The 140480-nt window shown below is 36.0% G+C and overlaps 15 protein-coding genes and 6 long non-coding RNA genes across 34 annotated transcripts; 10 read left to right on the forward strand and 11 right to left on the reverse strand.

Annotated features, from left to right (window-relative positions):
- Nucleotides 1-22232: 22232 nt before the first annotated feature.
- LOC110228005 lies at nt 22233-23932 on the reverse strand. Its single transcript, XM_021024010.1, has 4 exons — nt 23704-23932; nt 23481-23580; nt 23309-23399; nt 22233-23220 (listed from the first exon to the last, which is right to left on the reverse strand). The coding sequence occupies exons 1-4, from the start codon at nt 23899-23901 to the stop codon at nt 22386-22388; spliced, it is 1224 nt and encodes a 407-aa protein (XP_020879669.1). The 5' UTR covers nt 23902-23932; the 3' UTR covers nt 22233-22385.
- A 570-nt stretch (nt 23933-24502) lies between these two features.
- On the reverse strand, nt 24503-27235 carry LOC9311677. 2 transcript variants are annotated; one of them, XR_002331656.1, is made up of 5 exons: nt 27052-27235; nt 26916-26957; nt 26350-26460; nt 26011-26118; nt 24503-24837 (listed from the first exon to the last, which is right to left on the reverse strand). It is a non-coding gene; the product is annotated as an uncharacterized LOC9311677 (long non-coding RNA). The 2 variants fall into 2 exon arrangements; XR_002331655.1 differs by having other exon boundaries at nt 26350-26957.
- Nucleotides 27236-28037: 802 nt separating this feature from the next.
- LOC9313350 (protein FATTY ACID EXPORT 2, chloroplastic) lies at nt 28038-29981 on the forward strand. The gene is made up of 3 exons (XM_021025312.1): nt 28038-28572; nt 29375-29509; nt 29657-29981. The coding sequence occupies exons 1-3, from the start codon at nt 28122-28124 to the stop codon at nt 29794-29796; spliced, it is 726 nt and encodes a 241-aa protein (XP_020880971.1). The 5' UTR covers nt 28038-28121; the 3' UTR covers nt 29797-29981.
- An 88-nt stretch (nt 29982-30069) lies between these two features.
- On the forward strand, nt 30070-35001 carry LOC9311678. Its single transcript, XM_021025311.1, has 9 exons — nt 30070-30402; nt 31076-31279; nt 31365-31422; nt 31587-31649; nt 32025-32100; nt 32367-32482; nt 32607-32696; nt 34399-34530; nt 34631-35001. Exons 1-9 carry the CDS (start codon nt 30146-30148, stop codon nt 34763-34765), a joined length of 1131 nt encoding a protein of 376 aa, XP_020880970.1. The 5' UTR covers nt 30070-30145; the 3' UTR covers nt 34766-35001.
- Nucleotides 35002-42297: 7296 nt separating this feature from the next.
- Nucleotides 42298-43454, reverse strand: LOC9311679 (protein NETWORKED 4A). The gene has a single exon (XM_021026148.1). The coding sequence runs from the start codon at nt 43423-43425 to the stop codon at nt 42298-42300; it is 1128 nt and encodes a 375-aa protein (XP_020881807.1). The 5' UTR covers nt 43426-43454.
- A 3453-nt stretch (nt 43455-46907) lies between these two features.
- LOC9313351 (zinc finger CCHC domain-containing protein 7) lies at nt 46908-49899 on the forward strand. Its single transcript, XM_002875565.2, has 7 exons — nt 46908-47440; nt 47600-47740; nt 47831-47992; nt 48073-48231; nt 48483-48599; nt 48740-48973; nt 49074-49899. The coding sequence occupies exons 1-7, from the start codon at nt 47126-47128 to the stop codon at nt 49614-49616; spliced, it is 1671 nt and encodes a 556-aa protein (XP_002875611.1). The 5' UTR covers nt 46908-47125; the 3' UTR covers nt 49617-49899.
- A 21-nt stretch (nt 49900-49920) lies between these two features.
- LOC9311680 (indole-3-acetaldehyde oxidase) lies at nt 49921-55208 on the reverse strand. Its single transcript, XM_021026017.1, has 9 exons — nt 54871-55208; nt 52954-54785; nt 52671-52880; nt 52374-52592; nt 51335-52291; nt 51149-51244; nt 50969-51067; nt 50704-50893; nt 49921-50311 (listed from the first exon to the last, which is right to left on the reverse strand). Exons 1-9 carry the CDS (start codon nt 55001-55003, stop codon nt 50082-50084), a joined length of 3966 nt encoding a protein of 1321 aa, XP_020881676.1. The 5' UTR covers nt 55004-55208; the 3' UTR covers nt 49921-50081.
- Nucleotides 55209-55255: 47 nt separating this feature from the next.
- On the reverse strand, nt 55256-62155 carry LOC9313352. Its single transcript, XM_021026016.1, has 14 exons — nt 61810-62155; nt 60677-61378; nt 60098-60295; nt 59705-60013; nt 58973-59088; nt 57780-58895; nt 57492-57633; nt 57243-57399; nt 56998-57161; nt 56732-56814; nt 56325-56424; nt 55995-56056; nt 55679-55838; nt 55256-55589 (listed from the first exon to the last, which is right to left on the reverse strand). The coding sequence occupies exons 1-14, from the start codon at nt 61960-61962 to the stop codon at nt 55416-55418; spliced, it is 3636 nt and encodes a 1211-aa protein (XP_020881675.1). The 5' UTR covers nt 61963-62155; the 3' UTR covers nt 55256-55415.
- Nucleotides 62156-62349: 194 nt separating this feature from the next.
- On the forward strand, nt 62350-63268 carry LOC110228633. The gene is made up of 2 exons (XR_002332111.1): nt 62350-62620; nt 63037-63268. It is a non-coding gene; the product is annotated as an uncharacterized LOC110228633 (long non-coding RNA).
- A 673-nt stretch (nt 63269-63941) lies between these two features.
- LOC110228662 lies at nt 63942-64785 on the reverse strand. The gene is made up of 2 exons (XR_002332132.1): nt 64642-64785; nt 63942-64487 (listed from the first exon to the last, which is right to left on the reverse strand). It is a non-coding gene; the product is annotated as an uncharacterized LOC110228662 (long non-coding RNA).
- A 3269-nt stretch (nt 64786-68054) lies between these two features.
- On the reverse strand, nt 68055-72884 carry LOC110228398. 3 transcript variants are annotated; one of them, XM_021025775.1, is made up of 8 exons: nt 72563-72884; nt 70663-72256; nt 69963-70588; nt 69640-69885; nt 69413-69518; nt 68641-69297; nt 68501-68535; nt 68055-68312 (listed from the first exon to the last, which is right to left on the reverse strand). In XM_021025775.1, exons 2-5 carry the CDS (start codon nt 70810-70812, stop codon nt 69497-69499), a joined length of 1044 nt encoding a protein of 347 aa, XP_020881434.1. In that variant the 5' UTR covers nt 70813-72256; nt 72563-72884; the 3' UTR covers nt 68055-68312; nt 68501-68535; nt 68641-69297; nt 69413-69496. The 3 variants fall into 3 exon arrangements, with proteins under 3 accessions (XP_020881434.1, XP_020881433.1, XP_020881435.1); XM_021025774.1 differs by having other exon boundaries at nt 69598-69885; XM_021025776.1 differs by having other exon boundaries at nt 69598-69885; nt 69963-70595; nt 70668-72256; nt 72563-72864.
- An 88-nt stretch (nt 72885-72972) lies between these two features.
- On the reverse strand, nt 72973-78898 carry LOC110228397. Of its 8 annotated transcripts, none has more exons than XM_021025771.1 (7): nt 78881-78898; nt 74870-75699; nt 74558-74791; nt 74132-74470; nt 73901-74035; nt 73495-73662; nt 72973-73419 (listed from the first exon to the last, which is right to left on the reverse strand). In XM_021025771.1, the coding sequence occupies exons 2-7, from the start codon at nt 75146-75148 to the stop codon at nt 73129-73131; spliced, it is 1446 nt and encodes a 481-aa protein (XP_020881430.1). In that variant the 5' UTR covers nt 75149-75699; nt 78881-78898; the 3' UTR covers nt 72973-73128. The 8 variants fall into 8 exon arrangements, with proteins under 8 accessions (XP_020881430.1, XP_020881432.1, XP_020881429.1 ...); XM_021025773.1 differs by lacking the exon at nt 78881-78898 and having other exon boundaries at nt 74870-75063; nt 75133-76514; XM_021025770.1 differs by lacking the exon at nt 78881-78898 and adding an exon at nt 76275-76513 and having other exon boundaries at nt 74870-75694.
- Nucleotides 78899-80999: 2101 nt separating this feature from the next.
- Nucleotides 81000-82242, forward strand: LOC9313354 (vacuolar iron transporter homolog 3). Its single transcript, XM_002875566.2, has one exon. It carries the CDS (start codon nt 81334-81336, stop codon nt 81934-81936), a length of 603 nt encoding a protein of 200 aa, XP_002875612.2. The 5' UTR covers nt 81000-81333; the 3' UTR covers nt 81937-82242.
- Nucleotides 82243-84733: 2491 nt separating this feature from the next.
- LOC9311681 (vacuolar iron transporter homolog 4) lies at nt 84734-85805 on the forward strand. Its single transcript, XM_021026117.1, has one exon. It carries the CDS (start codon nt 85085-85087, stop codon nt 85676-85678), a length of 594 nt encoding a protein of 197 aa, XP_020881776.1. The 5' UTR covers nt 84734-85084; the 3' UTR covers nt 85679-85805.
- A 3233-nt stretch (nt 85806-89038) lies between these two features.
- LOC9311682 (primary amine oxidase) lies at nt 89039-91893 on the forward strand. Of its 2 annotated transcripts, none has more exons than XM_021024548.1 (7): nt 89039-89551; nt 89673-90144; nt 90249-90547; nt 90641-90754; nt 90831-91283; nt 91363-91460; nt 91561-91893. In XM_021024548.1, exons 1-7 carry the CDS (start codon nt 89120-89122, stop codon nt 91754-91756), a joined length of 2064 nt encoding a protein of 687 aa, XP_020880207.1. In that variant the 5' UTR covers nt 89039-89119; the 3' UTR covers nt 91757-91893. The 2 variants fall into 2 exon arrangements, with proteins under 2 accessions (XP_020880207.1, XP_020880208.1); XM_021024549.1 differs by having other exon boundaries at nt 89461-89551; nt 89668-90144.
- On the reverse strand, nt 91682-93445 carry LOC110228153. Of its 2 annotated transcripts, none has more exons than XR_002331765.1 (4): nt 93285-93445; nt 92697-92767; nt 91944-92027; nt 91682-91780 (listed from the first exon to the last, which is right to left on the reverse strand). It is a non-coding gene; the product is annotated as an uncharacterized LOC110228153 (long non-coding RNA). The 2 variants fall into 2 exon arrangements; XR_002331764.1 differs by having other exon boundaries at nt 92697-92764; nt 93285-93444.
- Nucleotides 93446-93771: 326 nt separating this feature from the next.
- Nucleotides 93772-95391, reverse strand: LOC9311683. The gene has a single exon (XM_002877240.2). The coding sequence runs from the start codon at nt 94762-94764 to the stop codon at nt 93772-93774; it is 993 nt and encodes a 330-aa protein (XP_002877286.2). The 5' UTR covers nt 94765-95391.
- Nucleotides 95392-95851: 460 nt separating this feature from the next.
- Nucleotides 95852-96409, reverse strand: LOC110228152. The gene is made up of 2 exons (XR_002331763.1): nt 96208-96409; nt 95852-96130 (listed from the first exon to the last, which is right to left on the reverse strand). It is a non-coding gene; the product is annotated as an uncharacterized LOC110228152 (long non-coding RNA).
- Nucleotides 96410-97483: 1074 nt separating this feature from the next.
- LOC9311684 (BTB/POZ and MATH domain-containing protein 6) lies at nt 97484-100204 on the forward strand. Its single transcript, XM_002875570.2, is given in 5 exon segments — nt 97484-98029; nt 98823-99168; nt 99260-99548; nt 99636-99744; nt 99746-100204. Coding segments are annotated over 5 exon segments (1425 nt in total). The 5' UTR covers nt 97484-97607; the 3' UTR covers nt 100005-100204.
- A 1224-nt stretch (nt 100205-101428) lies between these two features.
- Nucleotides 101429-102380, forward strand: LOC110228598. The gene is made up of 2 exons (XR_002332069.1): nt 101429-101966; nt 102116-102380. It is a non-coding gene; the product is annotated as an uncharacterized LOC110228598 (long non-coding RNA).
- A 19576-nt stretch (nt 102381-121956) lies between these two features.
- LOC110228088 (uncharacterized protein At3g43530-like) lies at nt 121957-125352 on the forward strand. Of its 2 annotated transcripts, XM_021024234.1 has the most exons (5): nt 121957-122279; nt 122460-122605; nt 123006-123731; nt 123833-123994; nt 124087-125352. In XM_021024234.1, the coding sequence occupies exons 2-5, from the start codon at nt 122477-122479 to the stop codon at nt 125206-125208; spliced, it is 2139 nt and encodes a 712-aa protein (XP_020879893.1). In that variant the 5' UTR covers nt 121957-122279; nt 122460-122476; the 3' UTR covers nt 125209-125352. The 2 variants fall into 2 exon arrangements, with proteins under 2 accessions (XP_020879893.1, XP_020879892.1); XM_021024233.1 differs by lacking the exon at nt 121957-122279 and having other exon boundaries at nt 122353-122605.
- Nucleotides 125353-140480: the final 15128 nt, after the last annotated feature.

The following is a 140480-nucleotide window of genomic DNA, read 5'->3' on the forward strand; positions in this document are numbered from 1 at the left end:
TTTATGAAGAGTTACAATAAAAAGACGCAACCGTAGAAGACATTCGGAATGTAATTTTTAAAAAAAAAACATAACCATAAAATATATATTTTAATTTATAAAAAAAATTAATGAAAGGTTGCGATAAAAAGACGCAACCGGTCAGAGATGCAAAAGGCATTTATTGGGATTGCTATTATATATAGATTTTATTTTTTGATTAAATTTAAAACAATTAATTAAATTACATCAATCAAATTAAAACACTTGGCAAGATGGCTTTTTAAGAGTTTCTCAGGATTTCTCGCAGGAGAAACGTATCTCCGTCTCTCTCCTATTTTTTTCTTTTTTTTTTCATTATTTTAATTGTAAAAAACTGGATAAGAAATCTCCATTGAAGATGGTCTAATTATACATATCTACTAGATTTTAATCTGCGCTACACCGCGGGACTATTTATTTACTAAAAATAGTAATTTTTAAAATTTTAATGATTATGCATTATATATAAAAATTTGAAAATAGTATAATTTTATTAAAATAAATTATTTTTATAGTTTACAACTATTATTAGGTGGCGGTATACAACGAGATAATTTTGTTCTATACAATCTTTTTTAAATCAGGCTGATTCGATACGTCTAGTAATCATGGTGTTAAAAAGTAATAAAATAAAGGTTTAACCCGTATTGAAGCCACGAGTTAATGATATTTTAAATTTTTATTAATGTTAATTCAAACTCGTCTCGCTATATAACCCGTCCCACAATATAATCCATCTCGTGCTATTTTTTGTAATATGTTCAAATGTTCATAATATTATATACTTTTTTATTTTAATCCGTCCTGTATTGAAGCGGCGAATTAATGATATTTTAAATTTTGATTAATGTTGATTCATAACCCGTCCAGGCCACCATAAAACTCCGTCCCGTAATATAGTCCATCCCGTGTTACATTTTATTTTTATATGTTTCAATGTTCATAATATTATAAACTTTTTATTGCTTTCAAATATATCAATTATAATATTTCCGGTAAAATAAAACAGTTAACAAAAAACCGAATTAACCCGTATACAAATTTTTAGATTTGGATGCTTGTTAAGATAAGGTTTCTACTCATTCGGATTTGGATTCATTTTGATCTTATTTATAACATGACTCTGGATCTTTGTTTAAATATTTTAGCCGATGTGAGACGTTGAACATACATTTTTTCATTAATTGGGTAATATATGTCCGTTTTTAAAATTTCGAATCACAATATATGCATAAAACAAAATTGAGATTTTTTTAACTTTATGTATTATATGATGATTCAAAACAGTAAAAAATAATTAAAAAAAGGTGAAAGGAGAATCATAAATTTAAATTAGAATCAAATGTTATAAATATCTTTATTATTTAATATAGTAACATAATTAGTGGACACGATCCAATTTTAGTAATATTTGTATCCGAGTTTTAAGCAAATATGTGGTGGAAGAGTTAAGTTACATATAACCAATTCAAACAAATTTTTATGAAGTAAATTTTGTATCGGGTCGGGTACCAAAAATTTTGGATAAATTTTTAACCTACCCGATACAAAATGTACTTCAAAATACTAGTTTATTTATAAAAGAATTACTATATTGATGGAAGTATATTGTTATTATTATTTTTTTGAAATACTATTCAAGTTTTTATTATTTAGTTTTATTAAAAAATAAAATATTGAGAAACAGAATTTTAAAGATTATATTCCAGAAAGAGATATGTACTTTTATTTTGAAACAAAATACAAAGATGCTGTTATTAATTCTATTAGGGACCCTAATTTAGGGTGTTTGATTACATGGATAATGGAGAACAGTTTGTGAGATTTGTTTGGATATTGATATGGATCAAATTGAACCTAGAACTACTCTCTCAAATAAGAGATCAATTGCATCACTTAAAGGTCGAATTCCACAAAGTTCTTTTGTTTACACAATAAGCTAACAGTTCGAAATTATGCTAAAATAGTAGGAATTAAAATAAAGCAAGTAGGCAATTATATCAGGTGCAAAATCAATAGATTAAGGCGTCAGGTTTAGGGAAATTCTAAGGAAATAAACTAATAGTAAATCTAGCAAATTAATTAGGATTATTATCGAACCGTTCTAGAATTCAAAACACTAATGTATAACCAACAACCCTCTCGAATGAATTGACTAACTAATCTAATATCAGGTAATTCCACCCTCTCGAATGCGAACTCCTAGATCTAGACTAGCATTAAAAACAGGTTTGATATGTTTACAAATATTCCTAGACCTCCTCTCGATTGTATCTAGAAATCTTTGCCCACCTAAGATAGTTCCAGTAACAGGCGCCCTCTCAGATCAAAACCTATTATCCTATGATCAAGTTCTACTTAGCTATTCTAGAACTAGCATTAAGAACAGCTTAAGGTAAAGAACTCTAAAGATTAATCCTAATAAGTAATCAATTTACTAATTCATCTAAATCCCTAATGAGAATCCCTAAACCTAACAGGGTGATTACTCACACATGATCAATGAAAAGAAAACATGTTTGAATAGATTGCAAAATAATAAATCAGAAGAGGACAAGAGTTTATAATAAATCTTGTCTCTACAGGTTTTGAAATCTCTGAAAAGTTGCTCTCTCCAATTCTCTTCCAAAGGGTTCAAGCTCAGAGGATTACAAACCAAAACAAGATGCAGGGAAAAACAGATAATGAAATAGAAAAACACTAAAAACTATTTATAAAATCTTCAAAAACGTGCAGGGACTAAAATTACAAATAGAGAAGTCTTCTAGGTTGATTCTTCGGGCTTTAAAACTCTAAATCGTCGAGACTTTTGCTGGGCCTTGTGTGGTGTCGAGCGACACCAAAAGGTGTCGGTCGACACTCATGCCTTGGTCTGATGCCGAAATCGTTTCCTCAGCTCTAAATCTCCGGTTTAGCTCCAGAATGGTTTCTTATCTCCAGATTTGTCCCGAACGTGTAAAAACCTGAAAAGACTCAAAAAGGTACTAGAAACAACAAAAAGACTCTAAAACTGATATTACAGCTAAAATCGGTAAAATCCGTGATATATCAACTCTCCCAGACTTAGTTTTTGCTTGCCCTCAAGCAAAACACAAAAACCGAACATGTGGAAGAAGTTTGAAAACACAGAAACTCCCAATTTCTCTAGCCTATTGCCTTGATTATTCAAACCAAATCCAAATGCCTAGCAGCTCGCATCAAATCCTAACCACCATTTAATTCTCCGCAAGCATTCTCAACATTCCAAATTCCAAACCAAATTCCACAACTATATCCTATAGCCCTCATCGCATAAATCTCATCAATAAAATCAGTACTCAAGAACCTTCTAGACTCATTCCCGTACTATACCATGATAAATCAACCATTTCAATATTTCCTTGGTATTCTTTCTCTCCCCCGAACTTATTCTTGTTGTTTTTTTTTATATAACAAAGGTATAGGCGAATAATGGTATCATCGGAAATGTTCCTAACCTCGCTTCCAACCTTCGTGTGATCATTCCTTTTGAAGTAAAATAATGAGATCACGGAAATTTTTCCTATCTCTTTACTCCAAAAGAAAATCATCTCAATCTTTTTTTTATATATATAAGGGAGAGAAATACCATTCTTTTTCCACATTGGTCTCATTTATCAGGTATGAACGAGGAGTAAAGTTCTAAGAATACTAACCGTATAGACGAGGTGAAGATCATAAACTTTGCTCAGGCTTTAGCGGATTGTGTTGGAAACAAGGATGTCCTCTGGTCTATTGATTAACTCTCTGGATTTTCCATTAGTCAGATTGATTTGAATTTGCAGCATTAAACTAACCAGGCAATAATCTAAAGAATAAGATCATAATTTCCAACAAATTTTTTGACTCAATACAACGACTCAAAAGAAAAGAAAAAATAAGAGTAAGACTCAAAAGAAAAACATAATTAGTAACTGCCTCCCCCAAACTTAAACGACACTGTCCCCAGTGGAATTCAAAGCCGGAGTTAGCGAAAATAAATAAAAAGAAAAACATAAATAAAAGAAAAGAAAAACGAAAAACATACCAGTGGGTTGCTTCCCACTAAGCGCTTATTTTCAGTCATTAGCTTGACTATGTCGGGGTTCAAGAGCGAGGTGGAGCGTGAGAAGTGGTGGAAGACTTCTCAGAAGACCGACGCCTAGCCATCCATGGTGGAGTGTAAGCGTTGGAGGCATGTTCATGTCCAAGGAAGGTAGTACAAGCTGCAACGTCCTTTGTTCCTTTTCCTGCATCAACAACAGAAGAAACAAGCACTCGAGAATCTCGTGGTTCGTTTACCTGTGAAGCCTTCTTCGAAGATATGGAAGTATTAAGTGAAGAAAGTAAAGGATGAGGAGGTCTAATGCCGAAATTATTTTCTCAGCTCTAAATCTCCGGTTTAGCTCCAGAATGGTTCCTTATCTCCAGATTTGTCCCGAACGTGTAAAAACCTGAAAAGACTTAAAAAGACATTAGAAAAAACAAAAAGACTCTAAAACTGACACATATATCACGGTTAAAATCGATAAAATCCGTGATACATCAAATATAAAGATAAATTTTTTTAAAAAAAAAGGGTTTTGTGCAAAAAAACCCTCGAAGTAACCAATTTTTGCAAGAAAACCCTACATCTCAAATAAATGCAAGTCAATACCACCATCTCAAAAGTCACCCGCAATATAGCACTCGCGTGTATCGATGACGTGGCAGCCGTTAACTCCGTTCCAAAACGGCACGACAAGTGAACTTTTGTGCAAAAAAACCCTCAAAGTAGTCAAGTTTTGCAAGAAAACCCTCAAAGTAGCCAAATTTTGTGCAAAAAAAACCCTCAAAGTAGCCAAGGTTTGTTTTGAAAAAGCGACTGTTGGAGAATTCGATTGTACAGGGAAGCAAAGGAAACAATATGGTAATAATCGATTTTGATATCTTCTTAAATTTATGATCATTGGCATGATCAAAGTAAGACATGGTGGAGCCATTTATACGAGAAGGAAAAATCTAGGGTTTAACAGAAGAATTCTGTAAAACCCGAACCCGTACCCGAATTTTAAAATACCCGAAAGGTTTTTTTTTGCAAAAATTGGTTTAATGAAGGGTTTTTTTGCAATTTGGCTACTTCGAGGGTTTTTTTGCACAAACCCACTGACGGAGTTAACGGCTGCCACGTCATCGATACACGCGAGGGCTATATTGCGGGTGACTTTTGAGATGGCGGTATTGACTTGCATTTATTTGAGATGGAGGGTTTTCTTGCAAAAATTGGTTACTTCGAGGGTTTTTTTGCACAAAACCCTAAAAAAAAACTTAGATATTTATACCCTTAATGATTTTTTTTCTTCTTTATGACAATGGCATATAATGCAATATTCTACAATTTTTTAAGATGTACTTCCTTTTTCATATTAGTAGGATAATTAATTTTATTAAATAGATTATTAACTAATATGTTAATCTCCAAACTATTAATTTTTTTTTTCTGAAGGTAGTAACAGATGCAAAATCATAGTTGTAGTAGAATTTGGTTCTAGAAGATACCGGACAAATAAATTGCACCTTAATATGTCTTGATAAAAACACTTGTCATGATGAGAACAATGTTATCGCTTCCCAACTCATGGTTTATAAAGGAATTCTCCAATAATATTTAAATTTGAACTTATAATTGTTTAATTCTCAAACATTATCTATATTTACATTTTCGAAGTACATTTATAAAATAAATACTGGAGTTTGAAGTTATTTACGAGTCCATGCCATTGACATTTATTATTTAGATTTGTAAAATTAAATCAATGATATCACGCCACGTTTTTTCCACATTTGATGGGTTCTTTAGAAAATAATCATTTAAAATAAGATCCTTTAAATGATTCCAAATGTTTAAATTTTGATTTTTTGGAAAACAGATCAAATCGTTCAGTAGAAAATAAATGGAAAAATATTTAAAAATATATTACTCTGATAAATCGTTGCCAAAATATCTCCCAATATTGTAAAGCATACTAGGATATGACCCGCGGTACACCGCGGGTTAATTATTTGATTTTTTTATTTTTTTTTTATAAAATGATGAATTTGTTGTATATAATATTTTTTGTTTTACACCGCGGGTCACATGCGTTGTATCTAAAAAATAAAAAATTTAAGTTGTATTTGTTTTGTTTAGAGTTTAAGATTGTATAATTGTATTTTGATTTGTTAATGATAGGATTTTACCCGTTGTATATTTTCTCATATTAATATCGACCTAAACCCGACCCACCATATAATCCCGTCATGTGAAATTAAACATCATTTTGTTATTTTTTTAATAACACTTTTATTTAAATGTCATATAATTCGAGTTAATTTGAAAGTTTGCTTTGAAATAGTTTCCATAATATGTATATTTTTATATTAGTGTGTGTTTTTGGACCAACCCGTAAAAACAATTTATAATTGTATCTTAAAATACTAAATATTGTATTTTGATTTGTTAATTTTAGGATTTCACCTGTGGTGTACTGTCCCATTTTAGATAATTGTAGAAATTAAAGAAAGATCCGAATGACTCAATTTCGGGTCAGAATAAAATAACGACATGATTAAATGCACAATTTGTTCTTTAAATATTACACACATATTTTTTTATTCATCGATTGGGTAATATATGTCCCTTTTTAAAAATTTGAATTATAACATATGTAGAAAAAAACTAAAATTTACTAACTATATATATTTCATAATAATTTAAAATAATATAAATATAAGATCAAATAAAAGTGAAATGAGAATCATATATTTATGTTTAAATTAGGTAGAGAGGTTTTAGGAAATTAGCCCAAATGTTTTATAGTAGCATTAAATCATCATATTTGATTTCCTTATGTATAAAAATCGCAGAGAATATACCATAAATAAAGAATTTAGATATAGTGATTAGTTGAGAATATATATATATATATATATATATATATATTTTAGATTTTATTAATTATTTTCGTTTTTTAATTTTGCCAAAATTTAAGGAAAGATCCGATTGAAGATTTCCGGGTCAAAATTGAAACAAAATCCGACCCGATTAGCTTTCCTTAAAAGTGTTGCAAAAATGTATAGTAGATTTAATTTATTCCTTCAACCATTCCCGAAATTGTCATGTTGAAGTTAATTTCCCAAGATTTTCAAAACTTCCTCACCAAGATTTTAGCTACTCATTATTAGAAAACCCTACCATCTTACCTAAACACTGTAAATACTCTTCAATCGCATCACCTAAAAGCACCATTTGATTTTGCATCCTCGGTTCGTATCCATCTCCAATTAATTCGCATTAGGATCGTATAGAGATTGATAAACAATAATTGCTTTCTTTCTTTTTTTTTTTTAATTTGTTTTAATGTTGATAGATAAAACACTAATTTTTATTATAGAAGAAACATAAACCCTACTTTGTTGTTTTCATAGATTAGGAATCCAAGTTTATGGATATTGCTGCATCGAGAACCTAATTATTATTTTCGATTGATTGGGCTAAAGTTTATGTTGTTTGGATTTTGGCAGAAGAGCAGAACATATATGATCCTTACCTCTTACCTGGCTAACCGGAAGATTCAGAAATATGGCTTATGTTTACTAAAAGCAATAGACACGGTGAAAAAGGTATCATCCATCCGACTGTTTTCATATATGTCTTAGATTTGACAAAATTTATTTTTGGATTCTTAAAGTGATTTATTGAGAACTAATATTAATCATCTTGAGTTTACATTTATTGGCTGTTAAATTGAATCAACTTACAGAAAATGAGGGAATATGTGTGGATGTAGGATTCACACTCGATTATCTTTAAGTATTTCAGTGGAGAAAACCTCTTGTAAAATCAGGAAATGAATATGAGAATTCGAAAAGGAAATCAACCAAGAAAAGAAGTAAAGAAATTTGACAAGAACGAAGTACAAAATGCCTTGTGAAAGTAGTAAAGAGAGAAAATATATTGTATTGCTTAGAAGTAATGAATAATGAGATTCGTCTCCTCAAACACATGCGTTTGAGGTTGTTTTTATAGAGAAAACATGATCAATGCTGTCATTTACTGCTCATAATCGCATTGATCCGCATTAATCATGTAAGTTACAATTTGACCGAAACGGCTTGAATTTGAACTATCTTGGGCTTCGCGTGGATCTTCCGAACTCTTTTTTGCTGACTCCGAACTCCCGCATCTTGGCGCTACCGCGAGCCTCGAACAATATTCTCCTTGCTTCGGCCTTTCTCTATGCGAACTGTTTGTTGAATAAGAGCGAACTCCATACTGGCAAGGATCGAGCTCTTTTACTGGACCGAACCGAACTCTCGACTGGTTAAGCTCTATTCTCATAATAAAATATCTTTAATACCAAGAGGATTATTATTTAATAATGACGTGGATAGATCCAAGTGGATCCTACCGAAGATGTGTGGGATCCGACCCCAACATTTAGCCCCCCAAGTCTTGCGAGCTAAGTGCTCGGCTTGGAAGACTTAAGTAAACATTAATTAATGAATAGAGATCCTTAACACTCTGGAATTATTCCATGTTTTACGCTATTACGCCGATCTCGGATAATCAAATGATTTGATATCCCTGACAACCGTCATCATTAATTTCTTAATTTTATATTAATACTGCGGGGAAAACCGTCCCACTTCCCAATATTCTCGAGGCGTTCTTCCACTAAATAGGGTTAAATGGAACGACGGCTTTTACAGCGTACATTCACCCCCGAAAGCTTTTACCAAACCAGAGAAAGAAAAATCTCTTAGTAAAAAATGTCTTCCCCAACCGTCTACGTTTCAGACAATGAAGATGACATCCAAGGAATCCATGTTCCCAGAGGGGACGAAGTCTTCACCCAAAGGGGAGATAAATTCGGTCCGCATTTCAGGTCTCAATCGACCCATGCTTCCCTTAGCGCTCTTCGCCTTCTTTGTAACATTCCTCAGGAAATAGAATTCTCTCTTCCTAGACCCAACGAGTCTCCGGAAATAGTGCGAGAGGGTTAATGTTGTGCGTACGAAGTCTATTTCAAAGGTTGAGGTTTATTTTTTCCCATACCGGAAGTTCTCCTGTTGTACCTCCTCCATCTAGGGATTGCTTTTCCCCAAATGACTCCCAACTTCCTCCGGTATGTCCTGAGCACCCTGACCGTCTCGGCGGAGGCAGGGTTTTCTCTCACCACCAGCGAACTCTTAGGGCTATTTCGAGCCCGTGATTCTGCGGCAGCAGGCATTTATTCCATGAATCCTATTTTCGACCGAAACCTCATTGACGGAATGCCCCTAAATGATGGGCCTTGGAGGAAATACTGGTTCTTTTTCCGAATTAATCCTCATTCCGTCCAAGGGCTTTCCGGTCTTCTCCTCCCAAATTGGTCGCCCAAACTTGGTTAGAATCATCCTTTATTATCTTTCACTGTTCTTTGAAAGACATAGAATTCTTATCTCAACATTTTATTTCAGGGAACCAGACCATTCCCCGTCCAACTATTGATTTCTTATCTTTCTTTCGAATCGTTTCGGAGGGTGAAACAAATTGGAATTCCTTCACCCTTCAACGCATTCATAAAGCGGGGCTCGCTATCAAAGATGGTCAAACTCATCTCCTTGATCCTCCTACTGAAGAAAAAGACGCCTCGAACCTGAATGCTCGGGATAAGCGAAAAATGCTCGCTGAGACTAAGGCTTTTAAGGATCAGTTATCCGAAATTGGGAAAAAGAAGCGGATAGCTGCAATCTCCAGGGTTGTTAATTTTCACAGGAAGACCCTCTTGGTTGATGATGGTTCTTTAGAAGCGGCTTTGTCAGTTGCGGTGGATTCTCGTGGAGCCGATATTCCTAACGATCCTCCTTATACAAAGAGGAAGGCTCCAGAATCAGATACTTTATCAAACGAGAGACTCAAAACCGTTAGATTAAGTTCTCCGCCACTAGCCCCTATCCCTTTGCATTCTGTTTTCCCCTCTTCAGAACCTTTAGACTCTTAGCTCCCTCTTCCGGGAGAAAGAGTAATTCCAGAAGAAATCGATGAGCCGAGACCGGAGGCTTCCTTGTCTCAAGGACTGAGTGTTAGGACTCAAAATCCTTTACCCGCTTCGATTTCTGGTAAGTTTTTTTTTAGAATGCGAGCATTAGCAAGACTTGTTACAGATTGCAGCTTATTTTATCAATCTACTATTCTCCTCTGTTTCGTAGGCAGAGAAGAGATTGGAGGCATCTTCCGAAGTTTTCAAACCAGGGAAGGGGCATCCCTTCCCCCTTTTTCGGTTTGGAGGCCGAAAATTCGTCAGATGTACGTCAATCGAGCCTGCTACCTATCCCAGGTCCGGATTTTTTTTTTTTTTTTAGATTTTGATTATGACAAAAACTTTTTGTCTTAATGACACATTTTTTTTTTACTCCGAAGGCGTTTATGGAAACTAATGGAATGATCTTCCATTATGAGAACCTTCTTCACAAAGCGATGAGAGAGACCGCAAAAGCTAAGAAGGAGGTCGATGAACTTAGGTCAGCCAATCAGTCTGAGCGACTTGAGCAGGCAAAAGCCCTCGAGTCATCCTTTGAGAATATGAAGAAAACTCTAGTAGCTAATGAGCAACGCATCAGAATTGCGAACGCTGAAAGGGATTCTGCGAGGTCTAATGCTCTTCGCTTGGAGGCTGAGCTAGAAGAGGCTACGGCTTTGTTCGAAGAAACGAATCAAAAGACCGAGCTTTTAGTTAGGAACAGAGCTCGCGATATCGCTGAAGCCGAACATAATGCTCGAGAAAAGATGAGGGGATTCAGCAGGCAACTTATTCAATCTATTACGAAGTTTACCAAAGACGAAGAGGTCTGGACTAAACTTCTAACCGATCGAGCCGAGCTGAAGAGCAATCTAGATCTGATTGAGGAACTAGAGAGTGGAAGAGTTTCGTTCAAGAGTGAGAGGAAAGAAGTTTCTGCTGAGCTCGCTGCAGTTGAATCCGAGCTATCCTCGGCTTCCCGTCATACTCTTGATCTGAAACAATTTTCTTTGGTGTTTGGAGATTCCCCCTCTCAATTCGAGGTAGGTGAGAGTTCTCGACTACGTGAGGGTTCTCGACTACGTGAGGGTTCTCCAGAGGTATAAGAACGCTCTTATAGAGTTGTCTTATTGAGTTCATGAGAACTACCCGTTTGACGGGAATATTTTGTTTAATTAGTGTGACTGAACACCATCATGTACATGCACCTGCATATGAATTTTTTTTTTTATTTAAGTAAAACGTTTGGATGTGATTCTAGGTTTTCAAGTCCTAGCCCACCAAAGAGGTTTTATGAATTGTGAGAGATGAGCTGATCAGGCTCACTTGCCTTTTTTAAAGAAAAAATCTTAACAAGTATTTTTCCCCGGTCTCTCGGATGCGAGGATGGAGCTCGGCTTAGGCTTTTTATCGAGGGATAAGGTTTCTATAATTCATGAGAATTTTGCCACAAAAATGAACATGCAATGGTTTCGATCATGGCCTAAAAACGGCTTTGAAAGTGTTGGGCCATATTTTAATTGGACCCGAAGTCTGCTCTAGCAGGCCCGCAATATGTTATTATTACTTTTAAAGAAAACTGAACGCCTTTCTCTTTTAAAAGGATTCTGAGAGACTTATCACAGTTTATTATAAGAAAAAACTGAAATATGCCGCTATCTTCTTTCAGATCAAGCTCAAGAATAACGACTTCAAATGGGGATCCATTGTTTGAATCCGAAGATGGATTCTCTCCAAAGGGAGTAATTCACCCAACGTTTTTTCATTTCCGGACGGGGAAAGAAAGGGTCAAATGTTATGACTTCCTGGAAAAGGTTCTTTTCCTAATTTTAGTCTTTTCGGAAGATTGTAAATTATTTTTTGGACAGTTGACAAAATGTTTGTTAAAACAGATAGTCGGGAGACATAAAGCTTTATGTGATAAGAGAAAAAGAATCGGAAGGAGGCGCCGTGCTCTTGATGAGCGCATAAAGAGGATGGAAAGAGAGATCCTTCGGTTGGAATCTGAACCGCATGAATGGGAGAGGAACGGTTTAGACATCGTGGCCACCATTCCTACTTGCCTCAGAAGATTCCTTCGCATGCTGGATACATTTTTTCATCTATCCTTGGCAACCGGCGACGGATCCTCTTTTGTTTCATGTTCTTTAGAATTCCGGAGATTTCCGATGTTAAGAACTGCAGAAATGAAGGACCGGAGGAGAAATCTATTGATCCTTCTTCCGGTCTCCTCGATTTATCTTCCGACGAGGGACTTTCTTCAAAAAGTTGTTCGGGATCGTCCACCTCGCTGGAATCGTTATCAGGCGAAGACTTCTGATCGAACAAGTCTCTTGATTTTTATTTTTTGTTTGTAACAGACTATTGGGCTAGAAGCCCAGCAATATTAATTATATTTCCCTTTTCGCCTTAAATTTACCGATTTACTCAAATCTTATTTAACGCGTTATATCTAGGGAATATAATTAGTAATTAACTCGATTACATTTCCCACGAAGATGGTAATTTCAGATTTTTGGAAATCGTCAATTGATCCTCTTAAATGTGATTGAGTATATTTCGAATATAAAGTAGGTGTAGCTCATTATTGAATTTAATCAACAATAATCCTACAAAAATGTTCAAGGAAGGTAATTCCTAAGAGAATCCCTCTGACTCGTTTAAAAAGATAAGCGACGATCTTCCAGAAACGTCAGACATCGAGCTTGTAAAAACGGAAGCAAATGGCGAACCAGAAGAGTCACGCCCATTAGGGTGGGGAACCAGCATTCAGGTCCCAAATGTGTTAATCGAGAGATTCTCGGCTCAAGATCATGTCAAGGCTAAAGAGTTTATTAACAAGGTATTGCTAAACCTAGTAACTTGACTCCTTTCGTTGTTTGCTAAATGAAGCGTTTTTGTTTTCTCAGCTTATTACTTGGCATAAAGAGCTCGAAGATGAGAAAGAAGAGATTAGAAGAAAAAGAATGGAACTAGAGAAGCGTCGCCTCGATATTGCTCGTGAGCTTCATCGCCTCGAAGCCCATCCTTCCGATTGGATCGAGCTAGGACTTCAGGAGTACGGAAACATGCCAGGTTGTATTATGAGCATCATTGACCTCGCAGGTCAAGGAGCAGAGCTATTCCGTAACTCAAGACCCTTCTAGATCTGGTTCTAGCTTATCTAGAAATATTTATTTATACATTGTTCGCAACGTATTTTTATATTCATGCTCGACTATTGAATTTATTAAAACAAGACTCCATGACTGGAATAATATTTTTATTTTTATATTATAGCTGGACTCGTGTTTAGCGAGCTGTCTACGTACCCAAAATAGGATCAAGCCAAATCGTACTTCGATTGTGTTTGCTTTAGCAATAGAACTTTTTCAAGTTGATGATGTTCCAAGGCCTTTGAACAGGGTTTCCGTCAAGGTCGTGTAAACGGTAAACACCATTTCGGATGTTTTCTGTGATTTGATAAGGGCCTTCCCAGTTAATACCGAGTTTTCCAGCTCCTTCTTCTTTTGTGTTATCGAACACTCGCCTTAAAACGAAGTCGCCTACATTTAAAGGTCTGTTTTTCAACTTTGAGTTATAGTACCGAGCGGTCAATTGCTGATAGTTTTGAAGTCGAATAAGGGATTGATCTCGCCTTTCATCGATTGTATCAAGAACGTCTTCTAATAATTTAGAATTTAGTTCTTCGTTAAGTGGAGCTTCGCTCCGGCGTAAACCAGGAACATTCAGCTCGGCTGGGACTACAGCTTCCATCCCATATACTAATGAGAATGAAGTTTCTCCCGTTGCTCGTCTCGGGGTTGTTCGATATGCCCACAACACAGGTTGCAACTCGTCAAACCAACCACCTTTCCGAGCATTCAAACGTTTTTTAAGATTCCTGAGAATGGTTTTATTGGAAGCTTCAGCTTGCCCATTTCCTTGAGGATACCTCGGCGTTGAATAGCTAAGTTTTATTCCCCAAGAGGAACAAAAATCTTCAAATTCATTTGAAATGAACTGTGGACCATTGTCCGTTACTATTTCGTAAGGAACTCCATAGCGACAAATAATGTGTTTCCACAAGAATGTCTTTACCACAGAATCTTGTATACTTACGTAAGCTTCAATTTCGATCCATTTGGAAAAATAATCCGTTATAACTAATAAGTATTGGACGCCTCGCGTTGAGCGATGCATCGGACCAACTATATCCATTGACCACCTCATGAAAGGGTATGGAGCGGATATAGATGATAAAATTTCAGATGGCTGGTGAATAAGGGGAGCGTGCATCTGACACTTTTTACACCGTTTGGCGTAATCGATGCAGTCAGAAATCATAGTTGGCCAGAAATATCCTAACCGTTTGATTTTGAAAGCCATTGCTCGTCCCGAAGAATGACTACCACAAAGCCCTTCGTGGACCTCGCTTGTCACTAAGGATCACTGACGCCTCGCTTGTACAATGACTCTTTAATTATACAATACTTAGCGCTGATGATTTTTAATTTGCGAGCTTGCCATTTATTCGATGGTAGTTATCCATTAATAATGAAATTTTTGATGGGTACCCTCCAGTCAGCCCCCCAATCATTAGCAGAAGTATTATCCTTGAATATAAACTTCCTTGGTTCGGGTTCGGAAGGAATATCAGGATCTTCGATTGTTCTCCGAACTTCTTCATCACCAGGAGGTGTCTGTTCAGTTCGAGACGGTTCTTTAGCGGGAACCTCTTGATCCTTTAATTTTCTTCTTGGCTTTCTTTTAGGAAGTTCCAGTGGTGAAGTAAGTTCATCATCTTGAGATTTTACTCGTGATTTGGTGACGACAAATAAACTATTTTCATTTCTGGAACTTAATTTTGGAGTTTCGATATGCTCGGCCTCCAAAATGTTATCGTTTTCTATTTCTTCAACCGAAATACTTCGCGAAGAAATACATTCAACTGGGATAACTCGTTTGAGCTCGGGATCTGAGGTAGAAGCTAGGGCAGCTAAAGCGTCTGCCGAAGTGTTTTCTCCCCGAGGGATTCGAACTAATTCGAATTCTTTGAATTTTTCGGCTAATTTTTTTTACAGCCGAAAGATAGGCTTCCATTCGAGGAGCCTTAGCTTCGTAATCTCCAGCAAACTGGTTTACAACTAGCTTAGAATCACAATAAGCTATTATTTTTTCTGCTCTAATTGCAAGATCAAGCCGAAGTTCTGCTAAGAGAGCTTCATATTCCGCTTTGTTGTTCAAAGCTGGGAACATTAGTCGAAATGATTGCTCGATTATTTCCTTTGTCGGAGTTTCGAGCCTAATACCGATTCTGGATCCTTGTTTAGAAGAAGAGCCATCTACATGTAATTTCCATGTAGAGTCTGTTTCAATAAGGATTCCATCATCTAGTGGCAGTTCGGTCAGAAAATCAGCCAGAACTTGTGCCTTTGCGCTAGTTCGACTTTTACATTCTATATCGTACTCACTGAGTTCGATAGCCCATTTCGCCAATCTACCGGACTGACTTGGTCCGTGAAGAATTGAGCGAAGCGGATGAGAAGTTAAAACTTCTATTGGATGAGATTGGAAATAAGGTCTGAGTTTCCTAGCGGATACGACCACTGCTAAAGCTAATTTTTCCATCATTGTATATCTCGTTTCCGGACTGGTAAGAGATTTACTTATGTAAAAAATCGGCTTTTGATCACCTCGATCTTCTCGAACTAGAACCCCACTTACAGAATGATTAGAAACCGAGATGTAAAGATAAAGTTTCTCATCTGACTCAGGTTTTGAGAGAACCGGTGGTGTTGTCAAATAAGTTTTGAGTTGATCGAAAGCTGCTTCGCATTGATCATCCCACCGAAATTTTTTGTTTCCTTTTAAAATCTGATAAAAAGGAAGACATTTATCGGTAGATTTCGAGATGAAACGATTCAACGCAGCAATTTTGCCCGTCAATCGCTGGACCTCTTTAATGTTTTTTGGTGAAGGCATTGTGAGGAAAGCGTTAATCTGATTAGGATTAGCTTCTATTCCTCTTTTCGTGACTATGTAGCCTAGGAATTCTCCGGAAGGCACACCAAAAGAACATTTAGCAGGATTTAATCTCATTCCGAATTCATTCAGAATTTTGAAACATTGCTCAAGATGTGTGATGTGCTCGGATTTCTTAAGAGATTTTACGAGCATATCATCGATATAAACTTCCATCGTTTTGCCCAAATGTTTTCCAAACATTTTGTTAACTAAACGTTGGTATGTTGCCCCGACATTTTTTATACCAAATGGCATAACTTTATAACAGTAGATTCCTTTATCCGTTATGAAAGATGTTTTCTCTTCATCTTCGGGATTCATCATAATCTGATTATATCCAGAAAATGCATCCATGAATGTCAAGAGTTCGTTTCCGGCTGTTGATTCTACGAGCCGATCGATATGAGGGAGAGGAAAACTGTCTTTTGGACATGCTCTGTTAATGTCAGTGAAATCGACACATACTCTCCACTTTCCATTTTTCTTTTTGACTACCACGGGGTTTGCTAACCAGTCCGGGTATTTTACTTTTCTAATCGAACCAATTTTTAAAAGCTTATCAACTTCGTCATTGACCGCTTGTGCTCGGTCATGACCCAGTTTTCTTCATTTTTGCTTTATTGGTTTAAAACTGGGATCGACGTTTAAATCATGGGTAATGATACTTTTGTAGATTCCAGGCATATCTTTCGCCGACCACGCAAAAGTAAGTTTATTTTCTTTTAGAAATGTTACCAATTGATCTTTGATTTCTGAATCTAAAGTAGCACCGATTTTTACTTTTCGATCTGGAAATTCGGAATCAATTTTAATTTATGTGGTAACTTCATTCGAACTGAGACCACTTGGGTAACGCGAGGTGCTTTCTTGCTTAGCATTTATCATTAATTGCTATTTAAGCTTTAAACGATGTCCCATGAGGTAGCAAGATCGCGACGTTTCCTGATCTCCTCGAATGGTTCTGATTCCACCAGGAGTCGGAAATTTCACACATTGGTGATAAGTTGAAGGTATAGCCTTCATTTGATATATCCACGGAGTTCCGAGAATTATGTTGTAAGCGGCCGGACGGTCGAAAACAATGAATTCTACAATCTTTGTAACCCCTGCGGCGAGCACTGGTAGTTTTATGTTTCCTAAGGACATAGATGTGTCACTCGTGAAAGCTACTAATGGTGCTGGTGGACCGATAATGTCAGCTTTACTGATTCCCATTCTTTGCAAAGTGCTTAGGAATATGAGATCTACTGAGCTTCCAGTATCACTTAGACACCTTGTCACTTCGAAGTTCGCAACATCTAAAGTTATCACAAGAGCATCGTCATGAGGTCCTGTTAATCCTTGAGTGTTCATTTGATTAAAAACCCACAGCGGTTTGAATTGCTGCTGATTTCTTGTGCCTTTTGATTGATCTGATCGAATCTCGACATAATTTGGATCCTCCCATTATAACATCGATCCTTTTCTTAGGAGTGTTCTGGGCCCATTGTGCTTATGTTTATTTTCAAGAGGATTAGAAGCTTCGGAATCTTCTTTTTCTTTGTGGTAAAATTCCACAAATTCCTCGATATTGAAATTAGCGAGCTCTCCAGTTGCCCACAGTTCGGTGAGGTGCTTTTTGAGTACGCTGCTATCTTTAGTGGAGTGCCCGTTTACTTTATGAATATCGTAATAGGCACTTTCATCTCTAACCCAAGTATTAGGAGGATTGTATCTTCCTCTGCTTGGGGAGGGTTTTCCTACAGCATTGGTAGCAGGATTAATTCCGAACCATTTTTGATCTTTTGGTTAGAACTTTTTAGTTGGATTCGCAACGACCAATTTTGCTGGCCGATGCTTTTTAGCGAGGCTAAGCTTTTCTTCTTCTGCCTCCATCCAATTAGTAGCTCTGAATAAAGCGTCTTGGATGGTACTCGGACGATTGACGATGATTTCCTCCCAAAATCGGGATTCATGCCAGAGTCCGTTCCTTAAAGCAGAAAGGGCAGCACCGTGCGATACCCCATGAATTTTGGCTATCACTTCTTTGAATTTAGCGATATATTTGCGAAGTGGTTCATTCTGACCTTGGGTTAAATTACAAAGATCCGCATCAGAAGTTGCCTTTTCCATGAACATGGAATATTGTTTTAGGAATGCAGAGGACAATTCCTTAAAACTATCAATAGTTTCTGGTTCTAACTGAGTGAACCATAACAGAGCCGGTCCGGAAAGATTCTCGGTAAATAGTTTGCAAAATCCGGCATCTTCCTCGCCTGGTTCTAGATCAATTCTGCCTACGGCGATTTGAAATGCAGCGAGGTGATTTTTATGATCTCCTTTACCATCATAAGTTGGTAACTTAACCTTTCGAGAATCTTTGATCCAAAGGTTCGAGATTCTCGAGGTAAAGGGTGTTCGACGAGTTTCTTCGATTACTCGATCGATCTCAGGCGCCGAACTTGTCGCCTGATGAAATTTCGACTTCATTTCATTAAGCTCTTGACGAACTTTGATGAAATCGTCTGATAGGGTGACATCAAGATCTTCCATTAGGAATCCGTCGTCAATAGGCAGATTTCCCTGACCCTGGGGAATTTGTTCCCCGGTTGGGTTAGTCGCTTCCCCTACAGCTGCTTGATTGTTAGTATTAGCAGGTTGACCTGCAGGAGGGGTTTGAGTATTCCCAGGCCTGTTTTGTGCGGGAGTCGCGAATAACCTGCGCTGAAGCGTTGTTGTTCGCGTTGAGGACAAATTATCTAAACGGCTCGAAACAGCGTTCTGTGCGTTTGACAAATTTGTCTGGGTGGTTTGAACACTCGTTACTGCCAACACCACTTTTGGTGAAAGGTTGAACTCAATCGAGCAAACATTAACGAGTGTACCCATCTGATTTGTCAGATCGGTGGTTGTCTGAGTAAGCAAGGCAATCGCATCGCTCAATGCTTGCTGATCAGCCATAGTTTCTTGGTTGGGAAAGAAGGATTTTTAGATTAAAGAGTTTTGTGATAACTCCCCACAGACGGCGCCAAAATATGGATGTAGGATTCACACTTGATTATCTTTAAGTATTTCAGTGGAGAAAAACTCTTGTAAAATCAGAAAATGAATATGAGAATTCAAAAAGGAAATCAACCAAGAAAAAAAGTAAAGAAATTTGACAAGAACGAAGTACAAAATGCATTGCGAAAGTAGTAAAGAGAGAAAGTATATTGTATTGCTTAGAAGTAATGAATAATGAGATTCGTCTCCTCAAACACATGCGTTTGAGGTTGTTTTTATAGAGAAAACATGATCAATGCGGTCATTTACTGCTCATAATCGCATTGATCCGCATTAATCATGTAAGTTACAATTTGACCGAAACGGCTTGAATTTGAACTATCTTGGGCTTCGCGTGGATCTTCTGAACTCTTTCTTGCTGACTCCGAACTCCCGCGTCTTGACGCTACCGCGAGCCTCGAACAATATTCTCCTCGCTTCGGCCTTTCTCTATGCGAACTGTTTGTTGAATAAGAGCGAACTTCATACTAGCAAGGATCGAGCTCTTTTACTGGACCGAACCGAACTCTCGACTGGTTAAGCTCGATTCTCATAATAAAATATCTTTAATTCCAAGAGGATTATTATTTAATAATGACGTGGACAGATCCAAGTGGATCCTACCGAAGATGTGTGGGATCCGACCCCAACAATATGGATATTGGATGAACCTAAGGAAGACATGAACTCTATCTCTTGGCCACGACGAAGAAGATTGTCAAGAATTGAGTAGATTTCAATTGATGGTTTTGTGTCGTCTCTCCTTCGATTCAATGCAAATTAGATACATTGATCAACTTTAATCAATCGATTAATCCACATGCAAATAGCTTGAAAAACTCCAAAATCGGAAACGTATAAGAGAGGTTGAAGAAGGGGAGAAGATTGTCAAAAAGGGAATTTTTTTTCTTTTTCAGATTTCAAAGACGATTTTTTTTGTTTTGATGCAATATTTTCTGTTTACTTCGTCAAACATTAAAAAAAAAAACCTAAAGGGTAAAGTACAGAAAAATATCTACTAAGGTCCAATACATAAAGACACGTCCTTAAAATGCATTCGATAAATTTGGAATGATGCAACATAAATCAGTTTTTTTTTCTTCTTATTTTTTTTTGTCAATTTTTGGCTTATATTACTCGTGAGTTATTCGTTGTCTCTTTTTTATTTTCTCTCGCCGGCGAGAAGACTCAAATCTCTATTTTTCTCTCATTAGATTTCTCTTATTTTTGCTCTATCTCCTCTTTCTTTTTCTTTCTCTCCCTCTCGTTGGATTTCTTCACCACTCCATATCACTATTTCTCTCATTCGTCAGACATCACCACCGAGTCTCACTACTCCGACCCACCAGACCACCACCATAACTGAATCTCACAACTATCACAATTATCATCACCATCAATACTAAATCTCGCTAATTCTGACCCACCACCGTCATCAATATTTACCGCCACCACCACCAAGCTTGAACCACCGTCATCAACACCAACACCACCTTTACCGCATATTCCCCTCTTTCCCCAACTGCTTTTATTTCTCCACCTTCTTTATCTCCTCTGACATCGGGTCGAGCTTCTTCGACAACAACTCTATTTTATGTCCATCGCCGTTCATAATTCTTAATTTTCCTCCATCGCCATGTATTCTTAATTTGTTTTTCTATCTTGTTGTTTATCTATAGATGTGAGTATTTAGAATCCTTTTTCTTTTAGGATTAATAATTGATTATAAATTTCTTTAATTATCTATAATACAATAAAATTGTATAATTTCATAAATCTTTTTTAATGTTAAGGAAAAAGTAATCCTTTTATTTTAGAATTAGTAGCTTTAAATTAGAATTAGTAATAAATTTTTAATTTCTATTTTTATTTAATCAGATACATATAGTTTTCTTATAATTATCTTCTTTACTTTTTTTTTTTTTTTTAAGATATATATGTATAGTTGCCTTATAATATTTTTTCTTAAATTTCTATTTTTATTTCATAAGATACATCTATTTTCCTTATATTTATCTTCTTTAGATTTTTAGAATTGTTTAATATAAGATATATAAGTATAATTTCCTTATAATTTTCTTTTCTAAACAAATGTTATTTTCTTTGTTTTACACGTTGATAAATTTGACATGTGCGTATAATTTCCTTATATATCTATTTTTAAATAAATAAAAAGGAATTTTTGTTTAACACGTGTCAGAATCTGACATCGATAAATTTGACACGTGGCACGATCCTATGAGTTATTAACTTTGAAAACTATACTTTATATAATAGGATGTGAACCATTTAAAACAAACTTTTAAATTAACTCGAATTATATGTTTTTAAATAAAATTATTATTAAAAAGAAAATAACAAAATAATGTTTAATTTCACGGACGGGGTTATATGGTGAGACGGGTTTGGGTCGATATTAAAACGGGACGGTATACCACACGGATGAAATCCTAGAATTAATAACTAAAATACAATTATACAATCTTAAACAGTGAACAAAATAAACAATCTTAACAAAATATATATCGCTTAAAATTTAAAAATTTTAAGTTATAAAAAATTGACCCGCGATATACCGCATCTATAATTGCACACGAATTAATATATGCTTATATATATATATATATATATGTTATTTTACAAATACAAAACAGTAGGTTATATCTTTAGATAATCTACCTAACCATTTAAATGCTGATTTTTAAAAAAACTTATAGTCCCGCAGTGTACCGTGGGTGTAAATCTAGTTAGTTCATTACAGGAAGACAATGATGTATCTATGAATACATTGGAGTTCAACACATTAATAGTTCAGTTAATGTATATTTTGATGTCTCATGCTTGTTAACAGTTTTTACCTCATTGGAGTTCTACTACACCCTCTGCAGATTCTACCTTAGTAATTAAACTGCGGTTTTGTGAAGATTGGAGAGCCCGGGAATAGTGTTTGTGCTAGCGTTGCATTCAAAGAAAGAACACAAGAAACATAAAACACTTATGCATGAGGTAAGGGGTGTAACGGTCGGATAGCTAGAGTTTTTAAGGATATTCGAATCCAACTTTCAACTCTACGGACTTCAGATATCCGCCCAAACATCAAAATATCCTCATTACTTTTAAGTTAATTTCAAAATGTGTAACAATGATTTTTATAAGTTCAGTTGATGACCAAAAGTTTTTGGTTGTGTTGTAAGAGATTTGTTAAAGCATGTGATCTTAATTGGTGTCTGTTTATTGAGTAATCAAGAGCTGCATTTGAAACGAAAAACAGATTTTGAACAGTTCTTTATACTATTTGTTTAAGCAAATTATCAGCTACTACTCCTCATTGTTGGTTCTTACTTGAGTCTCTGAATCCACAAATGCGGTGACTGAAGAAGTCATCTGATTTGGTTTCTTGGGAGCTTTCTCATCAGATATGATGACTCTCTCGGGTTCTTTCCTCTTCACACCTATACTCTGAGATCCTGTAAGCGTTGTTCCTAGACTCGGTCTCATTTCCATCTGAGAAGACCCTGTGGCTGGACAAACTGTAACCCTTTTTTTTCCACTTCTGAGAAACTCTTCCTCAGCTTTTACTCGTTCTATCAACATCGAGACTGGTAGAAACTCCTCTTCCATCAATCTAGTGACGAAGCCTCTCCACGACGAAGGAAACTTGGAAATGATGGTACTGACATGAAACGTCTCATCAAGAAGCATACCAGCACCCACTATGGAATCTGCAATCTTGATAAAGTCTTGAACTTGCTCGAGAACAGGTCTCTCTTCAACCATTTTGAATTCAATGTACTTTCTGACTAGTGTCCTCTTAGAACTGTATTCCTCACGGTGGTAAACCCATTTTAACTCGTCCCATAGTTCCTTAGCATGCTTGAATTTCTTCAAGTATTGACGGTATAGATCATCAGACAAGGATTTCATCAAGTGATTGTGGCAAAGATAATCATCTCTCAACCAATCTTGAGAGCTACCACTACCAGTACCAGGATAAGGTTCAGAGAGTACATAAGCCAGCTTCATTTGCTTCAAAAAAAGTTCCATCTGTGATGCCCATGAAAGATAACTCCTCCCATCAAATCGCGAAGTCTCGATAAGAGAAAAACCTTGACTGCTCTTATCCAAAGCCTCACAAGTATTTGCATTTGGTGTTCTGCATAACGTTGTATAACAAGATAAGCGGTCCACAACAGCAAAAGGATTGGCTAGGGAGAACATGATAAATAAGGTAACATTCTTACGCATTTTTTAACTGGAAGTGCTTAATAGCTTCCTCTATCGCTGAGAAGTTGTTCTTGAGCACAGACCATTGGTGGGTTGGGAAATTTATTCCTAACAGAGAACAAAACATGAAAGCTTTTTAAGCCTTGAGAATAAAGACGAGAAGACAACAAGTGTGTTCAAATATTGTACCTCTAAATTTTGCATTTTCCTTATGAACATGCTTCTTCCCAATCAATAGAAAAGCTTTGCCTTGGTATTTATTAACCATCACATTTTTCGTCTCCGAAAACTATTAAACAGAAAAACAGTTTCCAGAATTCATATAACAAAGCATCTCACAGAACAAATCGAAAATCAAAACCATTCACTAGAATAGAACATAGTAGACAGTAGGGAAAGCAAAAGTCGTAACCTTATAAAGAAAGCGTTCTTCTTCAACAACATAAACTTTTCTTTTATACGCCGGAGCTACTGTCTCTGATACGGGTGCTTCCTTATGAGCAATCTCCTGAGATATAACTTCTCTGAGAATGTCCTTCATTGGTTCCTTGATCTTCTCTGTGGTAATCATCTCCATTGTTTCACCAGAATCAATCAACGGATTCTCCATTTAAAGCAACGCTTTCGACGGTGGTTCTCCGGCAAGGGTTTTGGTTTTCTGCGTTTATTTTTTGGGAAACCCGAAACGACGTCGTTTGACTTGTGAGGCCCGTATAAAACTATAGGCCCAAATGTAAGACCTAGGCAGAGATGTAGCGGACCCAACTTAACGAACCGGATCGAATCGGAATTTTTCAAATTTTTCATTTAAAAAATCGGAATTCTCCATTTAAACCGATCGGTTACCAAAATATTTTTCAAATTTTCTAAATTTTCCATTTTTTGAAATAAACTGATCAAAACTCTACCGAATCGAAATTTGTTTGAAAATGTACCGAAATATTCAAAAATATACTGAAATTATCGAAAAGACCAGAATTTAAACTATACAAACCGAATTAAATGTTGTTTTGGTTTCAATTCATAACCCATAATTTTTACATGATCTATACCGAAATTTATCACTTCCGAGCTGAACAAAACCGTAGTTCAAATTTAGTTATTTTGGTTAGATTTTTCTTAATCGAATAAACCGAATTTCCGAACTGACCCGGACCGAAGTAATAAAAACCGGTTTGCAGATATGACCAATTATCCGGTTAAGGTTCATCTATACTATTAATTGGGAAGCATTCCCTGAAAAATAACCTTAAAAAGTGTAAAAAATTACAAGGGAATGCCATTAGGATTTTTTCATTCTACGAATAAATAAAAGATTGCGTCCAAGGTTAAACTCGACAATTTAAATATATAAAAAAACGCGGATCCTGGGCATTTTGTTCGGATAAACACGCGGACCGTATGCTATTGGGGCGGGCTACCACGCGGATCTTGGGCTTCAAATACAGTCCGAGACGCGGATCCTGGAGTCGATCCGTTGGAGTGTTGATTAATGTTGGGATACCAATTATTGCCAATTATTGCACTCCGAGATTTACTACTGTATCTGTTACATAAATAAATTGCCAAAAATTTTAGATATGATTTAAAGAGATTACTATAATCTGTATAACTAACGAATCTAATTACTTGCGATTACTAATCATTGAAGACGTATACAAATAAATAAATAACCAAATATTCGCACGAATGTTTTTAAGAAAGATGCCAAAGAAATCAGAAAATAAAAGGAACACATCCTATTTTGTAGTAACTGTTTTCAATAAGAACTAATCTCAGTTATTATATTTCCCAAATTTAATAATAACAAAAATATTCGAATCCTATCAAATCGAGCATATACGAATAAAGTTTGTTTTAAATTCTGATACGCAAATATATTTTCATGCATTCAAAGGTGAACCCTAAAAACTATAGCCGTATCTGTTAGTAGTATATATACAACTACTATTTTCTTCCACTCACTAATCTTAAACTTTTCGTAATCTTTTGCTCTTTTGTTTTTCTAACTTAGACAGGTTTGTGCTCAAGTCAATTGAAAAATAATCGACAAGAATTTGGTTTATGATATACAAGTGTTTTCTAAATTTACAGATTGAAGATCCAGAGGCATTGGCAGATGCTATCAAGACAAAAACTTAGTTGGAAGGATTTTTCAATCAGTTATTCATATTGAAAAGGATAACACATCTACAGTGGGCATGCTACCTAAGGTTTCTAATTAGGTATGCTTAAGAAAGCGTTGAATATTTGTGTGTTTATCATTAACCATTGTCTTTATCATTTGATTCTATTGTATTTTGTCTAATTGAAGGTAAACTAATTATGTTAAGCTGTTTTATGAAAATTTTCCATATAGATTGACGGTGCTATTCATAGATAAAGAAGAAAACCCTCGAAAATAGGACAATGAAAGCTGGAAATGTTTCAGATCCTGTATGAGTTATCTTTAGGCGAAGTTATGGTTTGAGCCATCAATAATCTTAATCTAACCAGATAATTATAAAGAACCTGAACTTTTCAATGCCATGGGAAGTCTCTTTTTCATTTCATAGTATTGAAGACTAAATATAAGAGAATGTTAAGGAAGACCTACTCCCATAATTTTTTGTTTCTTTCTATGATTTTAAATTAGTTTTGACTATTCACCGTCTTTCATATTCTCATTCATCAACACCAACAACAACAAAATAAAAAATCATAACGAGAGAACACTTACATGATTGATATTGGCGAAGTGAATGAATAGTTTACTTAATAATTCCTTTACTCTTTCACAACTCTTCTAATTGAACCTAAAAACCAAGGCCATAACTCGGATCAGGACCTGACATAGAAAACAACTAATAGTTATCTCATAGATTAATTAGTCTAAAATCAAAGAAAATTTTCATAAGAAAAAAAATCAATGACGAATAACATGTAGAGCCTCTAAATAATTGGGAAAAGGTGATTCTAAGAAACAAAGGACATCGAATTCAATACAAGCAAGAATAAGATTTTTGTGAGATCATTGGACTTATATAATGTTGATAAACATATATAGATACACACTTACCTTGGCCATATGATGGAAAGTGAAGAAGCGAGAAAATGCCTTGGAAAAAGAATCATAATTCACTTAATTCCCGAGATCGCCACAACAGTGGAACATAAATTTGTAAAAATTCTACATTAACAAAACAGTAAAAACATCAAAAGCCCCAACAAGGAAAGCTTTCAGATATCATATTTTAGTGAAATCCAAACACCAAATGTCCAAATCCAAAGAGCAAAGCTTTAAGTGTAAAACATATGATCCCTAATTTGTAGAATTTATAATCACAGTATCAATCATACCGGGAAACTTCTACCTTAAGAACAACATAAATCCCTAAAATCAAAGCTGATGAATGTCTAAAACCCTAATTTAAACCGGAATCTCAAATTCGCAAAACGCTGTGAATTCAATAATATTCTAGATTCTCAACCCAAATAACTGAGGATACCAGACCAAAAGGCTGAGGATAGACCATGGGTCCGGGAATGGGTGCTACAAGCACCGTCGAAGAGGATGAAGAAAAAAAAAACTACAACTGCGAGACTGTGAAAACAAAATTTAGATATAAAATTGACAATAATTACCCGTAGAAGATCCAGATTCTTGACAATCCTAGGCGAAGATCTCTATTCAAACAGAAAATTTCAAAAGATTGGAAATTGAATCGACATATAAAAAAAAATAGTTAAAAGTATAAATTTGATTCAATAATAAACTTACACAGAGTATAACCGGAGACAAAATCGCTGAATTATATGAGAATTTCGCCATTGATGATTTGATCGACCGATGTTCTTAATTTTTTTTGGTGGGCGACCGAAGTTCTTAATTGTATTCGGTGGGTTTTCTTCTTTTGAGATAAGACAACGATTGTTCTAAAAACAATTATATGTCCAAATGAAGAAAGAACAAAATTCCTTAATATTAAATACAAAACACAAAGGAAAATAGAAAATGTATTTCGGCCCATCATCAACATGTATTTCAGCCCAAAAAACAATTATTCGGTTTAAGTTATGGGCCATTTAATTAAACTTTTGGTAAACATTTGGTAGAGAGGTTTTCTGAAATACCAAATATTAATTTATAAACAATAATGTTGCATTACCAAAAATTAATTTTAAACATTTTAGAATTACATATTCTTTCAAAATTTTACATTTCTATTATAACTATTACACACCTGACTTCGGTATCTGTTAAAATTATTTAGTATGCACCAAAACCAAACTATTTATTTAAATAAAACACTTAAAAATGATAAAAACAAAAAAAAAATTAATAACTAAAATTTCTATTCAAAATTTATAACTAATCAAACAGAAAATAAGCGTGTTTAACAAAGTTTTTTTAAACATAAAACAAAAATATTGTATGTAAAATATCCTATTATATAATTCACTAACAAAAAAAAAATGTTGATTAAAACTTTCTGCAAACACTATTATTTGTACATTGCACCCCACACGTATGTAACTATTCAAACAGAAAAAACAATTGTGTAACAAAATTTATTTAAAATACAGAATATAATTTTGCAATTAATTTATAATATTTTGATATCTATACTATAATCTAATTCACTACAAAAACAGAAAACAATTTCTTAAGTACTACTTTTAATAAAAATTGATTCTAAATTTTATACAACATATATCTTAAAATATGAAATCCCGCACGAACGTGCCAGTCTGGATCTAGTTATTTGATTAACGTTGTTCGTTGATTTTAGAGAAAATCAATCAATCACTAAAATTAGTCGTTAAACAAAGCTTGCGAAGAAGAAGAAAATGGCGGATTTGATTTTGAGTTCCTCTGCACAATCCTCTCTCCTTCACGTCAGACCCAATCTCTTCCTACTCAATACCTCCACTGCTTCACCGATCCGAAGTGTCAGATTCCAAAATCCCAACGGTTTTCATCCTCTCGCGTTCGCATCTGGTCACCGACGACTTCCTCTCGGTGCAGTAGTTCCCTCTGATTCGACTAAGACGATCACCGGTACTATTACCGCTAATTGCGTTGATTCAGGTGTAAAAGCTGTTGAAGTCGAGCCTACGATCGATTACGGAGGTGGTGGTGGTGGTGGAATTGGAGGTGATAAATTTGGCGGCGGTGGTGGAGGCGGCGATGGAAATGACGACGGAGAAGATGGTGATAAGGAAGAGAGTGACGGGAAAAAAGGCACGCCTCTGTCTATGTCGCAGAAATTGACTCTTGGTTACGCTTTTCTCGTTGGAGGTGAGATTCAATTTTACCATTTATTGAACTCTAGGGTTTATACTTGATTCTTCATTGTGGAATTCCTTTTTGTCTGAGGATTTAGAACTTAGATATGAAGCTTAGACTATCGATTTTCTTGTCGTAGGTGAGATTCAATTTTGTCAATTTGATGAACTTTTAGGGTTTAGGGGTTTACCTGCTTCTCCATTTAGACTTGATTTTTGAGATTGTGAATTTGAAGATCCAACGTGATGTGTTAGGGCTAGCAAAATCATCACAGTTCTTTATCTTGAGAATAAGAATATGGTTTTAGGAGAATCCAATTTTTTAAGAAATTGATTTTATCTTGCGGATTTGTAGATACTTAGAAATATATCCACACTCATTAGAAAATGGGAGAAGAAAAAGGTTCATAGAACCGCACCACATGTTTTGAGGATTAATTACTATTGCATATTTGCTAGAGATGGATTTTGATGGGACTTGAACTTGAATTCAGCAAAACTTGATGGTATAAGAAAGGTTTCTGGAACTGACAGTCATAGCTTTAGGTTCGAAATTGAAAGGTTCATTGTCCTTTGTTAATTCCTTTAAGATTCTTTTTATGAGGTGATGTTACTAATGTGATTCAGATCGCTATGAGTTTCACAATCCAGATTAGGTCAGTCTGTATCTGTGTATGCTTATTAGGTGAAGTTATTTCTCATTTTATTATGGACTCACAGAGATACTAAAACGTATTTTAAGAACACTGATCTTATGCTTGCCTAGAAAGTGATACTCAAATGCTCATGAACTGTGTTACATGGTTTTGATGCAGTTGGTGGGCTGATGGGTTATCTGAAGAGCGGTAGCCAGAAATCGCTGCTTGCAGGTGGACTGTCAGCTGCTGTTCTGCTGTATGTCTTCAGCCAGCTCCCAACAAAACCTGTTCTTGCATCAACCGTTGGCGTAGGTAAGGAAAAGAGATTGTCAATAGCAGAGTAGTTTGAAAAAGAGTGAAAAGTTGGACCCTTGAACGGTGATGATACTTGATTTTTTAATGCCTGATGATATAGCTGCCTTAACTTAACACCTGCATTGTTTGTGTATGTTAAAAAAGTGATGGCGGGTGCATTAACGTACGTGATGGGAACCAGATACATGGGATCGAAGAAGATATTTCCTGCTGGAGTCGTGTCGATCATGTCTTTCATTATGACCGGAGGATACATACACGGTATCATGCGTAGCCTTCACTAAGCAGCAGCAAACACTCTCGAGTCTGTTACAAAAGTGTCTGTCTCTGACCTTTTTCTTTCTTTGTGTGTTTCACGGTGTAAAGCAGCTTCGCTACTTTGTGTTTTGTATGAACCATAAGGAAACTACCAAAACGTTCCAGAGAAGTACTTTTGAAATATCTTATGGATTTAGCTCTGTGGTCAGAATCTAAAAACTCAAATTATTCCCGAAAATCTTCAAAATCGTGGAACCAAACTACAAAATCTATCACCAAATTTAAAGAGTAATACAAAAAAAAAAAACATTAAATTTTCTGACTTAACGTTTGCTTCTTCTTCTTCACACAAAACTGTACGGAAGAAAAAGAATAATGGAGTTTGGATTAGCCACTTCGAGTTTTCTGGGTACGCAAATAATTCCGGCGACTCTGTTTTGCAGACGAGCTCGAGCTGTCTCTCTCACCGTGACTGCGAGTGGAAGTTACAATCGCAGTAGAAACGATAAGGTTTACACGAGGCTTGATTCTTGTCTAGTGATTCCTCCTCCTCCTAGATTCAAGAAACCGCGTGCTATTGTTAAGTTCTTGGGAGGTGCCTTCGTCGGAGCTGTACCTGAACTCACTTACAGGTACTTTGATTCTTCGAGTACATCAAATTTCACATAGCCTTGATGATGATTCTGGGTTTTATCTGTTAATGGAACTTGGACGAGTTTAATAATTATTACCCTGCTTAGGATCAATTTAGTTTTTGTAACTGTAGATATTACTCTCTATAATTCCATGGATTTGCTGAGTTTTGGATAGATGAAGTTATATGAGAAATGGTCTTGACTTTGACAGTATAAGTGGCTTCACTTGATTTGATTTTGATCACTTCACTGTGGTTTTGTATCCAATGCATCTAGCACTATACCATTGAAGCCAATATGATTGCAGATCAAATTGCTATGGTTATATTTAAGTTCATGCAATTTGGTCATAAATCAAAGAAAGAATCTATCATTGTAGAACGTTTTGTTATCTATAGACTTTATTAAAGACCACATCTGCTAGTCTAGGAATTAGGAGATTGGGTATTTCTTCATGGTCTCATCTTTCTAGTCACTGAAAATGCTCCCTTGGCTCAATTTTTTGCTATATGAATCGCTTTTTCCCGTCTAAGTAGGGGGATGTCCACTGGAATTGTAAGTTTTTTTCCTTTCAAGTAATTGGATAATTGCATGCCATAGTTTCATACCTCCATAGAATGATTGATTCTGAAACTCAAAAGATGTTGCTTTGTGTCTGTGTGCTTTTTAGTTACCTCAAGGAGCTACTGGCAAAGGAAGGGTATTTAATAGTATCAGTGCCGTACAATGTTACGTTTGATCATGAACAAGCTGCTAAGCAGGTTTATGAGAGGTTTAATTCTTGCTTGGACAAGATTGTCTCATCTGGAATTCCAAATACAAATTTGAAGCCTGAAGATCTAGCTGACCTTCCTCTTTTCTCAGTTGGTCACAGGTCGGAAACTTTTCACTTCTCCCCTCAACCTTATGAATTCTCTATGTCGTGAATGCTGACTATCAACTTTTCTACTTTTATACAGTAATGGTGCGCTGCTCCAAGTTTTGACCGGAAGTTATTTTGCTGAGAAGATACCAAAGGTTAGGTTACTTGTGAGATAAAATGTAAATATCTGTAAAAATCAGCAAGATTAGATTACCAATATGTGTATTATTTCTGGACAAGAATTCTAGAGTGATACATAACCTTTTCTTTGTCTTAATTCTAAGCAAGTGTGACAAAGATATAATCTCTTTTGTGAAAGGTTAATGCCATCATTTCATTCAACAATAAATCAGCGACAGAGGCAGTTCCATATTTTGAGCAGGTAATATCATCATTGGTTATGATTAGCCTCCTAAGCTTTGCTTGGTTTAGAATGTATTAGTGATATTCTCTTGTCATCGTTCTCTTATGTTGTCCTATCTTAACCTTCATTATATGACTCCAATAGAGATCACAGGGTATACTTGATGTTAGCAACCTATAGCTTATCCACCTTATATATCAGAATCTAGGCTACAAAATAGTAGCTCAACAAGATTGATTGATGTTCGGAATTTTGTTGCTATCTAATGCTTCTTGAGTTGAATTGATTTTCTAATAATATGATAGCCAATCTGATCCTGTAGTTTTCAAATGGATGAACAGAACAAATGAGACTGTGATTTTTGTATCTAAGATTGTCTATATTCCTCTGCAGCTTGGTCCTCTCATCCAGCAGATGCTGCCAATCGTGGAAGCTTCTCCAGTATATGAAATGGCTCGAAATGCTTCAGGTGATACTACTTAAGCAACAAATTCTAATGCAGATATTCTCTCAATTAATCTATTTATTAGTGCGTACTAGGAGAAACAATGTTTTCAGTCTTTTTTCCATTGAATCTTAGCTAATAAAAAGAGAACTTCTATAGTTAGTGTTCTTATTGTCCCGTTTCATCGATTTCTAACCCTTTTCAACTTGCATAGTACGTCCTAGTTGAGACATTTATAATTCTTGAGAATCAAAAGTAGCTAATATCTTTGCACTTGTTCTCACTTACAGGTGATGTTTTGAAACTCTTACTTGACACAGCTGGGACAACGATTCTAAATAACGATCAAGAAGCTCTTAAGTCATTTACTAAATTGGTGGATCAATTGCCCTCAGTGTTTGGTGAGGTATTTCTTCAGTAAGGGACTTCTTGACTTCGTATCGAAGATTGAGCTTTTGTAGTTCCCTTGTAATTGGCCAAGCCTTAAAAACAATTGAACTTCTCGTTCTTTGTTTCGTTGTTCTATGCAGGTAGGACAAGGAGTGTCGGAATTCAGACCGTCACCACTTGAGAATCGCAATTGCTTCAAGTGCTCCTACAGCGTTCCACACACTTTACTGGTAATGCACACACAAGTTCATTTACATTTATACTAGATTTGAACCCGCGGTACACCGCGGGGCTATAATTTTTTAAAAAAAAAATCTAAATATAATTAGTTTTGTTTATTAATAGAGAGTATAGTATAATATTTCGACCTATTTTATAAATGTACCATCAATATATCTATATTAATAGTTTTGAGTATATTAATTGTGTTTTAGGTTTAATGCTATATCTATATATACACTTAAACGACATTTGGCTTTCTTCTTCTTCTTGCCTCAGTTTAGGAGAAAGATTTTTTTTGCGGTACACCGCGGGGCTTTATTTTTTAAAAAAGATTTTTCTTCCTTAAACTTCCAAATCTAGATTTTACTCTGCGGTACACCGCGGGTCGATTTTTTTATAACTAAAAAATTAGTTTGCAAAATTTTAAGTTGTATTTGTTTTGTTAATATTGTTTATTTTGTTTAGTGTTTCTGATTTTATAATTAAATTTTTATTTTTAATTCTAGGATTTCATCCATAGTATATTGTTTAATACTAATATTGATCTAAACCCGTTGCACCATATAACCCCGTCCCGAGTGATGTAAACATCATTTGTTATTTTTTTTGAATAATATTTTTATCCACTACGGGTCGCAGGTTCATGCGGATAAGCCCGTAGAGAGTTGCGGGTTTGCGGGTCGACCCGCCAAAAGAAGTAGAAGTAGAAGTAGAAGAAATTGTAGTATATGAAGTAGAAAATATCTCTAAAAAATAATTTTCATTATATGAAAAAAAAAAGTAGAAGAAATTGTAGTATCAACATTCCCGATTTTTACATCACTCGTTACAATTAATTTTTTTTTTGCAGATAAAAATCAGATGTTAACTAAGTCGAGATTTTTAAAAAGATTGTGTAGATAAAAAATAATTTTCATTATATGAAAAAAGAAGTAGAAGAAATTGTAGTATCAACATTCCCGATTTTTACATCACTCGTTACAATTAATTTTTTTTTTGCAGATAAAAATCAGATGTTAACTAAGTCGAGATTTTTAAAAAGATTGTGTAGATAAAAAATAATTTTCATTATATGAAAAAAGAAGTAGAAGAAATTGTAGTATCAACATTTCCGATTTTTACATCACTCGTTACAATTAATTTTTTTTTTGCAGATAAAAATCACATGTTAACTAAGTCGAGATTTTTAAAAAGATTGTGTAGAGATTTTTGATAAATTGTTGAGAACATATTTGATTTCAAAATCTTTACTTAAAAAGATAAGGAAATATTTTGTAGAGACTTTTGCTAAATATATGAGAAATGAATTTCATTTAAAAAATTTTACTTAAATAAAACAAATCTAAATAATTAATCTAAATAATTAATGCTAATGGTATGCCATTGTAAATACTTCTCAACTTCAGGATTTATTTGCTAATTGTGATCCAAAAATGTATATATAGATGAGCTTGACGGTTCAAAGAGTGAACCAACTGCTAAGCATACTGTCATATCTATCCGCATTGATCTCGAGTATAGATTATTAGACTCGACAATATGTGTACGGTTATACATTTCTGAGATGATTTCTTGGACATAGAGACTGTTTGTTTACTCATTACTAATCCATATTGGTTGAGATAAGAAGCATAGAAGTGAACAGTCTCTGTCTGATTAGAACCAGCAATACACATATTTGATCTTTGTCTGCTGCAACATTTGTGGTAGGTACAATTCAACTCTGATGCAATCGACGAGACCGATTTGCTCGAAGAAACCCTTAGGCCTCGGATAGAATCTATTGGTGGTACACTTGAAAAGGTTCGGCTGAATGGAAACCATCTCACACCTTGCATACAGGTAATTAACCAAGCAACCCTAGAGCTAATAGTTCTGCAGTTAACAACTTTGCTCAGTCATTTATGCATCCTGTTAATTGAACTTGATTATGTGTCTCCAGGACCCAAAGTGGCAAATTGGGTCTGTGTACACGCCAGCAGACGCTGTGGCCCAGGCGCTAAAGACCATTCCTCTTAGCGAAACTCGAGTTCTTTCCAGGACGATCGTTGACTGGTTTAGACGGTTTGAGGATTAGCCTATCTCATGTATTGTTGAAGCAATGTAAGGATGAGATATAAATTGACGAACAAGACCAGCCTTAATCATCCTCCGGTCATACATCCTTGTCTGAACCAAAAAAATAAATGGTAACATGTGTGTATACATGTATATACATGGGTGACGCGTTACAAATATGATTTATTGAATTTGGGTTTTATTGAAATAGTTTGCACATCTAAAGCTATGTCACTCTATCTGTGTCACTCTCTATCTCTTCCAAAAGAACCATATGGCATAGATACTTGTGGATACAATCTTATTTTGGATGCAAACCTGATTTTACAATGAGCTACTCCTTGATTCCTCTATCTTTTTTTTTGGTAGATTTTGCGAGTACCTGACATACTCTGCTAGAATTTGGCAGACTTTACAGATATTTCATACTTGACAAACTCTGCAGAATAATAGGCAGAATTCTGCAGATATTTGGCAGACTCTGCAAGCATTTGGCGGATTCTATGATAATTTGGGCAATTTTGCGAACATTTGGCAGATTATGCGAGCATTTGGCAGACTTTACGGGTATTTAGCTGATTTTGCGAGCATCTGAAAGACACTGTGAGCATTTAACAGACACTTCGAATATCTGATAGACTCTATATATATTCATAAAATTGTTTATAGATTTTTGTTCTGTATGATATTTAAATCTTTTAGGTAAAAAAATTTTTTTAAAAAAATCAATACAATAAAAACAATAGAAGTCTCTCCAGCGATGACACATCAGTTTTTTGGGCTGTTCTGGGAGCGACACATCCTTAAAATTTTAATCCAATCAAAACATTTCAATTAATACACATCATCTCTCCAGCTTGCCACATCAGCATTTTATTTATAAAAAAAAACTAATTCTTTAAAAAAGACAACCAATCAAATTAAAATAAATAATACACGCAATTATTTTAAAATTTAGGATAATGCCACATAGATTTCTCATTTGTTTTGTAATTCAATATTAAAAAAAAAAAGAATATATTTTTAAAAAGTTGTGTGACATCAAATAGGTTTTAGAGAACAACATGCATGAAGTGAATTTAACAAGTGGTTTACGCCGCATGTAGTTTTTGTAAATTAATTTTGTTTTAATATAAATATTTATTGTAAAAAAGTAAAAGTTTTTTCAGATTTTGTATTTTACATTTGCTCGTATTTTAATTTTTTTTTTTAATATTTCATATATGCATATATTAATAAATAATTTTATATCTTATTTTTAAAGAAATATACGATATAGTTCATCTTTGTAGTTGTTTGTTTTTGTTTTATGTTGTTAGTATGTTTAAATTTTTACAATTGTTAGATTGTTTTAATATTGTGATATATGTAAATACTTTTCAGCGATTATTATACTTCAAATACCTTAGATTCTTTCTGTTAAAATTATTTGTGGTACACAAGCATAATTTGAATCATACTTTAATATTTAATATGTTTTTTTAATTATTTTTAAATGATTTTTTATTATTATATCACAATAATTAGTTATGCTGATTTTGTTTTATGTATTTTTGTTCGTCAAAATCCGAACACTATGAACAATTTTTAACTTTAAAATAATTTAACTTTTGAATTAGATCGGATCAATATTATTAGGGATAGATATTTTAACCGAACTGAACCAAACCAACCAAAGTCAAACCAAACCATAACTTACATACAAACAATAACCAATAACCCAATGTGTTTATTTATTTAACTAATTAAAATTATTAAATAATATTGTAAATAGTAATACTAACTAGATTTTAACCCGCGGTACACCGCGGGATGATTTAATTTTAAAGTTAGTATAAAAATATTTTGTAAATTGTATCTCCTTATAACATATTTATTTATATTATAGTTTACAATTGTTATTAAGTAACGGTATACCTCGAGTCCACGAGATAATTATTAATAAACTGAGGATTTAACCCGTATTAAAGCGGTATATAAATATTGATTCAAATTCGTCCGCCATATAAATCATTTCCGAAATATAACCCGTTCCGTAATTTCTTAACCCGACCTGTGATTTGTATTAAAAAAAATAAGGATTAAATCCGTATTGAAGCGGCGGATTAATGATATTTTAATATTTTTATTATTGTTGATTCAAAAACCCGTCCCGCCAAAAAACTCATTTATTTTATTAACGTTCTAATTTATGATATGATTCTGAATCATTGTCTAAATATTTTAATCGATGTAGAACGTTGAACACACATTTACGTCAATTAGATAATATATGTCCGTTTTTAAAATTTCGAATCATAGTATATGCAGAAAAAAAAATTGATTTTTTTTTTTACTTTATGTATTATATGATGATTCAAAACAGTTAAAAACAAATCAAACAAAGATGATAGGAGAATCATAATTATAAATCTTAATCAAATCTTCTAAAAATCTAAATTATTAAATATGGATATCCGGTGTATGAGTTGGTTTAAATATAACCCGACCCAACAAATTTTTTGTGAAGGAATTTTTAAAATGGGTCGGATATCCGATATACCCGAAAGCATTTTTACCCACCCGTCACAAAAAGTGCTGCGATTATACTAGTATAGATATTGGATTGTCTAAAGAAGAAGGTAAGAAGATCGTTTAGAAGTTGAAAGCTCTTGATGCAAAAGCTGTTTAGGAGTGAAATCATCAAGTTGTTTTAAAGTATGTGTTACTTTAAAGCTTCAAATTTTCTTCTCCCATCTAAAAGCACAAGATACAAGCTGATTAAAGGGTTTCGTAAAGTCATACGTTACACTTACTCTCTCTCATTGCTAAATAGAGTTTTAGAGATGAATCTTTGCTACTTCAAGATGGATGTCATCGGTTAGGTTTGTAATATTTCTCTTTTTTACTTCAATGCCTTATGATTCTTTACTCCTAAGAGTATACGATTGCTAAATTGGTTTATATAGTAGAAATTCACAGCAGTAAAGAATTGGTTTACTTTAATCTTTTTGATTTTAATATTAGAAATTCACAGCAGTAAAGAACCTTACACTTTTTAGGATTATAACCTCACATTTGCTATGTTCTATGATCTTGTCTTGTTACTTAAGATGTATGGTCAAACCCAAATCTCTATGTTTCTCTTATACCCGTATCTAGCTTCACTTGATCATCTGCCCGTATTCACAGTTAGTTCATGTTCAAAAATAAAATCCACAAAAGAGAAATGGTCAAATTAGTCTATGTTGTAACCATAGAGGTGTGTAGCAAGTGAAATTTGCAATTGCAATTTGACTTATCTTAGATCCATGTTCTTTTTGTTGTCTGTAAATTTTGATGGAAATGTCACAAATGTTATTGATTAATTAGTTATTCTTGGTGATCTCTTTTGTAAGAGTATATAATTCAGCATAACAATAAGTTGAGAATTAACTATGTATTTGTGGTTTATGTTTTGAATGAAGGTGATCTCACGCCGGCTCAAACGCTTGATCTACTATGTTCTTGGAACACTTAATGGTAAAATATAAGTTTAGTAAAAAGACAAAGAGAAAGATGAGATTCCAAGGCTCCTTTCAAATGCTAAGAACCATGTGATCATAATTCTGTAACTGTTTATCTTTGAATATTCTAATTTTAAGTCACAAGCCAAGTTATATTAACCAATGTTTATGAACTGTTTAGCCTATTCATTTAAAAAAAAAAACCATAACAAAGCATGGTCCATCTTTTTCGATTTCTATATTTTCATGTAATTTTTGTAACTTGTGTTCAATTAACTTTATCTAATAAGTTTCATCGAAGTTATGTATTCGCATATAAAAAACATGTATGAATTTAAATCCTAACTGTTATGATGTTTCTAGATTGATATATATCTCTCGTGGTCGACAGACTGACTGATTCTAATAATAAAGTCAATGTAACTTTATTATTCTTGCGTGTTCTTTATGTTATCTTATGCCCTGAAATTATGTGGATAACGCGTTGTTTATATTTCTCATGCCAGAACAAAGATGAAAGACATGTTGTCAAGCTCTTAGACAAGTAAACAGATTTATAATCATACTGTAAACATATCCTCTTTTTTTTTTTTTTGTTGCAATTATATTGCTTTGGTTTGGATAAAACAATAAAAAAAATTCAAAAAAGTATCCCGCAGCGTAGCACGGGTTTCGACCTAGTCTAACTAAAAATAGTTAATCAAATAAAATACTATATTTGATAATAGTCTTTTGGTAAAACACTTATTACTTAAAAAAACATAATTTTAGTATTATAGAAAAACTTAAATCTAGAATATGTAATTTGAGCAATAAAATTTTGATGAGGTTTATAATAACAATTTCTTAAAACAAATGGATGATCTTAAGTAAAAAAATTTAAAAAATCCACTTGATGTGACACGCTTAGGGTGTAAGAAAAACGTCGTCAAGAACTTCCATAATTAATGCAAGATATTTCGGTCTTTTTAGACAATTGCATGAAATTTGATTTGCAGAGATTAGAGAAGCACACCTTAGACTATAGATCTCGCATTAAACAAAACTTGGGTATAATAAAGAGATTAGAGAAGTCCCTAACGGGGATCACATAAATCTTGTCATAGTGTTATTTTGTTCTTAACCATATAATTAAGAAATTGTATTTAAACAATATGTAATCTTCAAGGATGTTCTAGGAGTGCTAGGAGTGCTAGGGGTGCTAGGGGGTTAAGACAAGGATGTTCTCTATCTCCCTACATATTTGTACTTTGTATGAATGTGTTGTCAAAAATGCTTGATAAGGCGGCAGCGGACAGAAATATAGGATACCATCCTCGATGCAAGAACATGAACCTCACACATTTATGTTTTGCAGATGACATTTTGGTTTTTACTGACGGGAACTCACGGTCAGTTGCGGGTATACTGCGGGTTTTTGATCAATTTGCCGCTCTCTCTGGACTAAAAATAAGCCTCGAAAAATCAACAATGTTTATGGCCGGTTTAACTCCGGAGCAGCGTGACAATATTCTTCAACAGTTCCCCTTTGAAGAAGGCTCACTTCCGGTCAGATATCTTGGTCTTCCATTGCTCACGAGAAGCATGACGCGGGCTGATTACCTTCCTCTGCTGGAAAAAATCAGAACACGCATTACTTCATGGACTGCTCGATTTTTATCATTTGCGGGTCGTCTCCAATTGATTAAATCTGTCCTTTCGGGTCTTACAAACTTCTGGTTATCGATTTTTCGCTTGCCAAGTAAGTGTATCTCAGAACTAGAAAGTCTATTTTCTGCATTTCTATGGTCAGGTCCGGATTTAAACCCGAGAAAGGCAAAGATAGCTTGGAAGGATGTTTGCAAACCAAAACAAGAGGAAGGGCTGGGGTTAAGACTACTCTCGGAAACAAACAATGTGACTATTTTGAAGCTAATATGGCGTCTTGTTTCGGCTGGGGACTCACTTTGGGTTCAATGGGTTCGGAAAAATCTACTTCGGAATCGTTCGCTGTGGTCTATCCGTGGTAACACTAGTTCAGGATCGTGGATGTGGAGAAAATTTTTAAAATACAGAGACAAGGCTAAACCTCTTCACAAAATGGAAGTAAAATCTGGAAAGGAGACCTCATTTTGGTATGATTCTTGGTGTTCTCTCGGGAATTTATTTGATATACTTGGCACACGTGGGAGTATTGACTTGGGAATTGCCTCTAGCTGCTCTGTTGCCGATGCTCTAACTTCTCGCCGCCGTCGAAGACATAGAACTGCAGTTTTAAATCAGATCGAGGATGAACTTGAATCACTCCGAGTCAGACCTCATCAAACCGGCAACGACATTCCACTATGGCAAAGGAAAAACAACTCTTATAAGTGTAAGTTTTCTTCCCAAGACACTTGGCACTTAATTCGACATGCAAATCCAGTTTGTAACTGGTACAAGGGGGTTTGGTTCACCAACTCGACTCCTAAGTACTCTTTTATTACTTGGCTTGCTACTCAAAATCGTCTCACAACGGGGGATAGACTGCTGAGATGGAATGCTGGTGCAAGTGGTAGTTGTGTTTTATGTGGTGAGGGAGTAGAGTCAAGGGATCACTTGTTCTTCTCTTGCTCTTACTCCTCTCAAGTTTGGTCAGCTCTAGCCCAGGGGATCCTTGGTCATAGGTTCACTACGTGTTGGAGATCTCTACTTCCTTTGATTACGGTTTCGTCTATATCACCACTACACACTTTCACATTGAGGTATGTTTTTCAACTCACCATCCATAGTCTATGGCGGGAGCGTAATGGTCGCCGTCATGGAGAGACACCAACACCTGCCCATAAGCTTACGAGAATGATCGACAAAAGTGTCCGTAATCGGTTAAGCACCATGGCATTGACAGGTGCTTACGAAGGTGGAATGCAGTTCTGGTTCCAATCTCACAATTACTAGTTTTCTCATCTAATGTTGATTTTCTCTATCAAACTTTTTTGAACATTTGGCTTTAAAAGTTGCATTCATTGTAAAACAGTTTTTTTTTTTGGGTGAATATAATTTTACATTCATACCAAAAAAAAAAAAAAATCTTCAAAAATCTAATGATCCTGAAAAAAAATGCTTTATATCTGTCAATTTCTGGTTTAAGCAACCTCCTCCTTCTCTCCTTGATTCCTCTTTTATGTATCTCTTTGGAAATCTTCCAAATCTATCTTTTGGACAATTATTTTCATATAATTCAACTTATTCATATAAATCACATGAGACACAGAGAAAAGAACCTACGCCTTCAACCGCGTCTTATTACTTGGACAAATGAGCTTCAAATAATCAAACATGAAGCCTTAAAAAACTTTAAAAAATCAAAAGCATAGATAAAAGTGAAAGAGAAATCAAAGGATGGTTTGACCAGTCGAGTCCTGGGGTTTACTATTTTCATCGAAAGTTGGGTGAGTCGTCTCAGAAACTGAAACTCCTATCTTTTCAATTACGCTAACTAACTCATCCATGGTGGGTCGTTCCTCTGGCATTTGAACCACGCACGCCATAGCAGTTTTCAGCAGTACCATTGTTTCGATGTTATGGAACCTCATCAACTCAACATCAAACACCTCGCTTGTCCGTTCCTCTCTCACCACTGACTGCATCCACCTAGGGAGATCAACCATGCCATTCTGACTTGGTGACTGCAATGGAGTCTTCCTAGTTAACATCTCGAGTATAAGTACACCAAAACTGTAAATATCAGATTTATGAGTGTGTTTCCTTTCTTCTATAACTTCTGGTGCAGCGTAGCCTGCACCCGCAATCATAAGAGGTGTTAGCCCAAAATCAGAAACAACGCAAATCTCGTTCTTTACCCGCTTCATAAACACATTGGAGGACTTTATATTTCCATGACTAAACGTTGGTCCTCCAACTACGTGGAGGTGAGCTATACCCTTTGCTATTGAGAGCGTGATTTTCCTTATGGACTCCCAGTCAAGTGGCATCCTCTCACTTTCCCGATTACCTGTCATGGAATTTAAATCAAGTTATTATTAATTAAGTAACACAACGAGGTGAAAAATACCAATAATTAAAGGGAGAGGGCGGGGAAAGAAGACTAAACGTGGAGGAGTGATGATAAGTTACCAGTTCGATAATAGTCATAAATCAAGAGCTTCTCGTCCTTGGAGAAATGATATGCACGGAGCGGAGCCAGGCTCGGGTGCTGCCCCACTCGATTGATAATTTCCATCTGCTCTTCATACTCACTCTTTCCAGCGGTCACATTTTTCAACCTTTTTACTACAACTATTGTGTCATCTTCCATGGTCACCTTGTATGATATTCCATAGCTACCATTTCCTAATATTTCTGGTGATGAACGATATATATCCTCTAGATCAAAGTTATAGGAACATTCTCCTTCTCCAAGAAAGTTTAGCAAGATCTTTACTTTTGCGTCATCAGACTTGCCAACTTGTTTTCTCATGATGCCACTATGTTTCTCTCCCTCGTGAAGCATCGGGCTTGTAATTTTTACCTCTTCACACGAAGCTTCAGAGTCCATGTCTTGGGTGGAAGATGTCCCTTCACTCTGTTCGTCATCCGAATCAGATGGTAAATATCTTGCAAGCTGACCCTTTAATATAGAAACTTCATCTCCCAAATCTTTTACGTTCTTGTTTGTATCTCTTAGTTCTTTCTCAAAAACCGCAAGTTTTGCTGGGTAATCAACAAATTTACTCTCGTTTTCCTCCCTCGACAATAAAATCTGATCAGTATTCCCTTCAAGTTGCATTACCGGTCTCTTTTTGAGTTCACGGAGTTCAATCTCAAGATCCGTGACCCTCTTGCTCAGGGACTGAAAATCAGAGCCAATGCTCACATAATCAGAAGAATCGTCAGATTCCAATTCAGATTCTGTTTTAGAAGCAGAATCATCTCTATCCTTGTGATAAATGTCACAACCAAGAGCACATTGGGCAGATGGAGTACCTAGGGTCAACACAGTAGTGAGGTCGGAGGAGGAGATTTCAGAATGTGACTTAAGCTTTAAAGGAGAGGCTTTTCTTAACTCTCCGGTGATGTTCTCATAACGCTCCGCCAGAGAACGGTGCATACAATGAAACTCATCAACAAGGCCAATAAGCTCAAGCTTCTTTTGGTAATACATCTCCGCCTTCTTGGCAAACGAATCTGCATCCTTCTCTATCAACTTAATCATTTGTTTCATACTCAGGTCCATATCTAATTATCACACAAAATATAAAGTAAAACCTCTATAAATTAATACTCCATAAATAAATAATCACTATAAATTAATGGTTTTTTCTGTCCCGAGTTGGAATATCGTAATATTTGACACAATTCGATAAGATTAATAATTTTTTTGAAACCTTATATAAGTATATGATCTCACTAATACTATAAATTAATAATTGTCTAAAGATATTATATGTACGAAACTTTAGTGAAATATGACTCTAGTATTGTTTGTTTTTTCTTAAATTCGCATTAGTTTTTGTTAGAATTCATTTCTAATATTTTTATTGCATCAAATCTTAGTTTTTGATAAAATTTTAAAACATTATTAAATTAGGAAACTCTCTCTATTAATCATTAATTTATCGTTAAATTAATAGAATTTCACCGATATTATCAATTTATAGAGGTTTTACGGTATACCGTATAACAAAGCTGGCATTTTTATTTTTTTCAAACTAAGTTAGAATATTTTATATCTTTATGAAAATTATATTCACCCGATTTGAAAACCCTAATTAAACTAGTAAGATATTCATTGCTAAATTTATGAAGGACATTTACTTTTCTTGTTAGTCTACTTTAGTCTAGAGACTATGTTGATACACATCAAAGGAATAAGACATCTTTTCGGAATCTTAGGGACATCTTCATTAAAAAAAAAAAAAAAAAAAAAGAATACAAAATAGAAAGAGGTTTGAAATTGATTTGTAGTGCAAGTAAGGGTTCAAAAATCTTTTAGTGTAAATTTGGTAAACAATCCGAAACAACTCAATTTTCTAGTATCAGATGATGACTACGTTTTGAGGAGATAAAAAATGATAAAAACTATAAAACATAGAGTTTTATTTTCTTACAGAAAGATAGGTACGGTTGAGAAAGAATCATGAGAAAGAAAAATACAAAAAAAAAAAAAAAGAGAACCTGAGAAAGAAGTAGGAGATGATGGAGGCGTGCAAGCGAGGGATGATGGAATGGAGCTTTTCAGATTGAAAAACAAACATACCTTTAAGACAGATATTGCAGACAAGTCTATTAGTACTTAGAAAATCATCGTGCCCAAGTGAGTGGTTGTCTCTCTGTATATAATCCATTAAATATGTAATGTGAGACTAATTCCTCAAGTGTCCACCAATCAAACAGACTATTCATAAGAGTAATGGCCATCCTCGAATATTTCCTCTCTTTTTATGCATTTGCCATTCACATACTTGAAGGTTCACGTAGTCAAAACGAATCAAATTATGGAGTGATTGGAATGCCTTCTATCGTTTTTTTAAATATATTTTAATTTGGAGATTTAGCTTTCATTTCACTTCATATTTAAGAGTAATCTTATCAGAGTAAATCGGCTCATATCTCCTATATGTTTTCACTAGCTAAATGACATGTGTGGATTGAATTTGATAATCATTTCCCATAACTAAAGTAGATACCCCGATGGAAGTGATCTAAAGTGCTCCTTAAACATCAAGCCACACACCACACATCAGCTCTTTATGTAGATTTTTAAATATTTATACTTTATAGCCAAAAATATTACAAAGAAAAAAATGAAATATTTGATTGGATCATATTCTTTCTTACATTACTACTATAGAAATATAATACAAAAACAAATCCTAGACTATTACAGTTTCAACTTAATTAACTTGACAAAAATCAATATGTAAATTAAAATCCATAGTTTTATAATTTTATTCAATGTTTAAGAAAGTTTTAACCGCTATGCAGACGGTGATCCAATTTCTAACGCCTACAACGTTTAATCGGAGCATATGCGATAGGCAGTTAATTAAGCATTTATAATATAAAATCTTATAAATGTAATATCATACATTAAAATTATATAAACATGTCTATTAAGAAATAAAAAATATGAAATCATAAACAAAATTTAGACAAAACATTTATTTAATTTTTATTATTTATATTACATGGTTTAGGGATTTGATTTTGTATTTAAAAATATAAATTATACTAGTATTTTATTCTCGTGCTATGCACGGGAGAAAGTTAAAATAAGATAAGTTATTATAGTATAAAAATAGTTTCAATTCTTAAATTTATGGTTTTGCACCAAAAAAAAAAATCTGAAGTTTATGGAAACAATTGATAAAAGCAAAAATAATGCAATGGTAAAATTTAAACCTTTTTTGTTACTCTCTAGAATTTGATTTTGTTTTTCTTCTACATTGTTTTCCATTTACATGTTTTTTTTTTTTTTTTTTTTCCTTGTTAGTTTAGATCCAGCAATCCTATCTAATCATGGTAATCAATATCTAGATAAAAACATAAATTAAATTCATAACTATGTGATGTACAAAAAAATTAGAATTTAACATCAGAAAATTTATAAACGAATCACTTATTCTTTTGATCACTTGGAATAAAAACCATCAGACTGAAAAAAGAGATTAAATGAAGAACTGAATACCTTCGTTGAATTTGTCCTAGACTCTACGTAAAGCTCTTCGTTTCCGCTATGATAGTGGTAATGTAGTCGTCATATGTTGTTATCTCCAATGATCGGAAGATTCCAAATAGTTATTATATCTGATCATTGTTTGGATTTGAGATATAGTTATCTTTCTTGAGGGTTGAGACTTAAGAGGATGAGAGATGCTTTCACTGTAACATATAAAAAAGGTAGAATTATGGCAACAAAGCCAGCAAAGATATATTAGTGTGCAGAAATTTAAAATATTGAGAGTAAGCTTGATAAATAAAACGTAGAACTAATCGTACCTTTTAGTTTCTCATTTGCTCTCACGTTCCTGGCCAGTTAGATCTTGCTCCACAGTTTTAGTCATCTCCTCCCAAAAAGAAATAGAAAAATCGTATGATCTGTTAGTCATACTCTCCAACCATTGAATTTTTTTTCTACGCATAAAATTGATGACTAACATGGATATGGAAAAATTTGTAGTTTTTCTCTTTATTAAATAAGAATGGCAAACGGTTATATTTATCTAAGTAAAAACCACCCATAACAAAAGAGTGGAAACGTGGTTGCATGCAGTTCGTATTTTTACGTAATTATTTATTTTATTAATTTCTTAGGAAATATTGTTTTGTTAAAAAAATTCCAAGAAAATCGTGCTTTTTTTTCCGTTGATAATTTTTATAGAATTTGTATTTGCTGATGTGTCATATTTTTATTGGTATAGTGACTTGTGCTTTATAAGATAAAGGATAAGATAAACCACCCATAACAAAAGAGTGGAAACATGGTTGCATGCAGTTCGTATTTTTACGTAATTATCTATTTTATTAATTTCTTAGAAAATATTGTTTTGTTAAAAAAATTCCAAGAAAATTGTGTTTTTTTTTTCGTTGATAATTTTTATAGAATTTGTATTTGCTGATGTGTCATATTTTTATTGGTATATTGACTTGTGCTTGAATATTTTGTAAACCGTTGCATTTTTTTGTAGTGATATTACTGTTTCCCTTTTAGAACTTGTCTCAGGGTTAAAATCGTAAAACCATTGTTTAAAAAAAAAAAAACCCTAATCTTTGTTCTTCCTCCGCCGTATCCCAAAAACCCAGTTAACACAAAACAAAGAAAAAAATTCGAACTTTTCTGAACCAAATCATTCGAAACCTTCGCCGCTTAAGCCTCGCAATCCGATTTCTAGGTTTCAATCAAAAATTAGATTTTGGGTTTTGATCTCTTAATCATGCCGAGGCATAACAAAGATGAAAAATTTGTTTTTGATGACGGAGAAGACGAGGACAGAGAAGATCCAGTAGCCATTAAAGTTGTCGATGGTGAAGATGAAGATGAAGATGATGATGAAGCTAATGAAGATCTTAGCTTGAAGATATTAGAGAAAGCATTATCGAGGCGTGATGTTGGGAACAAGCTTGATTCTGATCTCTCTGATTCTGGTGTAGTAAACACCGTGATGGTTAATGGAGGAAAGTCTAAGGTTAAAAAATCTGAGAGTAATAAGAAGATGAAGAGAAATAAGCTTGAAGCTGCCCATGAATTTGTAAGTATGAACGATTTTCTTCTATATCTTCTCATTACAGTTTCAATTATTGTCGTCTTAATTGCTTTATAGATTTGAGAATCAGTAGTCTTTGATTTGCAATAGGAAAGTTTGAAGCTTGTGTTTAATGCTTATCGATTTTTGTCTAAAATGTAACAGCCTATTGTTTGGAGAGACCAAGATGAAGAGAAAGTGGTGGAGGAGGTAGTAAAAGGTGAAGGAGAGGATAATGAGGTTGAGAGATCTGATGAACCAAAAACTGAAGAAACATCTAGCAATTTGGTTCTGAAAAAGCTTCTTGTGAGTTGGTTGAATAGTTGCTTTTTATCTCGAAATCGTGTAACTTGTCTGTGATGATGACCATTTTTGGGGTCTTGTTGTTGTTATCAGCGTGGAGCAAGATACTTTGACCCTCCTGATGCTGGTTGGGTGAGTTGTTATAGTTGTGGGGAGCAAGGTCATACAAGTTTCAATTGTCCAACTCCTACCAAGCGTAGAAAGCCTTGCTTTATATGTGGGAGTTTGGAACATGGTGCAAAGCAGTGTTCAAAGGTAGACCATGGAAGTTTTAGGTCTAGTCTTTTTTTTTTGTTGCATATGGTTGCTGAGTAAAATTTTCGTTATTTTGACAGGGACATGATTGTTATATATGCAAAAAAGGTGGACATCGAGCTAAAGATTGTCCCGATAAGTACAAAAACGGGTCTAAAGGAGCTGTATGTTTAAGATGTGGAGACTTTGGTCATGACATGATTTTGTGCAAGTATGAGTACTCTCAGGAAGATTTGAAGGTAACTTTGCTGATGATTTCTTTCTTATACCTTCTGTTATCTTCTTATTGTTGTTAAAAATTTCATTTAAAACGAAGTCTCACTAAAATGAACTGATCATGACCATGTTTGGATTTATCATTTTTAACCTGAGGATATATCTTCTACCCACAGCTGCTTTCACCTTTCTTGAGTTTCTGATTGCTTTACTATAGTTGGATTATAATGTAGATCAAATGTTAATGCTATGTTGTTGTATTTACTTTGACTAGGATATACAATGCTATGTCTGTAAAAGCTTTGGCCATCTATGCTGTGTCGAACCTGGTAATTCACCGTCATGGGCTGTATCTTGCTACAGATGTGGTCAACTGGGTCATACTGGACTGGTAAGTTATTGAGATTCTGATTTTGAATTATCCACACTGTCGATTGAGTTTGTTTGCCTCTCTAAACAGATTTGATCTGTTTTTATTCTAGTTAAAATAAAGATGCAGAACTTATCTAATTAAAATACTTTTCTCTTTAGGCATGTGGTAGACACTACGAAGAAAGAAACGAAAATGATTCTTCCAGCTTAAGCTTTCCAGAAAACAACAGGGAAGCCAGTGAATGCTATAGGTGTGGGGAAGAAGGGCATTTCGCACGTGAATGCCCGAATTCGTCGAGCATAAGCACTTCACAGGGCAGAGAGTCACAAAGTTTATGCTACAGATGTAATGGAGCAGGACATTTCGCTCGTGAATGCCCCAATTCCTCCCAGGTAGGCCTATCTCTCACTACATTTGGTGCTTTGAGCTCTTCACTTCTTTACTTTCTCTCTCATGTTATGACTCACAACGTTTCCCTTTTGCTTCATATAGGTTTCTAAGAGGGACCGTGATACATCTACACCATCACATAAATCTCGCAAGAAAAATAAAGAGAACTTGGAACACGATTCTACTCCCCATGAATCCAATGGAAAGACGAAGAAGAAGAAGAAGAAAACACATAAAGAAGAACAGCCCCAGACTTCACCAAGGAAACGAAAACACAGAGGCGGTTGGATCACAGAGGATCCGGAAGAAGAATCTTTCCAAAGAGGAAAGATGAGAAGGCCAAAGTCTCCCATTACACCATCGGGTTATAACAAGTCACCCTCTACACATATGGGTCATAACTATAGATCACCAAAATTCAATTCTGGTGGGCATTTCCCGGGATCTCAGTCTAGTAGGCATCACTCGGGTCCTTCACCATCAAGGTGGCAGCCTTCTTATCCTCCTTCTCATCATCATCAGCATCATCATCATCATCATCATCAGCATCATCATCATCAGAACCAAAGTTATGGAACTGCACCACCAAGGTATGGCAGAGCTCACCACTATGGCGAGTTTGCAGGGAACTATGAACGGTGGTAAGTATCAATTGATATGGTCAATCTATTATGTTTGCTGGGATCGAAGGTAGCGTCCCTAGACCTCTTGTATTTGATTCGGGCTTTGGGGCAGCTTCTTGTTGTTTTGTTCTCTTCTTTTACACAAGTAGTTTGTTCAGTCCTCATTTACCCAAGTCACTTGCTCAGATTTTCCTTTGTTATGTTTTTTTTTTTTTTTTTTTAATTCAAGTTCTGAAGAGAATTTTGTATTTCTTATCAAGGATGATTACTATATCATTTATAGAAATTGATTATTTTTTTAATCATCTGAAATTGGCTGACTTTTGTTTTTCTCAAAACCAGATTTCTTTATTAATCGACAAAATCCTGAATGACTATCATACCATCAAACAACAAATTGAGACCAGAAACAGAGTATTTTGAAAGAAGGAAACAAAGCAAAAAAGAAGAAATTCTTTTTGTTTTATTATAAATAAATTGTTGTTACTTATAATTTTGAGTTGGAGCGTAATTTCCACTCCAAATAGCTTTCAATGATATCTACACCGCATAGCTCCTTCACAACCGGCATTGTAGCCGGAACAGGCAACTGAAACGTTGAATCGGAGGAACCATCCTCACCTTTCCACATGTGTAGCTGTTTGCGCGCTTCTTTAACAGCCTGTCTGGTGGCGCAGTGCACCGAAGCTGCCAGTAGTAACGGAGGCTCTCCTGAGGCTGCACTTACACAAACAATATGATCAAAAATGTTGATTGTGTTAAGAAAGTCAAATATATCATGCGCTTCAAATCAAACATTAGGCGCAGCCGTGTGTTGTTTATAATTTTGATGTGGAGCCTACCGTCACTATGCGTGCATAGTAACTTAACTTTTTCTCTATAAATAGAACGTTAAACGTTCATTGTAAAATCACAATTGATACTTCAACAATAAGAAGTTATAAGAAATTTCTCTCCTCCTCTCATCTCTTTATTTTCAGTATCCCGATCCTTCTGAGGGTATAAATTCTTTCTCCATTATTTATATTTATATACACTATAAAATAAAGTAATTATTTATAACAGATTGCAAGTTTTTAAAATGTTTTGTGTAGGAACGAGTGACTGACCTTTAGATGACAGTACTCGTTTTTCATGGCATCCACTGTTTAGTATTTCAACGTTGAACTGTCTAGGAATGGTGTCAACGGTCGGGATCTTGTATGTCCAGGTGCTGTCTGTCACAACGAGTCCTTCTGGATCTGTTATGTACTCTTCAAGCATGAAAAACCCAAGTCCTTGCACAAAAGATCCTTCAATCTGAAGAATAAACACACAAAACACATTACAAAAAGATCCATTTGCTTTGTGTGCTCTCTCTTTATTTTGTATTACCTGTCCTAAATCGACAGCGGGATTGAGGCTTTTTCCACAGTCATATAAGATATCTGTCTGTAGAACCGTGGTTTGTCCCGTCACAAGGTCTACTTCAACCTATTAACACCATCAAAACACCAAAGTTACTTCATTTCTCCACTCGAATTTCAGATTTTTGAGAAAAGGAAAAGAGCTTGCCTCGCTGACCGCAGTACCATAGTTCAGGTACCGCATGGGAGTGTCTTTTGGAGTATACAAGTCACTAGCTGATAAGTTCACGGATTGAGCATAAGCCTGCATTTAGAGATAAAAAAAATCTCGAATCAGAATCAAGAAGCTCAATCTTTTGACACCAACAATAAGCAGCAAATCAAGGAAGAAAACCTGAGATATCAACTTATTCCAGGTGATTGGACCACCCGATCTCTCCATCAAAGGTCTCAATCTTTTGACTAAGGTTTCACAGCAGAGACGAACAGCTGCACAGCTTCCCTCGGATGTTGTGCTACCTCCTGTGAAATTTCCTTGGACCATGCTCAATGAATCTGATTGTACAACTCTTATCTTCTCCAATAATTCTTCTGTTCCATCGCATTGTAGCATACCAAGAGCATAACTAGTCATCTGCTTCACCTTTGTCCATAGCCCTTGTCCTAGCTCGATTCCACCAACCTCAACAACAATCGTGCCATCGCTCAAAACACTTACTCTCCCTGGAGTTGAAAACAATGAAACCTGATAAATAATGGGTACTCGAGATATCCCTCGTTTTCGCCACATGTTAGACTCGTTGAACTCTCTGACAACAGAAACCCTCTCCTCAAAGTTGGAAGATACGCCAACCTTATCCCACATCGAAGATAAAGTATACTCATGTGGTTCACCAGCACTATCCTTGTAGAATAGAGCTAAGCTCTCATATGTATGGAGATTAATCTTTCTTATTGTATCAACCTCCAAAGAGAGGCTAGAGGCTACATTTTCGATGATGGCTTCAGCGATATACGTACCCTGCACCTCTCCGGGGGATCTCATGATTGCTCTGCTTAGAAGATTTGTTTTACAAAGTTTGATATCAAAAGATAAGGCGCCCCAATTATACTTCTTTAGCGCCCCAATGATATTTGATGGAATAAACGTACTAAAACCAAGACTTGCCCCAGCATCAATTAGTATTTCTAGCTCCAAAGCTGTGATCTTCCCTGTGGATTTGAAACCCACACTGTAGGTTATCTTCATCGGATGCCTCCCGCCAGTCATTATCATATCAGTCTTGCGGTTTACATAAGTCCTCACAGGACGCTGCAGTGTATTAGCAGCAAGAGCACACGCTGTTGCAACCTGAGACAGTAGAAAGCTTTGAGGTTTTGGTCCATTTCTTGCAGAAAGTGAGGTAAAAAGAGGACACTTATTGAAAACTTACTGGCATTGACTTGACAGCTTTTCCTCCAAAAGCTCCACCAACACGTCTGGTTATGACACGGACGTTGTTTTCAGGGATTCCTAGGCAAGCAGCGACCGAGGAGTGTACGTACTGAGGGGTCTGAGTTGAACTATAGATTACAATGCAGTTGTCTTCATCTGGCACTGCAAGAGCTGTTTGTGTCTCCATGTAGAAGAAGTATTGCGACCCGAGTCGTATCTGTTTCACATCAAAAGTTATAGTGGTTGAACATATATATCTAATTTTTACTTTAAAACAATACCATCCACTACATACTTCCGAGCTGAGAATTTGATGATCAGCTTCAGCCATTCCTTTTGATGTATCACCAACTTGTTGTGGATAGAAGAAAGGGATAATGTCAAACAGACTAGATTTCTTGACCGCGTCTTCTACAGATAATATTGGTGATTCCAAATCCTCTGTTTCATATTCAACTACTGCAAGATTTGCTGCAGCATCTGCATGTCTCTGCGTATCAGCAACCTGCAAAAACAAAGTGTTGCTAAAACTGCTGGTGATGGAATTGAATCTCATGGAAAAATATGAATGAACTTACCACGAAGGCGATGCATTCACCTACAGTAATGGTGAAATCCTCTGCGAATAATTGGTCGGAGCCTAATCCAGTCTTCATACCAATATTCTTTCCACCTTTAGGAACATCCTTGCGAGAAATGACTGCAACAACTCCAGTAGGTACCAAATTTTCCTTGAAATGAATACCTTTTATCCGTGCGAATGGCTTTTTGCTATAGATAAATGCTCCATAGAGGCAGTTTGTGGGTGATGGAATATCATCCACATAAACAGCCTCCCCAGAAGCCTGTAGGGAAGCTCCAGCTTTAGTAACAGGCTCACCAACTGGATTATATTCATTATTTATAGGAACATGTTGTGAAGAAGACAACATTGGCAATGGTTTTGGTGGATCCAAGTGGTAACCATTTGAAGGTTTATCTGTAATAGGATGAGTCATTATGGTTTTAAGGAACTTGAAAAGGAAGCCCGGCGCCAAGCTTGACCTGTAAGCCAGATTGCTTGTACCGTCTTCAGGCACGACGACATTTCCAAGTAAGGTAATAGCCTCATACAGAACTTTGTCAGTGATTACTTTACCAGACAGGAACTCTTCAATTTCCTTACACCTAATGGCATGTTTGGTCCCGTAAGCCCCGAAAGCCAGTCTACAGTTAACTACCATTGTATCCTTCACTTCAGCCAAGAAAGCAGCATTCAGGTAAGCCAGAGCGCTTCCATTTGGACGCGGTGCAGCTCGATAGGTATCAAAGAGCAATTCAGAGCTTGCTTCAGATTGCCAAAAAGGAATCTCAATACTCAGAACCAGATCATGAGCCTCAAGAGGAGAACGTTCAAGGAACTCTTCAAGTGTTAGCTTTTCGAGTCCTCTTGGCAAGCTCATTATGTTAACAAATGTACCAGCTGCAAGAAGTATTGTAGCCATGTCAGAAGGAAACTGTTTCCTCTGAGCCATTACGAGGTTCCCCCCAATGCTCCCAAAGTTCCTGATAAATCTTGCCGCAATCTTTTCCATATGAGTAGCAAGTTTCCCAAACATCTTCTCTACTCCCGGTGACACCCTAATCTCCTTTAAAGCAGCAATAACTTTAGAGATTGTTACCACTGATCCGATCTCAACCCCATTCTGGTTTTCTTTTATCTCTTTGAGTTGCGGGATTCGAGTTATATCTATGTATTTTTCGTAATTCTGCTCCTTTTCATCCTTATAGTATCCCATACTTGTGTTACCAGCAACCAATTTCATAGAAACTCTATCACTATTAGCCTTGCAAGCTTCCAATAAGCTCGAGAGTTCCTCAACACTCCCTGGGCTGCACCATCGATACATTCCAGAATCCACAGACTTAATCTCATCCTTGAGAAACTCCGGAAATGTACAAATATGCTTCTCACTATCAAACCGAGTTAAACTACTAGAATCTTTATCCCCTTTCCTACAGAAAGAGTTGAGTCCAAGATCCTCAATGTCAACATCCGAAGCAAAGCTCTTACAAGCATCAACAATCGGACGGTAACCAGTACACCGACATAGGTTTCCCGAGACAGCCTTCTCTGCTTCCACAACCGTAAGCTCGGAAGATTGAGACTTGTCAGCGTCTAAGAGTGCAGAGAAGAGAGAAACACACATCCCAGGTGTACAGAAACCACATTGAGAGGCATGGAATCCGGATAACCGCTTGTGAATCGGATGAAAACCATCCCTGCTGTTGCCAAGTCCTTCTGATGTCGTGATACTGCAGTGGTTGACGCTGCAGAGGAGAGTGAGGCAAGAGCTGACAGTGAAATCTTCGACTTTTTGTAAAACAGGATCGAACTTGGAGAGAAGAACAACACAAGCACCACATCCTCCTGAACCAAAACAACAACAACTATATCAGACAAAGAACCATAAAGAAGAAGAAGAAGAAGAAAGGATAGAAAAAAAAACAATCACCTTCACCGCAGCTGAGCTTAACGCTCTTGCAAGTAGTCTGATAACGAAGAAACTCCAACAAAGTTGTTGAAGGATCAACAGAGGAGAGCTCAAGCTCGAACCTTTGCCCATTAATGGCGAAAACCAAGCTCATTATCTCTCTTTTCCTCTTTCTCTCTAACTGTCTCTGTAAGTGTAAACGTATCCGAAATATTCCTTGTCCACATATATAAAGAGGACAAATATTTTGACGACCTCGATGCGATCTTGAAGGCAAAGTAGATATCGCTTTCACCACTAAATCGAGACTTTTGACTTGTTTACTAATACATTTTGTGTCCACTTCTCTGTCTCTAAATGGTAAAAAAGATCTGCCAACAAAAATATATTATAATAACATGTCTAGTTGCAAAAAGATGATTCGCTTCTTTTAGTAATAATAGAGTGACAGGGAAAAAGATTAATAAGAGAGCTCAATTATTTGTGTGAAAACTGTACTGAACTAAAATATGGAAGTGCAACATATAACACAAAAATATACAACACACATAATGTGGTTCTAACTTCTAAGGAATAAGAAAGAAGATGTTAGAGTCATGAAGGATATCTGAATAATAAAGGTTGAAGTTGAGGTAGTCCCAGAAGCGAGAGAGTCCAAATTTCCCATGTTTTGGTGATCTCATATGACACTTATGCAGCTCTTTTAATTCTTTGTCAAAATTTTGTTTTACCATCATCACCTGTTTTATGTGATTATAAAGGTCAGCTCTTGCAACAAACTGAAAACACCCGCGAAAAAAAGGATTTTTTATGTACATTCTTCTTTTACCTGAGATGTGTTTATGCCTAGTGTTTTTGTCTGTGAATCGTTTGGGACTCGATCTGTACTCTGAATAGCTCTGGGAAGACAAGACCGGAAATCCAGTGCGCATTGCAAGATGTTCTCTATGATGTTAGATATGACTCGAGTTTCGTCAGATAGGAAACATCTGCAAGGGTTTGATAATGCGCGGTTAGATTATATGGTGTGTTTCGAAAGAGCATTAGACCAGGTCAGTCAAATTACAGTGCCGCAGAAGGTTGGAAGCAAAAATTGGTTTGCAACTGAATTATGGCTTCTAAAACCGATAGAAAACAAGACTTACATGCGCAAAGCCTCACTTAGATAAGCCATATGCACAGATTCAAGATCCATCATATCCTTGACCTGAAAAACCAGGGGAAACCAATTAAAGGAGAAACCACCACTATAATCGCAACAAATTATACACTAGGCACTTTGGTTTTAGAGTAGCTAAGCAATGAAGTTAAACCAGTACCACCAATTAAAGTGACAGAAGTTCGCTGGAGATGCTCATACTCAAAAATTATACAAAGAATCCTAGTTTTCGGTAAAATAACATTTCAGCAGGCCATCATAGAGGCATATTTATATTTTGATCAAATAAACTGTAGAGTGCAAGGTGTGCCCAGACCTTAATTTTCAGGGAATGAAGGAACTTGGACCATGATACGTGAGATAATTCCGAATGTACATATTGCTGTAGTGCTGTTACAAAATGGTTGACCTGATGCCTGCCACATAGAAGAAAGACGTCAAAGATAGCCAGGAGAAAAATAGAGACTACATAATCTGAAAACTACATTGTGTATCATACAAGTACTGTGATGAAAAAACAATACAAATGTTCTAAAGACATTTAACATTTTCCCAGATATTGCATGGATTGATATCAATACTTTTTGCTACTCTTATAAATGGTCATGCCAGAAGAAATATGATCACTGTACCTAATCATGCAGTCACATTGCCTAATAGATACTTAGCTCAATGAGTCACCCGGAAATTATGAAAGTGCGAAACCTTTATTTTTAAATTTACCTTAGTTTCATCAATATGTTCAACCACCGGAGTTCTTGCTTCAATATCTTCTCTTTATTCTCATGCATCATATGTCTTACATCCTAAAAGGGCAATACAGTCATTGTGCCATTAACCCAGGAGATAAATAGTGCCACGAGAAATATCAGGCAGACCAAACAATTTTCAAGTCACATCTTCCACGACGAATTTAGAAAATTGCAGATAAATTTTATATTAAGAGGGGCTATGTCACAAGGAGTGAATCAACAAAGTCGAACCTTTACCTTCAGTGAACACCAGACATCAGTTAATACATAGGCTGCTAGTTTCACTTGAACCAGGAAACTAAATACATCCGCATACGCTTTCAGGGCATCGCATGTTAAAATTATACTGATTGGCCAGTCCACTCGATAACCCAACCTTAGGAAATCAAAGGAACGCACTCCTGCAAATTTCCAAACATCAGTATAAGATTTAACATTCACCACGCACAGTAGTAATTAATTTGCTAAGTGCAAGACCATACCAATGGTTGATGGTGGGATATGCATTGTGCCTTGTCTTTTGTACAAAAATAACCTGTCCTTACAAATGTCTCGTTCACATGATGATCTCTGAATTGATGATTCTAGAAACCCTTGGATTTCTGCAATTCTCTTATCTGCCTCTGTAACAAGCCATTTCTGGGAATCCAAATGAGAGAAAATATATATAAGCATCATCTAAAGATGTAAAATAGAATCATCACAATATAATAGATTGATATCAGACTTACATGATGCCAAAGGGACACTACAAATACATCTGCCCAATCTGCTAGTTCCATGAAATGATATCTACGTAGAGCTAGCAGATGTTCTTGCAAGCCAAATCCTTCTTCGAGCAACTTGATAGCTAGCTTACTGACAAAGTTATATCTATTGTCTGTTAAGGAAAAGGTGATATATGAAAGATGATATGTTATCACGAGAAAAACATTTCTAAAAAGGAAATGACAGCCACATGTCAAATTATAAAACTAATTCTGTATATTTATCGCAAATGAATGTATCGAGAAGGATACTGAAGATGTATTTCCTGCAGTAGACACTTGTCTATAACAAAATCAAGTGGCAATTCAAATGTGCCAGAGGAGTCCTGTCTGCGATCGCTAAAGGCACTAGTTTCAGGGTTATTTGATCTACGAAGCATACCCTCCCATCTACCTCCACCAAATGCATTTGATTTTTTTTCTTCAGTGCAACCTTTTATACCAGAAGATAAATGACTGCAAGAAACTTTAGGTTCTTCAACATCAAACCTATCTATCCCACATTCTTGGTTGGCATGGCGATGGCGATTTCTATCAGTCTGAAAACTATGAGATTCCTTATGAAAATCAATAGGGACTCGTACAGGTATCCTGGTAATACATGTTTTTGAAGGGTCATCCACCGCAGAAAAATCAAACCAAGGCAATGATTTCCCCTGGTTCCTCCTGTTTGTATTTCCATGCTTGCGCAAGAAATCACATCTCAGTAAAGGATTCATACTGAGCACCTCGTAAGGGTAGTTTACCTTTGTGTCTTTTATCAAATCTAATTTCGATGAAAGAAAGTTTTCCAGCAAATCATGTCTCCTCTCGTGCTTTGAACAGCTGCCACTGGTGGAAATGTTGTTTAAAAATAGTTTGCCTTCATCAGTATTCATTAAGTGCCTCTGTTCCGTCATAGCTCCTGAATCATTTCTTGGATCTTCTCTGTCATCTTCTGCAGACTTCTTATCAACACAAAACGGATTTTTAGGTAATCCGCCAAGGGGCCATGACTTAATAGAAATAGGCCCCCTAAATTTATCATCTTCACATACTCCAGTTGACTCTTCTGGCTCAGTATCCATCCACTGATGATTAGTATCTGCCTTCTCACCTTGCTTCACAAAATTATTGTCTATATAACCTGAATCACTATGCTGAACCAGATTCTGATTACAATTCCCATCAGAGGCAACAGAGAAACGTAGAGCTGATAAATAATTTGGTGGAGGTCCCACTAATGTACTTTGTGAATCAAGGAGTCCAACATCGGATGCTTCCAAAGAATCCCTAGTCGATGAACATTCAGATGAGCATGATGCATCTATCTCTGAAAACCATCTGTCTTCTGTATTCTGGTCATCAGAATCTGAGCCACTCTGGTCCCTGAAATCCCAAGAAAATGTCATCAATTCACGTTCATCAGGCTGGGGTTAATTGATAAATAGAATCAGGAAGAACACCTGGTCAAGTCTATTGCCACTGTTGAAGGAATTAGTAAACTCCCATCCAGTGTGAAATAAACAGAATTTTTGTCTCCGTCGCCATAGGATATTGGTAAAGATAATGCTCCAGGAACCTAAAAATTAAAATGTAATTACATGACAGAACCGAAGAGAAATAACTTCTCATTAGCTCCAAATACAACCAAAAAAAGAATAACTTTTAAGGTCCCCTATATTACTCACTTGCACCGTCAGCTCACAGTTAAGAAAACCAGAGAATGAGACGCTTCTCCAATGAATGGTCTAATATGAATGAATCCTTAAGTGCAACGCAAAACTGACACTGACGATGTCGCATGCATTTAAGATTTGAACGTACATGCACATTTAGGTCTTGTTAACCAAGACAACTGCAAGCTACTGTATGAGAGAGACTCCCAATGATATTAATTTTCATATTATAGTTTATTATGTAGGATCAAAAATAGATATTTGATCTCATTCAGGATATAAACACAAGATTTCAACTGAACTATTAGTAAGATATTAAATTACCTAAGACAAAATTGATTTCACAACAGAGTAAAACCACCTATGGCCTATAAGACGAGTAAAGTCAGGACTAGCATAGCAACGAGAGAGTACAATCAGACACATAAACCAAAAACACCCAAGGTTCGGAAAAAAAAAGAAGAGGTCAAGAGTTAATGATTGGTATATATAAAGGACAAATCAAAAGAAGCACATTACCTGCCCAGGGAAGAGCTCAAACTTTTCTGAAAAGTCACCAAGTTTTTCTTGCATCATTCTGTAGTAATCGTCTCTTTTCTTTACCATCACTTCTATTTGTAATTTGCTGAAAGTTATTGGAGATGGGTGCCCTGGACTAGAAGTAGAAAAATACGTCCAACACGGAAGAAGATCTGTGTAATTTTTGTGTCCAGATGCAGGAGGATTACACAGTTCCAGAAGTTTTGTAATTACTTGAAGCTGTTGACCAGCCCTTAGTATAGGTTCCAAGAAGCCGTTCAAGAAACACGGAACAAGCCCTCCTTGCTCCTAGGGGCAGAAAAGAAAGCAATCTGATACCCATGGTTTAAAGATACTAAAGTCAAAAATGCAGTAAACGCAAGAAAATATTACCCTTACGCTCTTCAATGGGGAGGTGCCAGGCTTATTCCAAGAAAAAGATGTCGATTCGCTGAGACATTCCCCAATGAACTCCTTGTGAGGATCGTTAAGTTCGGCTTTAAACATCCAAGATCTTATAAACTCACAATATGGCTCACATGTTTTGAGGAACAAAAACTTAAGCATAGCACTGTGAGCAGGATCAGCAACCTACAACAGAATATGTCGGGAAAATAGTCAGACCAAAATTTTAAAACGTACAAGCTCCTGGTTCAGAGGTTATGTATATTACTTACTTTAAGCATAACTTGCAACTATAATCACCATATCAAGTGGTCCGCATAGAATTATTTAAATGCCATGACTGATATTCTTTCAAATCTCTATAAAATATGTAAATCCAGCAGTTACTGATATGCAGAATTTAGAGAGTAGAGAGTACAGAGATGCAAAATTTAATGAGGCAACGTAAGCATCACTAAAATGTGAATGGGAAACAACTGAACCCGTAGGCTACATTAACCAATAACTATGTGCCTCATGAAAGAGAAAAAGGACGAATACTAAATGAGGAACATAACTTAACCTGACCTGTAGTTGTGTATATAAGTAAGTAAGCAGGTCGCTTCCTCTGTAGAACCCATGAAATCGCGTGGTTGCTTCAGTAATCAGACATTCCCAAGGAGAGGCACAGTAAGAAAGGGGTATATCATACAAATTACATATGTTTGCAAGAGCTTCAATCTGTGTTCTTAACTCTCTAGTATGCAGAAAAACTTCCAATAATGTTATCTTCGGATGAACGACGTTCGTAAGGCAGCCTGACCAAGAGGAACCATGGTCAGACCCATCAACAATGTTTGACGAACGCCTCAGTTCTATCGATGCACATAATGTATCCAGCCCAGATATATAGCCTTCAAGGACCTTTCTCACAGCAATAGCAAAAGCCTGATTAACAAGAGTATAGCAGCTTCTGTTAATGACTTCTTCATTTTCACCAATTTTATAGCTCCCCTGTCCCTCAACAGCTGTTTCCACATCCAAATTCAAGCTTGTGAAATGGTCTACGAACTTATGGAGAAGAAATACCAAAGAACCAAAGCAGCCTATATTTCTAAGAATCTGTCCCAAGGCATCAGTGCTTGACAACCGATGCCACAAGCTTGGAATTTTGTGGAGGGTCCTATCAGCTGGCTCAGAACATAATGCAGAAGAGAGGTGTTCTATGCTAATAAGAGAAGACTCAACACCTTGCAGGGCATTCAGCGCCAACCTGACCAAGCTCGATTCCTATCACAAGCAACAAAATGTAAGAAATGAGAAGTAGGTTCAATTACAAACATTTCTCTCTAGATAACGCAGAGCTAGACTATGAAAGGACTATCTACACATCTCATCTAAGCACTAAAGACAGTACATCGTTGTCATTACTAACTATAACAATCTTAGAACGTTTTCACTTCGAAGTTGGACACCAAAAAAACAAAGATTGTAATCTTCCCTAGAAAACTATTCTGCCCCAATATCATGTAAATCGAGCACTAGCTTACTGCGTTTTGGAACGAAAAACCCTAGATTGATCCCTAAACAAACTCAATCAATAAAATAACTCACTGCAATTGATAGTTTCCCAACTAGGGTATCCGATCTAACCAACAACATAGATAGAACACAGAAACAGATACGCTCACAGAAAAGCAAAATGCAAGTTGGAAACTTACAGAGACAGAAGAAGAAGAAGCAGAAGAAGTAGTTGGAGGAAGAAATCGGCGGCTCTGAGAAGGTAAAGATTCCCAATTTCGCGGAGGAAGGTATGGCTCCTCCACTTTAAGCTTCTCCTGAAGCGAAACGAGACTGGTCGCCACCACCGGCATTATTACTATCTCACTCCCAATCACTACTGCCTTTACTGGAATGGTTTTAGCGGCAAAGGGTTTCGTCGAGTTGCTTCTCGGATCCCAGAAAGGAGAGCTCTTTCGTCATTCCGATACCCACAAGCCAAAAAGCTGAGTATGATGATGATGAGAGAGAGACGCAGTGGAGGAGGAAAATAAAGTAAGGATTTTTGAAAAGAGAGTGTAACACTGTAACTGGATTTTAATCTCATCGGCCCCCTCCCCTCGAATGATTCTCTAGTTAGCCCCCGAAATAAAAAAACTTGTGTTAAATTGATTATTTTAATTTTAAAAAAGAGTAAAAGACAAATAAAACTTGGGTTTTCAACTTATTTACTGACCCAACTTCAATTTGGATCTAGATCCACATACATTGGGTCGGATTTTGGATCATTTAACCCCAAAAATCTCAAAATCGTAAAGTCCCAAAATCAAATCCCTAACTCTAAATTTTTTCCCCTTTTCTCTAAAAAAAAAAACGACGAATCGCCGTTCATCTCTCCGCCGTCTTCTCTCGTCGCCGGCAAACCTTCTTTTCTTCCCTCTTCTCTCCGAATCGAAACTCTCATTCTTCTTCTCGTTGGAAATTCTTTGTTAGAAATCCAATCCAAATCCACGTTCCTCCGTCTCCTTTCTTGTAAGCTATAAATTCTTCATTCTCATTCTTTCTTTTGTTTGATTTCGATGGATTTTGTTGGGTTTTGTTTGTGAAACGGATGATTTTTCGGATTTGAATTTGTTGTAATTTTCGGATTGAATTTGTCCCAATTTTCGATTTGAATTTCTCTCTATTTTCGGATTAGAATTACTTTATATAGATTCAAAAGGATTCCGATTCAAAATGTGTTTAAATGTGTTTCGGATTTGAAATTTGTTGAAAACCCAAACTTTATCTCTTATAATTATGTAGATAGATAATGAGATTATGTGAGTTTGTGTTTGGATTGCTCGTTTATTGTCTGGGTTTAGACAATGAGAGTTTCATAGTGACAAAAAACCATCTGTATTATTTAGGTAGAATTTAAGATTGCTTTTGAATGTTTGATATTGAAGAAGGAGAAGGAGAAGGAAAAAGAGAAGGAGATGGAGCAAGAGCAGGCGAAGCAGATGGAGCAAGAGCAGGCGAAGCAGATGGAGCAAGAGAAGAGTTCGGCTCCTATTTTGGTCTCTGATGATGAGTTCCGCTTGTATTCTGGTCTCTGATGTTGATGTATAAATTTAAGTGTTTAGGTACAACTAGTACGATTAGGTACAACTATGTTTTGGGTTTATGTTTTTTTGATTATGTATGAATCTTTGAATCTGAATCTTAAATTTTTATGTATGAATCTATGTATTGAATATAATCTAAGCGTTTTGAACCAAAAAAAAAATCTAAATCAATCAAAAAATCTGACAAATATGTAGGTTTCTAAGGGTTTTGGAAAAAAAACAAAAAAAAAAAAACAGTGAAATATCTGAAAATATCTGGAAATATCTAAATATCTAAAAAATTCTGACAAATCGCATACCTGGCGCCGTTATTTTGAAAAAAAATATTAAATAATAGCACAAATTTGTTCATAGTTGTACAGTTGCACTCGGTTGCACATTTTTGATCATAGTTGTACAATATAGAGATTTTAGTAAATTTAGTTGTTATCTACTCTAATTTAATTTTTGTTGGTGGAACCGATGGTATTGCCTCATAAAAATACCATTACTTTGTATATGTGCATTTATATTTATCAAAATACAAGGATTTCAAAAATTTATAAAATTTTAGTTCAAATCTACAAAGTAACCATGAAAGTATAAGGTTGTTAGTGTATGAATGTGGGATTTTGTGGTAACAATTTTATTAATTTAGAAAATATGATATTTTTTGTCAAAAACTTGTTGTGTAGTTTCATTACCATTGTGTATGCAATTTTTAAGTTTTTTTTTTAATTTGGTTTTAAATTTTCATATTTAATAAAATTCTAAAAACTAGCCAAGGCAATAGAACTTAGTTGTACGGGTTGTACTTGGTTGTACCAAGACAAAACAAATTAATTTGTACAGATACGACAAATAAATTAACCTTCTATGAGTTCGTATAGAAAAAGGCTTAGACGTTTCACGCCTTGCAAATCGTAGATATCAATCGGACCCATTATGTGCTTCTGAACATGCCACCACAAATCTCAACGGTTCCGATTTATTTACAACAAACTCAAAGACATTTTTATGTCAAGCCTTTTCAACTAAACATTGTATTGCTTCTTTGCTTCAAAATTCTTGGCCTACTGTAATATCAAGCTCATCGCCCCATAAAATAGGTCTACACGCATTTTTTTCTACATCTCTTTCTTCAATCTCCACCACCACCGGATATTGTTGTGATGGTTCACCTACGTACATAGCAAGGACACCACCACCACAGTCCATCAACATAGTTATATCCATTTGTCTCGGTTGCACCAAATTTAGGGTTCCGTAAATATTCTACTTAGTTGTACGCAATGGTTTCAGTTGTCCCAAATCTGCAATCCTCAAATATTTCTATAAAAAACCGCATTCAAGCTACGAATTCAACCTTTCTCAATCATAGTTACCAACGTCAGACCTTACTACACTAAGAAAACAAGTATGGTTTATGGAGAAGAAGAAGTAAACAAGTATACTTATCTTAAATACCTTAAAGAGCTTTAATGGTGGATGGCGAAGAAGAAGAAGAAGAAGAAGAGAGGAGATATGTGGATCCGAGATATGTCTTTGCAGATTTAATGGTAAGCTTAAATGGTGGATGACGAAGAAGAAGAAGAGAGAAGAGAATGAAGATCCGAAATCTGTCTCAAAATCTTTAGAAGAAGAGAATGAATGCGTTTTTTTGAGGTTTTGGGTAGGATTTTGTGGTTAATGAGAGAGGAGAGAGAATGAATATGATTGGTTGCTTTTAATAATTTAATGGTAGAAAAATAAATATATAAATAAATAAGATAAAGGAGAAGAGTAAAGTTGGTTTTCAAATATATTGGAAAGGAGAAGGGGTAGTGAGAATAAGTAGGGGTTTTTGAAAGAATGATATGAGCAAAAGGGGCCAATGAGATTAAAATACCACTGTAACTGATGAAGATATGGTCCAATGGGCCGATGTAAGCCATTAACAATATTTGGCCCACAGTGTTCATAATCTTTTTTACAGAAAGAGTCATTTTTGTTTTTTTGAGAAAAATATATATATTAAGAAAAATATGGTAATAGGAAATTTGGGATTTCGTGCTTTAATTTTTTTCTTCACAACAAAAACATTATTATAACAATTATTACTACAGCTCGAGAATTAAAAAAAAAATTAGAAGTTAAATTTAATAACACATCTATTCAACGAACTAGAAAAATATCATATTGAATGAAAGTCAAATTTTGTCAAATACATTAAAATTATTATGACATTCATTTAAGATAATTAATCAAGCATAATAGAATTGATGTTTAAGACCACATCTAATAGTCTTTCATAGCAAAGAAATGAATTTTACTCATTAAATTTGGGAAGTTAGATTATAACATTATACAAATATGGACAACATAAAAGCAATACAATCTATATATACATTTTTGGAATACATTTAGCAAATAAATCCTGGAGTTGAGAAGTATTTACGAGGTCATGCCACTGGAATTAATTTTTTTGTTAAAAAATATCAAATAAAAGATGGAAAGAATATTGCACTCAACAAACAATATTGCCAAAAATCTCTCAAAAAAGTTTCCACAGTTTCTTTCTAAAATCGTTTTTTCCAAGATTTCTGCAACTAAATACACCAAATTTAAATAAAAGATTTACCAGTAAACAAACATTGCCACAAATCTCTCCATAATTACTCCACGACTACTTTTTTAAAATTTCACATCCAAAATTTCTTCCAATATCTCTAACTAAACGATTTTAAGAAATAAATTAATGACTTTTCTCCATAAAAAAATCTCCGCAGTTTCTTTTTAGAATTAAAATTCTGAAATATCTTATTTCAACTAATTACTTATCAAATTCATTATCAACACAAAATCCCACCAATATAATCATACCAACAAACTTAAAGAAAGAATTAAATTATAATAACAATTGTAATTGTAGCATAATCTTCTAACATACTGATTTGATATATTAGATTCTGATTTAGTTTAGATTGCAAATATATAGATGTATATAAATCATTATACGGGTCATACACTATATATGTATTTAAAAAATACAATATAATCGTTTATATCTATATATAAACTTCAAATTATTTACATTTCACTATTTTTTAAAATATAGTCCTGCGGTATACCACGAGTCAATCTTTATATATATATATATATAATCCGATGAAGCTATCTAAAACATTGTAACTGTACACTTAATAATATATATATATATATATATATGTACAATTTTAAAATACTAAATAATAGGTTATATATATATAAATAATCTATTAAATAAATTATATTTTGATCCCTGACCAAAAAAAAAATTATATTTTGATTTTCTTAAAAAAATTATAGCCCCGCGGTGTACCGCGGGTTAAAATCTAGTGATTCATTGTGTGCGGGTTTGCTTAATCATCAAAACAATCCATTCAAACATTTTTTAACTATAAAAATGGTGTATATGTAATTAAAAATTAAAAAAATTTCACACAAAAAAATAAGGATTACATGTGCATTATTCTATAGGAGAGTTTCAGTTTTTGATTGCTACTTATCTAAATATACTTAATTTGAGGCACTGAACGTTTAAAATTACAACATTTGGGTTCTCACGTCCTTATTTGATCTTATACATGGTTATTATATAACACCATAAGTGCATGCATCTTTTTCGTACCACAAAGAAACATAAAACAAATCCAAGTGAGAAATAATCAATGATAGTCATGAAAAGAACAAGAAGCTTGAAGTATCTTCTTCAATGAAGTATCTCCTAAAAAATGTTTCTTCCCGATCCAAGAAGCTTGACCATTCCTCTTGCCATGACCTTCATTGATTATTTACACATAGATTAATTTGTTTAATGTTTTCTTGTAGTATGAAAAGAGAAACATGCGCTTGTGGTCTTATAAAAGAATCACTGATAAGATTAGTTAAAGATGTGAGAATCCAAATGTTATAAATTTTAACATGCATGCATCCAGTGTGTTAAATTAAGTATATATACGATAAGCAACAATATGAAAAATTGAAATTATCTCATTAGTCAATGCACTTGTGATCCCTTTTTTGTTAATTACCCATAAACTATTTTAGAGTTAAACAAACTTTTGAATGGATTGTTTTGATAACTAGGGTCAAATTTTTGAATGGGTTGTTTTGAGTGGGAGACACCAATTATGTCCCCACTCAATCTCAATTCATAAATCAATAAAAAATTATAAAGCGTGTTATCAAGATTTAACGAGTTCTCTTAGCGGAGGGGATATCCAGATTATTTCTATCATAGCAAATTATGTAATAAAATATGTGTGTATATATATTAAAGAGTCTAAGAAAATTTTAATAGAAAGTAAATATATATATTAGTGATTACTATATGTTTAGAGCACGTAAGCGAATACGTATGCATGCATATATATGAAGAAACACTGCACGTAGATGTGAATGTGATGCAATCTTGAAAATACGCACTATAGGAAAATTGATTATCCATAGCGTTCAAACAACGCTATTTAACGGTATGATGGCGGAGTAGAAAATGTTATATCTGCGCCCATGATAATAGGTCGACGGTTTGCGATAGCGGTTTTTTGTAGTGCTATATTTTGTTAATGTATTATAGCGTGTATATTTTGTTATTAGTTATATAATTACAGCGTCTATTTAATGTTACCTTTAATATTTTAATAGCAGAATTAGCGCGTAATATATTCAGTTAACATAGCATTTTCGGTACGTAATGTAGTTAATTAAAATAGCATTTATTAATCTGCAATGTATTTAACAAACATAGCATTTATAATAATGCAATATAATTTTCAAAAATAGCATTTATCGTATGCAATTTACGGAGTCAAAATTGCATTTTTATCTGATTTGGTTTTTGGTTTCTTGCCCTGTACGTAAATCTGAAGCTTTTTTGTATTAATGAAAAACATTACAATTGCGTTTGAAAACATTCAAAACCAAATTGAAATAACATTACACAAATTTTAAATGTCAACTTAAAGTAGCTACCTAACCGTCTTGTTCTTCACAGTCTTGTTGTTGCTCCTTTGTTCAAAGTGACGATGCTTCAGAGCTTTGTCAAATCTTCCAGAAACTCATCACCATTGATCTGAAGCTCTCAATCTCTGATCTCGTCCTCTGCTGTTAGTCATGGCCTGAAACATTTAGATATCAATTATGATCAGAAATAAAAATTTGGTTGATGCTAACTCCACCGAAACATTTAAAAGCAAACCAATAATGGACTAAAGCAAAGACAAACAAACGGAACATAACTAAACTGAACTAATGCAATGAGAGTGGTGTCTAATGATGGACTAAGCAAAGAGACAATAAATTGAACCTTATTCCCAGCGATTGTAGGATATGCAGACGAATCTGCAGCCATAACCAGAAACTCTGTTATTCCACGAGAAAAAGACTACTACAAAAAATCGAAACTAAAGTAAACTTAAATGCTCAGCTCATGGTGTAGATATTTACCGAATCACAGACCACAACACCGAGAGATGTCTCCACAAACAATAATTCCATTACTAAGACTCCTTCACAATCATTTCTAACACAGAAATCCTCATCATCAGAAGAATGATCCTCCAAATCATCAAATTCCTGGATTGAAACTGATTCAGCAACAAACTTCTCTTCAGTCTCTAACTCGTGATATCCTCTAGGCGGCGCCCTCATAACTACAGACCAAGGTGAAGAGTCATCCTCTACGGAGTAAAAAACTTGTTTTGCTTGTGATGCCAGGATATATGGATCTTTTAAGAAGGCTGCTTGGTTTAGATGGAGATTAACAAGAGTGAACCCGTCTTCTTCTTTCACACCATTTCCTTTGTTTGCCCAATTACACCTGAAAATTGGAATCTGGAACATGTGATAATCCAGTAATATGATCTCAGTTATTACTCCATAGTATGTAACAATGTCAGCCATGTGGTTGGTATCACGAGCACTAGATCTACACATACTAAAAGCTTCATATACGACTCCACTGTTCTGTGTCTTTCGCTTCACATCATCTGTTAAAAATCTGCAGCCATTAATAACATATCCCTTATATGTTTGTGCAATATTCCTTGGTCCAAATGCCAACCATCTAGATTTCGTGCAATGCTCCTTTGAGTTAGTAGGAATCTGTTGATAATACACAAATAAAGATCTCAGACTTAAATAAAGTATTAGCTAGTGAATACTAAAAAGTCTTATAGTCAGATATTTGCAATAGCCGGATTAGGACAGAAGCACATACCTGGTCCTTAACCCATTCTGGAAATTTTTCCAAATGAATTTTCCATAGTAGAGTTTGATTTCGTCTCAATCTAACATCTTTATCTTATAGTTCTTCTAAATGCAACCTAGTTTAACACTTTCAAAAATCAAATCACATTCAATTACAATAAATAATGACTTATAATATAGTACAGATTTACTTACTCAATATATGGATTCATAACTTCCATGTTCATTAAAACATACCGATGAGCTATGTCTCTCTCTTTATCACTTAGTGTAACTTCCACAGCCTTTTGTAGTGGCCGGCCTTGAAGGATGAGTGGATTAACCTCAATATCTTCATTACGGTTGATTGGTTCTTCAACTGGTAAAGATTCTTTTAGAAATTCCATACAAAAGGCCATACATTCTCCAGCCAAGTATCCTTCCGCCATGCATGCTTCTGGCCTTGCAAAATTTTTGACATAGGCCTTTAATGTTTTCATATACCTATATGTCAATGAAATACAGTATTAGGTAAATTTAAGTTTAACAAAATTATTAGAAAAAAACTTATACGGTATTACCTCTCAAAAGGATACATCCACCTGAAGTGAACTGGTCCACCTAAACGAGCCTCTCTAGACAGATGTATTGGAAGATGAAACATTATGTCAAAAAGTGAAGGAGGAAAGAACCTCTCCAGTTGACACAATGTGTGTACAAGCTCAGACTCTAAGGTTATCAGCTTTTCAGCATCAAGAACACGTTGACACAATCGGTTGAAGTAGTTGCATAATCTACTTATTGCAAACCTCGGGCCTTTTGGCAGCAAACCTCGCAAAGCAACGGGTAATAGATTCTGAAGAAGCACGTGATGATCGTGAGATTTTAAGCCACCAATTACAGGTGGATCAACAGAAACACAATTGCTTATATTTGCACAATAGCCATCAGGTCCTCTAAACTTAGATAGCCTATTGCAAAATATCTTTTTCTCCTCCTTAGAGAACCAAAATGATGCTGGAGGTAAATAAGTTTTTTTACCACGTGTTTGAGTGTGTAATTTGCTTCTAATCCCCATATCTTCCAAGTCTTTGCGTGCTTTCACCCCATCCTTTGATTTTGCATTTTGCATTAAAATGGACAATAAGGCATCAGACACATTCTTTTCTACATGCATCACATCAATGTTGTGACGGACAAGCATATCCTACCAAATATAAGAATGTAAGTGTTAGAAATAATCTACAGATTTTGATATTAAAGTTTATGTTAAGTATGTACCCCTATAAGGTAACTCGAACAGAATAGACCGCTTCTTCCATCTCCATTGATCACTACTTTCGTCATATTCATCATGTATAATCTCCTCATCTTCACACAAATCTTTCCGACTTCTTTTCTTTTTTTTCCCCAATGGCCTACCAAAATCATTCTTAAAGTCTTTTAAACTTTCAAGAATTTCGTCTCCTGTTTGATTCTAGTTGCGGTGCCTTCTTCAATAGTGTTGTCAAACCATCCTTTTCTACGACGGTAAGGATGCCCAGGGCTGAGTCGCTTCCTATTACCCAAATACACATACTTCCGACTGAACTTCAACCACCTATGTGGTGTATCCTTCCCACATACATTACACGCTTGTTTCCCTTTCACTTTACATCCAGCCACTGTCCCTAAGGCTGGATAGTCACTAATGCTCCATAACAACATAGCTCGGAGTGTGAAATTCTCCTTCATGAAAGAGTCATAAACCACTATACCTTCACTCCATAAATCCTTTAAATCATCAATCAATGGAGCTAAATAAACATCAATGTTATTACTCGGTGCAGTAGGCCCAGGAATCAATAAAGATAACATGATATTTTCTGCTTTCATACACATGGTAGGAGGCATGTTGTAGTTAACTAGCAAAACAGGCCAAGTACTGTAGCTGGTGTTTTGAATAGAGAATGGGTTCATGCCATCGGTTGAAAGCCCTAGCCTAAGGTTTCTTGGTTCAGCAGCAAACTGTGGCCATGTTCGATTCACTTGAGACCAAGTAAGTGAGTCAACTGGGTGTCGCATTGTACCATCAACACTAGCATTGCTGAAGTGCCAACGTAAATCCTCAGCAGTCCTATTTGATCTAAACATCCTCTTCAATCTGTCCTTTATCGGAAAATACCTAAGTACCTTAGCTGGAATCCCATTTTTCACATCACTAGTATGCTTATCCTTTTCCCATCTCGAAGCTTTACACCGTGGACAGCTTACCATGTCTGCATACTCCTTTCGGTAGAGGATACAATCATTCTTGCAAGCGTGAATGATATCATAACCAAATCCAAACATCTTCAAGAACTTTTTCACGTCACCTATTGATGTTGGAAGCACATTATCAGATGGGAGCATGTCATGAATTAACCTTATAAGCTGATCAAAGTAGTTCTCTGACATCCCACTCTTCACTTTTATGCGATAAAGCCCCATAATGGCAGAGACTTTAGTATATTTGAAACAGCCACTGTAGAGAGGAGTTTCAGCATCCTGTAGCTTTTTTTTGAATTCAGATTCTTCTTTGCAGTTCTAACCAGATCATAAGTTTCACCAACAGAACTCGACTCACCTACATAGCTCGGATTTCTTCTATCCCCATGATTAATCCAACAACTATTTCTCTTATACTTCTCATCCATTCCCCTAATCACTAGATGCTCCAAAACTATATCTCTTTGTTGGTGACAAAGATTCCGACAATCACTACATGGGCAAAACATTTCTGCTGGATTACCTAAACTCTTTGCTGATTCATTAACAAACTTCCTTGCACCCTCTTCATATTCAAGGCTAAGCCTTGGTAGCCACACCCAAGATTTGTCCATGTGTAGAGACAACACTACAGTTCCATGATAGTAACAAAAAATAAAAACGTATACGGAAAAAAATAATAACAGTTCTATGATTGATAATTTCTATATGCACTTTCTATGACAGAATTTGTTGATGAAACATAGAAACAGAGAATCTAACTCTTCGATTTACCAAAATAAGAACAACAAAGATTTTGTAATCAAACAGTTATTCGGTTTCTATTAGATAACAGAGACTTTTGATTTTCAATTTGTCAAATGCATTCTACAATTGCGGAATAGAAATAGGGAAACATGAACTAGTCCTCATCGAAATCGCTAATTTAACATACCTTTGAAACGAAATTCTCTGAATTGTGAAGGTCAGAACGGCAAGATTGGTCAAAACGGCGAGATTGGTCAGAACGGCGAGATTGGTCAGAACGGCGAGATTGCGAGTCGTTACTAAGATCGGCGTAAAGGAGAGACGATGGCGTGATCGGCAAGAAGAAAGGAGGACGGCATGAGAGAATAATGGGTTTGATTACAGAGTCGTGAATATGTAATTATAATTAAACCGGGTCAATTGATATATTTCACAATTAAACCGGTTTATGTGATATAAACTTATCCTGGTTATGTATTTGACTTGTATCTAATTTTCAGTTTAACGAAATTCTCAATTAAGTTTGATCTCTTTCTGGTTTTCAATTTTGTACTAATTTTCAATTCAACTAAGCTTGTAAACAAAGAAGAGAATTGATAATTAAAACCAGAATAAGATTCAAATACATCCAAAAGCAAAACCAAAATAAGTTTCGAATAAGTACCAAAATCAAACTACATAGAATAATAAGTTTCAGAGAACAAGAAGTTTCAGAGAACACATAAGTTTCAGAGAACACATAACTAGGCTTTGCTACACAAACACCAGCTTGTCATTAGGCCAGGCCATTGTAGTACCTATTGCGTCGGCAATGATTTCAACCTCTGAGTTTGGTTTCCACACTTTAGCTTCTCCAACCTTTACAACTTCAACCTTTATCTTACTTGCATTGTGACCTAAGGGGACAAAGTGGACTTTGTCTGTTGGATTAGTTGACATAACTCTGCCTTCTGCGACTTCTTTTCCAGAATCATTGCAATCTAACAATATGCATTTCTTCTTCGAGGCTGAGCCAGTGCTACTGTCGCTGTTAGTTAAACTCTGCTGGAAACAAAACTTATATAATGTCACAACACAATTCAGATATCACAGAGTAAGCAATAAGATGTAGAAATTTACCTTAGATGAAGTTTGTTTCTGTGGTGCTGACTCCTTTTCCTCAGAACTGAACAACTCAATAGGTTTAATAGGCCAAACAATGTTCTCATGAAGAGCATTACCAATGGTTAAGATTTCAGCACTAATTGGTCGCCAAAGGTAGACATTTTCAGCAAACACCTTATCAACCAGGGGCGGATCCAAATAGCAATGAGGTAAGGCACGTGCCCTATACTCATTGATAAATATTATTCAAATGACAAGCTTTTTAATAAGATCTCTTAGTTCATTTGGTTAAGAGTGCCCCATATAGTATCTTAGGTGAAGGGTTCGATGCCTTTTAGCTACAATTTTTTTCCTGGTTTTGTTATTTTTTTTTCTGGTGCCCCACATAATTTTTTCCTCTGGATCCGCCACTGTTATCAACTGTCACAATTGCTGCTCCTTGACCAATTGGCATGTTGTTGACTAACTCTTTTGGGTCAGATGAACACAATCTACCCTCACCAATTACAACGTCATCCATATTCCAATCATAAATGAGAATTTTACCTGCTGTTGCCTACAAGAAATGATACAAGAAATTGTTTACTAGCTTGTTCATTTTATAATAGTGATCAACAAGCTAAGTAGTGAAGAAGCAAAGTAAACAAGTTACCTTAGATGAATTCTTGTTTTCAGGTGGAGAGTCCATTTCAGTGTGCAGCACAATCTTATCAGCTGGCCATGCAATTTTGACTCCCACTGCTTCGACAAGTGATGTGATGGTTTCAGTAGGCCTCCAGACAGAAACATCTTCTCCTGATACAGACTTCACAATAACAGCTGCTGCATTAGGACCTAGTTGGATACGGCCAATCTTGTACACCGGATCCATTGAGCAGTATTCTGCCTCCCTGACGACAACATCCTCAGGTGCACACCAATCTAAAAGCTGACAACTTACACCTCTTTTTACATCACTGTCCTCAGAAACAGAATCATCATCACTTTGACACTGTCAAGAAAAACATGAATATTAAGACCTTAGATTGAATGCAATATTGTTTAATAACAAAAACATCAATTTTAAGAATCTTTTTACCTTTTTTCCAGCTAAGTTACGGACTTCATTCCGCAAGGCTTCAATCTGGCTTCGAAGTGTCTCAACTTGAGAATCACTTACCTGTAGGAATGCTAGCTTAGTGGCAGTGACACCTCTGCCCAATCCTCTAACTCTTCCAGGTTTGTCTTTCCCTAGTACTTGACTTACAACATCTTTTCTGAGACTAGTTGTTGCAGTGGAGCCAATATCACTATCAATAGACTTGATTTTTTCCTAACATAGAACATATTTAAACTCTATTATGAAAATTTAAAGCCACAATAACAAGATATAAAGTTAAAAAGTTCTTACAATTGTCTCAGCAAATTCTGGCCTCACAGATCTTCCATCAGAATGGATGTTGCTTGGCTTTAACTTTAGTCTTTCTGTCTTACTCTTTGCAGCTCGGACTGCAGTGACTAGCCTTGACTTAGAAGCCCTCCATAGACAACCCATTTGCTTAAAACAGTGTCTTTTTGGTAATCTTCTTTCCAATTGAACCTTGCCTACAATATATAAGTCCAAGTGATTAACATTTAAGCATGCATATAATAAGATTAGTAATATGAAAGTACCTGAATTTCTTCCCATAGGGTGTCACTAGTCTCTTCAGAGAGCTTCCTCCAATCATCAAGAAGTACACTCACATGCTCCCTGACAAGAGGACCAAGAAAAGAGGATAGTGTAATTGAAACAGGCCCTACATGTTCACCTGTAGATGTGAATTCGACTTCTATCTTATCCTGAATGTGTTTTGCAACTTTACTCATCCTAGTTCTTCCTCTTGTTTTCCTTTTCTTTGGCTCTGCCTCCTTTGTTTGAGTTTCTTCTATGGGATGCTGCACATTAACCTCTGTAGCTGCATCTACATCTCTCTCTCCATCAATTTCTGTAGCTGCATGTTGTTCAACCTCTTCTTCTTCTTCAGCCAAGTCAGAACCTAGTACATGAGCCACATTCCCATGATCTTGTTCATTAATCGTCTCATTAACATCATCCTGATCCACAACAGCATTACTAGGACCAACTGCAGACTTTACTCGTCTATGGGTTTGCAACCCTACAGAAGAACATAAATCAATGCCTTGTTGACGCAGACTGCGGCGGGGATTGTGCTTAAGCGACATAATAGATCACCTGAACTAAAAAAACAAATGAACTCACATCAGTACTCAATTCAGATCAAATCAATACTCAAATCAGATCAAATATATAAATACTCAAATCAGAACCATATCACTACACCAAACCACTTCAGAGCCAAAGAATCACCATGACATTGAAAATTAAATCATTCAACAAACATTACACTAAGAACAGAACAAACAAGTCCAAAATACAAATCACATTTAAGACCAAACAATGAACAAGAAGAACAGAACAAACAAGTCTACTAGAGATAATGCATGCAGACAAGTCTATGCACAAATAAGAACCCTTAAATCGGAATAGATACAAAGTGAACAAACAATCCTAGAAAACAGATCTCAATTAACACATTAACAAACCAGAAATGCGAAACACAAATCAGAAATCTAAAACACAAATCACAAACAAACCCTAAAATCCTAAATCGGAAAAAGAAGAGTTCAGTTCAAATCTATCAAATAATAATTGCATGTCTTTCGATTATAAAGAAGACCAACAGATTTGAAACGAAAGTGATAATCGACTGTGAGAATGAGTTTAAGAGTGAGTGACGACTGTGAGAGGCAACCGTGAGAGAAGGCGGTGAGAGGCGGCGGTGAGAGTAAAAATCGACGGCGAGAGTGGGTTGTCTACCGAGACAATGAGAGTCGACCGTGAGAGGAGGCGGTGAGAGAGGCTAGATGAAGGAGAAGAGTTTTTTTTCGTTTTTAAGGGTTTGAGACTTTTGAGTGTTTACAGAGAAAGGAGAAGAGATACACAGTAAACGAGGTAGCTAGCTAGAAGACAAAACGATTTAATTTGCCTCCATATTGATTTTCAAGAAGGCGCGGGTTTTTTCATTTTCGCGGTATAGCGTTTACTACGCGGTCAATGCAATAAATGTTGGTGTTATTAAAACATTCTAGTTAAGAAAAAATATTTCGTTTAAATGTTTTTCCAACATCATAAGTCATAGCGTTTACATTTTTACAAACGATATCCTAAATGTAGGACTAATACTAATATAGCAGAACCATATCAATTGCTATCTTCTAATGCTAAGGATACTCACTATTCTTGTAGTGACGGTTAACATCTATGGCCCATCAACAAATGGTTCAATGCATATCAAGCTCAAATTCAAAGGAGTATGAAGAAAGTGTCTAGATACAAAGAACCAATCTCCATTAAAGATGATTGACACAATCTCTCAAAATTAATTCTTGATTGATTTATGTAATTAATTTGATTTATTTTGCATTTATGTTGATGATTTGTAAATTGAGTCTATATAAACTCATCTCTCCATTCATTGTAAATATATAGATTTTTGGAATATAAAAGAGAGAACTTAGGCTTTGTTTTTGTTTATCTAAGTTTGGTGGATTCCTTTACTTAGTAAACGTTTGGGTCTATGTCTTTTTTGTGGATTCATTAAGGTCTAGATTCGTGATCTCATCACAAAGGCTGTCACACCTTTGAGTGGCGATCCTTGATCCACCATCAAAACCATCAATCGATCCAACGAGAGAGAGCGACCGCCAGCTCATTTGATCCCATATCTATCTCCGCATCCATCCATTAAACAACAAGAGAGAGCGTTAAAGCCAGCTTGTTGCTTCCCGTGACTTCATCTCTTATCACCAATCTTTGGATCTTATATCAGAATGTGTGAGTTTAAGAAGTGATGATGATGTTATTCGTGTGGAAGGAAATCAACTACACTCGTCCCTCTTTCTATAATTTATTTCTTAGTGCTTTTCCAATTTGTCAATCCATCTATTTTTCATTTTATATTAAAAAATAATCAACTTTTACATATCCATGTTATGTACTATTAATTTTTGTGTTTAATTATGATTTTCACTTGCAGACGGTTTTAATTGCTTGATCAAAGGATCTATGTGAAAAGCATATGATTCAAATTTGATCCCCTTCATGCTGAATAACACTATATATCAGTATATCACTATCATGAATGTCTTATGATCCAATACTTAGAAATTATTTTCTTTATTAATATTTGAAAAATAACGTTTATATTAACTCCCTTTTGTTTTGGAATCATTTTCTTTCTCGAGAAACAAGTATTATAAATAACAAAAAAAAAAACCATAAAGTAAAATAAAGAGTCAAATAGAGGATTAGTGTTTTATTTTATAGAAAAACATTTTCATAGTTTTCGTGTATTAAGAAAATGGATAAAGAAAAAAATGAATCACCGACCACCTATAGTTCTTAAATTTTCTTAAAAAATGACTATTTAAAGAAATAAACAATGAAAAGTATAAGTTCATTTTTCTCTTTTGGTCTTATATAAGATAAGTTTATAATTAATTTTTACTTACTAAAATATAAGGAAATCTGAACTTTTCCCCTTTTTGTTAATTTTAAACCTGAGACATTTAGTATCAATAAATTATGTAAATCAATCTACGATCTTCTGTAAAAAAAAAGAGAGTTAATTTTTCATTGTTAGGGATTCTACAATTGTTTTGGCCAGCTTGAATTCTATATCATTTATTAAAAATAATAGAAAATTTGCTGGACTTTAAGTAAAACATTTTCCGAAATAGAATATGGTATTTATAAATCAAAATAATAATTTAGTTGCCAAGAAAAAAATGTAATAGATATGGTAATATAAGAAAATTCAAGAACTAAGGAATTTGGGATACAAATTTCGCATTTTATTTACAAATTTCGTAGGTGACTGTTTAGGAAGTTGAAATGTTGATTTTAGTGTAGAAAACATATATGATATATGTTTTTTTCCTAGAAAAACATATATCATATATGCATGGCTTTGATCATAAAGACGATACACAATTCAAATTTGTAAGAAAAAACTAGTAAATCCAGTTTTTGTTCTTATATCATGTTGTTTATTCATTTTCACTTTTTCAAATATATATAAAAAAAAAACTAAACATGTGGTTTCACATTTATTTCTTTCTTTATCGTATCACTTTAAATACAAGGACTCAACTTCCCCTCCTAAAAAACCTTGTAACATAATTTTTTATTAATCAATATAAAATCATCATGAATCAATTCTAAATAACTAACCATGTTTAAAAATACAAAAGGTCATTCGGAAATGATAACATGAGCAGAAAAATTAATCAAATATGAACAATTTGGCATGAAATCAAATAAAGAGAAAATTTAAATCAATTTTATTTAAAAACATACCTTTTGAATGCATAATTGATATCCGAGATTTTTTTGAATGCATAATTGATATTATATATCACCCTATTGTTTGAAAGCTTTGGTGCGGCTGAAATGAAAAACAAAAGTTTTGGAAGACGTTTCTTGTAAAGGACAATCGTTCCTTGTAAAAACTCTTTCTCTCTCCTAAAACGCAGATCTAAAAAAGCAAAGTTTTTTCTTTGCCATTTCAGATCTTCAGCGTCGATGGGTGGGCCATGCGGATCAATCGGTTGGTGACGGTTCTGGTTCTCCGGCGGTGATGAGGTGGGGTTGATCCGTCTCTGATGCTGGTTGTGGCGGCGATCTTCCCGACGATCTCGAGTCTTCTTGTAGTCATACCACCACTGGTTAAGGACGCCGGAGGAGGGACATGAGGAAGCTCACGGCTCTCTTGTCGGAGGGGCTGCTACGCTAGCGGCGGAAGTCGAAGGCGGATTGGTGGGAGTCACTGTTTGTCGTGATGATTAGCGGCAGATCCTTCAGAACTGGGATGGATAGATGTGGAGAACGGCGGTTAGGGTTTTGTTTGAGCCAGCGACTCAAATCGTTGACGCATATGGTTTTCGTCTGACTGGTTTGAACTGTGACAGTCATGGAGGAGGCTTGTGTCGGGAACGGCGCCAGAGGTGAGGGTTCGTTTTAGGTTTCTGGTTGCTAGGTCGGGGACTAGATTAAGCGGGTCGGTCGTCTATGGATACTATCTTTTCCGAGAGAGAAGTTTCAGGTCGGCACCGTCGTTGACTTCGGGTTTGTGGCGGGAATCGATAACTCCGGCCATGTCGCTCGAGTCACTGCGGAGTAGCAAAGAAGGGTCTCTTGTTATCGCCGGAGCTTGGAGGTGGTGTCGGTGCTGCCGAATTCCACCCGGGCCAGATCTCCAATTTGGTTTTGTTTCAGTTTTGCTTCTTCCATTTTGAGCCGATTGGCCCGTGTAATTACCCACCATCGTTAAGCCCATTTGGAATTAATTAATATAAGCAGTTTAAAAATAAAAAAGTTTGGGAACATTATATGGATGAAAGAAAGGTTAACTTGCATAAAGAAACAATCAAAACACATATTAGAGTTATAAGGTCAAGAAGTATTAATATAATCTAAACACATACTTTTAATATATATGAAATACAATTTTTTTTCTTAAATGTGAAAATAATACACATGCATTGAAGAATTGATAACACCTTTCGATCTTTCAAACCAGGTATTTATCTAAAAAGTATGGATCATAATAACTCCCATTATGAATCTAACTTGGATAAGAAAATGCCTATATATAGTTTGATTGGTGTTCACAAAAGAAAAAAAAAATACTTTGAAATTTTGTAATCAAATTGAAAACCTCTTTATTGATGTGACTACTCATACATATTCTCATTGGACGTAATCTCATACAAATTTTATTACCAAACCCATGTTTTCTTCAACATAAAAAAAATCATGATCTAATCCTAAAATCTAAAAAAAATTTATAAAACAATCTTCAAGGAAGAATAAGAGAGAAAGAAAATATAATCACAATGATCACATGAACACATAAAATTATTAGAATATTTGAAAACAAGGTGTAAAATCAAATAAATAGAGAAATCTTAAGATTTATTTTATTTTGAATGCATAACCGATTCGAATATCCATTTTTCGATTTTTGTCTCATGGTGTCTTCCTCATTCAACTGAGAGCTAAACTCTTGCGGCGCTGGTGAAGTTGAAAAAAATCACGGAGTCAAGAAGCTTATACTAAACTAAGGTAGATCTAAGTTAAAAAAAAGTTATGACCAGTCCAGTAAAACTAAAAGCCGCCCAAAGACAAACTAATTGAGCTACTCATTAAAATTTTTGGGCTTTTTCTATTTTTTCTTTAAATAGATTCAAAGTATAAAATATTTTTTAAAATAGATAAAGCAAAATACATCATAAATCGTTATACTAAATAATCGAAATCGACCAACGCATTACGTGTAGTTAATAGTTTATTATAATGTTCTATTTATTTTGTTTAAAATATTATTTTATTAGAAATTTTGTCTGTAAAATAAAAATATAAAAATGAATTAGTGGATAATCTTCTAAAATTATTTTATTTTAAAAAATTTCTCTGCAACTACACTATATGAAAAGTTACAAATTCAAGTGGTGAAAAGGTTTGAAAATAATCAGTAATAAGAGGAAAAGAGGTGAGGGTTTTAGTCAACATTTTATCAAATGTAGTAAAAGTGTTTATGTTAGTGGTGGTATTGCCCCACATACACTAATTGTCGACTCCACCACATTACGATTATCTTCTCTAAAAATTAAATACTCATACAAAATATCTCAATAAATAGAACTCAACCTTGGCGTGTGTTCTCCACACTCCACCGATTTTCTCCACTTTCATTTTTAGTCTTTCTCATTTAACAAAACAAACCAAAACCAAAAGATTTAAGTTTAACCATGGCATCTCACAACACCTTGAACCTAGACATGGAGGAAAATCAAGAAAAGGCTTTTGACTACTCCAAACGAGCTCAATGGCTACGAGCCGCCGTGCTCGGTGCGAACGACGGTCTAGTCTCGACGGCTTCACTTATGATGGGTGTTGGTGCGGTCAAGCAAGACGTCAAGATCATGATCTTAACTGGTTTTGCCGGTTTAGTGGCCGGAGCTTGTAGCATGGCGATCGGAGAGTTTGTCTCCGTTTACTCTCAGTATGACATAGAGGTGGCTCAGATGAAGAGAGAGACCGGAGGAGAGGTAGAGAAAGAGAAACTCCCGAGCCCAACCCAAGCGGCTGCAGCATCTGCGTTAGCGTTTTCTCTCGGGGCGATGGTGCCGTTATTGGCGGCTGCGTTTGTGAAAGAGTATAAAGTGAGGATTGGAGTGATTGTGGCAGCGGTTACGTTGGCGTTAGTGATGTTTGGATGGTTAGGGGCGGTTTTGGGGAAAGCACCAGTGGTTAAGTCGTCGCTTAGGGTTTTGGTTGGAGGATGGTTAGCTATGGCCATTACGTTTGGTTTTACAAAACTCATTGGGTCACATGGTCATATGTATGTGTGAGTTTACTGACATGTGTGACCAAACTCACTCTTCTTCATGTTTCAATGTTTTATGCTTCAAGTCTATATATAAACTGAAGAAAAAAATGTCTAGTTTGATATTCCTTAATATGATTTCCATATAAATTACTGAATTCTCATGAATCCATCAAAGACATGCATTTTATATATTTTAATTTATTTCAACAAAAAATATTATTATTTAAAACTTTTATGAGACTGTATATATATTTTAACTCATCAGCTTTATCACTAGAAGTTAAATCTAACTACTATGCTTTTAGTTTCTACACGACTCAACCTCTAGTTGATTATAACATTACTTAATCGATGAGACTTTGAATTGAGTACAACTACTCAAATCAATTTAGGGTAAAATGCAACTTTTTCTTGTGCCACTACAATTTTCATGCGTCTCCTTTTGTACATTAATAATGGTGTAACAACACCTAGAAATTTATATCCATAGCTCATCATTATTCAACCATGGAGAGTTTTAGTACGATGTGTTTACAATTAAAATTACAAAAGTGAAACAATATTTAGATGAATTTGACGATCCTAATCACGTGGCAGTTAATTGTTTTAAAAAAACAAAAGTATTCATTATGAGGTTATAATATAGAGAGGGTATTTAACTAATCAATTCAACAAATACTTTCTAAATTCTAAGTTAGACCATGCTAGAAGAATAAAAAACACACCTATCTATATATATCCACTGATAAAGGTATAATTAAAATTCTATATATTCGATGATACTATATCTCGTTTTATGTTACTAAATATTTTTTTTTTGGGCAAATATTGTGTCTAATTGTCATAAGTGATGAATAAGTGAATGTGTATTTATCAGGTATGCTTTTTAAACCATACACTTTCTAAAGGATTGAAAAATATAAAAAGTTTATAGATTGGACTAGTTATATTTCAAAAAGTAAGAGTCGGTGGTTGCAACTTGAAAAGAAAACCACCATTTAATTAAATAAAATAAAATAAAAATAGTCATGATCCCATTCTTATAAGTACATGCAATTACAAATGTACAAATTGAAGAATAAGAAAAATGACTTAACACCGAATCAAGAAGGTTTCTAGTAGGGTATGATCATTACGCAAATCACCAAAAGCTAAACACTGGATATGTCTCTTAATCACTAATTTTAATTACACATGACTCATCGCTAAAATGATGAGTGATTAAACGATCACTCAACCTCTGCTTCGAGGCTTGCAGAGATTGTGAAGTCTTGAAATGAACTTCGTAGCTCTTTAACATTAAAACCAAAAAAAAAAACCAAAAAAAAAAAAAAACTTCGTAGCTCTCAAAAAAAAAAAAGTAAAAACGTAACAGATGTAGAGTAATAAGGTATTATAAAAAAAATTGGGCTATAAATTTCGTATACCATTTGATCAACATTTAGGAAGTTGAGATTTGTTTTTTCTTTTATTCTGTATAAATTCGTATTTTTTCCTATAAAAGATATTATATACGCATGACTTTAATCATGAAGACGCCGTTACACCTTCAGATGAAAAGTATGTAATTAACCTTTCGGTTAGTCAGATTGTTTCAATGTTTTCGCGTCTTGCAGAAAAAGAAAAAAAAAAACTCTTAAGGTGAGATATCATATTTATTTCAAATTGTATAGTTTAGTGTAGTTTGTAATACTACCAGTTGGATATAGTCCCTTAGAATGCTTGAACATATATCTTCATTGTCTTGCAAATACCAGTTTAATTTGGGTTCTTAAGCTCTGTTTGCTTAGATTCCTCTGTCCTTAAGACAAATACATAGTAGCTGGTTTGGAGTTTTTGACTAATGTTTTGATATTGTACTAGTGCTATCTTTAATCCATGTTTGGTCTCTGATTTGGTACTCGTTTCATATTAGAAATGTTTCATGTTCTAATGTTTATTTGTTTAATCTGATGGATATTGTGTACAATTGTGATTGATTTTTGTAGAGTACTAACAGCAACAACACCAGCAGTACTCAATCTGGTCAGAAGAAGAAGTGCTACTTGATAGATTGCTCTAAACCGGGACAGAAGGTTGCTGAAGGCAGAGTTTGGTCATCTAATCCAACAGACACAGTGCATCTTAAACCATTGGGACCCAATGCTAGCAAGGTATCAGTTGACGTGCCACTAGTAGGAAATGAGAAAGTGTGGAAACCAAGTTCAGAAATTCAGACCATTGATGATGCATTAGGTAGTCTTGTGGCTTGGCCTAGTGATAAACTTCTTTTTATGTGATGATGTTTGGAAACTCTAGTTGTGGTAGTAGAGAACCTTAGTGTTTGGAAACTCTAGTTGTTGTTGTGTGTGGAAACATAATGTTTGGATTTATGTTATGTTATGTTTGGATTTTTATGGAGTATTCATATTTTAAAAACAGGTTATCAAAGACAGCAATTTCATATGTACAAATAATAACGAAAAATCGTTTATTTTTAACGCTGTTATTATTTAAAACAATAACATTTATAAAACGCTGTCATTACATTTAAACTTTGAAAGCGTAAATAAAACGCTATTATTACTCAAAATAATAACATTTATAAAACGATGTCATTACATATATTAACAGCGCAAATAAAACGCTATGAAAGAGTAATTCATAACTGTTCAGAAACGCTATTAAATATAATACAATAATAGCAGGACATAAAGCCGCTATAAAAAGTCGCGGAACTATTATAGCGTGCGATGATATAGCGTTTGGTAAAACGCTATGGTATCTATCAATAGCGTTTTCTAGCCGCTACGAAAAGCCAATATTCTTGTAGTGATAGTCAATCAAATACATATTATTAACATAGAAAAAAGAATAACTACAGCTGTTATAATTGATTTTTGTGACTAAATCAACCTTTTGTTTCGGTGAAGGTTTTCTAGTCCACATTTTTTTCCCCCAATATAGTAACAGTATAAAGTATTTCCATTCGTCACATTATTACTAAATTGTTTAGAAAACTAAATACTCATACAGATTTTCTCCATAAATAGAATTCACCCTAGGCGTGTGTTCTCCACACTTCACATATATTCATCCTAGGCGTGTGTTCTCCACACTTCACAGATATTCTCCACTTTCATTTTCAGTATTTTTTTCTCGTTTAACAAAAGAAACCAGAAGGTCTAACCATGGAAACCAACAACAACTTGAACCTAGACATGGAGAAAGATCAAGATACGACTTTCGACTACTCCAAACGAGCTCAATGGCTACGAGCCGCCGTGCTCGGTGCCAACGATGGTCTAGTCTCAACGGCTTCACTTATGATGGGTATTGGTGCGGTGAAGCAAGACGTCAGAACCATGCTTTTAACCGGTTTTTCCGGTTTAGTGGCCGGAGCTTGTAGCATGGCGATCGGAGAATTTATCTCCGTTTACTCTCAGTACGACATAGAGGTGGCTCAGATGAAGAGAGAGAGCGGAGGGGAGACAAAGAAAGAAAAGCTTCCAAGCCCGATGCTAGCGGCTATCGCGTCTGCGTTATCATTTTCTCTAGGAGCGATTGTGCCGTTATTGGCGGCTGCGTTTGTGAAAGAGTATAAAGTGAGGATTGGAGGGATTGTGGCGGCAGTTACATTGGCGTTAGTGATGTTTGGATGGTTAGGGGCGGTTTTGGGGAAGGCACCGGTGGTTAAGTCGTCGCTAAGGGTTTTGATCGGAGGATGGTTAGCTATGGCCATTACGTTTGGTTTTACAAAACTCGTTGGGTCACATGGTCTTTGATATGTATGTGTGAGTTTACTTACGTGACCAAACCCTTCTTCATGTTTCATGCTTCAAAAACTGGATTTTTTTTGTTGTTGTAATAAGTAGAATGAATTTCTAATGAATCTATACTAGTATAATCGCAGCACTTTTTGTGACGGGTGGGTAAAAAAGCTTTCGGGTATATCGGATATCCGACCCATTTTAAAAATTTCTTCACAAAAATTTGTTGGGTCGGGTTAAATTTAACCCAACTCATACACCGGATATTCCATATTTAATAATTTAGATTTTTAGAAGATTTGATTAAGATTTATAATTATGATTCTCCTATCATCTTTGTTTGATTTGTTTTTAACTGTTTTGAATCATCATATAATACATAAAGTAAAAAAAAAAAACAATTTTTTTTCTGCATATACTGTGATTCGAAATTTTAAAAACGGACATATATTATCCAATTGACGAAAATGTGTGTTCAACGTTCTACATCGATTAAAATATTTAGACAATGATTCAGAATCATATCATAAATAAGAACATTAATAAAATAAATGAGTTTTTTGGCGGGATGGGTTTGGCGGGACGGGTTTTTGAATCAACAATAATAAAAAGATTAAAATATCATTAATCCGCCGCTTCAATACGGATTTAATCCTTTTTTTTAATACAAATCACAGGACGAGTTAAGAAATTACGGAACGGGTTATATTTCGGAAATGATTTATATGGCGGACGAATTTGAATCAATATTTATATACCGCTTTAATACGGGTTAAATCCTCAGTTTATTAATAATTATCTCGTGAACTCGTGGTATACCGTTACTTAATAACAATTGTAAACTATAATATAAATAAATATGTTATAAGGAAATACAATTTACAAAATATTTTTATACTAAATTTAAAATTAAATCATCCCGCGGTGTATCGCGGGTTAAAATCTAGTTCCCTTTACAATTTTAATAAATTTACAAATATAAAAGACAGTTTATAAATTTTAAATATATATTTTTTTTTTGTCAATCATAAATTTTAAATATTAGTCAAATAAATAACATGGTACTTAAAAAACTTATATGAGTATATTTTACAGATTTACTTTATCAAAAAATTTTGATAGTAAACAACAGTATTCAACTTGAAAAAATATTCAAGTCACCTAACAGAAACCAATTTTGGATATACTCGATTCTTCTTATTTTGTCACTACAAAGTTTTTTTGTGTCTCTTTTGATGCACACTAATAATGTTGTAACAACACTAAAAATGTATCTATAGTCCAAAAAAAAAAACATTAAAATTTGCAAGCAAATATGAGTCATCATAGATGATTATCGTTGATTGAAGTAATAAATTAATGTGGAGAAAAATAGAGTAGCTAGGGACCATTGAAGATTTTAAAGAAAGCACATAGATAAGAGAAACAAACACATATATTAGACAAATTTATTTGTGTCATAAGTAACTCTTAACAAATATAATAAGAAAAAAGTAATCTGAAAATTAATTTCTACAAATTTAGAAACAATACCATACAAATTACTAAAACTATACCGAAATTGACTAAAACTGAAACTTTGATATTATGCCACTAGAAATCTCTTTTTATACATACTAGATCATCACCCGTACTACAGTACGGATTGAATTTCATTTATTACAAAATTAATAAATTTTATGTTTTAGAATAAAGTTGTGATATATTATAATAGTAATTGAAAATATAATATTTTTTTGTCAGTCCCTATATATAATATTAGAATGAATATATTTTCCTTTTTTTATAGTATTCAATTATGGATGTTTTCTTTAAGATATGAAAACGGAAAATAAGATTATTTTTAAAAATAATTAATATTGTTTGAACAATGAGTTGCTTTATGTTAACAACCACAAAATGAGAGTGCATATAATTTAGTTAGATCAAAATCAAAATATCATAAATAAATCGCATCTAAAACGTAGATTATTTTGAATTCCTTAAGAAAATTAGCTATTATTTTGAATTAATTTAGGAAATTGTTTTTTCAAATTCTGATTCATTGGTTGTTGAAATAGAGATTTGTTTGAGCTAATTAAGAAATTTATCAATTATTCACATAATCAAATATGTTATGAACATATATTTGGTATATAATAATACCAAATTCAATCTGTGTGTGGAGTCTATATTTTCATTTTACAATCCCTATGAAAATATTGCGGCATAATCTATTATTTATTATTTTCAAAACTGCTTGCAGAATCAAATTTTCAAATATTTAGAAGTGTCAAACCTTATTTAACTCATCTCATCATAAAATCTTAAAATGCCGTCTGTTATATAATACATTACATTTTACCCGCCGCCTAATATAAATATTTTAAACATATCTTTTTAGAAAATCAAATTAATGTATTTATAATTTTTTTTATCTTTTTAATCTATTAAATATTTATGATATTCTTTAATATATTAAATTAAACTTTTTTAAAATGTTCCAAATTAAAATCTTTAATTTTTTTTATTGTAGTATGTAAAATTATGAATTAAAAAAAATGATATGAAATTAAATATAAATATTCAGATAGTTATAAGGATCATACTCATTTCATCATATAATATATTATATTAAACCCGCCACCTATTATAAATATTTGTTTCAAAAAATCAAATTAGAGTATTTATACTTCATAATTTTTTGATCTATTAAGTATTGATGATATTAAAAAAAAAGAATATATTACTCAAATATGAATTTTTGATCCGTTAAATTTGTTCTTTCATACTTTGAATCATTTATATTTGTTTTTAAAAATTCAAATCTTGGTATATGCAGAAAAAAAATTTACTTTTTTTTTAAATTATATAGATTATATAATGATTTATTAAATAGAATCATATAAAGATGACAGGTGGAGTATAATGATTAATAACAAATTAATATGGTAAGTTAGATATCAAATCTTATATGTTCATTTTGAATGGTCATTTTTTTAAAAGAAATTAATAATAGATTTGTTTTATAATTAAATTAAATTAATTAAATTGCATAAAATTGTATTTGACTTGTTTATCCTTAATGAGTTGAATTAATTTATTCTATTAAATTTTATTTCTAATGGTATTTTAAGTAAATTCTTACAAAGGGAAATGTTAATTAAGGGTAATTGTAAATTGTACTCCCCAAATAATAATTGTAATTAAGGGTAATATTCCACTTTGAACAAAAAAAAAGTAAAAAAAAAAACATATATTCCACATGAAAATGACTTCTACGATAATGGGCTCCTCATGGGCTTCGTTCATGATGTGTAAGATCGGACACCATGGTTACTGGTTAGGACTTAGGAGAAATAACAAAATAAATCATATTGAAAATGTGGTGAATAATGTTAGTTGTTGACAAAAAAATAATGTTACTTATCTTGTTATCTTCCCGCACTACTAAAAAAACTCAGTTTTCATCTAACAATGGTGGAACCTTCGTTCTCTCAACTCCTTGTCTTATTTATAAACTTACTCTTTCTCTTCACTACTCTCGGGTCAAGTGCCAAGACCCGATTCAAGTATTCGTTAGAAAAGCCTCACCACCCGCTTGACCCACTAACGACACCTGAAATAAAGAGAGTCCAAACCATTCTCTCGGGTCATGATCCGGGTTTCGGGTCCGGGTCAGCCATCATTCACGCCATGGCTCTCGACGAGCCGGAGAAGCAACGTGTCGTCCGGTGGAAGAAAGGTGATCGTCTCCCGCCGCGAAGAGCAGAGGTTCTTGCGATGTCTAACGGCGAGAGTCACGTGCTCACTGTGGATCTTAATTCGGGTCGGGTTGTTTCCGATTTGGTCAGCCCCACTTTTGGGTACCCGATTCTTACCATGAAAGACATCATCGCAGTCTCACAGGTCCGTCCGGTTTAAATTGGAATCAAAATCTGAGTAAACCGGTTTAATTATTTAAATTCAAACCAAATCTTAGCAGACAGGTCTAATTATTTCCACAATCCCAACTCCCCCAAAAGTGTAGGTTCCTTACAAGAGCATGGAGTTCAATCGCTCAATCGAGGGGCGTGGGATTCCATTCTCCGGTTTGATTTGTATTACACCGTTCGCGGGTTGGTATGGACCGGACGAAGAAGGACGACGAGTCATAAAGATCCAATGTTTCTCAAAGCAAGACACAGTCAATTTCTACATGAGACCTATTGAAGGACTTTATTTAACCGTCGATATGGATAAACTAGAGATCATCAAGATTGTAGACAATGGACCGGTTCCGGTTCCCAAGTCTACCGGTACGGAATATAGATATGGATTTCTTAATGAGACGGTACATATGGACCGTGTCAATCCAATGTCGATGGAGCAACCGGACGGTCCAAGTTTTCAGGTTGAGGATGGATACTTGGTTAAGTGGGCGAATTGGAAATTTCATATCAAACCGGACCAACGTGCCGGTATGATCATCTCACAGGCTACAGTTCGTGATTCCAAGACAGGTAATTATATCACAACGAAGTCCCTTGAATTTAGTCATTGTTACAAATTGACGAAAATAGTCTTCCAAGTTACAATGGAACCCAATTTGTTGAGGTTGAAACAGGTGAAGCAAGAAGTGTGATGTACAAAGGTTTTGCGTCAGAGTTGTTCGTACCGTATATGGACCCAGGGACAGGTTGGTACTCCAAAGCGTACATGGATGCTGGAGAGTTTGGTTTAGGACCTTCTTCAATGCCGCTTGTGCCGCTCAACGACTGTCCTCGAAACGCTTACTATATTGATGGTTTCTTCGCTTCTCCTCAAGGCATTCCAGTCCTTCAACCTAACATGATCTGCTTGTTCGAACGCTACGCGGGTGACATTAGCTGGCGTCACTCTGAGATTCTTCTCCCTGGTACAGATGTAATGTTATAACACACCACTAATAGTGTTTTCATTATATATGATATGTTACGAAGAACAATCCTTATGTAAATGTAATTTGCATATCGACAGATAAAAGAATCAAGGGCAAAGGTGACACTGGTGGCTAGAATGGCGTGTTCAGTTGGGAACTATGATTATATATTTGATTGGGAGTTTCAAATGGATGGTTTGATTCGTGTTACGGTATGGTTACATTATGTATGCTTATCCATTTATAATTTCTCTTAATAGTTCTCATAATGAAAAACGTTATAAATAGGTCGCTGCCTCAGGGATGTTGATGGTGAAAGGAACGGCTTACCAAAACGTTGAAGACTTGGGTGAGAAAGAGGAGGATTCTGGACCGTTGATCTCAGAAAACGTTATAGGAGTCGTCCACGATCATTTCATATCGTTTCATCTAGACATGGACATTGACGGGTCAGCCAACAACTCGTTCGTTAAGGTTCATCTAGAGAAGCAGAGAGTTCCGCCTGGAAAATCAAGGAGAAAGAGTTATTTGAAGGTCAAGAAATATGTAGCCAAGACTGAGAAAGATGCTCAGATCAAATTGAGCCTGTATGACCCCTACGAGTTCCATTTTGTGAACCCTAACCGGCTTTCTCGTTTAGGGAACCCGGCCGGTTACAAGCTCGTACCTGGTGGTAATGCTGCAAGTTTGCTCGATCATGATGATCCACCGCAAATTAGAGGAGCTTTCACAAACAATCAGGTACTCGGTTTAAGCTCCGTTTGAAAGGTTCAACAAACTTGATGTATAATACTATAATGAATGAAATCTATTGGTTTAGATATGGGTGACTCGGTATAACCGATCAGAGCAATGGGCCGGAGGGCTTTTGATGTACCAGAGCCGTGGTGAAGACACACTACAAGTTTGGTCCGACAGGTACTCACTTAAGCAATAAACCATACTTAATTGCTCCTACTGTCTTGGTTAATGGTTGACTATAAGCTTTATCTTTAACTGCTATCGTGTGATGAAACAGAGATCGTTCCATTGAGAACAAGGACATAGTGTTGTGGTATACACTAGGGTTCCATCACGTACCGTGCCAAGAAGATTTTCCAGTTATGCCAACAATAGCATCTAGCTTTGAACTTAAACCGGTCAATTTCTTCGAATCAAACCCGGTACTTGGGATCTCACCTTTCTTCGAGAAAGACTTACCACCAGTCTGTTGACCGGATCCTTCATCTTATTTGACACTGCGCATTTCAAATGTCATGTTTAGACTTTTCCGATTATGATGTTGTGTATATTCTTTAAGAAAGGATTATTGATATATTTTTATGCAATCAAATAATCTTGTGTTATTCAATTATTTAGCTGAGACAGCATCAATTAGATTTCTTAAGACGTATGGTTTACCTTTAATCAAGATGAAGAGAAAGGCCTGAAATCTCAGCTTCGATCACCACTTTTGTTGCTTCAGGTGTTACATCCAAGGGACATCTGGTTTCAGCAAGTTAATTGTCTAGTTAAAAACAACTCAAAACACAAGAAACGCAGTTAAGAAACGATGATGGAACACAATAATTGATAAAAACGGTAAGAACAAAATTTTGAGAAGATTGGTCATAGATCTTGCAGTCTTTTGAACATTACTTAGATAAGATTTCATCTAAATAGAGAATGTTGCAGAGTTTTCACTCAGAAAGACTAACTCAGACAAAGAGAGATCAAGATCAATTTCTCATCCATTGATTGTACCACATTGAAACAGCAAATCAACAAGGTGTGTATATGGACGCTTTTTCGCTTGGAACTACAAAATTCATTATCTTTGAGTATCTTAGCTAGCAACAAAGTCAATGGAGGGGCCTATTGTTCCAAGGTCCTCCTTACATAAATCTAGCACATACAAGAAGTTATATTGTTGCCAAATTTATAATTCTTCTAGTTCGGCCAAAATATCAAATCATCCCTAAACACTGCAACATTGTTCTTTTCTACACAAATGTCTACTCAAGATTGCATCAAAACCATAAAAAAGCAAACATTTCAACAAAGAGCGGTAAGAGAAGAGCATCTAATCAGTAATCACTATTATTCAGACCTATCTGAACAATTCCTAGAGTCAAAGCCGTGCTGAGGAAAACGAAACAAGAAAGAACTCGATACCTATTAGAATTGGACCGATTATTGAGTATGTTAGTCTATCGGCGGTGGAGTACCAAACTTGAAAGGTGCTGCTATACATAAGTTAGAAAGGAAAATGTCAGAATAACGCATTCGCAGCACATGAAATGCAAAGAACCAAACTGTAGAATCTCAACACAAACAACTTATCAGAAATAACTGAAAACAGAAAACTACTACAGCAAGTTCACAACCTATACTAATGCAGGAATTTTTACAACTATACTAATAGCCTTGTTGAGATAACGAAAATTCCCACGGTGAAATGCCACAGAATGTTCCATCAGAAGACTGATTCGAAAAGGGACTTTGCCATTTTCGATTCTTTGTTTCTATACCTCTAACTGCCTTAAACACACTACGTTTTCTGAAACATATACCAATAGCTTAATCAATTGATCTCAGCAATAAAAACACACACAACTATTCTATAATTAAACACCACAGTCACTACTTTTTCCAAACATATGCCAATAGATTAATCAATTAGTCTTACTAACCATCGTCTAAATTATAGAATCCGCATTAATGATAAAACTGACATTGTAACTCAGAAGCAAAAAAACCCACCCGAATCAGAGGCAATGAGAGAAACAATCAGAAGATACGCTTGCCGCTTCAAAATTCAACTCTACAAACGTTAAAAAAAAATAGAATCACAAAATCCAAATTCACGGACACAAAATAGATTTACGAAAAACGTTTCTTCGAATCCTAATTTTATGCAATTCGTCGAAAGGATTAGGGATTTGATTAATACTTAATTCTAAGTTGGGCTTTTAATGGGCCGATATATGCTTTCATCAAGATCCTCTACTATTTTCAACATCGAATGTCACAAAAATCTTAATAGAAAATAGTTTATATAATTCGAAGATTAAAAGGGCGAAAATAAAAAAAATAAAAAAAATTCGAAGATTAAAAACAATAAACAACATGAATCTAGAGATCGTTACAACACAACAAAATAAATGGTAATATCAAGTTAGAGTTTTCAGATAGATTAATACCCTAATTAACTTGGATTAATCAAGCTGTTATGAACTAAGAGAACTAACTAAAACAGGGGCCATTCGAATTCTTCTTCTTCGCTTAAGAATTCACTGATATCGATCATAAACTCGTCTTCTTCTTCGTTGGTTGAGGAATGATCTTGAAGAGGAACCTCAAGGTTGTCGTTAAGAAGACCAAACACGTTGTCTTCATCCTTAAATAGATTTTCCCAAAAGCTCTGATCCTCAGTGAACAACGATGGTGTCTGTGTTTCTTGAGGAAGACTCATTCCGTTATTCTCCTCCTCTGTTTCACATAAGCAGTCAACAAATCCAGGATCTTCATTCACCAAGTAACGAGATTGATCACATGAGTACTCGCCAACAGAGAAGTTAGGGTTTTGATCATAACAAGTAACTTGTGACGAAGGCTCGCCACATAACTTGCCAAGGGAGGTGTAAGAGTTCTGATCAAAAGAAACAATCTGTGAGGAAGACGGAGAAGAGGTACTAGGGTTTTGGCCTAAATCAGAAGCAATTTGAGAAGAAGAAGAAGAAGACCCACCATTATTGAATATCTCGTCGGTGTTAGGGTTTTGATCGGAATTAGAAACAAATTGTGATTTTTCTTTCTTCTCAAGACAATCCATCAGATGCTTCCTCGTTCTCATCATACGATCTTCGATGGTATTTAACTCAGAGAGATCGTCACAATAACGATATAGATCAGGGTCTTCCCACCAAAACCCTAACTTGGATTGAGAGTTAATAAGCTTGGGAGGAGACTTGCCGTTGAGGTAACAATCAACAATTTCAGAGGCAGGAGAGTAGCCGGAGAAGGAGTAAACAACGTCGGAGTTCTCGTCCGGAGAGGTTACGAAGACGGCCATGTTGGCTCCAGAGAGAAGACAGAGATCAGCGGCTTTGGAGAAAAGTGTTGGACGGCGTTTGCTACAAGCCACCGATCGTTGTTGTTTAGTGAAGCGTTTCTCAATTTCGATCTTTCTCTTTGTTCCTCTTTTCCTCATTGTGCACTCAGATACCTTCTTCGACGACATTCTTAGGGTTTTGTTTTTTCTTAGAGAGAAGACAAGAGAGATAATGGAATCGTTAAGAGAGAGAGAGAGAGTGAAAAAGAGTATAAGCAAGGCGCAACATAAATAGGATTAGATATCCTAATGTCTTTTCCTTTTTCACTATGTTTTTGACTGAGCCGAACTTCTGTATTTTCCTTTTTTACTACTCGTATACTTATGTGCCTATGATTTTGTATACACTTAATTTATTTAAATTTACGATTTTTTTTTTACATCTAAAAATTCATTTAAAAGTTTTATATCACCTCTGGTCTTTGTATATCTAGGCACGGTTATGAGTCTAAAATCCTTCAGTTGTTTTAACGTTTTCAAATTCGGTTTGGTTCTTTTTTTTCGGTTCGGTTTCGCTTCAGTTCTTATGTTCCTGATTTTTTCGCCCAGACGTAATGTCAGATGTGTGTATATGGACGCTTTTTACTAACTTCAAATTCCATTATTTAGCTTCATTCATGCTCTTTGAATATCTTCCAGCAACCATGTCAATAGGGAACATAACAAGACTTGTCTATCTCACATGAATCTATACAAATACAAGAAAGTTATACAATTGTATTGCTAAAGCACACAACTATAGAAGAGAGCTTTCAATTTCTTGTAGCCACTGTAACACACTAGTAAAAAAAATACATATAGCCACTTCAATATTCATAGCTGCACCTAAAAATTTGTGGCTATAAGTCAATATAGCCACGACTAGTCACTAAAACTATTCGTGGCTATAGCTTCGTAGCTTTATTTTTCATGGCTTTTCCTGGCTGTTTAGCCACGAATTAGTCACGCGTATTTCGTAGCTGATTTATCACAGATAGCCACTTAAATATTCGTGGCTCTACAAGTCTACAGCCACGAAAATAATCCTGACTAATTCGTGACTTTTTCGTATAATTTTAATAAAAGAAAAACAAAAACAAAAAGGATTATTATTTATTAATTAAAATGTGAAATTGATTTATTTATAAAATACAATGATTTTAACTAAAAAGAAAAATTAAAACTTTACCAAAAAAAAAAAAAAAAATTAAAAAATGCTTCACGAGATGTCTTTCCGTCAAGCATCTTCGGTGGTCTCGTGGCGTCGGATCTGGTGGTGGCTGGAGGTGGAGGGTGAGGGTTCGTCGGGCATCAGATCTAGGAGATCTCATTGTTGCCCGTTGAAAACATTGCAGCAATCGGAATTTGGATCAGACTCCATGGCTGATGTGACGGCGTCGTTGCGTTGAACTCCAGGGCTGATGTCACGGCGCTGATGCGTTGAACATCGTCAATGGTGGTGGTGGTGGTGAACGACGGCTTCAAGACGCGGTGGCGGAGGCTTGATATGCGAGATCTGAAAAAAAAAAGAGAACAAAGAAAGGATTAGTATTCATGGGAAATAGAGAAGAAGAAAAAGAAAGAGAAATTTACCCAGAAAAACAAAAAGGAAACAGGAGAAGAGAAGTAGAGATCGTAAAAAAAGAGAGAAGAAGAAGAGAGTAAATGCTTTTGTTGGGAATGAGAAACAAAATAAAAGGAAGATTTATGTCCGTTAGATTTAATGTTATCAACGGTGGATGATCAACAAAACTGTGATCCTCGTCAATGTGGCGTAACCAATGAGAAGCAAGTCTCTTTTATTGCATTTTGTCTATATTTTTTATAACTTTTGTTTGTATGTGTTTTTATTAAATACATTTGTTTTTATTTGTTCAATATATTTATTAATTATGGTTTCCAGTTTAGAATTTATAAAATGATGATTATATTTTAAAACTTTATTTTTATTTGATTTTAGTTTATTATACTGATTATGTTTTGGTTTAGGGTTAAAAAATTGATTAGATTTCAAATATTTTGCTATTTTCTTCTTAACAAACAACTGATTTTTTTTGTAAATGGTTCTAAATATTGGTTTTATGTAAATGTAATGGTTATATTTTGGTTTGATGGTTTATGGTTTAATTTCTATAATGAATATTTTAATTAAAGTTTAGATTTTAGGATTTGGAGTTAAAGTGAGGGTTTGGGATATAGATTTGAAATGTTTGATTTAAAAACTAAGAATTATATAAAAGTGTTGGATCTTAATTTTAATTAGGGTATACATTGGTAATTAGATTTTTGTTTAGAGTTTATAAATTTAGAGTTTGTCTTTAAGATTTAGGTTTTCGTCTAGCCACGGATTTTATCTGTAGCAAATTCGTGGCTATATAATAAAATAAATTCGAAAATAAAATAATCACGGAAATTTCGTGGCTTTTTCGTAGCAAATAGCCACGAATTTGCTACAGATAAAATCCGTGGCAAAAATTAGCCACGAAAAACCACCAGAAACCACGAAAATTGTCACGTTATTTTTTAGTGACTAATTCGTGGCTGGTATGAAATTAGCCACGAATGTCCATGGCTAAACCGTGGTTATACGGAAAATTTCTACTAATGACACTGTTCTTCTACACAAATGTCGACTCAAGAACGGATTAAAATCACAATAAAAATTAAATAAACATTTTCATCAAGATCATCAAGAGATTTGCATCTAATCAAAACTGTTATCAAATATCAACACAAACCGGATTAGATAATACCCTTAAACCGGGTTTATTTTAGACTCGCAAACCAAACAATCTCTTTTCTTATTGGATTTTTCATTAGTACAATGACCATTATACCCTACTTAGACCGAGTCATCATCATCCATCTTCGTCTTCCCGTTCCTTCTTCTTTGTTTGAATTTCTGAAATTCACAATTTCCCCCAAATTGAGAATCAAAAACCCTAGAAATCTCCATGAGAGAAATCTTCTCTATCTGAGTGCTAAAATCCCAAATGTCAAGGCTAATGACCAGACCCAGCCGATCATTAAGCCCCAATACGAATCCAGATCGAATCGAATCACCAACAAGCTCAAGATCGGTGACGCAGACGACAAACGGATCGCACCAATTCGTGATCCAAGGATACAGTTTAGCTAAAGGAATCGGAGTAGGGAAACACATAGCAAGTGATAATTTCTCCGTCGGAGGTTATCAATGGACTATCTTCGTCTACCCAGATGGTAAAAATCCAGAAGATAACTCTTCTTACGTCTCTGTGTTCATCGTTTTGGCTAGTGAAGGTACTGAAGTTAGAGCGCTTTTTGAGCTTGCTCTTGTTGATCAAAGTGGTAAAGGGAAGCATAAGGTTCATAGCCATTTTGATCGGTCGCTTGATGGTGGTCCTTACACGCTTAAATATAGAGGAAGTATGTGGTATGGCTTGATTCTTTCTCTTAGTTCTTGTTTATCATATGCATATTCCTGTGGAAATTCGGTTTTCGTTGATGGGTTATTCATAAATTTTGAGTTAGAAACTTAAATCAGTCTCATTCGTGTAGTTGTGTTGGTACATTTCGTTTGGTTGTGTTTGTAGAAACATACTCTTAAATACGTTAAGGTAAAAGTCTACTAGACTGGATAGAGCTATGCTATGTGGTGAGAATCCTGTGCTTGCTTAAACGCAGTCTCATTTCGTTTGGTTGTGGTTGTATGATGACTATTCTTCATTTACTTTTGGCTGTGTTCTATACTTAAGCATGGATTGTTTGATAGTTGTTTTGCAAGTTTTACTGGATTGTTGCTTTTAATTGTTTTTGGAATGTTGCTCTGTCATTTCAGCTTTGTACTATAAGGGAGGATCTAAATTTGAACTTTGTTTGTCAATGGTGCATGATGTTTCATGTTCAGTTTTGAAGAATTCAGCTTTTCATTTCTGTTTTACTCAGTTCAATAAAGTTTTCAACTTGCTCATAATCATGACTATGGGTATGGGTAGTTCTATGTTCTAAGGTGTGTAAGCTATCTGAATTGTCATAGTGTTTGTTCAGACAACCTTGTTAAGGTGCTTAACTGGAAATTTCCTTTTTCATTTACCTGCAGAAGCTTTAAAGTCTTGTCAGTATCTTCAGTGGCCTATTTTATTGTTTTCACACTCATTTTGCTGCTATATTGAACTGCTAACTCAGAGCCCTCAAATTATTGTGTCTTTTCTTTGGATCTTGATTAGGGGATACAAGCGTTTCTTCAGACGTTCCTTGCTTGAGACATCTGACTACCTTAAAGACGATTGCTTGAAAATCAATTGCACAGTTGGAGTTGTTGTTTCAGAAATACATTGCCCACAATTACTATCAATTCATGTCCCAGACTCAGAACTTGGATCACATTTTGGAAAGTTGCTGGATACTTTAGAAGGTTCAGATGTCACATTTGACATTGCTGGTGAGAAGATTCAAGCTCATAAATTGGTTTTGGCTGCACGATCTCAGTTTTTCAGATCGAAGTTTTACAATGTCCCAGAAGCAAACAACAACGAGGTAGCGATCAGCGATTTGGAACCTAAGGTTTTCAAGGTACACATTTCGAGTTTATTGCTTCTCTTAATATTTTCTCTTCTGGTATTATTTGTCGTATTTATCCCTGGTAATGTTCCACCTTATACAGGCCTTGTTACACTTCATGTATAAGGATTCTCTCCCAGGAAATGTGGAACCAGTAACGGCTCATTCATTTGACCTATTAAGGCTGTCCGAAATAGATGATACACTGATTGTAAAGCTTCTGGCAGCTTCGGAAATGTACAATCTGAGTAGGCTCAGATTATTGTGTGAATCTCACATCTGCAAAGCCGTATCTATCAGCTCCGTATCCAAGATCTTAGCTTTAGCCGACAAATATAATGCAACTGAACTAAAAAGCGTATCCCTAAAATTCACTGCAGAAAACTTAGCAGGTACGATCAAGATCCAGCTTTATGAGATCATGTTGATAAATAATCTTCTCTAAGTTTGATTTTTTTTGGCTGTCTTGGAATTTATAGCTGTTCTGCAGACAAAAGCTTATGAAGATCTGAAGGATGACTGTCCAAACCTCCAGTCTGAGCTACTAAAGGTGGTGGCTGGTTATGACGAAACAAGTAGCAGCGGAGGAGGAAAGTCTCAGAGTGTTTGGGCCCAACTCTCTGACGGTGGTGAGACCAGCAGCCGAAGAGTCAGGCAGAGAACCACTTAGAAGAGCTTCTTCTTCACATGTTGTTGCAAAACAAAGTACATTGTTACATATCTTTTGCTTACCACTCGTAAAAAGGTTAACCGGTTTATCTTTTATGGCCCGTGATATGTACCGAATGAAAGGGAAGCGGAGTCGAACTCCTTTACCACAAGAGAAGAGCTATGCGGCTGTGCACTAGTCTAGACATTCTCGATTTCTCGGTCATTAACCGGTTCTTCACGTTTCTATGGATTTTTGTTTTTGTGTCTTTTTTTAGAAAGTCTTTTCTCTGTTTCGAATTACTGAAAACATATGATGATCTAATAAGTATCTAACTCTCTCTGTATGTAAAAGAAAGAGTTAAGTATATTCCTGTACGGAAGTTATAATCTTGCAACTTATAACAAAGAATCCTAGGTTACACATTTTGAGAATGCCTTCAAATGATACATATTATGCTCAAATTCTTGCAAATTTCCTTTGCCAATTAACGAAAATAGAAATTTTCCTTTGAGATTGTTTAAAGTTTAAACTAATGACATTTTTGAACACTTTCTCTCCTTATTTTCTGAACGTTACCATTTTTTGTTTACCATGAATTTCCATAATTCCTTGCAAAAAAAAAAAAAAATACGAATTTCCATAATTTCTAGTTTCCATCATATACCAGTATAGGTTTTGTTTTAATAAATAAAATACCTCAATTAGGTTATTGCAATTATTTAATAGTACAATATTACAAAGTTGAAGTGTATAAATATGTATTGATGACTTCTATAAATTGCTTGGACCCAAAGCTACCTAAAATCTCCTTTTTCCATGTCTTTATTTTTTATTAAATTTAAATATTGACCCAAAAGTCCAAAACAAATAAGAGGATGAACAGAAGAAAAGAAAATGTCCAAACTCCAAAGATACGACCATGCTCAAAGTCAAAATCGTGTCCGTCGAATAAACAAATAAAATTCCTTGCTCTCCAAGTCATAAACCTATATAATACTTAAAAAGAACAAAATCATAAGGGAAAAAAACAGCAAAATCAACCAATTTACTAAACTATTAAGTTTCCTTTTATTTTCATCAAAACAACTTTCCAAAACCTAATAGGAATCAGCTAGATTTGGCCTCTCTCTTCTCTATATAAATAAACACATCTACGAAACTCTCATAATTAGTTTTAGTTAGTGTTTTGTGTTGAACCAAGATGGCGGAAGCAACAAGCGGTGAAGAAAGGATGTGGTGCGGTCACTGCTGTGTTGAAACTCCTATCCGCCGTGAAGGAAACGCCGGTTCTGTCAAGTATGTTCTCCCATCACATTCTTTTTTTTTTCCTATTTTGAAAGTTTATAATTATAACTTGGATATTGAAAATAATTTTCGCAGGTCGTGTAATTGGTGTGGAAAAGTGCTAGCAGATGAAACTGGAACCGCTGATGAATATAATCAACTCTTTCTTCGACTTCAAGCTTTACAAGACTATGTTTCTGTTTACAACAAGAGGAGGACTCGGCGTATCAAGAAACAATAAAACTGATAATTTTATCTTTATGATTTTTGTTAAGGAAAAAATCTGAAAAAACCGTCATTTATTTTTATTTGTAGTTTTAAAATTGGAATAAAAATAGTAATATACCTCGTTTAGTTGTTGTTGTTTTTTAAATTTTTCGTTTTTTATATTTTGGTAGATTCGTACCTGCGCGTTAACGGTTGTTAACGATGGTAACAGAATCGCTAACTGCAGTTAAAATTTAATCCAGAATGTTTACGTATATATATATACAATCTCTTTACAAACATATACGAATATATTGTCTTATTTATGATTTGATTATTAATATTGTGTGTGTTTTATTGTATATATGAAAATGTGTATGTGAAGTGTTGAATTCGATATTGTTATGAATGAGGCCCATATATGAAACCCAACTATTGACATATTATATTATTATTTCTGGAATTGGGCTTAGATATAGGAAATTCTTAGCACAACTGTTTAATATTTGTCGGTTCAACAACAGGAAAAAAAAAGATAACGAAAACGAAAATATCTTCAATCTTATTCTGCAGCGAAATCAAAATTTTCCAGAGACCAATCAATTGAGAGATTGCATCTCCGATTTCTGTCTTAGCAAGCAAAATTAATGGAATTAAAATCGAAGAGGTAAGAAAAATTTATGTTTTTCATCTATAAGATCTATATAAATTGCAATCGATTCGAATTCAGAACTTACAAATCAATAATACATCTTCGAAATTAAGTTGTTATAGTAGATGAGATAAGTTTAATTATACGAAAAGATTGGGTTGTAGATTGTGCAGATTGATGTACTGTGCAAGGTCAAACAAAATTCGGAAATAATTCCTCTATATATCGATGTAGTTAGTTTTCATTGATGTGTATCAGTCCCTTGATATTAAGTTTAACAGGTGATGTATCTGAATATAAGATAGACGAATTTTATGCATTTATTTGAATCTCTGTTGGGAAAGTATTGTTAGAAAATTTGGTTTTGTTTGGATGGTATTGTAATATGAACAGGTAAATATATGCTTTAAAGATATGTATTTGATTAAAGGAAGAGCATAAGATAAGACTTAGTAGTAAAGTTGACTGGAATTGAATTATTACATAGTAGTAATAAGATTTTTATTATTAGAAAACATGCTCAGTAAGCAATTGAAGATAGAAATAAGCAAAGGTGCAAAGGTCTGATACCATTGAGACTTGTAAAAACGTTACTAAGAGCCATTTGTGAGAAAGAGTTTGTTTGATGGAAGTAAAGTTGATTGGTAATGATTTGTGTTTATACGGATGGCTTGATCATATATTTATACTGGGAACGCATATATTAAGAGAAGTAGGGTTTATGCATAGAATATTCGTCAAAATATATTCAACGGCGAGATTGTAGGATTTTTTTGATTAGGGAAAACTTAAAAAAGGAAGTAATATCTCAACAAAATATATGATAAAGGTTTGATATATAATTCGATTTTGTATTATGGAGATTTTTTACGATTCTACTTGTAAATAAAGTAAGTAAGATTGTTTGGGAGATAAATTAGGTATTTGTGCACAAAAAAAGATTATTAAGATCTCAACGATTAATTTTGCATAATCTTATTTCCATAAGCTGTTGAACGCAATTCTCCTTTTTGTTAGGTAATTAATGCTCTTTTTTCGTAAATAATGTTTTAGGGTCGTTTTTTCCGAGTTTAATATTTTGTAAAGTTTGTAATTATGTCTAGAAGATCCGATTAGTATATTTCCGGGTCATTCTTATTTTTTTCAATTTTAACCCGATCCAAGTACATTTGTACTTCTTTTAATAGTATAGAGATTATCATTGTCTAAGCCAATTGAGGCACATCGTTAACTGGCTAAACGGAGCAATCAGACGATGTCATCACATAGTTTTTGAAGATGAAGATGGAAATCATGTTGGTGTAAAAGAAAAATTGTGCGATAGTTTTGAAGTGCCAGTTATTCGCTGACATCATCTTATTGATCCGTTTAGCCAGTTAACGATTTGCCTCAATTGGCTTTGTCAACGAGAATTCATGATTAAAATGAAAATCAACATAAAATTAAGGATTTAAATCACCAGGTCTAGAGTTCATGCTTTAAACCAACGAAAATGTTAAACTGATGATTTAAATGACATTTTTCTCTTTGAATATCCACTTTTTTAGGTGTTTTTGTTTTTTCACTTCGTCTTCTTCAAAACTATCTGTTCCACTATAAACCCTAGATATTATTTCTCAATTTCTTGTTAATGTGACGGAGGAAATAAATAAGAATTCATGTGAATTTTAAATAAGCCATAAAAAATCGGGAATTGAAATTAGGGAAAGACAGAGAAAGATGAAGAACAAAGGCCATTCTTTTTTATTGAGTGCTTCGTTGGAGCTATTGAGACTGCCTTCTTTTAATACAGCGACCGACGTTGTTGATTCTAAGGTCTGTAACTCACCGAGATCGGACTCCAAGTAATTTTGATGATCTCATTCTAGAGGCATCTGTTCAGATCTTGTGTTTCTATGTTACTTGATTCCATTATTCTGTTATAAAAGACGAAGTCCGATTTAAAGTGATTGAAATTGAGAAGTAAGAAGATTTAGGATTCATAGTGTGAAAAGCGAACAAATAGATTTGTGAAGAATGAAGAAGACGAAGTTAAAAAACGCCTAAGAATGACAGAGCCAGGATTCAAACTCAACGCGCAGGTACGAATCTACCAAAATTTTTAAAAAGAAAAATTTAAAAGACAACAACAATTAACCGAGGTATTTTTATTCTAATTTTAAAACTACACGTATTAAACAACCAAATATAAAATAGATGGCAATTTTTCCGGATTTTTTCCCGCTTTTGTAAGTAGGATTTCAAACATATAAATCTGTTTATTTTGGTCGCTAGATAAAATACTGATAAGGATATGTTTATCTTCCTATTATTTTGAGGGATTTTGATGTGTGTCAGGTTTTAAAATCCTAAAGAACACAACGAATAAGCTGCAAGTGCACAACAAATCAGTCGTAGTACTTAAGGTATCGAATCCACAGAGAGAAAAGTAGTTCAGACAAGTTTATTAGAACGAGTAAAGCTAGGACAAAACAATAAAGATGGATTGGTTGTGGTGTCACGATTTGCAAGTAAAAGTAAATAAGAAAACAAGTAAATAAACGCAAGAAAACTATGAGAGACAAACGTTGGGCATCAAGGGTACCGCAGGGGGTTCAATGGTCGCTATCTAAGAATTACTAGAATTAGGTTTGTTTGCTTCCAAGTCTCGGACATACGAAACACTAAGATTCGGCTTATACTAGGTTATAGAATAAGTCGGCTAAAATCCTTATACTCCGTTACTCAACTTAGACAGGCAACGACGCATATATCAAAGCAATAAGATCCAGTTCGATTCTAGTCCATAAAGCCCTATAACTAAGTGGTGTGTGCTTGTTATAACACGATACACATTCGTAATCTAGGTCTAGCGAATTAAGAAACCTTATGAGAAACCTAAACGCTTGGGATCACGAGGACATGAATCTAACTACTTGAATTAAGAAACAACTTACTTAGAAAGAATACAGTGTAAACGATCAAACAAAACCCTAAGTATCGCCACTTAAACGATCGATCATATTCCCCCCTTTGATTAACCCTTTAAACCCAACTAGGAAACTACTCTAGCATGATTAAAGAGATCATCAAAGTAAGGTTTGATAAACTCATAAGAAAGAGAAGAATAAGAACTAAAAAGGGTTTAGAGATTACTTCAATGATTGTAGAATACAAGAGGTAAGACTTCACCTTAATAGATCTTAAAGTAGACAAGAGAAGAGAGAGAGAGATTCGGTGGAACTTCAAAGCTTCAAGGTCGATGGCTGCAGCTCTCCGGCGAGGGCAGAGGCGAGCTTGATGGAGACTTTAGGGGCACGATTGAGGCACTTCGAAGACTCCCCTAGGTTTAGGGCTTCCAACATATATTTATAGGGTTTGGAGACAAAGGATTAGGTTTAGGGGTAAAAGCATGTTTTCCCGTGATTAGGTTAAGTGAAAACTCGAGTTTCTTGCAAGGGAGAAGTCTTAGTGGCCGGTGTGGAGAGTGAGAGGCAGCCTGGGCTCGGCCCATGTGACCGGTGTGGCTTAGAAGCTCCGGATCGGTTGCGTAGCTTCTGGCCGGTCTGGATATGTCTTCACTCTTCTGGTCGTAACTTCCGGACGGCTCAATGAAATGCTCTAATTCCACTTCGAGGCAAATCCTGACTCTTCTAGCTTTCCATATATACTGAGATCTCTTGATTTAGTAACCAGTAAGACCTTGAACGGATGCCATACATATGAAGTACAGAAACTGTCTTGAAACGGGTTTTGATCGCCTTTTGGTCTTTAAAGCTCAAAAACTCTTAAAACCTTCTTGGCTCCATAAATACTTGAATAACTCCTTCTTAGCTCTGAAATCACTCCAAATGCTCCATAAAACATAAGAAAACAATAACAAATATGGGCGAAAATCCCATGTTATCAGATTTCTTCTCCGAAGAAGATGAATTTAACCTGGTGTGGATCTCGCCCTCTGAGAGAAAGGTAGGCCCTTCAAACTTGAACTTCTAGATATTAAAAAAAATATATTCATATTTGTTTTAGGAAAAAACCCAAAAAACCGCCGTCTATTTTTTATTTGTCCGTTTAATATGTGTAGTTTTAAATTGAAATAAAAACATCTCGTTTATTTTTTGTTGCCTTTTAAATTCATAGTCTTTTAAATCTTGGTATCTTCGGACCCGCGACTTAACAGCCGTTAATGGCCGTAACAGAACTATTTAACAACTTTAAATTTTAACCCTTCATGTTTAACAATATATACAATCGGTTTATATTATATTACGAACTGTCTTGGTCTAGTGGTAACTCATATCTTGTTTAAGGGGAAAAAACCCGAAAAACTGCCGTCTATTTTTTATTTAGCCGTTTAATATGTGTAGTTTTGAAATTGGAATAAAAATACTTTTAATTTTTTTTACGGATTCAATTCCACCACCAACCCTTTTAATATTTTTTCTTTTTTACTTCTTTTGAGTTTCACTTCATCTTTTGCCCCTCTTTCTTCACTGATTTTTCTTTCTTCTAAATAAGAGTCTTTTGTTTTTTTTTGGCCTCCTCACCTTCTTCACAAAACATAAACTCTCTCTTTACAAAACGCCAGAGTCACCAAAAACCCTAAATTTTCCTCTGCTTCAATGGCGATTTCATCTCCCGCCGCTACTTCTTCCTCTTCAAAACTCCTCATTTCCTTCACTTTTCCATCAATCTCGACCATTAAACCAAAATCCCTAACTCTCTCTTCATCCTTCCTCCCATCAATCACATCTCTCTCCATCACAACCACCAAGAAAAATGTTGAGAATTGAATTGGAAAAAAAAAATCAATTACAGTGACGGAAGTGAAAACTCTGTGAAGAAGACGAAGTTAAATTAAAAAAATGAAAAAAAAATTTACAGTTACTGAAGTGAAAACTCCGTGAAGAAGATGAAGTTAAATAAAATAAAAATAAAAAAAAGGTTAAAAGAGTTGGAGGTGGGCTCAAACCCGTCAATTGAGGGTTAATCAAGAAAATGATAACCACTAGACGAAGATATTATATTCTTTATATTAAGTAAATCGATTGTATATATATAGAAAACACGAAGGGTTAAACTTCAACGTTGTTAAATAATTTCACTACGGCCATTAAAGGCTATTAAGTCGCGAATCCAAAATTACCAAGATTTTGAAGATAATAAATTTAAAAGGCAACAAAAAATAAACGACATAGTTTTATTCCAATTCTAAAACTACACGCCAAATAAAAAACCGCCGTCAATTCTAAAATGTACAACATCAATATATAGTTTTTTTTGTTTTTTTTTTTTTTCTATAAAAAGTCTTTTGATCTTCACCAAAAAAAAAGTCTTTTGATTGTTCCAGCTTTAACAGGAAAAAATTTGAAACTAAAACTGATGAATATCTTACGACAGAGATATTAATAATCTGACAGAAACAGAAAAGTTAACGTAACAGACCGTATGTTTCACTGGTTCAGTTTTAATGATGTCAATACAGTGCTTTTAACATACGGGGCCGTAGTACTAAGTACTAACATTGCAATTGATTCGAGATTATACCTAGCAAAAAAAACAACACGTTCTACCATAACCCACCAAAAGAAAATCATGACGAGTTTGAAACAAAACTAAACAAAGAACCATAAAAAATGATATTCAATTTAACATAATTTAGTAGAATGAATTACAGTGGTATTCAATTAGGTATTTTATAAATTCTTTTAAATTCATATGGTATTAGATAAAGTGTTTGTGATCATCCTTTTAAATTCCAATGTTATTCAATTTATTAAATTTTTAATTTTGTTAATATAATTATTATTTAGTATTGATATCAATATTTCCTAAAAGTACTCTTAGATTTAACTAAACATTGATTAGACCATAATAAAACTATAGAACCATAAAGTGCTAATTAAACATAAGATGAAGATAAAAAAGACAGACAAACACACACACCACAAGCTAATACTTGCAAACATAATTAAAACCATAATTAAACATAAGATAAAGAAAAAGAAAAAGAAAAAGAAAAAACATACGAACACACTAATACTTGCAAACATAAAACTATAGTTAAATATACGATGAAACCCTCATGGTCGATCACTTCCACTAGTCGATGGCCATGACTCGCCTCGTGAGCACTCGCCGCCACTGTCTCCCAAAGGTAGGATGCCTTGGTGCCATCCGGTTCGAGTAAATCCAAGATCTTGTTGAAGTGATGGATGATCGTTTATGACGGTAAAATTATAATTTTCCGATCTATACGTTGATGTTCTCCACCGCTTCATCATGAGTGAGGAAGCGTCTCAAACTGTCAAGATAAGCATTTAAGATCAGTGGGGGTATTCTGGGCATACCACTGCGCCCTCCATTGTTCGCCGAGTGGATGAGTGAAGTTACGGAGGTTCGAATGTCCTCACTAACTCGTTGGGATCTTGGTTTCTTTTAGAAAGAGATTTGGCTCCGAATGGAGGAAGCGGTTCAAGTGGAGCGGATCAAGTGGTTCAAGCAGATCAAACAGAACAAGTGTGGATCAAGCGGATCTGGTGGTACAAGAGCGGATCAAGTGGTTCAAGTGGATCAAGCAGAACAAGTGTAGATCAAGCGGATCTGGTGGTACAAGAGCGGATCAAGCGGTTCTGGTGTTCCAAAACCTGTATTTGATTGGTGAAAGCGGATCAAATAGTGCGGATCAAAATTTTATATAGTAATAAAGTCAATTTTAAATTAAATATTTTTATAGAATACTATACATATTAAATTAAATTATATTAGATTAAAAGTTTTTAGTAGTTTAGCATATTTTAGAACAACTATTTTTTCTAATACAATGTATAAATATTTATATTACATTTTTGAACATGTATCCAATTTTCTTATTATATAATATTATTTACTATTTTAGATATAATATAATACATCAAATGTTAAGTACAACAAATAACTATATTTTAAATAATCATACAATATTTGGAAATATATATATATATACTACAAGAAAACCTGTATTTTGCAACTAACTTTGCGACCAATTTGCGATTATTTCCAGACTAATTTGCGTTAATGACGAAATAAAACACATATAAAAAATAATTGCAATTCAGCGATTAAACCTAACAGTCGGTAATTCGTCGTCCTTTAGCGACGGTTGTGCGACCGATGACAGACTAATATGTTTTAGTCGCAAATGAGTCGCAGGTTTGCGATTGATGTGCCACTCGGTATTTGGTCAGAAATGATGGTCGCAATTTAGTCTCAAAAGAGCGACGATTTAACAACCACCTGTTATAGGTACGCTTTAGTTGCAAATTAGTTGGAAAATTTTGGTACAAAACACGTTGAAATTGCAGAGGAGGTAGGTGTACTGAACTTTTGTGACTATGTGAAAACGGACGCAAAATAGTCACAAATTTAAGCCTATATATACCACCCCTCATTCATTTCATTTCTCCTTCCCACTCTTCCATTCTCCCATTTGTAAGTAAAAAAAAAAAACAAAGAGAAAGAAGAAGAGAAAATAAAATAAAAAAAAAGAAAAAGAGAAGAAAAACAAAGGGAAAAAAAGAAAAAAAAAAAACGATGTGGAATAATCTGTCACGAGAATGGATGTACAACCGAATCGATCCATACACAAATCACATTGCGGCGGACTATTTGGCGGGTGTGGAAGCGTTCATCAGTTATGCAAGCCATGTTGAAGACAGAAAAGGTCGGTTTTTATTATGTCCTTGTGTAATATGTCAAAATTCGAAACCCGTGAAAGCTGTTACGGTATCAAGTCATTAGCTTAGTAGAGGATTTATGCCGAATTACTATGTATGGTATAAGCATGGGGAGGATTATAATGTTGTTGGGAAGGGTACTAGTAACTATGTTGATAATACCAAATATACTAGTACTGTTAATGAACCAATAGGCTTTGATGGGAAAAATGTATTTGCTGGGATGGTTAATGATGCTTTTCATGGTTCTGTACCATATAACGAGTATCATGAACATGAAAGTGGAAACGATCATGTTCATGAAGAACCCACCCAAGATGCAAAACAATTTTATGACATGCTAGCTGCCGCAAACACTCCACTTTACGATGGATTTAGGAAGGTCAATCGCAATTATCGTTGGCAGCTCGGTTCATGAACAATAAGGTGGACCACAATTTGTCAGAAACTAGCATGGACGGATGAGCAGAATTGTTTACAGAATATTTACTAGAAGGTAATCAGGCGACCGATTCCTACTACAAGACATAGACTTTGATGCGAAAGCTAGGATTGCCGTACTATACATATGATGTATGTATAGATAATTGTATGTTTTTTTGAAAATATGATGAGAAGTTGGGGAATTCCAAGTTCTGCGGAAAACCATGAAAAAAGGAGAGTGAAGGAAGAACAAGAATACCATTTAGTAAGATGTGGTATTTATCGACTGGGGACAGATTGAAGAGAATGTACCAATCTGGGAAGAATGCAGCTTCGATAAGATGGCATGCTGAGCACGAATCGGAAGAAGGATTAATGTGTCATCCATCAGATGCGGCTGGGTGGAAGAATTTCCAGCAACTGCATCCTTCATTTGCCGAAGAACCGCGAAACGTTTATCTTGGATTATGTACTGACGGTTTCAATCCGTTTGGTATGTCCAAAAATCATTCGTTGTGGCCAGTGATCTTGACGCCATACAACTTGCCTCCGGATATGTGCATTAAAAGTGAGTATTTGTTTTTGACGATTTTGAATTCGGGACCAAATCATCCACGAGCCAGTCTTGATGTTTTCCTTTAACCACAAATCGACGAGTTACAAGAGTTGTGGCATAATGGAGTTGAGGCATATGATGTGTCCTTAGATCAAAACTTCAACCTTAAAGCGGTTCTTTTGTGGACTATTAGCGATTTCCCAGCATAGGGCATGTTGTCGGGATGGACTACTCAAAGTCGATTATCGTGTCCAATTTGTATGGAGGATAGAAATGCATTTTGGTTGCCAGGTGGTAGGAAGACTTGTTGGTTTGATTGCCATAGAAGATTTCTTCTTGTAAATCATTTGTTACGGAACGATAAAACGCACTTTCTAAAGGGTAAGGGAGTGAAGGACTACCCACCGCAATCTTTGACTGGTGAACAAGTATTATATGAGCGTATAAGGTCTGCCGAGCCACCTATGACATCTAATTGCGGAGGAAATGAGCATGAAAAAAAGTGGATGGCTATGGACAATGGCATAATTGGCACAAAGAAAGCATTCTTTGGCAACTTGATGTGTGTCAGGTTTTAATCCTAAAGAACACAACGATAAAGCTGCAAGTGCACAACAAATCAATTGTAGTACTTAAGGTATCGATCCCACATAGACTAATAAGTTACAGGACGAGTTTTATGAAGAAGGAATATGTCTAAGACAAATCAAAAGAGGGGTTTGGTTTTGGGTTTTGTAACTAAAGTAAACTAAAAATAAATGCAATGTAAACGATTAAGAGATATCAATAAAACGAATATCGGGCTGCAGGGAATTCTTAGGGTATCATGGATTGAATCATGTTAGGAAATCAAACGAGGAATTTCGGTTATTTATGTTCAGGAACTAGAATTTTGATTAAGAGATTGGTCTACTCCCATAGCACCAATAACTATGTCTAAACACCCTAAATTACTCTATTTCCGCAGGTAATCAAGATGCTAAACATGCATAAACAATCCAAATTCAATATGTTCACAAAGCTTTATAACTCAACTTTCGGTTGGTTATAACGCTTTGCTGATCTAAATTACTTTAGGCGATCTAAATCTATCCTAATTGCAGTAGCTAGACGGTCAATCAAGCAGTAAGCATCAAAGTAAACATAGAGTGGTAAATAATAAACTAGAAAACCTATATCTAATCACCCTAAATAACGATCCATGAATCCCCTTTCGAAAACCCTTAAACCCAACGAGAGAACTACTCACACATACTCATAGAAAGCAAAACCATATGAATAAGAGATTGCATAAAAGAGTATGAATATGAAAAGGGTTTAGAGATCTTCTCTGGAATACAAAGTAGATGAATAGAGAGAAAAGAAGAAGAGAAAGTGTTGTGGTGGTTGGCGGCTTCACCGGCGGCAATCGGTGAGGAACGACGGTGAGGGAGCTTTGGAGGCTTCTCTGTTCGTCTCTAGGAGGCTGCTGATGATGGAGGTCGAAGACACCCTAGGTTTAGGGTTTACAACTTGTATTTATAGGCCTCGGGAAGTAACAAGTCGGTTTAGGGTTTTCTCGGCAAAACTACGTAGTTTTAATAAGTGCAGAGACAAGACGGCTTAGACAGGTCACGAGGCTCCATGACCGGGCTCACCAAGAAGATCCACACCGGTCACGTTGGGTTGTGACCGGTGCACCCAAGAGCTTCACCACCGGTCGCACGCCTTGCGACCGATCTCTGACAGGTTGACTTCTGTTTGGCAGCTGGGATTGAGTTGATTCTTCCTCCATTGTAATCTTGACTCTTCCAGCTTTCCATAGAGTCCAAGATATCCGAATTTTCTTCACGGAAAGGCCTCCAACGGATGCCTAAATTCTGGAGCTTCGAATCTATCCTAAAACGGGTTTTGCTCGTCTTTTGGTCCATTTTGCTTAGAAACTCTTAAACCTTCTTGACTCCATAAAATACTTGAATATCTCCTCTTTAGCCTTGAAATCACACCAAACACTTCCTAAAACAGCATAAAACATTAAGAAATATGGGCGAAAATCCCATGTTATCAACTTCCACAGACTTAGACTTTGCTTGTCCTCAAGCAAACAAGAAAGCAAATCCGGTGGAGAGGTTTAGAAATCTCGGGAACTCTCCTATGAACAGAGACCATGTTCCAAAAGATAACCTGCAGACTTGTAAATACAAAGACATCGCGTTAGAACATTCTCACTATAGACTCACCACATTCACAATCCTGGTCCATCCATCTCAAACCTACAAGAAAACTCTAAAATCACGTTAGTTAACTCTCTACATTCATTAATAAGGTGGCGTAGACTTTCTCAATAGGAGGCATCATTCAGGGTAGACGGCGCTTGGTATGAAAGGGGCTTTTTGGTGTTTGGTGGTGGAGTTAAAGTGTTTAGGGTTACCGTATAATCTCGAGAATGTAGGATATGTTGCAAAACCGCAAGAGAGAACGGATCTGTTGAGGTCCACAGTTTGCAACCACTTTTTCTTGTAAACACCTCATCTCCTTACTTCTTTTCGTCTTTTCGATTCCCCCAGACTTAGGCTTTTCGTGGGGATCTCTTTGAATGATTACATCTCTCATCTAAGTGATCCATGTCTTTCCTTGGGATTCCTCTGTACTTATGAGACTTCTTATTTCGTAACCACTTCCTTTCCTTTAGTTTTTTTTTTTTTTTTTTTTTTTGGAAAGGGGAAACGGTACTCATTATATACACGAGTCTCATAAGTACGAAATAAGTACCTTTTGAAATCGAATCCCAAGGAAGAATAAGCTCTAGACCAAATCATCGCATCCTCCCTGTAGCTTCCGAATCTCCGTCTTCGTGGCAGGAAACTCTGTCGTTCCTTTCTCTCCGACGTTTTTGCACATAGCTGCTAATTTGAGAAAAGGAAAAAGAGAATGCATGAGGTCTGAAAAGAGGATAGGGTTTAAGGGTAGGAACCACTAAAAGTGAGTGGCCATTCAGGATCAGCAGAGAGTGGTAAAAAGGGATAAGAAGTCCTGAATGTATATGCTCGTTTCCCCGATCTAACACCTCTTCATGAGAAAGAATTATGTTCAGGTTAGATAGTCCAAATATAATAGAGTTAACTTCAGATCAAACAAAGTCTCCCCGGTAGAGACTTCAGGGGGAAAGATCCCGTTGAGAGTTTCTAGGTATTGTCTGTTCTTAGCGAGTCCTGCAAAACTTGTCACTTAGGAAATGAGTTAGAACATATGAACGGTTGGTTTCATCATATGATAAGGTCATCATTCTACTGGTTTTGACTCAATAAAACTTTGACTCGATAAAACATCTTAATTACCTAAAATTTCTTGATGTAAAAATGGAAAAAGTTCTCAAGTCAACAAATAAAGAGTAGCATTAGTACGAATCCCCCCAGACTTAAATCACACCGTCCTCGGTGGGAAAATAGTATGGGAAGAGTAAGAAAAAGAAAGATAGGGTTAAGAACAATGTCACCTTGGTGTGGCGACTAACCGTATATTCTTCTTCAGTACTTACTTGTAATCGATTTAACTTGGGTAAGTTAATCGAGATCGGCAATATAAATCTTTAGATGCATCTTTCCTGATACGGAAACCTAAACCATCAATAGTTTTATGAAATTAGACAAAAATAAAAACTTACCTTGGATAGGCCGTAAGGCCAATTTCTTTTCCATCAGGGCACCAATCATAGTTCTAATGACTAGCCGGAAAGAAATATTGATTGCAGGTTGCGGTTTAGGTGCGGTTCGCAGGGTGGAACGATCGCAAATCGCCATCGGTACGATTGCGGATCATGCTCGGGACGGGAAATTGGTCGACCGCGGGTCGTATTTGTACGATCGCAGGAAAAACTGTGATTGACCGCGGGGCAGCTGCGGTACGGGGAGTGGGATGTCGTGGGTGGATCGCGGTACGGGAGGTGGGACGACGATCCTCGACCGCAGGATGATCGGGACGGCACCGGTCGCGGGTGTTGCGACCGGTCCGGGGATGGCTGAGCACACCGGCCACGTCGTCCGTGACCGGTCCGGTGAGTCCTAGTGGCACCGGTCACGGGGTGAGTGACCGGTCCACAGGTCCTTCTCATTCTTCCTTCTTTTTGGTCTTTTCTATTTTCTTCTTTTCTATTTATTTTTTTTTATAAAAAACCTGAAACAAAAACAAAAACTATCAAAAGCAAAAGCAAATTAAATCCTAAGAAAGAGTATTTACCTAGTGGGTTGCCTCCCACTTAGCGCACTTGTTTAACGTCGTTGGCTCGACGTTGGTAGCCGGTTAGGCTTGAGGCGGATCATCTAGGGAAATTGGATCTCACATTTCTTCTTCCACATCTGCTAGATATGGCTTGAGACGTTGTCCATTGACTGTGAATTCGCCCCCATCACGGTTATGGAGTACCACAGCACCATACGGTTTTACTTCTTTGATCTTGAACGGTCCGGACCATCGCAATCTGAGTTTTCCTGGAAAAAGTTTCAAACGAGAGTTGAAGAGTAATACCTGGTCATTTGGTGAGAAATTCTTAGGAATTATCTTCCTGTCATGGCACGTCTTGGTCTTTTCCTTGTAGATCCTCGAATTTTCATAGGCATTGAAACAAATTTCCTCTAACTCGTTCAACTGAATCAAACGCCTCTTGACTGCCGGTTTGATGTCATAATTCAACTTTCTTACCGCCAATACAGCCTTGTATTCAATCTCCAAAGGAAGATGACAAGCTTTCCCATAGACGAGATGAAAAGGAGTGGTACCAAGAGGAGTTTTGAATGCGGTCCTATATGCCCATAGAGTATCATCAAGTCTCACCGACCAATCCTTCCTTGTCTTTCCAACAGTTTTCTCCAAGATCCTTTTGATTTCTCTATTGGAGATCTCCACTTGTCCACTGGTTTGAGGGTGATAAGGTGTAGCAACCTTGTGTCTCACTCCATTTTTCTTCAAAAGATTCTCAAATACTTTGTTGATGAAATGCTTACCTCCATCGCTAATCACAACACGTGGAACACCAAATCTCGGAAAGATGATCAACATGAACATCTTCATTACAACTTTTGAATCACTAGTGGGGCTAGCAATGACTTCCACCCACTTTTACACATAGTCAACAGCAACGAGGATGTATTTATTCCCATAAGATGAAGGAAAAGGGCCCATAAAGTCGATTCCCCAAACGTCAAAAACTTCAACTTCTTGTATGACGTTTTGCGGCATCTCGTTTCGTCTGCTGATGTTCCCTTGTCTTTGGCAAGCATCACACTTAGATATAAAGGCATGAGCATCTTTAAACATGGTTGGCCACCAAAAACCAGCTTGTAATGCCTTAGAGATAGTTTTGAAAGTAGCAAAATGTCCACCATAATCTGATCCATGAAAAGCAAAGAGAATACCTGGAACATCTTCCTCTGGAACGCATTTCCTGAATAAACCATCAGAGCACTTCTTGTATAGATAAGGCTCATCCCAATAGTACCTTCTAACCTCACGCAAAAACTTTTTCTTCCTATAACCAACGAATTGAGGAGGCTCGACTTCAGCTGCTAAGTAGTTTGCGATGTGTCTGAACCAAACGAGACCAGAGGGGATTGGTATTGGAGGTGCCTTAGGACATCTCTCAATGTGTAGGACCTCTTCAACCATATTCTTAGAACATTCTTGCGGGGTCAACGCCGGTTTGGCAGCTTCTTTCACTGTGATCCTTGGAGTTGCGTTTGTAACCTTTTGAGACTTCTCCTTGTCTCCATCACCCAGAATAAACTTTTCTCCATTGGATTTGGTTGCACGATGAGAGTCTTCCGAGGGAGTTGCGGGGTAAAAGACTTTCTTTTTGATTTTGGAGAAGGATATTCGCATTTTAGGGTAATCAACCATCGCTCCCACGGTGTCAAGAAACGAGTTCCCAAAAATCAATGGCATATGGGATCCAGCTCTCATCTCTACAATGTGAAAATCAACCGGAACAAGACAACCTCCCACTAACACCAAGAGATTTTCCACAAAACCGTGTGGAGTGGTGTTGAAAGCGTCTCCAAACTTAAGAGAGATTGTCGAAGGTTTAATCTCAACGAGCTCAAGCTTGTTTGCAATGGTCGTAGACATCACATTCACAGTAGCTCCCATGTCACAAAGAGAGTCACGGAAATCCATACCTTTAATAGTGCAAGGGAAGACAAACTTTATCGGATCGTCTATCTTCTGAAGCCTTCTTTGGTGTGGCGGTTTATTAATTGGATCGTAATCTTCTGGCCGAGATGGTGGGTCTTTGACATGTTGATTCTTGGCGATAGGAGCAGCTTCCTCCTTTCCTTCAGATGTTGTGATGTTGCAAGTTGCTCTTGGATTTTCCTCGGCTTTACTCGGGAGAACATTAACTTGTCTCTTTGTACCCTCTGCAACTTGAGCATCTTGCACTTCCACCATCCTGACATGAGTAGATAGGCCAGTAAGGGTCGTTTTCACCATTTCATTCTATTTATCGAGGTAGTCGAACACGCCATCAATCTTAAAGCTAAGATTTTTGTTGTTCTGGATGATCTGCTCCACCGCTTCTTCAAGTTGATGCAGCCTTCTTGAGAGATCACCATGGTTCTTGCCTTGTTGTGCGTCCCTTAGACCGTCAATGTAGTAGACTTCCCTCTTATACTCATGAGAACCGTTAGTATTGCACTTCCAGTGGTCATTAGTATCATAATCTCCCACGTCATCACATCGGTACACTCCTCTTTGTCGGCCCTTAGGAGGTTCAACAATCATCGGTTTCTGATCAAGGGTATGCTTTGACTCCAAATTGGCATTGACGTCTTTGATACCTTCCTCATACTTCTGGTACCGGTTTCTACTGCTCACAACCATGTTGCTAATGAGTTTGCTAGCTCCGGCTGCAGTTCTCGTCGTGAAATCTCCTTCACTTGAAACGTCGAGTGTCCTCTTGAATTCCTCGCCAAGTCCTGCATAGAAAATACTAAACAAATTTATTTCATCAAATTTATGGTGAGGGCAATCTCTCTTGTACTCTTCGAAACTTTCTACGGCCTCGTAGAATGGTTCATTTGGCCTTTGTTGAAACTCCAAGATTTTTCTCTTCATGTGATCTAATCGGGTCCTTGGGTAGAATGTTTCGAAGAAAGTTCGCTTATATTCTTCCCAAGTAGTGATTGATCCCGGGGGAAGAGACTTCATCCATTTATGAGCTTTCTCAACCAAAGAGAATGAGAATAGCGTGCACTTCAAGTAGTTTTCGGAGACTCCATTTGATCTCTTCGTACTACAGATTCCCTCAAATCTTTCGATATGATCTAGGGGATTCTCTTGATTTAAGCCACGGAACTGATGACGTTCGGCCAAAGCGATGAGTTGCGGGCTGATCTCGAACTCTCCGAGCGGTGGTGAAGGGCGGATGGGGTTTCGATCTTCAAGGAGGGCTTCCAATAAGTCAGACTCTCCTATTATCCGACCTTGCGGATCCATCTATCCTCGTGCAATGAGTGCTTGTTCCTATTCAAGAGTACATATTCAAGAGTACCTGAAAAGAAAAACAAAGAAGTAAAACTAGAAAAGAAAGTGAAAAAAAAATTAAAGAAGCAAAGAAAAACGTCCTAGAAGATATCCTAATCCTAAACTCGTAGGAAACTTAATTAGTCCTCGGCAACGGCGCCAAAAACTTGATGTGTGTCAGGTTTTAATCCTAAGAACACAACGATAAAGCTGCAAGTGCACAGTAAATCAATTGTAGTACTTAAGGTATCGATCCCACAGAGACTAGTAAGTTACATGACGAGTTTTATGAAGAAGGAATATGTCTAAGACAAATCAAAAGAGGGGTTTGGTTTTGGGTTTTGTAACTAAAGTAAACTAAAAATAGAAGCAATGTAAACTATTAAGAGATATCAATAAAACGAATGTCGGGCTGCAGGGAATTCTTAGGGTATCATGGATCGAATCATGTTAGGAAATCAAACTAGGAATTTCGGTTATTTATGTTCAGGAACTAGAATTTTGATTAAGAGATTGGTCTACTCCCATAGCACCAATAACTATGTCTAAACACCCTAAATTACTCTATTTCCGCAGGTAATCAAGATGCTAAACATGCATAAACAATCCAAATTCAATATGTTCACAAAGCTTTATAACTCAACTTTCGGTTGGTTATAACGCTTTGCTGATCTAAATTACTTTAGGCGATCTAAATCTATCCTAATTGCAGTAGCTAGACGGTCAATCAAGCAGTAAGCATCAAAGTAAACATAGATTGGTGATCAATATATAAACTAGAAAACGTAGATCCAATCACCCTAAATAACGATCCATGAATCCCCTTTCGAAAACCCTTAAACCCAATGAGAGAACTACTCACACATACTCATAGAAAGCAAAACCATATGAATAAGAGAATGAATATGAAAAGGGTTCAGAGATCTTCTCTGGAATACAACGTAGATGAATCTTCTCCCTTAAACAAGTAGAGAATAGAGAGAAAAGAAGAAGAGAAAGTGTTGTGGTGGTCGGCGGCTTCAACGGCTGCAATCGGTGAGGACGGCGGTGAGGGAGCTTTGGAGGCTTCTCTGGTCGTCTACTGGTGACGGAGGTCGAAGACACCCTAGGTTTAGGGTTTACAACTTGTATTTATAGGCCTCGGGAAGTAACAAGTCGGTTTTGGGTTTTCTCGGCAAAACTACGTAGTTTTAATAAGTGCAGAGACAAGACGGCTTAGACAGGTCACGAGGCTCCATGACCGGGCTCACCAAGAAGGTCCACACCGGTCACGTTGGGTTGTGACCGGTGCACCCAAGAGCTTTACCACCGGTCGCACACCTTGCGACCGGTCTCTGACAGGATGACTTCAATCGGCTGTTGCAGCTGGGATTGAGTTCATTCTTCCTCCATTGTAATCTTGATTCTTTCAGCTTTCCATAGAGTCCAAGATATTCGAATTTTCTTCACCGGAAGGCCTCCAACGGACGCCTAACTTCTGGAGCTTCGAATCTGTCCTAAAACGGGTTTTGCTCATCTTTTGGTCCATTTTGCTTTGAAACTCTTAAAACCTTCTTGACTCTATAAATACTTGAATATCTTCTTTAGCCTTGAAATCACACCAAACACTTCCTAAAACATCATAAAACAATAACAAATATGGGCGAAAATCCTATGTTATCACAACTTCCATACTAGGTCGATTTAACCCTACGCCACAATCTTGATGTGATGCATATTGAGAAGAATGTTCTCGATAACATCATATACATTGTTATGAATGTAAAAGACATATCAAAAGACAATGTGAGGTCAAGATTTTATGACCGGCCAGAATTGCATGTTGATGATCAAGGGAAAGCACCATTTCCTTTTTTGAGATTAAGGCAAAAGCAAAAAAAAAAAGCCTCCTAGAATGGGTCAAATCAGAGGTCAAATTTCTAGATGGCTATGTCGCAGATTTAGCTAGTTTTGCATCTGTATATCAAAGCCGGCAAGTTTTCGGGAATGAAAAGTCACGACAGCCATCTTTTCATGGAACGATTGCTACCGTTCGTGTTTGTAGAACTCTTACCGCGTAACGTGCATCTTGCATTATCAGGTAATTTTGTCAAATAATATATTTAAATAAATTTTATATATATATATATATATATATATATATATATATATATAAGTTGGCTATATCATAATTAATATGACTAATTATATTGTAGGGCTTGGAGCATTTTTCCGTAACTTAAGTAGTCGATCATTAGAGCTAATTCGCGTCCAAAATTTAAAGGAGAATATTGTCATGATCCTGTGCATTTAGAAAAAATATTCCCACCTTCTTTTTTTGATGTGATGGAGCACCTACCTATACACCTATCAGATAAGCAGAGCTTGGCGATCCAGTTCAATATAGGTGGATGTATTCTTTTGAAAGGTTTTTTAAACGTTTGAAAGGCAAGGCGAAGAACAAAAGATATCCAGCGGTTCAATCGTTCAATTGTACATGAATGATGAGATATCTTACTTCTCATAACACTACTTTGCTTCGCACATTATTAGAAGAAGGTATTTCATACATATACTATACTTATAATGAGATTTAATTATACTCATACATACATTTTTTTTAAATGATCCTGACCTGAAAGTTCACTTTGCTCCTCTGGGCAATAACGGAGTCCGCGTCTGGGTAGATATAGTCAAGGTGGATGATGCAGCGGTTTGGAGGCCTTCTTCTGCGGTTGAGTGTATGGAAGATGCGTTAGGTTCGACTATAGCTTGGCCAGTTGACAAAGTGGTGCTGGTATAATGTGTAAGAAGCATCCTGTTCTTTAGTTTAATTTCTTTTGTGTTGCATTGTTCAGTCTTTAGACTTGAGACTTGGTACTTTAACAGATGGTATTGCTATGTGGTTTATTGTAAGACAGTTGTTGTAATGGTCTGATAACATATTTTTATGAAAATGTTCAGTTTGTATTGCAAATGCATATCGTATATTATTATGAGCACCAAATTTCAGAAAAATATATAGCGTTATGAAGCGATCTAAGAAATAAATCATATATTGAGATTAGCCAAATACCATAGCTACATAAAACAAAATTATTATAAATATATTGTGCTACTGGTAAATATAATATTACGACTAATTTCTGTAACCATAGATTAAATATTAGCTAAAACTACATGTTACTATAAATTGTTTCATTACAAGAAATCACTGCTACTAAATAAATTAAAATAGCGAAAAACATGTGCCACAATATATCACATAATAACAACAGAAATGCGGTATAATACGTACACATTCAATAGCATATCAAAAAAGCGCTATTGTACGTGACCACTCTAAGATAGCTCCGGCAAACACAGCGTTTACGAAAGCGCTATGTTAACGATATAACAACGTTTTCAGTATGATAAGAATGCCCATATTTCTTGTAGTGAATATTCTTATATTATTATATTCTATCATTTTATATTATTTATTTATTTTATTTCTGTAAAATCACATGAGTTCTTGTAACTCTTTGATGTCCTAGCTAGGTTTAGATATTTGCAAGTTGTTTGTGTGTTTATGTGGATTCGATCCCTAAACACTACGACGTTTGTATGTCCACTTGCGGTTAATAATAAAGTTAAAACTTTGATGTGTAATTTTATCCGTAACAGCATCCATCACATCGAAGACAATGTAACATTATAAATCCACAAAATCAAAGGAATTAAAAATTGAAAGGAATACAAGAACATGAAAGAGAAACAGAGGCTGACATGTATGGAGGGAGAAAACGTCCCAGGAGTCCCCTTTTGACAAATACAAATCCCATATCTCCCTCGAGAAAACAGATATATATATTTATTTAATTTTAAATCCAAATTAAATGTAATTACCTCTTTACCCCAGACAAAACAAGAAAACTACAAAACCCAACCAAGCTAATTGGGTTGAAAATACCCAAACCCTTTCTTATTGGGTTGAATCCAATTAAAACGGGTAAAAACACTTAAACAAAAATAATTCAGATCGTAAAAACCAAACACGAGGAAAAGAAAACACTTAGGGTTCATTCCTTGGGAGAAATATCTGCTTTCGACGGCGATCTTGGTATAACTACAGATCGATTTATTTCTATTTCTTCAGAGTCGATCTTGGTATAACTACAGAAAACTACGTTATTGGGCAAGGTAAAATCGAGTTTTTATTTTGGGTTTTGCGATTGAAATCGATTGAAATCGAGTGAAAGTCGGTGAAAATCGATTGTTCGTTATGTTTGTATAAAATCCGAAGAGATGGAGAATGTTAGTGGTAATAGAATCGATTGAAATATTGAATGGAAGTACTAATCTAAATGATTTTGTTTGTAGGTTTGTGGAAGGGAGTTATGCCTCGAACAAAGAACGCAAATGTATCTTTAACGGAGACTCCGCCAGAAGCCAATCTTGAAGAAGTGCCACCGCCGGCAGTAGTGGAATCTGAAGCAACAGATTCAATCTCTAACGTGGTTGCAACGGTAAGATCTCTAAAATTTGGACAACTAGCAGAACTAGGTATAAGTTTGTTGCTTGTGTCTCTTAGTAATTTCTAAAACTAAAAGGTAAAACTATGATAATTAGGTATAACTAACGTGCATTTATAACTTATAAATATCTGAAACTAAAAGGTAAAACTATGAATAACTAGGTTTAACTAACGTGCATTTGCTTTTATAACTTAGAAATATCTGAAACTAAAACGTAAAACTATGAATAACTAGGTATAACTATGCTGCTTTTGCTTTTATAACTTAGAAATATCTAAAACTAAAAGGTAAAACTATGAATAACTTGGTATAACTATTCTGTTTTTCTAACTTAGAAAGTTATAAAACTAAAAGGTACAACTGTGTATAACTTGGTCCATATTGATTGCAGGATTCTAATGAGGAAACCGAAGCTCTACAACCTTTTAAAATGTATTTCAGTCCGAGTGAGTATACAAAGCCATTCAAGATTTCAGCAAAGTGCTATATTCATAAGGTAGTGGGCTTATTGGAGACTCATCTTAGAGGCAAGGAGTTGAGATGGTTTAAGGAACACCCACAGTTCCGACACTTCTTCCACATGCACAGGGACGCAAATCATAAGTTGATGGGTATGTGGCTGTTATTTCTTCGCACAGCATGTTTAGAGAAGAAGCGCGAAGTTTGGTTTATCGTCAACGGGGTTCCGATCCGCTATTCTCTCAAAGAATTTGCTCTCATGTCAGGATTATATTGTCACCAATTTCCGAAGTCCTATGAAACCAAGGGCAGCATGGAGTTTGTTGGCAGGATATTTGGAGTTGGAGCAACAATAAAATATCAAGATGTGGAGGGAAAGTTCCTATCAATGAAGAGATCTTCTGATGATCGTTTGAGAGTAGCTGTGTTGTACTTCTTAAGCAGCATCATCGTTGGAAAGACTAAGACAGGAGAGAAGGCACCAACTGTGGAGAAGTTTTTCCAAAGGGTTGTGGCTGATCTAGACTTGTGCGAAACATTCCCGTGGGGGAGATATGCATTTGATGAAAATCTGAAAGACATCTTCTATATACTGGAAAAATGTGAAGGAGTTGTTGGTCCACAGAAAGTGTTTCCTAGTTTCGTTATGCCTCTGGAGGTATGCATTATTCTTCTATTAAATTTTTATAAACTTGGTATAAGTAAGAGTATTTTAGCAGTTATACAACTTAGTTTTGAATGATCTTTTATTTTTTGCAGCTTCTAGCGTTTGAGTCAATTCCAGTTCTGAAGAACACTTTTTGCGTCGATGTGGGATCAGCAGATCCTAAGTGTCCTCGGATGTGCAAGACGAAGTTTAAACCAAGTACTATGAAAGGCTTTCCTATGTCAGATGTGTATGACAAACTCGGTACAACTAAGGTTAGTTAAAATCTGAAATGCAAACTAGATAACATGTTTATTATTTATGTGTCATGGAGGTTGTATTAATTAGATTTTTTTATGATGCACAGGACATTCAGAGTATCTTGACTCCATCTCCTGATGAGGAAAAACTTTTGAAAAGCATTATGGATGTTGAGCGTGGATGGAATGATAAAGATGATGTAGTTGCTGATGGTTGGCACAAGCGTCTAGTTGATGAGGGAAGGAGTATATGTTTTGAAGAGAAATTCAATGAAGATGTAGGCAACCGAAGATTTGAGGAAGCTGTGATTATGCCTACAAGAAAAGGCCGTCGGGGAAAGAAAGGGAAAGAGAAAGTGACTGAGCCTCCGAATGATGCAAGTAGTGATGGATTGGCTGAGATTGTGTACACGTTGAAGACAACGTTGGAGAATGGATTTAAGGATATGCATGAGAAGATGATGGATCTCAGTAAGAAGTATGAAGACCAAGATACAAGACTCAAAACTATGGAAGCAACAATCCAATCAATCCAAGTCAGAGTTAAAAGTGGTGGTGCTAAAGAGAAAGAGGCGGAGATAAATCTAGAAGGGAATGATGAGGTTGACTATAGTGATAAAGAGGATGAGGTTGGAGCAAACCAAGTGAAGGCAGTTCAAGATGAGAGTGGTAAGGATGGACCAAATTCTGAAGATTTAACCAAGGAGAATGAAGGTGGTGAAAAAGTGATGGAGAATGAGATGGAAAAAGAAGGGGCTGAAGATGATGAGATAGAGTCGGAGATGGAAATAGAGGATGATGTGGATGGTGGTCTTAAGGAGGTTGAGGCCAGAGAAGGAGGGGAGATTGAAAAAGAGAGTGACGTGGATGGTGGTACTAAGGGGAGTGAGGTTGGAGAGAAAGAGAAGGAGATTGGAAAAGAGGGTGTTGTGGATGGTGGTACTAAGGGGAGTGAGGTTGGAGAGAAAGAGAAGGAGAGTGGAAAAGAGGATGAGCCAAGTAACAATGAGAAGATACTTAAAAGGACTTACAAGAGATGTGAAAAGAGAAAAAGAATTAGCAAAAATGAAGTGGATCCAAAAGAACAAGGGAAAAAGGCGGATGACAATGTTGATGAACCAAGGCAAGAGGACACTAAGAGGGTGAAGTTGATAAAGAAGAATGCAAAGAAGGGGTCTACCACCGTTGTGTATCGGAGTCCTATTGTGACGAGGACTAAGAAGAATTAAGTACCATTGTGTATTGGAGTCCACCACTGTTTTTGAAAACTCTTTAAGATGTTTTATTTTGTCATGAACATGAATTTGGTTGTTGTTTTATTTTGGTATAACTCTGTCGGTTTTGAAAAACTAAGTACAATTGTGTGAACAAAATGGTTATTGTTTTATTTTGGTATAATTTTGTAAAACTAGGTACAACTGTGAACGATAAAAATATACAACTGCATTATTTTGTTAAACTAGGTAAAATTATGTACGTTTGTTCATTGGTATTTTTATTAAATGTGTACAACTGCTTTATTTTTGTTAAACTCGGTAGGAATAGATAGGAATTACTAGGATAAATATGTTTAGTCATACAAATACAAATACTAGAATTCACCAAATACATATTTTTGAGACAAGTAGAACTACAAAGTAGTACCTTAGTTGTACCAAGTTACAAGAACAACTGTGAGAAAACAACCAACGATAAAGGGTACCATCATCTTAGTAATTTCCTTCGTCTCTTTCTTTCTCCCCATCTTTAGCAGTGCAACTTCTTCTTCAAGAACACTAACTTGAAAATCCAACTGTTCTACCTCATTTACCAATGCCTCGTCCACCCACTTGAAGACATGGGTATCGTTCATAAGCTACATTCAAAAAATAAAATAGAATTAAAAGAACGTGATCTTATTCAAATTATTCGCAAACTAACAATGAGACTTTTACGTTTCTATCAGAAGCATATCTGCATCGGTAGTAGCGTCGGTAAGGATTTGGGACTGATTTAGAGATTTTTTCAACGATTTCGTCGCCACACCTACACCTCTTTGGAATCCCAGCAACTCTTACTCTTGTTCGGTTTGAGGAGGTTTCACTCGAGCTCGGAGCGGAAGAGACATCGCTCATCTTTCTTATATGGAAGATTTAGGGATTTGGTGGGTTTGGGGTTAAAGAAGATTTAGGGATTTGGTGGGTTTGGATAATAAATTGGAGATATTGAGATGTAATTGGGAGGATTTGGGGGGATTTCGTGGAAATGCTGGGTAATAAAAATAAAGGGGTTGAAATGATTTTTGGGGAAAAATAAAAGAAATTGGGTTAATTCGAAAATTTTGGGTATTTTGGAGGGAAAAGAGAAAATTTTGGATATTTGGGGCAAATAACACGTGAACCGCATGGCGCCGTCATTTGTACACGTGGCGCCGTCATTTGTACACATGGCGCCGTCAAATATACACAGTTTTTCCAAGTTTACAAGTTGTACTCGGTTACACACAGTTGGACTTTTGGGGTTTTTCTGTATAATTAGTTATTCTTGGATTAATATTAATTTTTATTAGTTGTACACATGATTTTATGTATATGTGGTAAATTCCAAACATATTCATTCAATAATATGTATAAAATGTTGATTTTTCAGACTTTCGACATTCACCATGGATATTCAAAAGAAAGACATCTTAAAAGTATAAGAACTTTCATGTAGAAAGCTCAAATGCGTAAGATTTTTGAAAATTTTATTTACCAAATTTTGATTACAAACCACTAATTTGATTATGTAACACTAGTTGTCTATTTTTCAGACTTTCGACATTCACCATGATATAATTTTGAATTTATGAAGATTTGTTAATTTCTTCATAGTTATACCAAACCAAGTTTAACCAAGTTTTACAAAACCAGAGAATACATAAAAACACGAAATCAAAGACATACATAGTTGTACCATTACGAAGCCAAGTTTTACCAAATTTTACAAAACCAGAGAATACATAAAAACACTAAATCATAGACATACATAGTTGTACCATTACGAAACCAAGTTTAACCAAGTTTTACAAAACCAGAGAATACATATAAACACGAAATCAAAGACATACATAGTTGTACCATTACGAAGCCAAGTTTTACAAAATCAGAGAATACATAAAAACACGAAATCAAAGACATACATAGTTGTACCATTACGAAACCAAGTTTTACCAAGTTTTACAAAACCAGAGAATACATAAAAACACGAAATCAAAGACATACATAGTTGTACCATTACGAAACCAAGTTTTACCAAGTTTTACAAAACCAGAGAATACATAAAAACACGAAATCAAATACTATGGTTGCCAAATAACAACCACTGCAGCGATTACCTTGGCCTCCTTTTGTTTTGAGTCCTTTGACGTTTTGGACGCCTTTCCCCTGTGGATGGAAACCTCAACACTTTTGTTCTACCCTTCTTCTTTTTCCGAGGCAGAGGTAATACCTTCAATGCTTTGATGTCATCTGGGATATCCCACTGTGACTTATCCGGGACTAAATAAATAGTCCTATAATACGCCAATGCCCACATCTCCGCCCAATAATACTTTGAAACCAATTCATGTATTTCCATACTTCGAGTTCTTGTTGTATCGTTCTCGAAGGCAATGAAACCGGCTAGTGCATGCACACAAGGATACTTTTGGATATCGAACACCTTGCAACTGCAAGTTTTCAAGAGCAAGTTGACAAAATATTCTTTCCCTTCACTACCCTTGACATTGTATTCAAGCTGGAATGTGTTTAGCTCTGTCACTTTTAGTTTCTCAGCTTCAACCCATAAATCATGCAAGTAGTTCTCCACTAAAGGCACCAACTTATTCTCATTAGATCCTGACGCGGCTTCTTTCCGATGTTCATTAAACCAAACAGAAATCTTGGACATGATCGCATCAAGCATGGGTATTAAAGAATACTTCCTTGCATTGAGGAAAACAGAATTCAAAGATTCCACACAGTTGCTTGTGTCCAAATTGTATCGATGTCCTCTGAAACAACACCTAGCCCATTTTTCTTTTACGGTTGTATCCTCCAAATAATTGGCCGCAGAAGGATATCTTAGCTTAAAAGTTCTGTACTCCCTCTCGAATTCAGCCATGGTGTAAACCCGACTTAACTCCATGAATCTCCATGCGACTACGTCTCTGTTGACGTTAGTGGCATGACCTTTCACATTTTGGGATAAATGCCAAACACAATACCCGTGATGAGCCGCAGAATACACATTACGTATGCCTTTGATGAGGCTTGAATTTCTGTCACTCATAAATACCAATTCTGGAGTATCGGGTACAACTGTTAGCAGCTTCTCGAAGAACCATCCCCAACTAGCATCATTCTCACTGTCGAGTATGCCAACCGCTATGATATAATGATGACGATTTGGGTCTTGAGTTGAGGCAAATACTAGAACACCACCATATCCGTTCTTCAAATGTGTTGCATCAACAATTATCACTTTCCTCATCACTTGATTCAATGCTAGCACCCAAAGCTATGAATAGGTACTGAAATTTATCTTCCTCATCCAATTTCAGATATGTTATTGTACCTTCATTTACCTTCTTCAACATGTACAAATAACAATTGATATCCTTGTAGCTATCTTCCGCGCTACCTTTTAAATCACAAATGGCTTTCCTTTTCCCTCTCAATGCGGTGGAGTACGATATATTCACACCTAATTTCGTCTGTACAAGCTCCATGATAACCTTAGGAACTGGAGTTTCCATTTGTCCTGGAAAAGTATCATGAAGAAGGGCTGCTACTAATTCAGGGGTACCTTTCCTCTTCCTCATCTTTGTACTACTCTTACTTATCCGGGTACAATTATGCATCTTGTTGTACTTTCTAATCGAGTAAATACTTGTATTCCGAATATTTGAAGCTCGTATACGCCAAGCACAACTTTCTTTAGAACACCTTAGGACATACCGCTCCTTATCAGACTTTTTAATAATATAACCAAAACTGTTAGCAAATGCACCTTTGTCCACCACTTCATGCAATGCCGCCTTGCTTGGAAATTCTTGTCGTAAAATCAGTCCAATACCGTCTTCCCATTCTTTTTTAAACTGACCAGGCTCTACAACAGGCGGGGGCTCAAAGTATTCATCACCCCTATCATCACATCTATCCATAGATTCATCACGTGATCCAATCTCAGGATCTTGAGTATCATCAACCTCCATTATTGCCTCATTTCGTTCTGTTCCTTGTTCATCGCATTCGCACAAAACGATGGCAGCACTATCAGTCATTTCATCCTCATTTGAATCTAATTCCGCATAGTTCTTACCAATAGAACTTTTATTGAGGAGCTCCGCTCTCGACAGTTGCTCGGGCAATTTTGGTGGAGTGATGACGTCCACATTCAAAACATATCTACGGTTATTTTCACCTGAAGATATATAGACACCTACATCCTCATCATCACTAATGTAAATCTCTTCAATTGGTCCCATTAGCACTGCATTGTACCTCATTTGCAATTTAACCTTACTTTCATCTAATCCAAGCTTCGTGCATATCCTACCTTCTAACATGGAGAGAGTTATTTTCCCCCCTGATGTATTCATCATCAAGCTATACATGCGACCTTTGCATTTAAAATATATGTTCACGTTCTCCATCATTTTATCCTACAAAAACTCTGTCAGTTATACTAGTTGTACTAGTTGTACTACAATTCTGGGTAATACTAGTATAACTAGTCATACTACATACATCTGGGTAATACTAGTATAACTAGTAATACTACATATATATTTTTCAATAGATTCAGGTACATTTCTACCCAGTTATACCAGTTGTACTTTCGCGACAAGAACTCAAATCGAATGGTTTCGGGTTCAAAACTACAATTCACTATGATTCAGTTGCTGTAATCCATTTCTTACCCATTTACAGACCTATTCGACCCAGAAACTATGTATAAACTTCCAATGTACATACCCAAACACAATAACCCAAATCTAATTGAATTGAATCTCCTACATTTCTAAATCCAAAACTTCAATTTGAAGCTCTATGTCGCTCGAACAACATACCTTTTCTCTCTATCTCGACGCAGCTCGCCGGAGGAGAGGATACGGCTGCAATGGCGACTGAAATCGAATTTTCCGGCGAGGAGAGCTCGAGCTCGAGCTGAGAGGAGCGTTCTCACGTTTTTTTTTTTTTCGCCTGTTTTCGATTTTTTTTTTTTTTTTTCATTTCAGAAAATAATTAATTAAAATAAATAAGAGAAAGGGTAAAATCGTCAAGTCACATTTCATTAATTGAGAAGGGGATATGTAGACAAAAAAGGGATTTAAGAGGTTAGAGTTATACAAAAGGGGACTCCCTAGACATTTTCTCGTATGGAGGGAAAGACTAGTCTTCAGATCTATTAGAAGAAGAATCTAAGAGAAGATGAGGAAGAAGAAGTTGTAACTGAAATTTCATGCCACCGGAGCCATGGTCGGCGAAAGAGAGGATGGGTAACGGTGGAGAAGAAAATCGGAAACTTTTTTCACATCCGAAAATTTAGTTAGAGAAAAAGAGAGGTTTTGGGTTTTCCTAGAGTTTTCCTATTCAAAAGATGGAGAATGGGAATTGAGAAAGATGTAGGGCCGGCCCGCAGGACAGGCCACCCAAGCGGTGGCTTGGGGCACAACAATTTTTTTTTTTTTTTAAGGTTTTTTTTTTTTTTTGGTAAAAAGGCCTATAAAATGAAAATATTTGGTAGAAACTAAAGTCTTTTTCGAAAAAATAAATAAAATAGGGTCCAAACAATTAAATTTGAATGTAATAATATTCAAAATATCATTATTTTTGTATAATTTACTAAAAATAGGTCAAAAAAAAAGAAGTTTAGCCCTAAAACTTATAAATATATTGGGCCTCATTTTATTTTTCGTGTAGGGCCTCACAAATGCTCGGACCGGCACTTAGATGATAAAGTATCGATAAGTTGTTGCTGTTTGTAACTAGAAAAAGTTGTAGTTAGATGGTAGTATAGTTAATAGAGTTATAGTTGGAAAATAGTATAGTCGAAACACATAGAAAAAGGACCCTAAAAAAAGTGTGTCAAGAGTAGGAAAGAGTAAAAAGTCATTATGCAACATAAGGTTTTTTTTTTTTTTGCAACATAAGTTAACAAAAGTGTGCCATTCCGCAAATCGTTCTTAGTTATTTAACAAAATTAGGAGAAATTCATAATCTTGATAAACAAATGATTCAAAAGTTAAACCTGCGTCATTACTCATTAGTTATTAGCCACTTCTCTATTGCAAAATCATAATCTTTCCCAGGTGGAGGTACTGGGTTCGACGCCCGTTAGGAGGGATCTCTTCACTAAAGGAAATGAATTTAACCTGGTGTGGGTCACGCCTCTAGGAGATGTAGGAGTAGGGCCTTCGGGCTTGAACTTCCAGATATTCAAAAAAAAAAAAAAATCACAATCTTTCATTGATTATAAAATAACCCAATTTAAAAAAAAAAAATCCAAAACTTTGAAAATTAACGCAAAAATATATCTCTTATTTTCTAAATTTGTTTACAAAAATTTCTAGTTACCTGAATGTTATTTGAATGGTTATTGAAAATATACTTACATCCACATTATCTTTTTTTTTGTCAACAACTTTTAATTATACTTGCATCCACATTGTCAAAATTTTTTTTTTTAAAGATACATTTAGATAGGTACTGTTCAATATGGTAAATACTTGTATCCCCTATTACCATACTTTTACCCAAATGAACATATACCCTGAAAGACATAAAAACAGGAATTGTTCACACAAATCTGACAATTGCTACAAGCAATTTTGATTAATCGTGTCAAAAACTCTGGAAAAAAAAAAAGTAAACAAAAGAACAATAAGGTAGTAAGTATTACATTTTTGTAATATGCCTGCTAAATATATCTAAAACGTAAAAGAGAGAGAGACAAGTGCGGTCTCTTAGCAATATTCTTCTTCCTTTTGCTTTTACCTTCACGGCTAGTGTAACTTGAACCCAAACACTCTTGGAACATAGCTTTGCGAGACCTATTCTGGCCTCATAAAATTAAATGTCATCAGAAACATATGTCAAAATGTTGTCCCAAAGTAAGCACCATCTATATCTGTCTTCACATGTTTAAAGAACAACAAAACCAAAGATAGGAAATATATCGAATGCCAAACAACAAAGGATACTTCCTTGGTATTTTGATTGTGGGCAATACATGTCTTCACATTTGGGACAATATATCTTCACGGTACTTGCCCGAGGGATATCGGATAGGCCAACAGGTCAACAAGGTTGGCCACGACAATAAACTTTTGGGCATCTTCCAAAATCATATTTATTGTATTTGATGAAAATAGAATTGAGTCGGTTGCATGTCAATATGTAACGAGCATGAATCATTCCGTATAACATCTCGGCTGCTGACTCGATCAATTCGTTCTGTTCTTCAGTAATCATCCCACCTGTTTAACCCCGTCGTCAAGCATATGAAGACACAGAAAAAAATTCCCAAATTTGTGATATCACAAACTAAAGACTTACCATGAGAAGAAGATTCTTCATCGAGAATCAAATCGAGAGCATAGTCATAGTAAGGAACTTGATGGCTGAGTCCACACAAGTTGAAGTCATCTTGATGAGAACATTACCGGTTAACCGGAGTAAACCGTCATTAGTTAGGTTGAAGATAAAATTGAGTTCATGCTATCTTTGCTTATCCTATTTTAGTGGGATTGCATTTCCATTCTCACGTTTCTTAACTGTAGCTTTAGTGGTTAGTTTCTTTATTTTCTTTTGGTGTATTTAAACATCATCGATCATCTATTGAAGAGAGACTTGAAAATTGACAAAACAGAGTTTTATCTCTTTAGTTACTTGTTCTTGTGTGTTCTTGTGTGTTACACATAACACATCTCTTGGCTTTGAGGAGGGACCACTCTATCACATCTAGGATGTAATCATCATCGATAAGAATTTGATCCCACGAAGGTTACAGAACCAGGAAATCCATGAGCTGTCTTCTTTGTCGGAACCACTGACATCTGACTCTTCTGATATATCTACAGCTAAGAAATGCCAATTACAAAAACATTTTTTGCTTGAATATCATGAACAAAAGCTGCATTTAAAACATTTCTACATTTCATTATATGCAAATGAATAACAACAGGTCAAAGATAACAACTAAATATAAGCTGCGTCTAAAGATGAGTTACGTGTTCAATAACAATTGGTCAAAGTTGAATTAACAGAAATTTCTTAAAAAAAGCAGGAAACCCTAAATACAGAGTTTATTATAAACTTCAGTCCGTCCAGTATTTTACTGGGTTTGGTTTGGATCAAGCTTTTCAACCCATATAAATAAATGGGTATACGGTCATTTAAATAAAGCAATGAATTCTTCATCTACTGAATTTAATATATATTTTTCCGACTTTCAATTTAATCGCCAAGTTTTGTTTGATTTCGTAAATTGAGATACTGTAAACGGAACAATCAAACGGAATTTAACTTGTCGTTAAATAAGATCCGATATTGTACTAAACGACGTCCTTTTAGTCACACTAAAACCTCCAAATCAATTTAGTTCCCTAAATGAAACCATATGTCTAATTTCACTTTGTGTTCTCTCTTTTTCTTCTTCGATTTTTCTATTTTCTCTCCACTTCGATTTCTCTCTTCTTCTTCAAGTATCATCTTCGTTATTGTTAACTAACGGAGCGTCGAAATGAGGTTGTTAAACTTCAGACCAACCAAAAGTAGAATGAGATTGATGTTGAATCGACTTCCAACACGAGTCATGAAGAATCGTCTGCTGGTGAAATGAATGCTCTTGTAGTGTATAGTGGTGGAGATTTTGAAGAAGTCAACTTGACGATTTAATTGAAAGTCATCAAGAGTTCGTGCTTTTTTTTCAACAAAATTGCATAGTTCATGCTTGTAATGACATTTTTTTCTTAAATAAATGGGTGTTTCGTGGATTAATTCAATGGGTATATGTTAATCAGTAAATAATAGAAATTAATAAATTGGTAAGATGATGCGGTCATCAACCCAAGCACCAACCTTGGAGAAGATTATGGGCGAGACGATATCAAAAACCACCGAGCCAATGAACCCGAATGCCAAGAAGACCTCGCCGGATCAAGCCATCTTCAAGTTCTTCCACCCAAACTCATAACACCTCGTTCAATATTCAATATTCACTGATATTGTGGACATTCTAAGAAGATTGGACGAGCCAGAAATGAAGATCACCGAGCCAATTCACCTAGTTGCCACGAGAGCCTTCCTAGAGTGCCCCGAGTTCAAGTTCACCAATCAAACGACATATTTACTTGACCCATATCGAAGATTCACCGACCAGAATCCAATTTCATGAAGAATAGGCGAGAAATATGTATGTGTCACCGAGCTAGAATTAGAGATGGTCGAGAGACCCTCCATTCCGACCATACCATCACCTACGGAGCTGTGTAAAGAAACTTGTCTTTCCTTCCCTTTGTGCATGCCCCAAAGCCATATATGGAAACCTGGAGATCCACTACACCTTCTAGAAGCTGCCTCACACTACCTATGGTGCACCGTACCCCACTTGATCATGAAAAGTCTAAACTTACCATATTCGGATCCAAGGAACTTTAATCTCAACAGCTCGTTTTTTATCAATCCTGCTGCGTTGTAAAGACCTTTCACACGTCCCAAAGTGTCCCAAGAAGTCGCACCTTCCTCCCCAAGCTTTTAAGATACAAGCTAACGACTACTTTCCTTATTTTGCCGGATTTTGTCATCAAAGCTCCAATGGCTCTATTCTTTAGCTTCTTAGGACGTTGTTAGTGAGCCTATAAAATATCAGTCTCGAATTCATTGTAAATCACCCTTGATCATATTAAAGTAATAAGAACATTTTCTTCTTGTCAAAATTTGAGTCTTTGTCGTTTGTTCATTAGTCTTAAGTGAATGAGTCTCTTAGGCCTATTTGAATGTGCGGATTAAGTTTGTTGATAAGTTCAACATCCTTGTTTCTTTCATTGATCGAGTGAGTTGATTAACCCATTGACTGAGCGAGTCAATCACACTATCTCCACATCGTTTCCATCCTTCTGCGAGATTAAGCATGGAATCTCTTGATCATTGAGTGATCATAAGTTGGATTGGTTCCAATTTTATATCATAAGATATCTAAAATATATATTAGGATTTTTCTCCTTTTTCATTTGTTACTATATTTAGAATTTTGCTAATGTTAGTTATTATTGTTGTTATGTTGTTAATATTTATTCCAATTCTTTATATACAATGAAATCGCAAATATAGTCAAAGAATCATATGTATCTAAAGAAGATTTAAGTGTTTTTTGAATTATTATTTTTTTTAAATACTACTTTCGATTTCTCGTTTTAGGATTTTAGGATGTTTTTTTTTTGGGTCAAACCGATGATTTTCATTTATACTTGAGAAGTCTCATGAGGAGGAATTAGAACTTTGTTAGGGGATGAATTTGAGCTATTCAACCCAAAGCCCAAAACATACTCAAAGCCCAAATCCAGACAAATCGGATTCAGTCCCACGGTGAGTAAAACCCGCTATGGACGACCATCCGTCTCCATAAAATCGAAGGGCAGATCGGTCAAATCTCCTCGAAATACGCCCTACGCGAAACGCTATAAATACAAGAAAGAAAAGCAGGTCTTGTCATATCCAAGTCCAATCTACGCTGACAAGCAGGGAGAACGCATGAAGCTCGTCCAGAGCTCCTCAGCTATACTCTAAGCTCCCCGGCTCGTCCTATAGCTCCTCCGCTGGTCCAAGAGCACCTCAGCTCTTCCTCAAGCTCCTCGGCTCATCCCATAGCTCCTCACCTCTTCACCGAGCTCCTCGGCTCGTCCCAGAGCTCGCTCCCCAGCTCTTTTTCGAGCTCCTCCGATTGTTAAAGAGCTTCTCAGCTCGTCCCCGCGCTCCTCGGCTCGTCCCATAGTTCCTCAGCTTTTCTCCTAGCTTCTCAGCTCGTCCTAGAGCTCCTCAACTCTTCTCCGAGTTCCTCGGCTCGTCCCATAGCTCCTCTGCTCTTCTACGAGCTCCTTGGCTCTTTTCCGAGCTCCTCAGCTTGTCCAAGAACTCCTCAGCTCTTCTCCGAGCTCTTCGGCTCATCCCAAAACTCCTTAGCTTCTCTCCAAGCTTCTCCGCTTATCCCAGAGCTTCGCAAATCTTCTCAAAGCTCTTCGGCTCGTTCCAGAGCTCCTTAGCTCTTCTTCGAGCTCATCGGCTCTTTTCCGGGATCCTCAGCTTGTCCAAAAACTCCTCAACTCTTCTCCGAGCTCTTCGGCTCGTCCCAAAACTCCTCAACTATTCTTCGCGCTCGTCCCAAAACTCTTCAACTATTCTTCGCGCTCCTCCGCTCGTCTCAGAACTCCTTAGCTCTTCACTAAGGTGTTTGGCTCATCCCAAAGCTCCTCAGCTCTTCTCCGAGCTCCTCGGCTCGTCCCATAGCTCCTAAGCTCTTCTCTGAGCTCCTCCGCTCGTCCCAGAGCTCCCCAGCTCTTCCCCGAGCTCACTCCGCTCGTCCAAAGCTCCTCAGCTCTTCACAGAGCTCCTCGGCTTGTCCCAGAGCTCCTCAGCTCTTCTCCGAGCTCCTCGGCTTGTCTCAGAGCTCCTCAGCTCTTCTCCGAGCTCCTCGGCTCGTCCCATAGCTCCTAAGCTCTTCTCTGAGCTCCTCCGCTCGTCCCAGAGCTCCCCAGCTCTTCCCCGAGCTCACTCCGCTCGTCCAAAGCTCCTCAGCTCTTCACAGAGCTCCTCCGCTCGTCCCAGAGCTCCTCAGCTCTTCTCCGAGCTCCTCGGCTTGTCTCAGAGCTCCTCAGCTCTTCTCCGAGCTCCTCGACTAGTCCTAGAGCTCCTCAGCTCTTCTCCGAACTTCTCGGCTTGTCCTAGAGCTCCTCATCTATTCTCGGAGCTCCTCCGCTGGTCCCAGAGCTCATCGGCTTCTATAACATGAACTATGAATGGCTTGATCCCTTCAAAGGGTAGGTAGGCAGCCTTGTTTACAAGGCGCAACTACCAGGACAATCGAAACTCCTCATCTCTCTCCCGAGCTCCTTAGCCAGGGAATTGAATTCAACCGAATGGCGACTTGGCCTTCTGCCGAGCATCCCATCCATGTCCCTCCGTCTGAATTGCCCAAACACGCCAAGGTGTGGCCGTTCCCAATCCAAGCAGCCGCATTTATGGTCCTTGATTCTAGATCGTCTATGTTCTAAAAAACGTATGTTCTAAAAAACGGTGAGGCGGTTTTCAGCCCAATTGAATATTGTTATCCCCATTCTCTATCTCTCTTTCTTTCAAAGTGTATATATATATATATATATATATATATATATATATATATATATATATATATCTTTACTGTTGCTCTGTTCTTTTTTGTTGTGTTTTTGTTCTGTGACCCCTGCTTTGTTTTTATAGCCGAGTGCTAATTCAACTTTGCTGTGCTTTTTCTTTTACTTGTCAACTTCTACCAACATAAATACCTCAACGCGCTTAAGAGCTTCTTCATCCATTTTTGGATATAGCTTTTGCTGTTTTCTGTCACCATCATAAATACTCTATGTTGACAACCGTGCAGCGCTTTGATCGCCGAGCCTTGAGAATCATGATGGGCAAGTTATACATCGTGTTTGCCCCACGCGCAACCTTCCGTTTTCCTAACCTCGAGAATACCAAAGAGCAACCTGCCCCCAATAATTACGCTCATGATGGTCATATTTCGTGAAGAAAGAACTTCTAGAATCCTGATCCACGTCATCAACGACGAATCAGGATTAGGGGGCAACTGTTAGGGGATGAATTTGGCCTATTCAACAGAATGCCAAAAACCTACTCAAAGCCCAAATCCGGACAAATACCCAAATCGGATTCAGGCCCACGGCGAGTATAACCTGCTATGGACGACCAAACGACTCCATAAAATTGAAGGGCATATCCGTTAATTTCCTTCAAAGTACGCCCTACACAAAACGTTGTAAATACAAGAAAGCAGGTCCTATCACATCTATGTCCAACCAACGCAGAGAGAACTCTTGAAGCTAGTCCCAAAGCTCCTAAGCTCTTCTCCGACCACCTACCTTCGTCCTAGAGATCCTCAGCTCTTCTCCGAGCTCTTCGGCTTGTTCCAAAACTCCTCAACTCTTCTTTGCGCTCCTCCGCTCGTCTCAGAGCTCCTTAGCTCTTCATAGAGGTCTTCGGCTCGTCCCAAAGCTCTTCAGCTCTTCTCCGAGATCCTCGGCTCGTCCCAGAGCTCCTAAGCTCTTCTTTGAGCTCCTCGGCTCATCCCAGAGCTCCTCAGCTCTTCTCCGAGCTCCCTCCGCTCTTCCAGCGCTCCTAAGCTCTTCACAGAGCTCCTCGGCTCGTCCTAGAGCTCCTCAGCTCTTCTCCGAGCTCCTCGGCTTGTCCCAGAGCTCCTTAGATCTTCTCCAAACTCCTCGGCTCGTCCTAGAGCTCCTCATCTCTTCTCGGAGTTCCTCTGCTAGTCCCAGAGCTCATCGAATCTTCTATAACATGAACTACGAATGGCTTAATCCCTTCAAAGGGTACGTAGACAGCCTTGTTTACAAGGCGCAACTACCAGGACAATCCGAACTCCTCATCTCGCTCCCGAGCTCCTTAGCTCGCTCCCGAGCTCCTTAGCTCGATCTTAAGCACCAAGCTCGTGTTCAATCATCAAGCATGTCTTTTACCACAATCGACCCGTCCTCTTCAACTTATACCATGAAGAGACCGTCCTTTGAATTTTGATTGATCCGCCTAAGTTTCGGGCTCGTTATTAATAGAAAGATTCTTCTTACCTCCCTAGAGATCCCTATTTTCTTACTTGTGTGATTTTGTGCATCAATAGTTGGCGTACTAGGTAAGGGAACATCATAAGGGACATTTGTCCTAGTAACGTGATCGTTATCCCTCGTTTTCTCGCATATATTGAACAAGAAGTTTGTACTGAATACGTCAACAACAACTAGATGGAAGGCGAGGCCACCGCTTTGCCTGTGGATCACATATTCCGCGAATTTTTCTGGAGTATACTTGCCCTCCAGTAACTCCAATGTTAGATGTTCTGCGCGGCTAGTCGAGTGACGAGACCAGGGAATTGAGTCCAACAGAAAGGCGATTCGGCCTTCTCCCAAGCATTCCATCCATGTCCCTATGTCTAGATTGCCTAGACACGCCAAAGTGTGGCCGTTCCCAATCCAAACAGCCGCATTTACGGTCCTTGATTCTAGATCATCTATGTTCTGAGGAATAATGAGGCGGTTTTTTGCCCAATTGAATACTATGATCCCCTTTCTTTATCTCTCTTTCTTTCAAAGTGTATAAATCTTTACTATTGCTCTGTGTTTGTTCTTTTTTGTTGTGATTTTTTTCTGTGACCCCCGTTTTGTTTTTATAGCTGAGAGATAATTCAACTTTGCTGTGCTTTTTCCTTTACTTGTCAACTTCTTCCAACATAAGTACCTCAACGCGTTTAAGAGCTTTTTCATCCATTTTTGGATATAATTTTTGCTGTTTTTTGTCACCATCATACGTACTCTATGTTGACAGCCGTGCAGCGCTTCGATCGCCAAGCCGTGAGAATCATGATGGGCAAGTCAAACATCGTATTTGCCCCATGCGCAACCTTCCGTTTTCCTAACCTGGAGAAATCCAAAGAGCGACCCGCCCCAAATAATTACACTCATGAAGGTCAGATTTCGTGAAGAAAGAACTTGTAGAATCTTGATCCACGTCATCAACGATGAATAAGGATTAGGAGGCAACTGTTAGGGGATGAATTTGGCCTATTCAACCCAATGCCCAAAACCTACTCAAAGCCCAAATGGACAAATGCCCAAATCAGATTCAGGCCCACGACGAGTAAAACCCGCTATGGACCACTAAACGACTCCATAAAATCGAAAGGCAGATCAGTTGAATTCCCTCGAAGTACATCATACACAAAACGCTATAAATACAAGAAAGCAGCTCGTGTCAGATCTATGTCCAATCCACGCTGACACGCGGGAAAAACGCTTGAAGCTAGTCCCAGAGCTCCTCAGCTCTTCTCCGAGCTCCTCTGCTCATCCTAGAGCTCCTCAGCTCTTCTTCGAGCTCCTCCGCTCATCCTAAAGCTCCTCAGCTCTTCTTTGAGCTCCTCGGCTCGTCCCAAAGCTCCTCTGCTCGTCCCAGAGCTCCGCAGCTCTCCTCCAAGCTCCTCCGCTCATCCCAGAGCTCCTCAGCTCTTCTCCGCACTCCTCGGCTCATCCCAGAGCTCCTTAGCTCTTCTTCAAGCTCTTCAACTCGTCCCAAAGCTCTTTCGGTCTTCACCGAGCTCCTCGGCTTGTCCCAAAGCTCCTCAGCTCTTCTCTGTGGTCCTCGGCTTGTCCTAGAGCTTATCAACTCTTCTTCGAGCTCCTCGGCTCATCCCAGAGCTCCTCAGCTCTTCTTCAAGCTCCTCG

The sequence above is a fragment of the Arabidopsis lyrata genome, assembly GCF_000004255.2.
Source record: "Arabidopsis lyrata subsp. lyrata unplaced genomic scaffold ARALYscaffold_5, whole genome shotgun sequence".
NCBI classification, from domain to species: domain Eukaryota; kingdom Viridiplantae; phylum Streptophyta; class Magnoliopsida; order Brassicales; family Brassicaceae; genus Arabidopsis; species Arabidopsis lyrata.

Excerpts from the sequence above, each read along its gene's own strand:
- LOC9313350 (XM_021025312.1), top strand. The coding sequence starts at position 28,122 with ATGGCGGATTTGATTTTGAGTTCCTCTGCACAATCCTCTCTCCTTCAC. Across the intron at positions 28,573-29,374 it reads TTACGCTTTTCTCGTTGGAG|TTGGTGGGCTGATGGGTTAT; the intron begins GTGAGATTCAAT and ends GTTTTGATGCAG. Across the intron at positions 29,510-29,656 it reads TGCATCAACCGTTGGCGTAG|TGATGGCGGGTGCATTAACG; the intron begins GTAAGGAAAAGA and ends ATGTTAAAAAAG.
- LOC9311681 (XM_021026117.1), top strand. The coding sequence starts at position 85,085 with ATGGAAACCAACAACAACTTGAACCTAGACATGGAGAAAGATCAAGAT.
- LOC110228088 (XM_021024233.1), top strand. The coding sequence starts at position 122,444 with ATGATTTTGTTTGTAGGTTTGTGGAAGGGAGTTATGCCTCGAACAAAG. Across the intron at positions 123,732-123,832 it reads GTTTCGTTATGCCTCTGGAG|CTTCTAGCGTTTGAGTCAAT; the intron begins GTATGCATTATT and ends TATTTTTTGCAG. Across the intron at positions 123,995-124,086 it reads ACAAACTCGGTACAACTAAG|GACATTCAGAGTATCTTGAC; the intron begins GTTAGTTAAAAT and ends TATGATGCACAG.
- LOC9311680 (XM_021026017.1), bottom strand. The coding sequence starts at position 55,003 with ATGAGCTTGGTTTTCGCCATTAATGGGCAAAGGTTCGAGCTTGAGCTC. Across the intron at positions 51,068-51,148 it reads ATGGTACTGCGGTCAGCGAG|GTTGAAGTAGACCTTGTGAC; the intron begins GCAAGCTCTTTT and ends TGGTGTTAATAG. Across the intron at positions 50,894-50,968 it reads CCGCTGTCGATTTAGGACAG|ATTGAAGGATCTTTTGTGCA; the intron begins GTAATACAAAAT and ends TTTATTCTTCAG.
- LOC110228397 (XM_021025771.1), bottom strand. The coding sequence starts at position 75,148 with ATGGGAAGAAATTCAGGTACTTTCATATTACTAATCTTATTATATGCA. Across the intron at positions 74,471-74,557 it reads GTAACTTAGCTGGAAAAAAG|TGTCAAAGTGATGATGATTC; the intron begins GTAAAAAGATTC and ends TTTTCTTGACAG. Across the intron at positions 74,036-74,131 it reads AAAACAAGAATTCATCTAAG|GCAACAGCAGGTAAAATTCT; the intron begins GTAACTTGTTTA and ends CATTTCTTGTAG.
- LOC9313351 (XM_002875565.2), top strand. The coding sequence starts at position 47,126 with ATGCCGAGGCATAACAAAGATGAAAAATTTGTTTTTGATGACGGAGAA. Across the intron at positions 47,993-48,072 it reads GTGCAAAGCAGTGTTCAAAG|GGACATGATTGTTATATATG; the intron begins GTAGACCATGGA and ends TTATTTTGACAG. Across the intron at positions 48,600-48,739 it reads AACTGGGTCATACTGGACTG|GCATGTGGTAGACACTACGA; the intron begins GTAAGTTATTGA and ends TTTTCTCTTTAG.
- LOC9313352 (XM_021026016.1), bottom strand. The coding sequence starts at position 61,962 with ATGCCGGTGGTGGCGACCAGTCTCGTTTCGCTTCAGGAGAAGCTTAAA. Across the intron at positions 57,162-57,242 it reads TATCCCACCATCAACCATTG|GAGTGCGTTCCTTTGATTTC; the intron begins GTATGGTCTTGC and ends GGAAATTTGCAG. Across the intron at positions 55,839-55,994 it reads CTAAGTGAGGCTTTGCGCAT|ATGTTTCCTATCTGACGAAA; the intron begins GTAAGTCTTGTT and ends AAACCCTTGCAG.
- LOC9313354 (XM_002875566.2), top strand. The coding sequence starts at position 81,334 with ATGGCATCTCACAACACCTTGAACCTAGACATGGAGGAAAATCAAGAA.
- LOC9311682 (XM_021024548.1), top strand. The coding sequence starts at position 89,120 with ATGGTGGAACCTTCGTTCTCTCAACTCCTTGTCTTATTTATAAACTTA. Across the intron at positions 90,755-90,830 it reads ATGGTTTGATTCGTGTTACG|GTCGCTGCCTCAGGGATGTT; the intron begins GTATGGTTACAT and ends CGTTATAAATAG. Across the intron at positions 91,461-91,560 it reads CTACAAGTTTGGTCCGACAG|AGATCGTTCCATTGAGAACA; the intron begins GTACTCACTTAA and ends GTGATGAAACAG.
- LOC9311679 (XM_021026148.1), bottom strand. The coding sequence starts at position 43,425 with ATGGACCTGAGTATGAAACAAATGATTAAGTTGATAGAGAAGGATGCA.
- LOC110228398 (XM_021025774.1), bottom strand. The coding sequence starts at position 70,812 with ATGATTTTGGTAGGCCATTGGGGAAAAAAAAGAAAAGAAGTCGGAAAG. Across the intron at positions 70,589-70,662 it reads GTTCGAGTTACCTTATAGGG|GATATGCTTGTCCGTCACAA; the intron begins GTACATACTTAA and ends TATATTTGGTAG. Across the intron at positions 69,519-69,597 it reads GTTATGAATCCATATATTGA|GTTGCATTTAGAAGAACTAT; the intron begins GTAAGTAAATCT and ends GTGTTAAACTAG.
- LOC110228005 (XM_021024010.1), bottom strand. The coding sequence starts at position 23,901 with ATGGAGAATCCGTTGATTGATTCTGGTGAAACAATGGAGATGATTACC. Across the intron at positions 23,581-23,703 it reads AAGAACGCTTTCTTTATAAG|TTTTCGGAGACGAAAAATGT; the intron begins GTTACGACTTTT and ends TCTGTTTAATAG. Across the intron at positions 23,400-23,480 it reads GGAAAATGCAAAATTTAGAG|GAATAAATTTCCCAACCCAC; the intron begins GTACAATATTTG and ends GTTCTCTGTTAG.
- LOC9311678 (XM_021025311.1), top strand. The coding sequence starts at position 30,146 with ATGGAGTTTGGATTAGCCACTTCGAGTTTTCTGGGTACGCAAATAATT. Across the intron at positions 32,101-32,366 it reads AATGGCTCGAAATGCTTCAG|GTGATGTTTTGAAACTCTTA; the intron begins GTGATACTACTT and ends TCTCACTTACAG. Across the intron at positions 34,531-34,630 it reads ATCTCACACCTTGCATACAG|GACCCAAAGTGGCAAATTGG; the intron begins GTAATTAACCAA and ends ATGTGTCTCCAG.
- LOC9311683 (XM_002877240.2), bottom strand. The coding sequence starts at position 94,764 with ATGTCGTCGAAGAAGGTATCTGAGTGCACAATGAGGAAAAGAGGAACA.